The 144,179-nt window shown below is 39.9% G+C and overlaps 8 protein-coding genes and 1 long non-coding RNA gene across 13 annotated transcripts; 4 read left to right on the top strand and 5 right to left on the bottom strand.

The window, feature by feature from the left end:
- Positions 1 to 6,924: 6,924 nt before the first annotated feature.
- LOC131488506 (olfactory receptor 10D3-like) lies at positions 6,925 to 7,847 on the bottom strand. Its single transcript, XM_058690387.1, is given in 2 exon segments — positions 6,925 to 7,340; positions 7,343 to 7,847. Coding segments are annotated over 2 exon segments (921 nt in total).
- A 15,596-nt stretch (positions 7,848 to 23,443) lies between these two features.
- LOC131488505 (olfactory receptor 10D1B-like) lies at positions 23,444 to 24,564 on the bottom strand. The gene has a single exon (XM_058690386.1). The coding sequence runs from the start codon at positions 24,427 to 24,429 to the stop codon at positions 23,476 to 23,478; it is 954 nt and encodes a 317-aa protein (XP_058546369.1). The 5' UTR covers positions 24,430 to 24,564; the 3' UTR covers positions 23,444 to 23,475.
- Positions 24,565 to 32,417: 7,853 nt separating this feature from the next.
- LOC131486983 (uncharacterized) lies at positions 32,418 to 32,698 on the top strand. The gene is made up of 2 exons (XR_009249553.1): positions 32,418 to 32,508; positions 32,572 to 32,698. It is a non-coding gene; the product is annotated as an uncharacterized LOC131486983 (long non-coding RNA).
- A 1,730-nt stretch (positions 32,699 to 34,428) lies between these two features.
- VWA5A (von Willebrand factor A domain containing 5A) lies at positions 34,429 to 71,862 on the bottom strand. 5 transcript variants are annotated; one of them, XM_058687132.1, is made up of 20 exons: positions 71,764 to 71,858; positions 70,744 to 70,788; positions 68,518 to 68,575; positions 68,196 to 68,398; positions 67,670 to 67,892; positions 67,372 to 67,547; positions 66,978 to 67,092; positions 63,239 to 63,408; positions 62,898 to 62,986; positions 62,549 to 62,693; positions 62,007 to 62,086; positions 54,819 to 54,933; positions 53,965 to 54,129; positions 53,586 to 53,686; positions 53,063 to 53,316; positions 50,151 to 50,291; positions 41,764 to 41,919; positions 40,354 to 40,484; positions 36,495 to 36,621; positions 34,429 to 35,958 (listed from the first exon to the last, which is right to left on the bottom strand). In XM_058687132.1, the coding sequence occupies exons 3-20, from the start codon at positions 68,558 to 68,560 to the stop codon at positions 35,879 to 35,881; spliced, it is 2,514 nt and encodes an 837-aa protein (XP_058543115.1). In that variant the 5' UTR covers positions 68,561 to 68,575; positions 70,744 to 70,788; positions 71,764 to 71,858; the 3' UTR covers positions 34,429 to 35,878. The 5 variants fall into 5 exon arrangements, 4 of the variants coding, with proteins under 4 accessions (XP_058543115.1, XP_058543116.1, XP_058543117.1 ...); XM_058687133.1 differs by lacking the exon at positions 71,764 to 71,858 and adding an exon at positions 70,973 to 70,996; XM_058687134.1 differs by lacking the exon at positions 50,151 to 50,291 and having other exon boundaries at positions 71,764 to 71,854.
- Positions 71,863 to 76,295: 4,433 nt separating this feature from the next.
- On the top strand, positions 76,296 to 77,304 carry LOC131488561 (olfactory receptor 10N1-like). The gene has a single exon (XM_058690432.1). The coding sequence runs from the start codon at positions 76,327 to 76,329 to the stop codon at positions 77,302 to 77,304; it is 978 nt and encodes a 325-aa protein (XP_058546415.1). The 5' UTR covers positions 76,296 to 76,326.
- A 10,174-nt stretch (positions 77,305 to 87,478) lies between these two features.
- Positions 87,479 to 88,414, top strand: LOC131488504 (putative olfactory receptor 10D4). Its single transcript, XM_058690385.1, is given in 1 exon segment — positions 87,479 to 88,414. A coding segment is annotated over 1 exon segment (933 nt). The 5' UTR covers positions 87,479 to 87,481.
- Positions 88,415 to 111,718: 23,304 nt separating this feature from the next.
- On the bottom strand, positions 111,719 to 112,657 carry LOC131488560 (olfactory receptor 10D3-like). Its single transcript, XM_058690431.1, has one exon. The coding sequence runs from the start codon at positions 112,655 to 112,657 to the stop codon at positions 111,719 to 111,721; it is 939 nt and encodes a 312-aa protein (XP_058546414.1).
- A 13,226-nt stretch (positions 112,658 to 125,883) lies between these two features.
- On the top strand, positions 125,884 to 126,813 carry LOC131488503 (olfactory receptor 10G9-like). Its single transcript, XM_058690384.1, has one exon. It carries the CDS (start codon positions 125,884 to 125,886, stop codon positions 126,811 to 126,813), a length of 930 nt encoding a protein of 309 aa, XP_058546367.1.
- A 14,496-nt stretch (positions 126,814 to 141,309) lies between these two features.
- Positions 141,310 to 142,381, bottom strand: LOC131488502 (olfactory receptor 10G9). Its single transcript, XM_058690383.1, has one exon. It carries the CDS (start codon positions 142,351 to 142,353, stop codon positions 141,433 to 141,435), a length of 921 nt encoding a protein of 306 aa, XP_058546366.1. The 5' UTR covers positions 142,354 to 142,381; the 3' UTR covers positions 141,310 to 141,432.
- Between the last annotated feature and the right edge of the window lie 1,798 nt (positions 142,382 to 144,179).

The following is a 144,179-nucleotide window of genomic DNA, read 5'->3' as shown; positions in this document are numbered from 1 at the left end:
TTTCACCTCTATGCTCTGAAGTGATCTCAGGAACTGTGGATGAGGGACCAGATATAACAAACGATGCCCCCATTGCTCTTATCTCTCAGGAAATTCCAAGAGTTTGGGGACCTGTGAGCCAGGAACTGGGGACAAAGTTCCTGATCATTCAGGAATATATTTGGTCATTCACAGAAATTCACAGAAATCACAACATCAGAACTTGCTAAGTCATTTTGTAGGCAAGTCACAGGGCAAATGAGGGTATATTCAGATACATTTATTCAATGGAAATCTGTATAAACATTAAAAAGGCAAAGTATTATTCAATAAGAAATTCGAAAACTGTGTCAAGATACAGAAAATGCATATAGTGTTACGTTAAGGGAAAAATAGGATTTCGTAGCTCGTCGATTATGAAAAAATTCACATGAAAAGGATATGGGGGGAAATTGGAACCCTCGTGCTCTGTTGGTGGTAATGAATGTAAAATGGTACAGCCGTTGTGGAAAATGGTATGGAGAGTTCTTGAAAAATTAAAACCAGGACTAACCTATGACCCAGCAATTCCACTTCTGGGTACATATCCAAAAGAATTGAAAGCAGGGTCTCAAAGAGATAGTTGTACACCCATGTCTATAGCAGCATTATTCACAATAGTTACAATGTGGAAACAGTGTGTGTCCATCCATAGATCAACGACTGGCATATGCATACAATTGGATATTACGCAGCCTTAAAAAGAAAGCAAATTCTCAGTATGCTACAACACGGGCAGAAGGTCATGATGCTAAATGAATTAAGTTAGCCACAAAGAGACAAATACTACCTGATTCCACTTTACGTGAGGAAGTCAAAGTCATAAAGACAGAAAATGTAATAGTAGTTGCCAGGGTCTGAGGGGAAGAGTGAGTGGGGGTTATTTTTTAATAGGTGAGGAGTTTCATTTTACACGATAAAAAGAGTTGTGGGGTAGAGAGTGACAGCTGCACAATGTGAACGTATTTAATACTCCTGAACTGCACACTTAAAAAAAGAAAGGATACATGAAAGTTTTATTGGAGTGGGGGAGAGGAGGAAGAGGTTTTTCCTTCTCTTTTTCTTTCTTTCTTTCTTTCTTTCTTTCTTTCTTTCTTTCTTTCTTTCTTTTTTTTTTTTTTTTTTTTATGTTTATTTTTGAGAGAGGCAGACAGAGTGAGAGCCGGGGAGGGGCAGAGAGAGGGAGACACAGAATCCGAAACAGGCTCCAGGCTCTGAGCTGTCAGCACACAGTCCAATGCAGGGCTTGAATCCGCAAACTGTGAGATCACGACCTGAGCCAAAGTCAAGATGCTTAACCGACTGAGCCACCCAGGCAGCCCTTCTCTTCTTCTCTTTCTCCAGTAATAGAATTATAAGCATTTCCGTTTTCTCCAAAATTGATTTTGTGTTTAAATAGCAGCTTTTATTGTCTTCTTATGATTATGAAACTAATGCATGAAATAGGAAAATATAGAAAAATGCAAAGAAGAAAGCATTTTTTTCTGGTAATATCACATAAGCCATAATTAGTTTCAATAGTGTGTTTAGTGTTCTTTGTTTTGCAAATATGTGTGTATATATATATCCTTTTTTTTTTCTTTTTTTTCATAACATTCAGAACTCATTCCAGGATATGGGCCAGAAAAACTTGCTCGGGACCAGTGGGTGAGAAGGGGATAGATCATGGGGAGTAAGGTGCAGGATAAAACTTTTAACCATTTAAGTCCAGACTGGAGGTCCTGAATACTAGGTGAAGATAAGGAAGTGAGTAGGAGTATGCATGTAGAAAGAGAGAGAGAAAGAAAAGGAAAGAAGAAAAAGCGAATTTCTTTTAAAATGAACACATTTGGGGTGCCTGGGTGGCTCAGCTGGTTGAGCACCCAACTCTTGATTTTGGCTCAGGTCATGATCTCAGAGTCGTGGGATCGAGCCCTGCACTGGGCTCCATGCTGGGTGTGGAACCTACTTGGGATTCTCTCTCTCCCTCTCCCTCTGCTCTCCCCTGCTCATGCTCACTCTCTCTTTCTCAAAAACTAAATTAATTAATTAATTAATTAATTAATTAAAATTAAAATAAATAAGGTGCACTGTGACCACATTGAGAGGAAGGTAGAGCCCTGCCTTTCAAACTGATGTGGACAAGGATTAATCCAAGGTGAGCTTGGGTTCTTGATGCAACAGAATTAATAGGGTTTATCTTTATGAAGTCGGAATGACTGGGAATTTTGAGGATGAAAAATAGAAATGATGTTACTATGGAAGAGAATAAAATATTCATTAATCAAACTTTTAAGTGAAATTAACATAAAATGGAAGCTTAGAAAATCTCTAAGATTAATGCAGATAATTTCAAGTTAACCATCTTCCCTCCTCATCCCATTCTACAGAATTTTTTCTTCCCACTCATTAGAATTGCTTCTATGTCTAAATGTCTAAACAAACATTTAACAAATACCGACTGAATTACTTCTCCAGGGTGTCTTGAGGGAGAAAGAGATTTGAGGGTATTGGGCTGATCTTCAGTCAAATCAAAATCTAGAGAACTGTTTCTATGTATCTTCTCATCTGCCTTTTTGTTTCTCTTTCCCTCAACCATAAACAGACACCTCTCATCTCCTTTCTGTTACTTCAGGGGGAAATTTGCATTTAAAAAGCGAATATAGAATTTGGGAAGAAATTCATTTTTTAATGGCAGAATTCCTGGCATGAAAAAGATAAGATACTTTGGAACAGGTGTTCTGACCAGCATGATTGAGACTATACTTTTACGGAGACTTTAAAGGTGGCTCAGTGTACACATTTTGTGTTCACCTTCCTTGTTTTATTATACTAGGAAGCATGTTAACGGGAGGGGGGAGCATGGGTGGCTCAGTTGGTTGAGTGTCAGACTCTTGATTTAGCTCCAGTCATGATCTCATGGTTTGTGAGTTCAAGCCCCACGACAGGGATCTGTGCTGACAGCACAGAGCCTGCTTAGGCTTCTCTGTCTCCCTCTCTCTGGCCCTCCCCTCACCGCCACACACCGCTTTCTCTCTTTCAAAATAAATAAACATTAAAACAAATTTTTAATGAGTTCACAGGATCTGAATCCTCTTTAAGGAACATTAGTAGGCTATATTTTATTGCTTCCATCATAGACTGGCAGGCGGCAGGTGTCCTGCCTCCCACTATCTCCTAATTGGGCATTCAGAGCTCAATACGTGAGTAGGCTCAATAAATGTATCTTGTAAATATTTTGTTAACATGAATTTCAGTATCCCTAAAGTAAAAGTTGTTTTTACTTTAAAACCTTTCAGTTTGCTCCAGGGTATTGCGGGAGGGAATGGAAAAGATCTTTGGGAGTTGTGAGGTCTGGCTCTTCTTCCTGAAACTAATTATTGAATAAAGGGAACAGCTCAACTGAAAAGAGAGCCAAAGTGCTGGTTGACTCAGAAAAATTTGTTTCTAATTAACAAATAAAGAGGAAGGAGGAGTTAAAGCCTAGAGTGCCACTCACTCTCCCGTTGCTCCAGCAAAAGGGAACAACCAGGAACACAGAGGAGCTTTTCTGTTGTGATGGTGAACAGTCTCAGACAGATTTGTACAGGAAGCTTAGCTTTAGGGAATGTTGCAAGAAATACGTGAATTAAATGTTTAAACAATAGTACTACCAAGCTACGAATTCATAATTCGCTAATAAGAAACTTTTAAAATCTCAAAGGCTTCTCCCATTAAAAATGGGGTCAAAATTAATTTACATAAGCTGTGAGTAAAATCAGATTTGGTTAAGCAGTAACAGATAGCAAAAGAGAGGGGTGCCTGGGTGGCGCAGTTGGTCAAGCAGCAGACTCTTGATCTTGGCTCAGGGCATGATCTCACAGTCATGAGTTTGAGCCCCCAGTTGGATTCTGCATTGATGGCGCGGAGCCTCCTTGAGATTCTGTCCCTCCTTCTCTCTGCCCCTCCCCTGCACATGCTCTCTCTCTCTCTCTCAAAATAAATAAATTTTTAAAATTAAAAAAAAAAAAAAAAGAAGAAAGCAAAAGAGTTATTGTGATGGGGCACCTGGGTGGTTCAGTCGGATAAGCTGCCGACTTCAGCTCAGGTCATGATCTCACAGTTTGTGGGTTGGAGCCCCGCATCGCGCTCTGTGCTGACAGCTCAGTCAGTCATATGCGCTCTCTCTCTAAAGAAAATAAATGAAATGAAATAAAATAAAATAAAATAAAATAGATAAAATAAAAATAAATAAAATAAAAAATTTTTAAAAAGCAATATTGTGATGATGGCTTAGCATTCCTTTAAAAATGGATGCAGCATTTGTCTTCACTTTTAAATCATATACATATACTTATACTTATACATATACATATGTGTATACATATACATGTACATATACATATACATATACATATATACATGTATATGTATATGTATATGTACATGTATATGTATACACATATGTATATGTATATACATGAAGAAGAGGGGAAAACGCATTCCCACTGTTATCACTTCTCCAAGGCCTTGAGTAAATTTGAAACCACCATGGGGCTCTTGGATCTTTTAGGGGATGTCCCTTTCCCCAACAACAGCCTTTGGGATGTTTCTGAGATTCCTCCAGAAGGTTAATTCACCAGGCTCGATGCAAAACAATAGTGTAGCTTGAAAGGAAGTTTGTGAGCTGCTAGACCAAGGGGCCATGGCCCAGATCCAGTGAAAAATCAACACAAGGAAATTCATACCCATTTCTTTACTTGCTTCAGGAAACTTCCTAGAATAGGGGATGGAGGCAATAGGTGCTAGAAGGAGGCATCAGGTGGATGTTTGGGGACAGAGCTTTCTCTTCAGGTCTTGCTTCTTTCTTAACTTTGATCATCTGTCCTCTTTGCAAGTTTGTCCAGATAACACACTCAAAGATTCCAGTTCTTTCATTTATAGTCCTATACTCTTTTATTCTGGAAAAAGATATGGAGAAAGATGTGAGATTTCTTATTGCTGTGTGGCCCTTCTTTCTTGCTTTTCTGTTGCTGTGTCCCAGCTGGTTCCTAGATGGTATGTCCCATCATATCTCACTATGGGACCAGAGCCCTCTGCCGTGTATGTTGGTGTGCTAAACACAGCACTTAGGGCCCTGGTTACTATTTCTTTCATTAAGGGTGAGAAAAAAAAATGTCCTTTACCAGGATATTTTATTTTCATGGGTTGGCATTAATAAAAGTAAGTGCTCTTACTTAGTACCTATCTGTTCTTAACTGGAAGATTCCTAAGCATCTGAAAAGCAGTTTCTTAATATTTAACAACAAAAGCCTCAGCCTCATAACCTGGCCCCATCATGTTCCAGTTGTGAAATCTTGAATGAGAAACATGTTTTTTTCTTCTAAGCCTTAGGAATTCATCAATAAAATGGGAATGATAACACAAAAAGCACAAGATTGTTTTGAGTATTAAATGGGATCATTTTGTATAGCATTTAGCATAGTATCTGACAAGTAGTAAGGGCTATATAAATAATAATCTTCATACTATTGACCCAAAGACGGAAACTGGAGGAACAATCGGTAAAGAGGCTATTTAAAGCAATTATATACTTGGTATTTCCAAGGATTCAGAAAATTCTGGAAGGAAACATTGCTATTAGGAGTCATGTCTAGAGTTTCTTGGGAGGGGATTGTGGAGGTGAACTTGTGTAATATACCAATGAATCAAGACATTTTCGAGTATAGTGTTTAAGTCAGAGGTGCAAAGGGTCGAGGTGAAATTATGTGTACTTTAGGCAGTTAATATGACAGATCCAGCAAAATCCACCTTTGCCATCTATAGCACTTCAGATATAATCACCATGCTTCCGTGCAGCCATCTGTGAACCAAAGCAGGTATCTTTGATGTATATCAAATAAGGAAGATATCACATAAGACCAAGTATAATAATAAATATTTCATTTATAATTGTTTTTATTGAAAAAGCAGAATTGTTTGGCAGACTACGGAATGAACCTTGGAATTTTAACAAGTGTAGTAAGTCCAAGGGAATGTTGAAGAGAATCCACATCACGGTTTTTAGCTTCAGAAGGTACCATGCAGCTCACATACTCCAAAGGCTGTCAGACTTTTTCCAATGGAATTTTGCCCAGATATCTAATAGATAAAGTACGTAAAAGGGAAGTCCTCACTTTACTTAACTTGGAAGACTTAAAATAATTTCGCTGGAGACCTGGGGCTCTTTGAGTCTTCCTTGGAAAACCACTGGTTCAGTCTAATAACTTGCCTTATAAACCCACTGTTTTATCACACTTTTAATCACACTATGAGCTATGAGGTCGTGAAATGGAAACGTCTACTCTGGGACACTAGTCGCAAAGCTTTCACTTTCCTTGCGTAGGTGGGAGCTAATCACATTTGCCTAAGTACCTAGGAGTGGAGAAAATGGGAATGAGGACAATCATGGGATGGAGAGGAAAACACCTTTGTTGATAAATTCTAAGTGATTCCGCTTTTATACAGTTGAGAAAGAAAGAGAAAACATTTAGTCTGTTAACGTTGAAGGAGGCAAGATCCCATTATGCTCCCTCAATCAGTCACTTAAAATCCCGTTCTTCTATTTATTGTCTTTCCTCATAAGCTTCATCTGACACATAGTTTAGAGGGACATGACCTGGAAAAGGTAGACAAAATGCTGCAGTGGCAAAGACCAACTGTCTTCCTTGTAGTGGCAGAAGGTTCTCCACTGAAAAAAGGCAAAACCACAGCAACGCAGACCAGGGAGACGGGACTTAGGTAATACAAGAAAATCAAATAGACAAAGCAATGAAGTATTGTGATAGAGTGAGCCATGCCATTCAGCATGTGCTGAAATTTCAGCAATCCATGTGAGGATTCCAGAAAAGTATTTCGCATGTCGGGCCAGGAAGAATTCCATGTCGTCAACCCATCCATCCACTCTTACTATCTCTCAGAAACGTGGTTTGTCCTGTGCAACATTGCTTTCAGGGCTGTTTTAACCTCCTTATTCCTCAAGGCATAGATTAAAAGGTTCAGCATTGGTCCTACGAGATTCATCAGAATTTGAACCTCAGTTCCCAGCATGGGGTTGGGTGTGGGCTGCAGGTAGACAGTGATGATGGGCCCACAGGCACAAAGGATGGCAATGAGGTGGGCACTGCAAGTGGAGAAGGCCCGGCGGCGGCCCTCGGTTGAGCGAATATGCAAGGTGGAGATGGTGACATGGGATAGAAGGATTGGAAAAAAGCAGAGGAGAGATACCAAGCCAACATTAGTGAAACTCACCCTCTGGGCTAAGGATGTATCAGCACAGGCCAATGGCAGGAGTGCTGGAATATCACAGAAGAAGTGGTCCACTTATTGGGACCGCAGCATGGCAAGGTGAAGGCGAGCAAAGTCAAAATGCTGGAATGGATATACCCCAACACCCATGTGCCCACAGCCAGGGCCCCACAGGGTCTACGGTTCATGATGGCTGCGGACCACAGAGGGTAACAGACAGCAGCAAAGTGGCCATAGGCCATCACAGTATACAAGAAGCATTCAATGCTGCCAAGGAAATGGAAGAAGGAGACCCGGGAGACACAGTTCTTATACAAAATGAGGGGGCCAGTAAGGTACGGTGGCATTTTAGGACAGGTCACAGAAGAGAAACTCATGGCAAAAACAGACAAGTTCCCCAGGAAAAAATACATGGGCGCATGAAGGCGAGTGGAAGAAAGAACAGCCACGAGGATAGACACATTTCCCAGCAGGGTGCAGGCATAGGAGGGCAAGAACAAGACAAAAACTATAGTCTCCAACCCCTCTGTGTGTGGAATTCCCAACAGGATGAATTCGGTCACCACCGAGCAATTCTTCTCCATGAAAGCCGGTTCTAGGGGAGTCTTTGAAAAGGAAACAGAGGACATGATGTCAGCAAACATACTGGGGAAATGAAATAAGTAATTGAAATGATGGCATTTTGGTTCCAAATTAAGGGAAAATTGCTTATGGTCCATACTACAAGGCATTTTAACTAGAATATAGTTCCCATAGAAAACTTAATAGTTTCTGTACCAAAAATTTTTATTATGCTGATTCTAAATGTAAAGATCCCTTATTAAAACAATATTTAAAACACAAGCATCTTAGGAGTGCCTGGATGGCTCAGTTGGTTAAGCATCCAAACGTGGCTCAGGTCATGATTTCACAGTTTGTGGGTTCAAGCTCCATGTCGGGCTCTGTATAGGCAGTGTGGAACCTGGAACCTGCTCAGATTCTGTGTGTTCCTCTCTCTCTGCCCCTCTCCCACTTGCTCTCTCTCTCTCTCTCTCTCTCAAAAATGAATAAAGATTAATTAAAAAAGCATCTTAGAGCAAAGATTTTCAAAGGGAAGGACAGGGCCCACACAGACGTGTGCTCCCTCAGAGATGTAAGAACCCTCAGAATCAACCAGGGGCATTTCGTATCTCGCGATATGAACTACAACTTGAGACTCGCTGTATTTATTGTCACTACTATAGGCAACATTATATTTTCTCTCCCTCTCTCTCTCTCTTTTTTTTTTTTTTTTGAGAGCCGTAGGGTGGAACAATCACGGCTTTACAGCTGGAAATGCTGACACACCATGATCTCAGTTCATTGAACCCTCACTTTAAGTTTTTGACATGAATCTATAGAAAAGAAAACATCTGACCATAAACACCTCTTCTAAATTGAGGTTGTTAGAAATGACAGAACTCGGGATCTAAATGTGTTTTTTCTCCTGACACCATCAGTCTTTCCACCAGATGCATCTGTGGTGGACTGTGAGATCACTGGTCTTGTCAAATTTTGTCCCAGGGTTATTCACAGTTTTCCTGTGGATGTCACCAGGCTCTGAAAAAATGTTCCTGCTCCTCCTTAGAAAGCAATGGAAAGCCAGCCTGTCTCCCCGTCTTGCAACACCAACACCAACACCTAGGCACTAAGATACAAAGTCTGGGGAGTAAACACTTCTTGATGTGCACTGCTGTATCCTCAGTGCAGAAAACCATGCCTAGCACAGAGTAGGTTCTTAATAAACGCTTGATGAATGAAGCAGTGAACTGACTCACTCAATGATTGGTAAAATTGGATAACATTCAGTTATTTTGTCTTGTCTAAGGACTTACATGAAACCATCAGATATTAGTCCCCATACAACCTTGTAAAGAAGCACAATCTTAGGGGCATCTGGGTGGCTCAGTCGGTTGAGTGTCCGACTTCAGCTCAGGTCATGATCTCACGGTTCATGAGTTCAAGCCCCACATCAGGCTCCGTGCTGACAGCTCAGAGCCTGGATCCCACTTTGGATTCTGTGTCTCCCTCTCTCTGCCCCTTCCCCACTCACACTCCGTCTCTCTCTCAAAAATAAATAAACATTAAAAAAATTTTTTTTCATAAAAAAAAGAAGCATGATCATATACTTGTTCCTGCTTGGCCCTATTCTTCTGAATATTTAGAATTTCTCTGTTGACCTTCATGGCATCTGTACCCAGGAAGAAGTTCTGCACTGAACTCTAATAGGTGACCAGACCCGAGATAAGATCTGCACATAATCTATACTACCTCCCCCAAAGTCCTGGATGTTTTGTCAAGAGGAGTCATATATTACAGTGACTCCTCTTGACTGAAGGTGTCCAGGTCTAGGCTCATTTAGAATATCTAATCTTTTATAATCATTTTGAATCAAGTCCAAATCATTGGTTATAAAGGCAATAACAAGGGTGGAGTTTTTGAGTTGGTGGGCCAACATGATGAGTTGAAAGACAAACCAAGCAAATAATGTCTTATTTTTGTGCCTAATAGCTCCATGTTCCTATTCATCCTGAACTCTGAGACCATTTGTAAAGCAAGGACTCCAAGTTCTTCTCTCCCCTGGACATATGAGAAAGTAAAGAGGAGTAGAAAGAATAAGATGAAGATAGCACTTATTAACGTTACTGACAAGGAGGAGATTTGATCCTTTCACCATCTGTCTCTCCAGGATCTTCTGCCCAAATTTGCCTTTGATGTCACATGGTAAACCTGGGTCAGGGATCTCCTCCCATTATCTGAGAATCCCTTTCTTCTTAGTGAAATAAACTCAGGTTAAATGACATAAAGCTGAAATGTACCTCTGTCTTCTTCAAAGATTTATTCCAAGACACTAGTAGCTACATTGTTTTCTCTTACGTGGAAATATAAATGCCCTTGGAGGCCCTTGGGATCCCATTTCCTGAGTGAATTCTGATTCAAGGGGGTTGTTGAATAAAAGGAGTAATTAGAAGTAAATAAATGACCTAGTTGAAACAGAATATGCTCATGTTGCCCCTTGTGGGATTACTGCAAGGTGAACAAGATAGAATCTTATCTGTACTTTCTATTTCTGTGGTTGACCTAAGGAAGTGAGAGAAAAGCAGAGGGGTACAGCTCAATATTAGGACAAATGTAGAAAGCATTTTCCCAGTTTCAGGGTATAGTAGTTGAATTAGAAGTAACAACTATTATAGCTCAGGCTTTTAAATATCCAGTTTCAAGTACTTTCTCTTGAATTGTTCTCCATAGCTCTTCTCCTAACTTTCAGGTGTTGTTTTCTAGTATTTTGATTTAGAAATATAATGTCCATGATCAGACTCTCCAACAAGCAGCTCTGTCAATTGGCAAAGCTGGCTTCCCTCAACTAGGACTTGTTCTCCACATGGGTTTTCTGGAATGGTATTAACATATTAAACAACAAATATTTATTAAGAATTTTTACCACTATGCCCAAGACACGTTTGCAGAATCTGGAATTTCTCTTCTAGGAGGGGGAATCAAGAAACTTGCCACTTGAGACCAGATGCTTGAAATGTGAGAATTGTTCACCTTTCATGTACAAGAGCGTTATAGTTTTCAAAGAACCAAAAATAAAATAAAATAATAAAATCAAATAAGCATAAATTGTAGAAGGAGAGAAAGCAAAAGGAAAAGGGATCAGCAATGCTAAAATCTGGCTCTCTGAAAAGACTAAGAGAAGAGATATACATCTGTAAAGATGATTACTGGAAAAAACAGAGAAGGCACATATAAACTTTATTTTGGGGGCACCTGGGTGGCTCAGTGGGTTGAACGGTCAACTTTGGCTCAGGTCATGATCTCACGGTTCGGGGGTTGAGCCCCGTGGTGGGCTCTGTGCTGACAGCTCCGAGCCTTGGAGCTTGCTTTGGATTCTGTGTCTCCCTCTCTCCCTCTGCCCCTTCCCTGCTCGTGTTCTGTGTGTGTCTCTCTCTCAAAAACAAATAAACATTTAAAAATAAAAAATACATTAAATTAACCTTTAAAATTATCAGTAGATTATGTTTACTGGTTAATTAATGAAATTTTAAAGTAACTATAATGATTAAATTTTGAAGAAAAGTCATCAATTCAAAGCAGTCTCTGTATTGGATGTCAATGTGGAAGCTGCTGGGGAACAAGATCAGAAAGCCCCCCACTGTCCCTTGCAAGATGACCAGCCACTGGGGCTCTGTGCTGGTACACTGCATCCCTGCCCCTAGAGGCACTGGCATTGTCTCAGCCCCTGTGCCCAAGAAGCTACTGATGATGGCCGGTATTGACGACTGCCACAGCTTGGCCAGGGGCTGTACTGCCATCCTGGGCAGCTTCACCAAGGTCACTTCTGATTCCATTTTCAAGACATACAGCTGTCTCACCCCTCACCTCTGGAAAGAGACTGTATTCACCAAGTCTCCTTATCAGGAATTCACTGACCATCTTGTAAAGACCCACACCAGAGTCTCCGCATAGAGGACCCAGACTCCAGCTGTGGCCACAACATAGTTTTATACAAGAAAAATAAAGTAAAGCCTGTTTAAAAAAAAAAAAATCATAAGAAGAATGGATCAATCCTAGTAGTTGTGGAGACAGATATAGATGACAACCACAGGGCATTGTGCATATCAAAGGAGACCAAGAGAAGGGGTATCAAAGTGGAGGAGTGGACCTTCCTCCCCACCAATACTATAGTGTTAAGTAAGTCCCTTCCCGCGCCACCAAAAAAAAAAAAAAAAAGTCCCAAAGTTTAGAATCAATTCTGAGAAAATGAAGGATGAGGGCAGAAAGTTTAAAATAGACTGGGTTTGGGGCACCTGGGTGGCTCAGTCAGTTGAGCGTCTGACTCTTGGTCAGACTTCAGCTGGGGTCATGATCCTAGGGCGGTGGGATTGAGCCCCGCATTGGGATCTGGGCTGAGTGTGGAGCCTGTTTAAGATTCTCTCTCTCTCTCTCTCTCTCTCTCTCTCTCTCTCTCTCTCTCTCCCTCTGCCCATCTCTCCGCTCACACGCTCTCGCTCTCTCTCTCTCTCTAAAAAAATTAATTTAAATAGTAAATAGACTGAGTTTGTAACTTGAATATAACAACTTCGCAACTTGAATATAACAAATGCGACTTGAATGTCACTGGCTTGAATGTAACTAGAATATTTTTTCTAGCATTTGGTAGAAATGGAGGTTCAAGATAAAAATAAGCTTAGTTAAAGGAAAGTAAAGGAAGTGACATTTTGCACATTGTATACAGAATGGCAAAAAAGGAAGGAAGGAAGGGAGGGAGGGAGGAAGTTAGTTTGTAGCATAAACTACAGTTTATCCTCCACATATCCTCTTAGTATGTTTGAAATCACCTTAAACTGTGGCTCCCCAAGAGACAGTGACATCAGTTATATGTGTATACCTAGTGATTCAAAGACCTGAGAACACGATGGCTGGGAGTAGAATTACAAGGGAAGATAATAGATCTAATTAAGTTTAATAAACTTTGAAAATTGTCTGACCAGTGTGTTATTTTACTTGCAACATTTTCACTGACCTAAAAGCTTATACCTCATTTCACAGGCTTGGGCAAACCAGCTTGGGTCTGTTGCTGACTCACTGGGTCCTCTCTAGATGGTCTCCATGGAAACCAAGGGTAGAAAAGAGCACACAGAGAGATAGCCTAGCAATTAATTTTAAACCTGCTGTTTCTTTTTCCTTAGGTTCTTACAACAGACCTAATGCTTTTAGCATATGGCTTCTTCCAAGTGAATATAAATATGTTACATAACACTATGCCATAAACATTTTAAATACTATAAAAATACCACACTATATTTAGTATAAAATAAAAATAATGTATAATATTATTATATATGTATACATACATTGTATATACATACAATATGATATATAAGAATAATTCACATTATTTTGTAATAAGATACTTATTATAAATATATAATACAATGTTAAATATTATATATTACTGACTTTTTTAGCTAAAGAAAAAAAAGAATAGCATTTTTCTCATTTTCTTGACATTTCTATGCCTTACTTAGCCTCTCCTAAATTTTCCTCTAATGGTTACTCCATGCCCAAATTTTCAAATCCTATTAGCCAGTAAGACTCAGTTTATATGTTGTCCCCTCCTTCAGGCTCACCCTGATATTCCCACATCAAATTAACCTCTCTCATTTGAACCTACTTAATATTTAAACTTTATTTTTCTTGACAGGTAATATATAATTTGTTTTATAGTTAATATATAAAATACATAAAGACCTCTGTCACTTTCATTTTTTATTCTCCATCGCATCTGGTAAAGTACTTAACAGAGTCTCAAAGAATGTTTGCTAAATTAATACCTAATTGAATTAAAATAGGAGAAAATCTACTTAGGCTTCAGATCCCTGGAGGGAGAACAAAATTCCCAATTTAGTACTCATTTCCATGTACTCATTTAACGACCTAGATCTCTTTCCTCATTTTTGGGAGAAGTATTTATATAAGGATGCCTGAGTTCCCTTCCAGCTCAAAAGTTCGATTTAATAATTATGATATACAACTAAGATATAATTGTGATGCATTTAGACCACCTTTTCCTGTGTGGTCCAGTCTAAATTTTTCCCCATTAATTCTATTTGCCATTGGTTTCCAAGTAGATACACTTAACTCTGTAGACAATGAAATTGGCAGAGGACTGAGGCCCAGGCTACACAGGGATATCATTAACATGGGGATATCCAATTCAATATTACAAATAGTGATCGTCTTTCCACTGTGCTCAGGCCTGGGCCAAACCACTGCATGGGACCAGAGGTATAAGACATAGGAGGCATACAGAGCCTGTTCTCCGGGCATCAGCAATCTATGGGGTGGATGAGACAAATACAGAGATCATTGTAAAAATTCATTCTAAGGCAGACAAGATCAATGGAAGATTTAAATCCTAAATCCATTAAATCCTATATCCCAATCCATTCCTTTGAGTGAAGTAACTCTAAATAGCAGAGCCCCTCACTTTGTTCTCACTGGTTGGTCCCGCGTTGTTTTATGTATGTCGTTTGGCCTCTCTGGGTCCTACTGTTTCATCATACATAAAATAACATAATTACCCTATGTGATACTTAAGGTCTCATCCATCTCTAGCCTCTTAAAGGGACGTTAAGACCATCTCTTTATCTTGCTAGTGATAGTTTGTTTATTGGATTTTTATGATACTTAGTTAAAACTAACAGATTTCAGGGGTGCCTGGGTGGCTCAGTCGGTAAAGCATCTGACTTTTGAATTCAGCTCAGGTCATGATCTCAAGGTTTGTGAGTTTGAGCCCTGAGTGGGGGCTCTGTGCTGATAGCACACGGGGCCTGCTTGGGATTCTGTCTCTCACTCTCTGTCCCTCCCCCCGCCTCCTCTCTATCTCTCTCTTTCAAAATGAACAAAAATAAACTTAAAAAAAAAAAGACAGATTTTGGGGTGCCTGGGTGGCTCAGTCAATTGAGTGCCCAACTCTTGGTTTCAGCTCAGGTCATGGTCTCAAGGTTCGGGAGATTGAGCCCCACATCAGACTCTGTGCTGACCGCACGGAACCTGCTTGGGGTTCTCTCTCTCCCTTTCTCTCTGTTCCTCCCCAACTTGTGCACACGCTCTCTCTCAAAATAAGTGCATAAACATTTAAAAACCACAGATTTCATTCAATCAGTATTTTATCAAAATTATCATTGTTCCCATTAATTATATGTGTGCGTGCAGATGTGTGTTTCTTTGTGTGTGTTTAAGGTAATGACATATTCCTTAGTGCCCTAAAAATAACTAAGAATGTAAAGTGCTCCTAAATCCGATTTCAAAATCGGCAGGGCAGAGACATGCGAGATGATGAACCCTCACAGTGCACACTGATGGAAACAGTCAGCAAGGAGCCAGTTAATTCAAGCCGTGAGAACTGTCACAGTCGCTAAATTCAGCCTTCTGCATTCCCTCTTGAACTTCACTCAGAGTGTCAAATTGCTTACTCTGGCCCTGCTGTTCAGTCTAACTGCCTTGTTTTAATTCATGCTTTTCACCCTGCGCTGGGCAAAGCCAGCTCTGAGCACTGAAATGTGATTGACAGATTCCACAGATGCTTCTTTAAGTAAGAAGATTCTGCACTTAGGATAGGTAGGCATTTAAAGCCTTGACATTAAAGAGTCCATGTTTTCACTGTCCGTGAAGACTGTTTAACTCATCCTAACTGGCAAGTGGCATTTTATCACTAACTCTCACAAGGAAGATAATGTCATATAGTCTCTCTCTCTCTCTCAATCAATCATTTCAGTGATTTAGGAGGAATCAGCCTCATCTTGGAGATGCTAGAAAAACTGATGTGAATGAAGTTGTGCGTGAGTACATGTTTAGCAAGGAGGCTGTGAGTTCTGTGTGTGTGTGTATGAATGTTATGTGTGTGGTGCTCACACTTAGTTTTTCCTTGGAATAATAATTGCAGAGGGGACCCAAGGCCATAAACACTCTAATAAGGCTTCTGCAGGAAGCCAGTTTCCTGTCTCATTAATTCACATTTCCCTATTACATCACTCACAAGTGGGGAACAAAAATTAGAGGGCAAAAAAAAAAAAAAAAAAGCCGAAGTCATAATGAGCATGAGAAGCATCTCATAGGAATGACTTCCTTGGAGATTAATTAGCTAAAATGTTCTCGTCTCAATAATTCCCTTCGAGAAATCTTGTAGTTTGAGGTAAGCATAAGAAAAGTTTTGAAAATGTGTTTCTTTTCTGGAACTTTCCATTACCTACTTTGAGAAATAAGGACCATTTTCTGAGTTTCAAACAATGATGTTAATAAGCATGAACACAAAAAGGACGTGTTTTTGTCAGTCACAAGATGATACATTGTACAAAAGGGGTATTAGAGCTGAGCTGGGCTTGAACGTGTATTGGGTTGCCAGAGCTATGGGAACCAAGCACTACAGACTGGGTGGCTTAAACAGCAGAAAATTTATTTTCTCACAGTTCTGAAGGATAGAAATCTAAGATCAAAGGGCTGGAAAGTTTGATTTCCACTGAGGGGACACAGAGGGATCAGTTCCTGCCTCTCTCCTTGGCTTGTAGATGGCCATCCCTCCACTGTCCCTTCCTGTGGTCACTCCTCTGCAGGTATATCCCTGGGTGTCTCTGTGTCTCCAGCTTTTCTTGTGTCCTAAAGACACCAGTCACATTGGATTAGGGCTGACCCTAACAGCCTCATTAAACTGAGTCACCTCTGTAGAGGTCCTAACTCCAAACACAGTCACATTTTGAGGTACTCGGGGGTTAGCGCTGCAACATATTGAATTTCGGGAGAAGACAATTGAGCCCATAACGGAGAGGAGACACAGTTAGCTAGCTGGAGTATGCATACACGACACATATGATTTTGACCGGGCTGCTCAAGCTCTCCATCTCATTTTTCTGAACCATAGAATAGGGATAATAACGAGCTGTCACTTCATAGGTTACTGTACAAATGAAATGAGTTGGGCATGCAGAGGACCCAGCCCGGTGCTTAGCTCACCACAAAGGCTCTATAAATCTCAGCTAATCACAGCAAGCTTTTACGTTTTCTTGGTATCTCAAACATTTCCTGATGGAAGTTTCAGTTCATCCTTTCCATTGTATGGTTATAATGTAGTAAGTCTATCAGCTTTCTTCTTTCATCTAAGTCCCATTTAATCCATTGGGGCGCCTGGGTGGCTCAGCTGGTGGAGCGTCCGACTTCAGCTCAGGTCATGATCTCGTGGTTCGTGGGTTCGAGCCCCGTGTCGGGCTCTGTGTTGACAGCTCAGAGCCCAGATCCTGCTTTGGATTCTGTGTCTCCCTCTCTCTCTGCCCCTCCCCTGCTCACGCTTTGTCTCTCTCTGTCTCAAAAATAAATAAAAACATTAAAAAAAATTAAGCTAATATAACCTTTGACCCTATATTTTTGGTTCTTTTAAATTGCTTCCACAGATTCTCAATTTCTGGGTAGTATTTAGAAGCAGCAGCGGCATTGCTGATATTTCCTGAGTGCTTTGTGTCCTGTTTACTTTTTTGGCAAATTGGGAACAGGATGTTTTGTTTCGTTTTGTTTTGTCTCCCTTCCTAAGTCTTTTGTTTATATCTGCCTATAATTTGTTAGCTATAGCCAAAGCCCAAATAGCTATTAGATTGAGATAAACTGTGTAATTCTGATATTAATTCCATTATCTACAGCTTTTTTGAGATCATATACTCAAGGGTCAACAGTTCAGTGACTTCAAATGAACAAAAAATAATTGTGAGAACCAGAATTGGAAATAAAAACCTCATCAATTTTGCTTCAATCCAAAATATTACATAACTGAAAATTAATGTATGAAATGAGTGTATTACATTAAATTAAAATGCCATATTATACACAGTATTGGCTTTTACCATGAACTTATTATATGCTAAGCCCTACACTAAGCCCTTTGCATGGATGACACCATTGAATCTTTACAGTGACCTTCTGAGTTGGGTACTTATAGCTTTCTCACATTACATTTGAAGAGGGCTTGCCTGACACCGCACCAATGACAAGTGGCCAGCAGGGAAATTAAACCCTGATCTGCCTGGCTACAAAGCCCAGCACACTCTCAAACACTGTTCTTAAACACTGCTCTCTGCCATTAATAGCCTTGAGGAATTGTTTCCAAAGAAAAACCGTACACTGAACCCTGCTCTTTTATTTATTTTTATTTTTTTTCCTATTTTTGTTTAAAGAAAAATTTTTTTCAATATATGAAATTTATTGTCAAATTGGTTTCCATACAACACCCAGTGCTCATCCCAAAAGGTGTGAACCCTGCTCTTTTAAAGAAATGCATTTTTTAAGAGACAAAAAGGAGAAGGTAACATATTTATCATGTTCAAGATACAGTGTTAGGTGATTTAAAGACACATCCAAGTCAATCTTTACAATTCAGTGAAGTAGGCTTAAGTATCTCCACTTACCAATTAGAATCTAACAATTTAAGTTAGTTAAGTAACTTAAAAGACATGAAGTGCCTACATGGTAAGATAAAATTTAAACCATATCTGATTCCCTTACTTCTGTTGGCATAAACTGTTGCCATTTTTCTCAAAGTAGAACGTGAGTCTGTTCCTAGCAGATGCTTAATAACATCTAACAACATACATAGACTGAGGTCCTGGCCAATGACAAAATGTCATCTAGACGTCACACTTTGATTTATTAATGCAACAAATGAGGGGTTGGATAGTTCTGAACTGTAAGTAGCCATCTGTCTCCCTTTCTTCACCTCTCTTCATGTTGTTAGCTGTTAACCCTTTAGGGTCACTTTGCCAATCTTTTTTTTTCTACATGATGAAGTGATACTTTATGTCATAATCTAAAATTGAAACACAGAGAAATAAATAGGCACTTAATTGTGTCTAAGATAAAGAAATTTCACAAAGAAAGTGATTATTCAGCTTGGGCTATGAAGGATGAGTAGAAGTTTTTTTAGCAGAGGAATCAGGGAAGGGCATCCCAAGACGGGAGAATATATTTATGAAGGCACAAAATTATGAATGAGTATATTTGAAATGTTTTTTTTTTTTGGAAGCTTCTTCAACATCTGTACAAGATTAATCATTTCTGTTTTCATTTTAGTAGTCTAGTTTATATTTTTCATTAAATATCTATTATATATTTTTTCAAATTTTCATTTAAATTCGTTAGTTTACATACAGTGCAATATTGGTTTCAGGAGTAGAATTCAGTGGTTCACCACTTACATACAACACCCAGAGCTCATCATAACAAGTGCCCTCCTTAGTACCCATCACCCGTCTAACCCATACCCCACCTCCCCCCTTCCATCAACCCTCAGTTTGTTCTCTATAATTAAGAGTCTCTTTCGGTTCGTTTCCCTCTCCCTTTTTACTATATTTTATTTTAATCATGTGTATATCTACCTCCCATGTTTAGCTATGAGCTTCTTAAGAATATGACTTAGAGATATTCATAATTCCAGTGCTTAGCATAGTAATTACTCAATACCTATGTGTTTAAATGAACAAGACAATAAATAGATAATGTAAAGAAGTACCTTTAGGGGGTGACAAGGAAAGTTTAGCTAGAAAAGAGTGTGTATGAGAGAGAGAGATGTATATGTTACTGGATGAATGTATGGCTTTGAGGAGACTAAAGAGGTGGGTTGGATCTGATCGTTAATTCTACAGATACTTTACTAAGTTATTAAAACTTAACCTATAAGCAATAAACAATTGTTGGAGGTCCTAACAGAAGCATAGTAATATTGGGGCACCAGGGTGGTTCAGTCAGTTAAGTGTCTGACCTGTTCAGGTCATGATCTCACGGTCTGTGAGTTTGAGCCCTGCATCAGGCTGTGGGCACAGCTGACACTTTGGACCCTCCGTCCCTTCCTTCCTCTCTTCTTTCTCCCTCTCTCACTCAAAAATAAACATTAATTTTTTTTTTTAAAAAAGCAGGGTAGTATTGTGTGGTTTGCATTTTGGAAAGATGCTAGTTTAGAAGTGAAATAATTATGACCATAACATTTCTAGCACCTTGGTCCACATTCCCTCACCCCACTCCAGAGGCCTCCTTCAGATAGTGCCCTTAGGTTTGTGGACTCCCCATGCCTTCTCCCTGGGAATAGTCTCTGGCCAAGGAACTTCATTCAATCAACATACATGGGGCGGACCAGACACGTGTGATAATTAATCCACCAACAAAAGTGGGGCAGGAATTGGTATAAAAATACTCCAGATTCCTTTGCAACTCAGTAGGACAATTCAGAGGTTGCTAAACACCATTTTTCAGAGGATCCCTTGTGCTATTGAGCCACAGTTCCTCACAGGGGTAACCAACCCATTCATTGACACTTGCTTGATTGACTGTCTTTTCCCTGTGTTACTTTCCCTCTCTTTTATCATGTTTTCTGGAATCATCTTACAGATAAATTGTTTATCTTCAAACCTTTGTCTCAGGGTCTGTTATTGGGAAAATCCCAACTAAATAAAATTTTCATTTTCTCTTTTCCCTGATAGAAGGAAATCATAAAGGGAGGCTGGTGATGGTATCTTTGTGTCATATCTATATGTACTGAAAGGTATAAAGAACCCACCAAACATTGTGGCTGTTTAAAAGAAAAGCATTCTTGTATTCTGGAAATTCACGTTTAAGTTATAAGTAAAAAACAACAACAGAGAATAAATGTTGATATATTCATACAATGGAATTCTGCACCTTGACGGTAATGAATTAACTTCCCATGCAAAGACATTAATGTCAAAAGAGTGACATTTAAATGAAAAATAGCAAATTTCAGTAGAATTAAGTTAATATAAAGTTCAAATATTGCCATAGGCTGTTGAGAGACACAAATATAGGGGTGAAACCTAAAGAAAAACAAAGGAATAATAACCACAAAACTCAAGAGAGTGATGACTTCTAGAGGGAGTGAGGGTAAGGAATCAGGCTGGGGTCTACTGAGAACATTCAAAGCACTGACACTGCTCTCTGCCTTAAACTAGGTAGTAGGACCCAGGTGTTTATTGTATCAGAGTTCCTTATACTTTACATATTTTTAATTATTTTCTAAATGCTTACTATTTAATAAAAACATGTTAAAAATAGTTCCAATGAGATGATGATGTCTTTTTGATGTTGTCATTGATGATGATGTCATTTGATGTCAATAGGTTATTTCTCACCAATTTAGAAGTCCAACAACCACAGGCACTAATGTTCTTCTTACTCCAGATGAACTAGCAAAACATAAATACTCTTTTAGCTTGAATAATTATTTTTGTAAAGGTAAAGCCAGTGTTTTTGACATACAAAAAATTGCAAGTCAAGTATTGAAAGCATTAATTTCTGACTTTTTTTTTTGTTTCAATCAATTTGATTTACAACAAATCAGCAGGGTCCCAGGGAGAGCAAGGAACACACAGAACAGGACTACTCCTGTGAACATGCCCTTGAACACCTGTCTTCACATCCCCCCAGTGCTGGTAAGAGCCATCAGCTCAGCTCCACTGTTAATGTCCATATCATAGGTGTCCACTTGTGATGCCCACATCGTAGTTTCTCTCGCCAGGAACTGTAGGTAAAACAAAATACGTAAGTGAAATTCACGATGGGCATTGGTTATATGTAAAACAAATTTAGAAAGGAGCCAAAAGTGACTGGAGACTATAATGGTGTGTTGCAAAAAGGGTTGAGATGAACAGGGACACCTTTCAAGAATCTAGAATCCACCTGGAGTCAGGTCTTGGGTGCCACTCCTGGCCCATGCTTGGGTCCAGTGTTTCACATGATCTTGCTGCTGTAGCCCACTCTGCTCAAAACATTCTCTGGACCTCTGCTTTAAAATTCTTGTTCTTCTCTGGCCTCGCTGCTCTTGGATCTTGATTCTCTGTCTTTGCCCCTGTGGATTAAATATTTTGCTAAGTGGCCTACCTGATTTGGGGTTTCTCAAATTGATATTTTTTTCTCAAGTTCTCCTTACATTGTCCCTTTAATCATAGAATACAGAAAAGTCTCATTCCACCATCAAACCTACCCTGGGCCTGCACACCCCAGGCTGGGCCCTGCTTAGGCGGAAAGATGTTAGACATTACCTACAGAGACAAGAGCTGCCAGCATTATCAGGGGATGTTCTAATTAGTTGCAAATCTGTTTATTTTCTCTAGTGGACTCTAAATTCTTTCAGGTAGAATCGTGTCTTGTTCAGCTCTGCATTCCCCACCCCTGGCACAGAGTTAGTCCTCGAATGACATCTGAATGAGTGAAAAGGAAACAGCATTGTGTCTCATCTTTTATTCTTACAAATTATTCTACTTTGATGATCTGAGCAGCTACAACCAGGAATCTGAGGAAAGGGAAGAGATCTTCAAATGGACTCAGAGAGGCTTGAAAAGGCTTTGGGATACACTAGATTTGAAATTACTTCAGATGTATTTCCGCCTTCCCTTTTAAGCTTTTGTTTGCTGAGAAACAAGGGAGAACACTGAGAGGGATTTTAGGAGCCTACAAGAAGAGAGTAGGCAAGAGTTTACTCTGCCATGGGAGCATGTACTGGCTCAGCCACAGGTAGAGGGCACACACACCCAGTGGCACTGATCTGGTCTGGCAAGTTCCGTGGCTGCTCTCTGATTCTGAGAAGTACAGATGGGAGAAGAGAACTGGTCTCTGCCTCTGTCCCTCCTCTTCCATTGCCCTCCGTCCAGTGGTCTTCTCTCTCTACATCACCGTTAGAATAAACATCAAAGCAACTGTATTCCCCAAGTGGAATCCTGTTCTCACTGCATCCAGTCATACAAACAATAGTCTACTATATTGAAATAGCGCATTTTTCATTCTTAGCATATTTCAGCCACCAAATGAAGAACTGTAGGAATGGGGACCAAAGCCCAAACTTTTCGGTAAACAGAAAAGCCAAAGACACCACACAATGACAGTGTGGACCCAGCATGGCCCCCTGGTGGTGGTGAGCAATACAAAACCAAGTTCAAAGGGAATCACAGCACAGTCACCCCTCCATGGATTCCCCTTCTGTCTTTTCCAAATCCTCATCCCATCAAAATGCTGCTCCGGGTCTAAGCCTGACAGATAGGGTTTGTAGGGGACGGTACACCAGTAAGTACCTCTGCTTCGCACAGAGACCTGCCTCAGCCCCTAGACGGAAGATTTTCTCTTTGCACAACGTGTTTATGTTTTCTTACGGTGTTACTTGAAACCTTGGGCATGCACCCCTCCCATTTTGTTTCAACAACTCCTAGACCAATAAAGCGAGGGCTTAACCAATGTGGCATTTGAGGAGACAATCACCGCAGCCAGGAGGAAGAAGTGCCAGGGTGAGGGGGAAAGAAGAGGAGGAGGAAGTGTAGGAGGAGGCAGAAGATAAATATTGGGAAGCAGAAGGTCCAGGTTGTTCTGCCTCCTGGGGACAGTTGCCTCCTTCCTTCATCAGCAGTATGAACTCCTCAAGACAGTAAAAGTCCCAGGGTCAGGAAACCAGCCCTAGAGTCTCATTCTGCCATTCAGTCTTTATGGGTCCTTTGAGAAGTCACTTTAAGGCCTCAGAATCTTAGTCCCCACACTGTAAAATGGAGACAATCCATTTTATATAAGTGGTATAATGCCTGTCTTTTCAGATTCAAAAATATGTGTGTCGACTACGTAAAATTGTTATATACGCTACAAAGTTCAGCTGAAGCCTTAACTAGTGTTCTCTCTGTGCAACTGGTCAGCAAGGAAGCCCAAGTGACGCAGCACCTTCCCCAGAGAGGATTTTACTTCCTTGTTCCTGAGGCTGTAAATCAAGGGGTTCAGCATGGGGGTGACCAGGTTATTCAGGATCTGAACGCTTGCATCCAGCCAGGGGCTTGGGGTGGGCCTGAGGTAGATGAGGACCACCGGCACGTAGAAAAGCAAGATGGCGGTGAGGTGGGCACTGCAGGTGGAGAAGGCACGGCGTCTGCCTTCAGCAGAGCGGATCTGCAGGATGGAGCAGACAATGCGGCTGTAGGAGGTGAGGATGAGAAGGAAGCAGCTGAGGGGCATGAGGCCCACGCTGACGAACCCCACCCTCTCCAGGGCTGAGGTGTCAGCACAAGCCAGCTTCAGCATCACCGGGATATCACAGAAGTAATAGTCCACCTCATTGGGGCCACAGTAGGGCAACTGGAAGGTGAGAGTGGTGAGGAAGGTGGCCTGAATGCAGCCAAAAAAAGAGGTCCCCGCGGCCAGGATGGCACACACGCTGTGGCTCATGATTACCGTGTAGCGGAGAGGGTAACAGATGGCGACAAAGCGGTCGTAGGCCATCACCGTGTACAGGAAGCACTCGGTACAGCCCAGGAAGTGGTAGAAGAAGAGCTGGGACACGCAGCCCGCATAGGAGATGGCCCGGCTGTTCCCCGAGAGGTAGAAGAGCATCTCGGGGGAGCTCACAGAAGGGAAAAATATGTCACACACAGACAGTTGACACAGGAAGAAGTACATGGGGGTGTGAAGCCGAGTGGAGGAGACAATCGCCAGTAGGATGAGCAGGTTCCCCATAAGAGTGAAGACGTAGCAGCCCAAAAACAGGACAAAGAGCGTGGTCTCCAGGTCCTCCGTGTGTGGGATGCCCAGCAGGATGAACTGGGTCACTGCTGAGAGATTCTTCATAGCTGTGAGAAAGCCAGACCTCTGAACGGAACCCACAACACCAAAGTCTGAACACCAACATCAAATTATCAAGCTTTTCACTGATGAATGCTTTGATTGTGTTTTTAACAGGCAACACCAGCCTTCTTATGAATGGCAAGATGTATATCAAAATATCAGCTACTAAGAAATGCCAATTTCAGCACCACACTCCATCCCACTCCTGGAAGGAGTGTGTTAGAGAGGCTGATGGTTGTTCTCTATGATGAGATCAGAGGTTTAGAGTATATACAAAATATTCTCCTGCTGAGAAACCTTTTTCAGTTTGTTCAGTTCTCTCGTTAGTATTTCCTCTCCTCAGGCATCTTTGTATTTTTATACTCTCATGATATCTTTGAGTAACAAACTTCCACTATTCGTTATCCTTTAGAAAAATCAGCAGGTGGGGAGGGGGAGGGGGAAATGTGTTAGAAATCAGAGCATTTCGTTTAAATCCTAGCTGTCTTTTTTTTTTAATTTTTTTTTTTAACGTTTATTTATTTTTGAGACAGAGACAGAGCATGAACAGGGGAGGGGCAGAGAGAGAGGGAAACAGAATCTGAAACAGGCTCCAGGCTCTGAGCTGTCAGCACAGAGCCCGACGCGGGGCTCGAACTCATGGACCGTGAGATCGTGACCTGAGCCGAAGTCGGACGCTTAACCGACCAAGCCACCCAGGTGCCCCAATCCTGGCTGTCTTAGTAAAGTTTATGAGATGTCTGTGAGGGCATCTGGCAAAAACATAAACCCTAATAATAAGTGCTCATTTTATGTATCTTTTTTATTTTTAATAAAGTTTTTTAACATTTCTTTATTATTGAGAGACAGAGACACAGAATGTGAGCAGGGGAGGGGCAGAGAGAGGGGGAGACAGAGAATCCGAAGCAGGCTCCAGGGTCTGAGCTGCCGGCACAGAGCCCTACGTGGGACTCAAACCCACAAACCACGAGATCATGATCTGAACTGAAGCTGAGCTGACACCCAACCGACTGAGCCACCCAGGCGCCCCGTATGTATCTTAAACTTCCTTCTTTAAGTGCTTTCCTTTGGTGATGGCATTCTGTAACTATTTGTAAATAAATGTTTTATGAAACAAATTATTGAAAAGACTTAGACCATATCCTCTTCAGATTACATCCCTCCCGACTTGAAAGGTCTTATAGCCCCATATCTTTTGGGTGATACTGCTCTGGTTCTTCTGGTGCTTTAACTTTTCCTAAGGAGACTTGAGGCAACTCTGAAATACTAAGCAAAAGAGATAGTAACAGCAAGAAAGCATCAATTTCATGTTACCGTGATGAAGAAATACAGGGACCCTTACAGTGGAAAGTCAAAGAACAGCTCAAACAATTCAAGAGCAGGGTATGGTGCCTGGAAGACACAGAGACTTCTTCCTGCACTACTCATTTAATAACAACAACAATAATAATACACAGACACGTGCATATACATACATACCATTTAATGAATATTTACTGTGCTCCAAGGACTGTGCCCAACACTTTCCAAATGTGACTCATTTAAGTAAACCTATAAGAAGAAGCTATTACTACTATCCTCATCTACAAATCAAGGAACTGAAGCTTGGAAAAGTTCAGCAAGTTGCCGAAGGTTACTAAGCTAATATGTGACAGAGCTGAGACCCAGACGGGTTTCATTTCACTCAGGCTGCTTCGTATTCCTAATCACTAGGAAAACTGCCTTCTGCCTCTGCTTTTAAGAAGCCTGATCCACTGCAAGCAATGACACTCTTCTAGATGGGTTCACATCATTTTATGGTAAGATAGGACAAGCCTTCTTGTCTTACTTCTTCCTGGTTATTTCCAGTCTTGACTTTACAGCACACCTAGTTAAAATAGAATTCAGTTTTAGAGATCAGACAACAGACTTTTTCTATCCTTTTGACCCTAGAACTTAATATCAGCCCCACTACAAGAGCTTTCAACCTGAGAAACTTAACAGAAACCCATGGGGGAAGAGAAGGAAAAAAAAAAAAGAGGTTAGAGTGGGAGAGAGCCAAAGCATAAGAGACTCTTAAAAACTGAGAACAAACTGAGGGTTGATGGGGGGTGGGAGGGAGGGGAGGGTGGGTGATGGGTATTGAGGAGGACACCTGTTGGCATGAGCACTGGGTGTTGTATGGAAACCAATTTGACAATAAACTTCATATATTGAAAAAAAAAAGAGCTTTCAAGTGATAGAGTCACATGCAACATGGGGATTCCAATCATAAACTGTGGCATGTGACACTGAAAAACACGCCAAAGAGAATGACCAAGCCAAAATGAGTCATTCATATACCACCCTGCAACTGAGACAAAATTGAAGATAGCAGAGAGGGAAACAGTGACATCCTGGGGGAGAGAGGCTATTGACAACCTGCTTCTTATTACAAATTCTAGTCATACCTGAAGAATGTCTCCTAGCAATGCCGAATTTTTATGAGTTCTGGATCACTTCTTCTTGGTCAAAAAAAGGCTCTCAGAGGTCTTTGGTCCTTACTTACAGTTGGATATTCTATAATTCTATAATCCTGTTTGATTTATAAGTCTATTTTAGGAAAAAGATGTTCCCAGAGACCAGAAAAGCTCCTGTGTGTGGACCCGCTCATGTGTGAGGGGCAGAGGTGAGCAGTCAGATACATTCTGGAGCAGTCTGGACATTCACATAGTCCACCTGAGAACACAGTCAAGTTTGCCAAAGTGTCATAACAAGACCTCACCTTTACTGTCTCTGAGCAGAACACAGAGTGCTCTAACCAAAGGAGCTTCAATTCTCCTCCTTATAAAGAACCGAGTCTCATAGGGTTTGTACAATCAAGATCTACACTCACTCACTCTCCCTGGATTGCTTCCTTGGAAATTTTTTTAGATTCCCTTACGTCGTACTTGAGGTATAGAGATAGCTCTGAGGGAGCAATTAGTTTTTTAACCTTATTTATCATCCAGCTATGAAATAATAGCAATAAAATCATCAGAAAGAGATGCTGTAAAGTGGGAAATAACAATGTTCCTTCAAGATCACTTACATGGTAGAATGAGCTTCAATTCTATCATTTTTTTTGGTTGTCTTTTCAAGGCTTTATTATATTACCTGTCAGTTATCTGTACCTTCATGTGACTATACAGTTATCTCTAATAAACATTACTATTAAAGACAGAAACCTCATCAGTTAATGATTATTTATTATGCATCTCCTATCATGATGTGTCCTTCAGGTCAGTACTCCTAAAGAGAAATATTTACATACTAGATGCATCCATAGCACAGGACCCGTATAAATAAAGGGGTTGGCTATAGGGCATCTGGGTGGCTCAGTTGGTCAAGCGTCTGACTTTGGCTCAGGTCATGATCTCACCATTCATGAGTTCAAACCCCACATGGGGCTACGTGCTGACAGCTCAGAGCCTGTAGCCTGTGTTGAATTCTGTGTCTCCTTCTCTCTGTCTCTCTGCCCCTTGCTCAGTCATATTCTGTCTCTCTTTCTCTCAAAAATTAATAAACATTAAAAAAATTTTATATAAAGGAGCAGGCTATAAACCTTCTCAAAATGATTGAGAAAAATGATTGAATAGCTAATACTCAGTTAATCCATAGTAAACATTTACCTCAAGCTAAGTGCTATGCTAAATTTTACATTCATTATTACTTTTAATCTCCAATAGAAACCTTATAAAGTAGGTGGCATTTGACAAAGAAACTGAAAAGTAGATGAAATATCTTGAAGATTACACAGCTAGAAAGAAACTGAATTGAGATTCTAATTGCAAAGCCAATGCTTTCAAGCATTATGCTTTGATGAATGCCAGAGATCTGAGTTTTGTACTGACACAGAAACAGATATAATGTGGTCCTCAAGTGCTTGCATGGCTGATGGTCTTTATACGCTGTTCCATGTGATGACTCAGGAATCATAGGCAGATATGGTAGAAAGATTTATTTTCAGAATAGAAAGTGTTTAATTATTAGAAAATGTACATAGGTGAAATACACAAGCTTATGAGATGATTAGCTCCTTGTTGCTAGAAATATCCAAGGTGTGGAGAGAATCATCTTGTAGGTGTGCCATTAAGAACATTGTCAATTTGGGGGCGCCTGGGTGGCTCAGTCGGCTAAGTGTCCAACTTCGGCTCAGGTCGTGATCTCGCGGTCTGTGAGTTCGAGCCCTACGTCGGGCTCTGTGCTGACGGCTCAGAGCCTGGAGCCTGTTTCAGGTTCTGTGTCTCCCTCTTTCTCTGACCCTCCCCTGTTCATGCTCTCTCTCTGTGTCAAAAATAAATAAATGTTAAAAAAAAATTAAAAAAAAAAGAATATTGTCAATTTGGATGAATAACTTGAATCAATGTTCTTACTAATTATGAAATTATTTGGTTTTGTTTATACTGTAAAACTTTTCAATGATACTGACCTAACACAATAAAAGTGGAATGTTTATTTAATGATGGTAATTCTACTAACCCCTATACAAAAGAAATGACAAATATGCCCGTAGTGGTTACAAAAGTAACTATTGTAATACCAAGACTGCTGTGAAAACATTTTTTTGAAAGGAGAAACATAGGTCATGGAGCGAGTTCAGATGCTACTCAGGCAGGGTCTCACAAGATGAGAGTGGCCTGTTGAGATGTCATAGTGAACAGACCACAGATTTTTTTATTTTTAGACTGCAGTTTTAATAAAAGCTAACATTTATTGTGCGTATGTGCTAGAATTGTGTTGACTGGTCTACATGTATTATCTCTTTCAGTTCTCCCTAGAACTCTATTAGGCACGTAGTATTATTTCCCCCATTTCTAGTAGGAGATTTAGCCTCATAGGGTTTAAGCAATTTAATCAAGGTAATGAAGTTGGTCAGTGGTAGAGCTGCATCTCAAATCCAAGATAACATGACTCTTTCCTTTCGGTTATCAAGAAAAATGTTCAGAACTAATTCTGACTTTCAAATACTTATTCATAACTAGTATCACTTTCCTTGTGTGATTGTTTCAGTTTTCTGGTGCACTTTTATGTCATTTTAATTAATTCTCTCAAGAACTTTGTAAGGTGGCCCTTATGAGCCCTGTTTTACAAATGAGGAGGTTGGAACTCAGAGCATCTGTGACTTTCCAAAAGTTAGACCACAAAGGAATCCAGGCATTCCCAGGCTGAGCCCTCTTTCCACTACATCATTACTGCTTCCAAAAATGACTCCATACAGACAGCAGCTGTCCCTGTGTAAGAGGAGAGTTAATAGTAGATTCATTCTTGAGATTTAGAGGAGGCTTATGTATACCCTCACAGTCATTACTGTTTTTATGTAGTGTTTTCTGACAAGATTATGGCCGTACACTATGGGAGAAAGTGAGAGAGTGACAGAGAGCAGCTTGTTCAGCTCATGTCCTATTTCATAGGGTAGGAGTCCCAGAAAGTTCAGTAGATATTCCACAAGAGAGATGTCTTGCTATGGTATATTTGCAGGGAAATTTCCCTTATATTGAAAGCATCCTTGTTTAAATCAGAGAAAACCTTGTTTAACTCCTTTTTTTCCTCTACTCCAGGAATTTAAGTAAGTCACTGGCATATTCCAGAAACAACTGGTTTCTCAACTAATCATTCAGCAGAACTTTCTGATTATAAATAGCAAGGCTGAGTCTAGGCATTCTTGGTCCAGTGACAGGTGCTTTATTGTTTGTTGGCAGGACTGGGGTCTGGGGGAAATAGCCAAGTGAAAATTTCTTCCCTTACTGCAAAAACTCTGGGGAAGAATTGAACTATGAGCCAAAAATGGAAAAGAGTAGGATGATGGCTAAAGGGTGATAAATTTCTTAAGGCTGATATTTTTTTCCTTTCCTTTCTTTCTTTCATTCTTTCTTTTCTTTCCTTCTCTTTTTTCTTCTAGTAGGAAAGTGCTCAGTTTCTTTGTTTGACCTCTTGACAATTTAATGGTTTCTATGAAAGAGATGTGATCCACCTAATAGAGGAGTTAAAGTAATAAATGTAGGAATAAAACTCATAGTTTCTACATCTTTGGTGGTGGAGAGATGGGAATGTTAGAAATATCAGGGACTTGAATACATGGAACTTTCTTGAATGATTTGGTGTCCTCAGTCATTACCAATTCCTAAGTGATTTCACATGCTTGTATCTGGTCCCCACTCCCATTATCAAAGGCTATGAACTCCTGGGACATGGTTCAGGTAGCCACATCAGGTTAGAATACTGGAACAGCTTCTGGATCAGAGATAGCAGACAGATATTAGTGGAATTATCACTAATCTAGCAGGGTCTGAGATATAGCCCCATCTGCCAAGCAAACTACAGTATCCAATTTCCATGGGATAAGCATATAAGTAGGTCAAGGTTCAAGAAAAGTAAACTTTCTAGTAAACAACATATATCCTAGAAGAGACAGTATAGCATCCTTACAAAAGGGGGAATAAGGAAAATATATATATATATATATATATATATATATATATTAAAATAGATATATTTTAATATATAAATACAAATAAATATATATTATATATATAAAGAAAACCCAAAGATGAAGAAAAAACTTGAAAGAAGCCTGAGTGGGGGAGAAACACCTTACCCATTAAAAAAAGAAGAAGAAGAATTATAGTAGATTTCTTATCAAAAACTACACAAGCAAGACAAGAGTGGGGTGAAATATTTATTTATTTATTTTTTTAAACGTTTATTTATTTTTGAGACAGAGAGAGACAGAGCATGAACAGGGGAGGGTCAGAGAGAGGGAGACACAGAATCTGAAACAGGCTCCAGGCTCCGAGCTGTCAGCACAGAGCCCGATGCGGGGCTTGAACTCACGGACCGTGAGATCATGACCTGAGCCGAAGTCAGTCGCTCAACCGACTGAGCCACCCAGGCTCCCCAAGTGGGGTGAAATATTTAAAGTGTTAAAATGTTTGCAGAGCATAGGATATACTGAAACCAATATTGCACTGTAAACTAACTAAAATTTAAATTAAAAAAATAAGGTATAGGATATAAAATTCTTCCAGTAAAATTTCCCTTCAAAAGTGAAGAAATAAAAACTTTCCCAAACAAAAATTGAAGGAACCCATTTCCGGCACACCTGTTCTGCAAGGAATGTTACAAGGGATCCTTCAGGAAGAAGGAAAAGGATCTAGGTCAGAAATTCAGATCAATAAAAAAAAAAAAAAAAAAAGAGTGTTGGAGAATAAATAAATAAAAGTGGAATAAATGTTTTCTCTTAATCGATTTAGAAGATCAATTTTAAAGCAATAACAAAGCATTGGGTAATCATTAACATTTATTTATTTTTTTTTTTTTTTTGAGAGTCAGAGACAGACAGAGCACGAGCAGGGAAGGGGCAGAGAGAGAGACACACAGAATCAGAAGGCTGTAGGCTCTGAGCTGTCAGCACAGAGCCCGATGCGGGGCTTGAACCCATGAACCGTGAGATCATGACCCGAGCCGAAGTCAGTCACCCAACCAACTGAGCCACCCAGGCGTCCCGGGTAATCATTATATATATATGGGTAAGAGAAATGAATAGCAGCTATACCATAGTGGTGGGAGTGGAGGTTAAGAAAATTCTGTTATAAGGTGCCTACACTACACAGAAAGTGGTATAGTGCTATTCGAAGATGAACTTCAAGTTAGTTTCAAATGTATATTGCAAGTTCCAGGGCAACAATTTTAAAAAATAAGAAATATAATTGACGTTAAGAGTAGAGATAAAAGGAAGTCACATAAAATGCTTAATCCAAACCAGAGAAGGCAAAATATAAAGGGGGAGGGGAGAATGCAACATATAGAAAACAGTTAAACACGATAGATATAAATCCAATTATATTAATAATTACTTTAAATATGGTAAGTATGTCAATTAAAAGATAAAGATTGTCAGAGCAAATTAAAAAAAAACGAGCTCCAAGTATATATGCTGTCTACAGGAAACCTACTTTGAACATAAAGATGTACATAGATTAAAGGGGTGAAGAAACACACACCATGCTAATGCTAATCAAAAGAAAGCTGGCACAGGGTGCCTGGGTGGCTCAGTTAAGCGTCCAACTCTTGGTTTCAGCTCAGGTCATGATCTCACGGGTTCACGAGATCAGTCAGTTAAGCATCTGACTCTTGGTTTCAGCTGAGGTCATGATCTCACGGCTTCGTGAGATCAAGCCCCACGTTGGGCTCTGTGCTGACAGCACAGAGCCTGCTTGGCATTATCTCTTTCCCTCTCTCTCTGCCCCTACCCAGCTCACTCTCTCTCTCTCTCTCTCTCAAAAATAAACACTACAAAAAAATTTTAAAAGAAAGAAAGAAACCTGATGCGGCTATACTCATTTCAAACAAAGCAGATTTCAGAACGAGGAAACCCATCAGGGATATAGGTGTTACATAATGACGAAAGGGTGAATTCTCCAAGAAGATGCAATAATCTTAAACGTGTACACAATCTAACAAGAGATCATCGAAATACCTGAGGCAAAAACTGATGAAGCTGGTAGGAGAAACAGTACATGGGCTTAGCTCATTGCATGAGATTTTTCTTGGTTTTCTTCTAGTCAATCAGATACTAGAAGCACAAGGACTGTTTTTGAGGAAGCAACGGCTCAATTGGGAGAGGAACGGCACACGCTACATGATCCCAGCGTGACTATGCTGCAACTGGGGAAAAGAGGCACTGGGTTTCATTAAGTCTATGCGCAGTAGGGTACCCTGCTCTGGAAGGTACTGGGCTCAGTGTGAGTGGAGAATCTCGAGGTAGTCCTATCTGCCATCCTCCTGTGGCCAAGTCTCTGCAGCCCGGAAAGAGCTGCAGGGTGAGGACGCCCAATGGGAGTTGAGCTCAGTTTCTCTCCTGGGCTCCTTGCCCAGATCATCAGTTCCTGAAAGTACAGATGGTGCTTTATATTTTCGAAAAACATGAGGCACCAGCCTTGAAAGTGGGCTTCGATAAATGTGCCAAAACATACTTGTTGATTATGAAGACTGACACTTGTTTAAATTTGAGGAATTTACAGTTGGCACAACATGTTACTGCATGAGCTCGAATGGAAAAATAAAACCATACTACTTTAAAACTATAGTCAGTTCTGTATGTTAAAGAAGACACATGGAAGATTGCTTTTGTTGTTATTGTTTTGTTTTGTTTTTCGCTCTAGCCTAGTCCACAAGCTGAAGGGTAAGAAAAAGGGAAGGGAATAATACATGTAATTAAAAAAAAATGATCTGTACAATAAATGTAAAGGGCCATGTTTTTATGAGCACAGGGTAGTTCTACAAGTTGCATGGTCTTTAGGAAGCTGTCTCTTGTCACAACATCAATAGGACCTATCTAGATGGCAGTCATGGATATAAACAAGCTATTTTATAAAGACTAAGCCCTCACTTCTGAAACTCTAATGTCCACGTGAATTACCTGGTGACCTTGTTAAAAGGCAGACTTTAATATGGTAGTTCTTGGGGTTGCCTAAAACTCTGCATTTCTAGCAAGCTTCCAGGTGATGCCACAGCCCTATTCCACAGGTGACACTCAGCCATAAGCAGACTTGTGAGAAAATCCTGGGAGATCGGTCTCCACTATGCAAGTCAGGCTAATGTTCCTGAGGTTCACTCAACAGCTCAACAGAACTCAGGTCTAGGCCATTCTCTACATAAGTGAACAGATACTGAGGTCCTCCTCAGTATTCTTGAATATTCAAGATGAAAGTGACAATTGAATTCGAGTGTCATCCCAGTTTTGCATATAGGGATACTGAGCTCCTGGGGGTTAAATCATTTGTCTATTATCATAACTATTTAAGTGTATTGTCAGGATTCTACTAGTGGTTTTCTGATCAGTGTCCTTTCCTTGCCTCATGTGAGTCAGGAAATCAGCCTACAACGGAAGATGAGGGGACAGGACCCAGTGCAGGCATCAGCAACGTTGAGAGGGAAAATAAGGGATAATAAAACCAAGGCAGGTTCAAAAAATAAGTCCACAAAAGATCAGACCCAAGAAAGTGCAGTGTAGAGACAGCCATTTTAATATTGATACAATAGTATCGTAGGGGACACCACGTCAAATAGGGTCATTCCCACTAGGACAGAGTATGTGGGACATGAAGGTCAGAAACAAGCATGCGGAGCCCCTTTCTTCCTCATGGGCTGAGTGATCCAGTCTCAGGTCTCAGGCAAAGCTACCTTTAAACCCACTTTTTCCTTTATTATAGATTATAGAGCCTGACTTTGAGGCCTCGTGGGTTCAGGCCAAGATGAAAGATTCCATTATTACCTTCTTACTAAGATGTTTAACAATTAAGGGGTGCCTGGGTGGCTCAGTCAGTGAAGCATCCGACTCTTTATTTTGGCTCAGGATCTCATGGCTCATGAGATCAAGTGCTGTGTCAGGCCCCACAGTGACAGCACAGAGCCTGCATGGGATCTCTCTCTCCCTCTCTCTCTCGCCCTCCCTAGCTCACCCTCTCACCCTCTCTCTTTCAAAATAAAGAAACTAAAAAAAAAAAAAAGTTTAACAATTAAAGAGAAACATCTGTCCCCAAAAGGTATGATTCAGTCCCGTCTCTTAGGCAGTGGGAGGGAAGGCATGTGATACTGGTTAGCAAAATCCAAGTGGAATCAACCGGGAAGGCCACCAGCAGTGCCGCCTCTCACAGAGGACCCGTGGAGTCTCTCTCTTTGTGATCTTGAGGTTATACTGATCCCGATGCTGGCTTTCAACCTCCCTTCCAACTCTTTGTCCTATCTTAGAATAGAAAATTGTATAGCTCAGCAGTCTGGTCGTGATGAGTATGTAAGATCGAAGGGAATAGGGGTGCCTGGGTGGCTCAGTCATTAAGCATCTGACTTCGGCTCAGATCATGATCTCACAGTTCCCACACTGGGAGTCCCCAGTTCAGGTGAGCTCGAGCCCCAGTTCGGGTGAGCCCCACTTCTCTCTCTCTCTCCCCTGCCCTTTGCCCCTTGTGGGATTCTCTCTCTCTGCCCCTTGCTCAATTGCACCATCTCTCTCTCTCTCAAAAAAAAAAAAAAAAAAAAAAGACCAAAGGGAACAGGCGAATATAATGCACTGAATTCTCTTATTTAGGGATCTCCTACATCAGTGCTGTACCCGTTAGTCTGGAGTCTGTGTCACCTGTTGTTCATGTGGTCATGCTGGAAAACCCAGAAGGAATGTAAATATCTAAATATCTAAATGCTTTAAATTCCTCCAAAGAAAGGGAACAGGTTCTGGGACCATTGGCACTTGGCTGAGGGTACATGCTGGGGGGGCAGCGGATCGCCCTACCCAAAGGGAACAGGGAACAGAGAGGCAAGGTGGGATGGGCATCCTTCACTTGTATGTCAAGAAACTGACAGGCCAGGTGTAAAAGACAAAAACACACCACAGCAGGAGAGCGTAAAGGAAAGGGCAGCAGCAAGGGAGAGGCACTTGTTTCTCTGGACAGTTTCCTCAGATGCCAAAGACAGCAGGGTCCACGGAGGACTTGGTAAAAGCAATAGCAGCTTTCACAAGCTTTTTCTTGATGGAGCCTGTTAGGAGGAGAAAACAAGAATTAGGCTGAGGAATCACAATGAGAGTGAACGCTCTTCCCCGAGTCTCCCCTAAACTGGCCTGCTCATCTCCCCGGAGTCTGGCTCCTGTCTTTCTTTAACATCCCTGACTTTTCTCTTCCTACTGCCCAGATTCCCTTTCATCTTCTCAGACCCCGGAAATACTGAGCAGCAGTGAGCTAATAAACCCCCGAGGGTTGAGAGCTCCAGCCCAGCCTTACACTCGGTACAGTACCGAGATTGTGAGGAGAATAAACACCACGTCATCTCCTTCTCACAATCCCCATCCTTGTCCCTTTCCCTCTTTACTTACCTCCCCCTCCCCCATTTAAGACTGCACTCTCAGACCCCCCAAGGAAAGAACTATGGGGGAGTCCAGAAAAGGTCTGAACTGGGAGAGGACCACGGGGCCTCCCTCTCAGTCATCTTCTAGCAGGCTTGGAGGCTCAGCACCTGGCAAGATGGCCAGCTTCCGACGGAGGAAAGGAGATGGGGTCTTAGGACTGAACTCCTACCTGCATTACTGTTAATCCAGGTCCTGGCCTTCTTTTCCAGAAGTTCCCACTCACACTTCTGGTGCTTAGCCTTGGCATGTAGCCAAACCACCGCCAGGACTGTGGCCCAGCTTGAGGAATCTGCATCCTGTACAACACACAGAGACTTCCCTGAAACCTCCAAGTTGGAGCAGGAGGCCCCTTGAGGGGACGCAAACACCTCCTCACTCACTTTGCTCCAAACTGCTGTTAAATGTGACGACCTGTTCTCTCGGAACCTCATCTGCTACTTGGAAGGCGTAAAGCCAGGCCCTGAACCTCAGGGCAAATATTGTGAGTCTTAAGGGCGGTGCTGAAAACTCCTACAAAATCCCCAACAAGCATTCCCAAGCTATGATAAGAGATTACGTGCATAATTTCTTTATATTTTTATAAAGTATTGAATGTTTTATTTGAATATTTGCCAAACCAAAAAAAAAAAAAAAGAGGAATTACCCATAATGACATTTTTCAATTAAAAAAAACAATTTTAAGTTTATTTATTTATTTTGAGAGACAGAGATAGCGTGAGTGGGGGAGGGGCAGAGAGCTAGAGAGACAAAAAGAGAGAGAGGGAATCCCAAGCAGTCTCTGGGCTGCCAGTGCAGAGCCCCATGTGGGGCTTGAACTCACAAAACCGTGAGATTATGACCTGAGCCAACACCAAGAGTCAGCCACTTAACCATTGAGCCACCCAAGTGCCCCACCAATAATGACATTTTTGAGACAGAAAACTGATTCATAAGAAAGTGAAATGATTTGCCCAAAGTTGGCCTTCTAGCAAATGACACAGCTGGGACTGGAGTCACACTGTTCACTCAAGAGAGAGTCTCAGGCAGAGAACAGAAAATGAGTTTTAGGGATGCCTGGATTGGTCAGTCGGTTAAGGGTCCGACTTTGGCTCAGATCATGACCTCACCAACAGTGAGGTCAAGCCCCACGTCGGGCTCTGTGCTGACAGCTCAGATCCTGGAGCCTGCTTCAGATTCTTCCTCCCTCTCTCTCTCTTCCCCTCCTCTGCTCACACTCTGTGTCTCTCTCAAAAATAAATAAACATTAAAAAAATCTTTTTTTAAAAAAGAAAGAAAATGAGTTTTCACCCAGGGTCCCACCTTCAGTTTATAGACGCAACAGATCAAGAAAAATTGTTCTTTTAGATCATGAGCTTTAAAATTTGGAAACAGCTATCAGGTCCTCTGTGAGGAGTCCTGTCAATCAAAATTCTCAATTCCTTTCATTCTTCTTTAAAAGAACTGCTAATGCAAAGCAATAAGAATCCCCATGCTTGATCTAGTCTAGAAACAAACATCACAGTGATGTTTAAAATATACCTCCTTAGGGGCACTTGGGTGGCTCAGTTGGTTAAGCATCTGACTCTTGATTTTGACTCAGGTCATGAAGTCACGGTTCACAGGTTCGAGGCCTGCATCAGGCTTTGTGCACTGACAGTGTAAAGCCTACTTGGGATTCTCTCTGTCTCCCTCTCTCTCTGCCCCTTCGCTGCTCTCTCTCTCTCTCAAAATAAATCAACTTAAAAAATAAAAATAAAAACTAAAATACACTTCCTTAAGTGGTCACATCTGGAGGTCAGTGAACTTATGAAATTCTATGACCACAGCCCCAAATACATAACACACACAGCTCCTCTGAAAATCCTGTGCCTTCCACTGATCACATATCACATGCGTTGGTTCACATGAAGTTTGCAGTCACCCCAAGTCTCCATGTTGTAACAGGTATTAAGTCATTTTGCTTCTATTCTCTGCTTACAAAATTGAAGATTTAGAAGCAAAAAGAGTATTTTGATTCCTAGTAAGTTTTTTCTTCCCCCCCAGGAAAAGTTACAAGTCATTCATTTTTCAAGGTCTTTTGGGATCTCAATTTTGTTACTGTTCTATCTCCCAGTTTTGGCAAATTTACAAACAGGAAAGCACTGGATCTAAATTTTCATTGAAAATATAAACCTCCAGAGAATTCAGAGCCTGGTGGCTCCAAAAATCTGTTGTAAGTTTGAAAAAATTCATTATTCAGTGCAATGAATTTTCAGTGAGTTTGTTCTCAGTCCATATACTCATCGTTTAAAAAATTCAAATTCCTTAATGAAATTCAGATACTCCAGGGTTCCTGACTCCCTGGATTGGTTGGCCCAGTTACCATGTCAAAGAAGGAAATGTTAGTCTGACACGTCATTGGTTTCCCAATAAAACCGAGCTAGAACATCATGATTCTTATATCTTTTTCCAATGGTTTATAAATTATCCTTTTAATTATTTGTTCTAGAACAATTTTTTTTAATAGAAATATAATGTCACACACACATATAATCCTAAATGTCCTAGTAGCCATATGTAAAAATATAAAAATAAACAGGTACAATTATTTTACTAATATGTTTTATTTAACCTAACACATTAAAAATATCATTTTAACATCAATATAAAAATAATTATTAATGAATATTTGCATTTTTTACAGTAAGTCTTAAAATCAGCATGTGTTTCACAATTACATCCCATTTTAATTCAATTAAGAATTTGGTTCCTCATTTGCATTAGCCATATTTCAATTGCTCAATAGCCATTGGACAAGTGGATAGTGTATTAGTTGATGCAGGTATAGGATTTTTGAGGGTTTTTTTATAATCATTTAAAAAATTTCTTTTAGGGGCGCCTGGGTGGCGCAGTTGGTTAAGCGTCCGACTTCAGCCAGGTCACGATCTCGCGGTCCGTGAGTTCGAGCCCCGCGTCAGGCTCCGGGCTGATGGCTCAGAGCCTGGAGCCTGTTTCCGATTCTGTGTCTCCCTCTCTCTCTGACCCTCCCCCGTTCATGCTCTGTCTCTCTCTGTCCCAAAAAAAATAAATAAAAAAACGTTGAAAAAAAAAAAATTTTTTAAAAATAAAAAAAAAAAATTTCTTTTAAGCTTATTTATTTTGAGAGAGAGAGAGAGCACGAGTGGGGTATGGGCAGAAAGAGAGGGGAGAGAGAATCCCAAGCAGGCTCTACGCTGTTAGTGCAGAGACCCGTGTGGGGCTTGAACTCATGAACCATGAGATCATGACCTGAGCCAAAGTCAAGAGCCCAATGCTCAACCAACTGAGCCACCCAGGTGTCCCTGAGGTTTATTTAACCACCTTTCACATTTTGAAAATTCAGAACAACACCTGTCCTTCAGGCTTTTGGTCTTTGTCCATATTTAACAATTTCTCAGATCTGGTAAGTTGCCTTGAAATTCTGGAATGAAATTTGTCCTCATTGGCAGACTTAGACACATTTGAAATAACTAGGTGATTCCCTATTAATACCTGTCCTGACTTCAGTGAAATTTTGCTGATTTGTGGGCCACATGCACAAATTAGTAGCAATGTAGATTCTGAAGACAGTTCTAGAACTGAATCCAGCTCTGCCACTGACTGGCTGGGAAAACTCAGACACAGTATTATGGTTCTATATAAAATAGCAATAATGTGAATAGGATTTACTTTAATTATTATGATGAATAAGTCAGTGGATGTTAAGTGCTTAGCATGGTGCCTGGCAGAGAGTAATTGCTCAAAAAATGTTAGTTATTCTAACTAAGATGACTGACGGGGAATATGAAGTGAAAGAAGATGTTTGCTTTCCCTTTGTCATCCATCAACTCCCACCAACTAGGCTCTTAGTTCCTTGTTCGTTCTTCTCTAACATACCAAGAAAAATCTTCAACATCTATTTATTAGAAATCAATTTAGTCTATGGCCTCCTACAGTCTCCTTTCTCAGATGAGTCATGAATCACCCCAATCTCATGACCGACCCCAACCCCTCAAAAACATACAGACTCCTTTTTCTTCTCTGAATCTTACCTTGACAGGGAGTGCAGACCATAGGTCTTTCAAACTTATACCTAGGATCCTGGCCAGATCTTCATCTAGATCCCAGGAACCATCTGCATTTTGGAGGGATATCAGCTGCACCAGATAAGTCTCTCCAAAGACTTTGGGGAACAAAAAAAGAGCGTGACAAATTATAGAGCTACGATCCCTTAGTATACCTGAGAAAGACAGGTCTTAGCATACCTGAGAAAGACAGGCTATAGTGACAGCACAGAGCTAAGCAGATCCTACCAAGATACCTGTCATAGTCCTTCCCCTGGGAGGCAGGTATTTTCTCTGTGACAATGTAGGCCACCTGAATGATATACTACATCTAGGGGAGCTACACTTAAAAATTTAGCAACAAGGAAAAGATACGAGGAACTAAAGAACCCACATGATAATGCTGCTTAAACTTTTATCCAGTCCTATTTAAATGGGCCTTAAAACTTGATGTATATTAAAAAAAATTCTACACCAGTGTAGCCTGAATTTTAATTATAAAAATTTTCAAAAGGAAGCACCTAGCAACGTACCTCAAAGTGTAGTCTAGTGTCTTATCTGGGTGCTACAACAGTTGCTTAAAGACCACACAGAAAGTGTCTCACATCTGGCTATCTAGCATATGTGATGGTGTACTTAGAGCAACTTGGAAATTAGCAGGCGAGAAAACTATAACTAGAAAACAATTCTACTCTAATGGGGGAAAAAATCTATAGCTCTGAATTTCAACAGTCTTAGTTTAAACCTCAGCTTTGCTAACACTCAAAATGTACAAAAAGTATGGAAGGCCCTTCTTGGCTCCATACAAAAAGTAGTTGCTAAATAGCTCACAAAAACCAGAAGCTCACCACTGTTAGGTAACGTTTCTTTCATCTTTGCTAAGAGGATGGTCAGAGCTGGAATATTCTAAGTGAGGAAGGCCTAGGAAACCAACACAAAGTAAAGCTACTCTGTGGCTACCATGAAGAATTTTCTCAAAGTGGCCAAGATGGCAGAACAGCATGGAAGTTCTTTTGCATCTCTCATCCCTGAAATGGAGCCAGATCAACACTAAACCATCTTGCACACCTAGAAAACTGACTTGAGGACTAACACAATAATCTGCACAACCTGAACCACAGAACTTGGCAGGTACGCAGTGCAGAGAGGTGAACTGGTGGAGAGAGAAGCTGTGGAGGGCAGAGAGCTGTTTTTGCTTGCAGAGAGAAGACGGAGATTGGGGGGTGGGGAGAGTATGGGAAAGCACCCCCCGCCAAAAGCGGCTGGAGAGAAAAGGGAGAGTATGCAAGGGACTGAACAAAAAAGGGAGAAAGGAGGAAGGAGAAAGGAGAGTGTTTAAATTCCATTAAGACACTATAAACAGGGAAGCATAGAGTCTGAAACTCTACAGCTCGATACCTGGCGGTGCTCTGGTGGGAAGGTCGAATCCCCAGGAGCCAGATTCAAGGTCCTTCAAGTCCTCGGGCATTATGTCTTGGACAGGCAGTTCCCTTGCTTGGAAGATATTTGGTGGAGGCTGTGAACCATACCTACAGCCAAAGATCCTAGCAGACCCTGGAGAACAACCACATTCACTGGTGTTGGAACAAGGATGTTAAGAGGGAAGCCTGGTGCCAGATGTGTTTTGTGATTTGCCATAATCCCTGAAATGCTGCTGCTACACAACTGCATGAAATTTTTCATGGGTGGACTGGTGCCTAGTCACAGTCTCTGAGCATCAGCAGCGGCAGAGTCTCATGAACATTCCTTGAGGAGGGCTGGCACCAGGCCATTGCTCAGCCAGACCCTCCTCCAGAAGGCCAGAATGGGTCAAAGCCACAGTCTCTCAGAAGTGAGGGGCTGGGAAACACAGCCCCATCTGAAATAAAACTCAGGAGGGAGGTGCCACCTGGCAGCCTGACAGCTTCGTCACAGACAGTGTAAAAGCAAGAAGTGAACAGAAGCCGGAGACAAAGGAGGGGTGCTTGATTGCTAGTCGGGGAGAGCACAGAGCTCCAATACTAGAGACTAGGTAGCTGGGCAACGCCATTTTCATCCCTCCCGCACATGGGCATAAACGCCTCTATGTGCCACAACAATCCACCCCTGTGAGGTAAGCAGCGCCATCTACTGGAGAATGGAGCTGTTATACTAAGCCCCGCCCAACTGGGCCAACAGAGCTCTTGAGGAACACCAAGAGCTAACACAATGTGCTTAGTCTATAGACTATAAAGTGATTCACAGTTCGACTTCTAGGGGAGACTGATGTAATTTCAATCGTATTTCAGTCTGTTTGCTGGTCAATCTATTCAATTTTTTTTCTTTTTCTTTTCTTTTCTTGAATACAGAAAGAGAAAAATATTATTTTTATTTTCCATTTTTATTAAAAATATATCTTTAATTTTTTTCTAAATTTTTAACTTTTTTGTAAATTCTTAAAATTATTACTTCCATCGTCTCGTTTTATTCTATTTTATTGTATTCATTTTCTCAAATTTTCAAACATTTTCCTTTTCTTTTTTTTCTTATATTTCCCTTTTTTCTCTAATTTATCAAGCTCCTTTCAACAACCAGACCAAAACACACCTAATTTCTAGCATCCTTTATTTGATTTCTTTGTGTTGTTTTTAATTGTACTTTTTTTTTAGTTTATTAATTCCTTTTCTTCCTTCAAAATGACAAAACGAAGTAATTCACCTCAAAAGGAACAACAGGAAGAAATGACAGCCATGGGTTTAATCAACACAGATACAAGCAAGATGTCTAGACAAGAATTTAGAATCACAATAATAATATCAGCTGGGGTTGAAAATAGATTAGAATCCCTTTCTGTGGAGATAAAAGAAGTAAAAGCTAGTCAGGATGAAATAAAAAATGCTATAACTGAGCTGCAATCTCGAATGGTTGCCAAGGCAGCAAGAATGGAAGAGTAGATAAAGCAGAACAGTGAATCGGCGATATAGAGGACAAACTTATGGAGAACAATGAAGCGGAAAGACGGAGACTAAGGCAAAAGACCACGATTTAAGAATTAGAGAACTCAGTGACTCATTAAAAAGGAGTAACATCAGAATCATAGGAATCCCAGAAGATAAAGAGAGAGAAAAAGGGGTAGAAGGTTTATGTGAGCAAATCACAGCAGAAAACTTTCCTAACCTTGGGAAGGACACAGACATCAAAATCCAGGAAGCACAGAGGACTCCCGTTAGATTCAACAAAAACCAACCCTCAACAAGACATATCATTGTCAAATTCACAAAATACTTAGGCAAGGAAAGAATCATGAAAGCAGCAAGGGGAAAAAAAGTCTTTAACGTACAAGGGAAGACACAGCAGGTTCGCAACAGACCTATCCACAAGAAACTTGGCAGGTCAGAAAGGAGTGGCAGGATATATTCAATGTGCTGAATCAGAAAAATATGCAGCAAAGAATTATTTATCCAGAAAGGCTGCCATTCAAAAACAGAAGCAGAAATAAAGAGTTTCCAAGACAAACAAAAATTAGTTTGTGACCACTAAACCAGCCCTGCAAGAAATTTTAAGGGGGACTCTCTGAGGGGAGAAAAGATGAAAACAAATAAATAAACAACCAAAAAAAAAAAAAGACCAAAAGTGACAAAGACTAGAAAGGACCAGGGAACACCACCAGAAATTCCAACTCTACAGGCAACATAAGGCAATAAATTCATACCTTTCAGTACTCACTCTAAATATCAGTGGACTAAATGCTGCAATCAAAAGACATAGGGTAACAGAATGGATAAGAAAACTATATCCATCTATATGTTGTTTACAAGAGACCCATTTTAGACCTAAAGACACCTTCTGATAGAAAGTAAAGGTATGGAGAACCATCTATCATGCTAATGGTCACCAAAAGAAAGCCAGAGTAGCCATACTTATATCAGACAATCTAGATTTTAAAATAAAGACTGTAACAAGAGATGAAGAAGGGCATTATATCATAAGTAAGGGGTCCATCCACCAAGAATATCTACCAATTGTAAACATGTATACTCCAAACATGAGGCACCCAAATATATAAATCAATTAACACAAACATAAAGAAACTCTTTGATAATAATACCATAGTAGGGGACTTCAACACCCCACTTACAACAATGGACAGATCATCTAAACAGAAGATCAACAAGGAAACAATGGCTTTGAATGACACTGGACCAGATGGACTTAACAGATATATTAAGAACATTTTATCCTAAAGCAGCAGAATACACATTCTTCTCCAGTGCACATGGAACATTCTCCAGAATAGATCACATACGGGGACACAAATCAGCCCTCAACAATTTCAACAAAGATCAAGATCACACTGTGCATATTTTCAGACCACAATGCTATGAAACTCGAAATCAACCACAAGAAAAAAAATATGGAAAGATAACAGATACTTGGAGACTAAAGACCATCCAACTAAAACATGAATGGGCTAACCAAGAAGTTAAAGAATAAATTAAAAAGTACATGGAAGTCAATGAAAATGATAACACCACAGCCCCAAACCTCTGGGACACAGCAAAGGCAGTCATAGGAGGGAAGTATATAGCAATACTTCAGGCCTTCCTGAAGTAGGAAGATGGTCTCAGATACATAACCTAACCTTACACCTTAAAGAGCTGGAAAAAGAACACCAAATAAAACCCAAAACCAGCAGAAGACAGGAAATAATGAAGATTGTAGCAGAAACCAATGCTATCAAAACAAAAAAAAAAAACCAAAAAACAAACAAACAAAAAAAGAAAACAGTAGAACAGATCAATGAAACCATAAGCTGGTTTTTTGAAAGGATTAACAAAATTGATAAACCCCTAGCCAGTTTGATCAAAAATAAAAAGGAAAGGACCCAAATAAATAAAATCAAGAATGAAAGAGGAGAGATTACAACCAACACAGCAGAAATACAAAAATAATAAGAGAATATTATGAGCAATTATAAGCCAATAAGATGGGCAATATGAAGAAATGAACAAATTCCTGGAGACATATAAACTACCAAAACTGAAACAGGAAGAAATAGAAAATTTGAACAGACCCATAACCAGTAAAGAAATCAAATCAGTAATCAAAAATCTCCCAAAAACAAGAGTCCAGGGCCGGATGGCTTTCCAGGGGAATTCTACCAAACATATAAGGAAGAGTTAACACCTATTCTCTTGAAGCTGTTCCAAAAAATAGAAATGGAAGGAAAACTTCCACTCTTTCTATGAAGCCAGCATTACCTTGATTCTAAAACCAAAGACCTCCCTAAAAAGGAGAACTACAGACTAATTTCCCTGATGAACATGGATGCAAAAATCCTCAACAAGATACTAGCCAACTGGATCCAACAATACATTAAAAGAATTATTCACCACGACCAAGCTGGATTTATACCTGTGATGCATCATGGCTGGTTCAATATTCACAAAACAATCAATGTGATACATCACATCAATCAAAGAAAGGACAGAAACCACATGATCCTCTCAATAGATGCAGAGAAAACATTTGACAAAATACAGCATCCTTTCTTGATAAAAACCCTCAAAAAAGTAGGGATAGAAGATCAATCTATCTTCTATCAATGATCAATGATCAATAATCAAGATCATTAAAACCACATATGAAAGAACCACTGCTAATATCATTGTCAATGGGGAAAAACTTAGAGCTTTCCCCCTAAGGTCAGGAACAAGACAGGGATGTCCACTCTCACCACTGTTATTCAACATACTACTGGAAGTCTTAGCCCCAGCAATCACACAATACAAAGGATTAAAGGCATCCAAATCAGCCAAGAGGAGGTCAAACCTTCACTCTTCGCAGATGACATGATACTCTATACGGAAAACCCAAAAGATTCCACCAAAAAACTGCTAGAACCGATCCATGAATTCATGAAAGTCACTTGGTATAAAATCAATGCACAGAAATCGGTCACATTCCTATACACCAATGAAGCAACAGAAAATCAAGGAACCAATCCCATTTACAATTGCATCAAAAACCATAAAATACCTCGGAATAAATCTAACCAAAGAGGTGAAAAATCTATACACCAAAAACTACAGAAAGCTTATGAAAGAAAGTGAAGACACAAAATAATGGAAAAAATATTCCATGCTCCTGAATAGGAAGAACAAATATTGTTAAAATGTCAATACTATCCAAAGCAGTCTACATATTCAATGCATTACCTATCAAAATAACACCAGCATTCTTCACAGAGCGAGAACAAACAATCCTAAAATTTGAATGGAACCAGAAAAGACCCCAAATAGCCAAAGCAATCTTGAAAAAGAAAACCAAAGCTGGAGGCATCATAATCCGAGACTTCAAGCTATATTACAAAGCTGTAACCATAAAGACAGTATGGTACCAGCCCCAAAACAGAAACTCAGATCAATGGAACAGAATAGAGAATCCAGAAAGGGAACCACAAATGTATGGCCAACTAATCTTTGACAAGGCAGGAAAGGATATCCAATGGAATAAAGACAGTCCACATCCGGATGGCCAACAGGCACATGAAAAGATGCTCAATGTCGCTCCTCATCAGGGAAATACAAATCAAAACCACAATCAGATATCACCTCACGCTAGCAAGAGTGGCCAAAATGAACAAATCAGGAGACTACAGATGCTGGAGAGGATATGGAGAAACGGGAACCCTCTTGCACTGTTGGTGGGAATGCAAATTGGTGCAGCAGCTCTGGAAAACAGTGTGGAGGTTCCTCAAAAAATTAAAAATAGAACTACCCTATGACCCAGCAATAGCACTGCTAGGAATTTACCCAAGGGATACAGGAGTGCTGATGCATAGGGACACTTGTACCCCAATGTTTATAGCAGCACTTTCAACAATAGCCAAATTATGGAAAGAGCCTAAATGTCCATCAACTGATGAATGGATAAAGAAATTGTGGTTTATATACACAATGGAGTACTACGTGGCAATGAGAAAGGATGAAATATGGCCCTTTGTAGCAACGTGGATGGAAGTGGAGAGTGTGATGCTAAGTGAAATAAGCCATACAGAGAAAGACAGATACCATATGTTTTCTTTTTGTTTTTTAATTTTTTTTTAACGTTTATTTATTTTTGAGACAGAGAGAGACAGAGCATGAACGGGGGAGGGTCAGAGAGAGGGAAGACACAGAATCTGAAACAGGCTCCAGGCTCTGAGCTGTCAGCACAGAGCCCGACACGGGGCTCAAACTCACGGACCGCGAGATCATGACCTGAGCTGAAGTCAGCCGCTTAACCGACTGAGCCACCCAGGCGCCCCAGATACCGTATGTTTTCACTCTTATGTGGATCCTGAGAAACTTAACAGAAACCCATGGGGGGGGTGGGGGGTGGGGAAGAGGTTAGAGTGGGAGAGAGCCAAAGCATAAGAGACTCTTAAAAACTGAGAACAAACTGAGGGTTGATGGGGGGTGGGAGGGAGGGGAGGGTGGGTGATGGGTATTGAGGAGGGCACCTTTTGGGATGAGCACTGGGTGTTTTATGGAAACCAGTCTGACAATAAATTTCATATATTGAAAAAAAAAAAGACAGTCTCTTCAGCAAGTGGTGCTGGGAAAACTGGACAGCAACATGCAGAAAAATGAACCTGGACCACTTTCTTATACCGTACACAAAAATAAACTCAAAATGGATGAAAGACCTAAGTGTAAGACAGGAATCTATCAAAATCCTAGAGCAGAAAGCAAGCAAAAACCTCTTTGATCTCAGCTGCAGCAACTGCTTATTCAATATGTCTCTGGAGGCAAGGGAAACCAAAGCAGAAGTGAACTATTTGGACCTCATCAAAATAAAAAGTTTCTGCACAGTGAAGGAAACAATCTGCAAAACTAAAAGGCAACCGATGGAATGGGAGTAGATATTTGCAAACGACATATCAGATAAAGGGTTAGTATCCAAAATCTATAAAGAACTTATCAAAAGCCAGTGAAGAAATGGGCAAAAGACATGAATAGACACTTCTCCAAAGAAGACATCCAGATGGCCAACCGACACATGAAAAAATGCTCCACATCACTCATCCTCAGGGAAATACAAACCAAAACCACAATGAGATACCTACCACCTCACACCTGTCAGAATGGCTAATATTGACAACTCAGGCAACAATTGATGTTGGCGAGGATGCGGAGAAAGAGGATCTCTTTTGCGCTGCTGGTGGGAATGCAAACTGATGCAGCCACTCTGGAAAACAGTATGGAGGTTCCTCAAAAAATTAAAAATAGAACTACCCTACAACCCAGAAATTGAACTACTAGGTATTTATCCAAGGGACACAGGTGTGTTATTTCGAAGGGGCACATGCATCCCAACGTTTATAGCAGCGCTATCGACAATAGCCAAAGTACAGAAAGAGCCCAAATGCCCATTGATGGATGAATGGATAAAGAAGATGTGGTGTATATATACAATGGAGTATTACTTGGCAATCAAAAAGAATGAAATCATGCCATTTGCAACTACCTGGATGGAACTGGAGGGTATTATGTGAAGCGAAATTAGTCAGATAAAGACAGATATCATATGACTCCACTCATATGAGAGATTTAAGATACAAAACAGATGAACATACGTGAAGGGAAACAAAAATAATATAAAAACGGAGGGGGACAAAACATAAGAGACATACAGAGAACATATGGAGAACAAACTGAGGGTTGCTTAGAGGGGTTGTGGGAGGGGAATGGGCTAAATGGGTAAGGGGCATTAAGGAATCTACTCTTGAAATCATTGTTGCACTATCTGCTAACTAACTTGGATGTAAATAAATAAATAAACAAACAAACAAATAAATAAAAGAATTTTCTCATGACAACCCTGTGAGGTCAGTAGTTGTGCAGCTAAAGGAACTAAGGCTCTGGGAAGTGAATTGAATTTGCCTACAACCCCACAGTAGTTGGGAGGACAGGGATCTGACTCCACCTGAGACCATAAAGTCCTCTCTTTAACTAGCAGCCTAAAGGGAATGAATAAGTAGAGGGTAAATGGCAATGAAGATGTTTCAACAATTAAACAACTGTATACCACAAATTCTTGCTACAAGAATCAGAGACTAGAAAGAAGTTGCCTTTAAGCCTATTTTAGTAGAAAAGACACGTCTTAGTGGCAAAATGTACTTTGACTCAGTTTGTCCTGTACGTGAGAAGTCCGGCTGCTTGGAACACAGCTGGTGTTCCGAGGAACACCCTTTGGTGACAGAAAGAAAGTGAGTGGCCAGCATCAGGAAGATCTACTCTCAAATCCAACTTGCAAAAGACTGACCAGTACAGCGGGGACCCAAACAGGGTGGCAGCAGAGTTCTGCAGCGGGAGGGTGGGAGAGTTCTGCAGGCAAGCTGGATGAGCTGAGATGGCAAAGGGGGTGCGTTCAGCCAGGCCTTAACCCACACTCTGCTGGGTAGTTTCAGGGTCCTGTATTGTAGAGTAGTGAAGGTGGGCTGACGCTAGCAAGCATAGGGACTGGACAGATCTCATCCTCTGCCTGCCACTTTTCAAACAGATTACCTCCCGGCTAGAGAAAGCCAGGGAAGCAGAAGCGTTGAAGATTAGTTCTTTGGTCCCCATAGATCAGAGCAGAGCAATGAGTCCCATCTCACCTGTAGGGTGAGTCTCCAAGTTGGTCCTATTGGTGGGACAATGAGCTCTTTCCATCTCAGGAGAAGTCTCTTTGAGAAACATGCATTTCTTCTCTGATCTATGACCCAGAGCGCTGAGTGTGTCTAGTCTTATACATGTGATAGACAAACATGGGTGAGGAAAAGTCCCTGGAAACATGCTCACCTGGAGAGCACAGGCCCTCGTTAACCATGGGCTTATGGAGGCTTTTGTAAACATTCAGCTGACATGACATGCTCAAGTACTGATTGGTCCATGTGGGCCGAGATGCACGAGGCGGGTAGGAGGACGAGGCCTTTAAACGAGCTGAAAACCACCAGTATAGACATTGAGACTGAGGCACCGTCTGCTCTCTGCTATATAGGCAAAGGGCACTGAGAAACTGGGACACATGTCCTCCTATGCATGTCTGCCTCAGCCACCATCTTTTTTCCTTCTCCTGTGAGCCCACCTCCTGCACATACCCTTACCTCCTGAGCCCTTCCTGCTGTGTCCTCTGAACACTCGATACCCGACAATGATCTTTCCTGCATCTTTCATTTCATTACAGGAGGCTTCTTCCAACGACTTATCTTAACTTAAAACTAATCTTCTTCTTCCCAGAACTGTTCTCTCTCTGTCCCTCTTACATGGCGCTCTCCTGAGGTACCATAGTCTAAGTACCCAGGTTGGGGAGGTGGGACTGGCCACCTCGTTAGTCACAAAGGTGGCTTCCAGCTCATTACTCCTCCACCCTCACCTGGATTACCTTCCTCATACTCTTCCTGCTGTCAACCTCCAACCTTCTCTGTCACTTCCCATTATTCACAAAAGCATCTGAATGCTAGTTTCTAGACTCCCACTTCATTGCACAGCCTGCCATCATCTTGAGATTTCAGTACCCTTGTAGATAACCTATCCAGCAGCCTCATTCAAAGCGTCTTAACTTTCTCAAATCAAATGGCTTCAACCTCAGCCACTCCCTCCCAAGCCAGAATCTTGTTATCCAGCAGAATTGTTCCACCTGTACAAAAAAAAAAGCAAATTGAAAAAAAAAATCCCACTTTTTAAATACAGTATCCAATCTTTGGAGCCTTCTAACTCAGAGATCTCTATTTTGCCTGGTCTTTGACTTCATCTGGACCTCTAAATCTGTGTCTCCTCTGCTTTTTCCCTATAGTCCCCTTCCTTTTATCTTCAGTCTCTCTCCTATTTAGCTTCGGTTCCAGGTCCAACACCTAACCACTCTCTTCAACTCCATGTCCCTGATTTCCTTTTCATGACACCCATCTGGTAATACCCCAACCTTGAAAGTACATCAACACTCTGCTGCCTTTGTTCTTACACCAAAGCTGCTGAGTCCTGCCAAAATGAATCACATGGACTGTGCTCCTCTCTGCTAGTTTGGTGCCACTAAAAAAGGCAAAGAATCAAAACTAAACTGGACCCTCAACACTCCTGGGCAAAGGCTTTATTTTTCCCTGGGAATTGCACTAATTGTCCACAGAGCTACTTGAAACCCTTTCCTCAAACTCTCTCTTCTACCTCTTTTTGTCTCAGACTCAGTAGCTAGTCTTGCTGTCTCTTTCACTAAAACTATAGAAAACCTATCAGACGGAAACTCTAAGCACTTGCCTCTCAGTTTGTGAACTGGAATCAAATTCCACCACCTTTCCTCTCCTTCCTGGCAACAGTGGGCAAGTGTCCTAATACTTGTCCTTCCTGGATTTCACTGCTGCTCTAGAAGTCATCGTCTCCCACTTCCTCAGACACCCGTCTCAGTTAGCTACCCCATCCCCCCCCGCCTCAAAAGTGTCAGCCCTCCCTGCTGACACTCTGACTTGGGCATTACAGCATCCTCAAATCTCCCCCATTCTGAAACTTTAAAGAGATAATAACACCCAAAATTCCACCTCAACTCTACAACTTCTGTAGACACCACTCTCTATTCCATTCCCTTTCCAGCTTCATGTTTATCAAAAGTGTCTATACATTCATTTCCTACCTCTCTCTACTCTTTAACGTCCTGTAATATGGATTCTTTCCTGACCGAAGCCAATGAAATCGCCCTTGATTACAGCAGCAAGAACTTCTCTGACAGTAACCTAATAGTCCCCCTTCAGTTTCTACTTTGACTTGTCTGCAGTATCTTACACTTTGATAATTCCACTTTTTAAAATCATATTTCATTTGTTTTGGATGTGCACTCACTTCTTCTCATCCTACTTCATTCCTTTTCATTCTGGTGTGGGGAATCCTCTTACTACCCATCCCTAGATACTGGGTTTTCTTCGGTGTTTCCATTTCGTCCCCCTTTCGTCTCACTCTGTACATGCCTTCTGATAATCTCATCTCTTCTCATGACTTTAGTTATTACTTACATGTTAAATATCGCCAAATGTGTATCTTCATCCCTGAGCTTTCCTCTGAATGGCAGAACCATCTATCTATCTTTCTACTGGACATCTTCATACGAATATGCCATAGGGATCTCAAGTTCAAAGTACTCAAAAACAGTTCAACATACCACCCTCTACACCGGCTCCTGTTTTTTTAGTTACTCTATTTAAATAAATGGTACCACTAAAACAAAAATCTGGGCGCAGCTTGAGGCCTGCCTCCACAACCAACATCACACTTTCCCCTCTGGCCACAGAATCCTGCCCAGGGAATTTCTCTACCTGACCCTAACCCTCAAGCCCCTAATATCTGTACTCAAGCCCACCCGACTGACACTTGAGACACCCATTCCCTAACACTACCAAATCACTACCATCAGCCACCTGTATAATCATTACCCATCTAATTCTCCGTAGGCCACATCAGCCTCAGATTTAGACTGTGTGAATACTCAATGTGTATGTGTACTTTCTGTTTTCATTTCTCTTGTTTTTTTTCCCCCCTTGGATTATTTAAAATCTCCTTGCCGGTGGGATATTTTCTAGTCCCCTAGAAAGGGACCACAGCAGCCAGAAATCCTAGATGTGGAGAGGCAAGGAAAAAAAATTCAAGTTCACAAGCTTTTACTTCAAATGACGTGTTTACGTATCTAGGGCCCCTTGTGTCACATGAGTTCAAATGGGGTAAAACCCACTCACCAACTCTTTTGCATTGTGGCATCTGCGCAGCAGCACCCAGCAGAACCGGCCTTGGAATGTCCCTACAAGCCAGGGGCCCCTGAACTGGCTTGTTGACATCCTTGTTGATGGCAATGAAAGCTGTGTGGGAGCTTATGACTCCACAGTCAATGCTGACTTTCAGCACATCTTTTTTAGTTTTTGCTGGAGTCTCCCCGAAGCCTATGTCCATGCTCTGGAGAAAGGCCTTGGCAGCAAGGCGGTGAATAGTGAAGCTAGAAGAAAAGAACCCCTGTGACTTAGGGAAGAGCACACACATACCAGTTCCTCAGGGCCCTCAAAAGTTAGCCTTGGCAAAGGGACGAAAAAGCCAGATAAAGGGAGAGAGAAGACTTGAATGGGTTGGAAAGGAGAAGTGTTTGTAGGGACACAACTGAGGCCCAAATTAAGAGAGAGAAGTCAACCCTCAAGGATGGCAGAGACCCCCCCCCCCAAAAAACAAAACAAAACAAAATAAAACAGTGAAGGAAAACTGGATTCTCACTTGTCATCAAGCTTGGGTTGTAGGGAAAATGTCACCTTATTCTCACAACTCTTGCCCTGGAGTGTGTAGTTGAGGCAAACTTCTCCTGTTCCCTCTTCTGGCTGCAAAGTAGAGAAGAGTAGAAGTGATGGAAGGGAGAGGTCACCAAGAGAAAGGTCACAACTGGGGCCGCTCCCAACCCAACACATTAAAATTTCTGACTAGGACCCAGGTAGCTCAGGAAATCAGAAACTGAAATCATGGAGAAGGGGGTAGGTGGGCTCCACCCGACAAGTGTGATCATTTGATGAGACTCCACCAGTTTTAAGAAAATTGTCTAGAGCAGAGGTTGGGGCCGTAACTACCCTGACTAGAGGAACAAACAAGAATTGGAACTCACCGGCATGGTCCCAGTCAACTGGGCATAGACAATTAACCTCTGACCCTTATAGAGGACAGTCTGTTCTGGTGAAAGCGTTTTAGCAGACAGACCACGAGGCAAATCCCAGTTCACAGAAACGTCCTCTACTGCGGGCTGTAGAGCATGTTTCAGGGCCCTAAGTGCCTGGTGGATGACAGAGAACAGACTAAGCAAAAAAATAATAACGGCAATAATAACTACTATCAGCTGAATACTTATTATGCACCAGGTGCTATGCAACACTGTATCTGTTATGCCTATTCCGTAATATTGTCCTAGGAGGCGGTAGGGGTAAGGGAGGATAAAGTAAAGGATGGCAGCACCCCGGAAAGAGGAACTTACAAACATAAGCAGAGGAAGAAGATGCCTTCCCTTGTGTGCACTGATCAAATGGGAATATGAATTGACTGCCTCTGCCAATCTACCAGACACACTACATTTCGCCCTTGTTCTCTTCGTCTCATTTGCATGGAGGTTAGGATAGAGCACCAAAGTGTTCCTTGAGCACACATGTAGAATCCGGACCATGACGGTCACAATCCTTAGTTTCTTTCTGGTCTTAAACACAAAGCCCTGAACTCCTCTGGCATCTTGTCTCTGGGCTTCCAACTACTAGGACCAGATGCCATTTCTCCAGAAACTGCAGTAGGCCCCATTTACATCAGGTCAAAAGGAGCCCCACTATGTATTATAGCCCAAGGCGTTACGGATATAAGAAAATGAATTCTGGCGTCAAGATGTCGCCTCTGCCCTTGCGGCAGTGTCTCCCCCCGACCCCCGCTCCACACTCCCTCTGGATCACAAGGCTCTCTGAACACAAGGCCTGTCCTCACCTTGGCCTGCATCCTGTCCTTGCCTGTGATAAATTCTGAAGTGCCACCTCCTACCCGGGCAATGCCTTTTATGAGGCTGGTGGAGGCTCCTTCTCCAATCCCAAAGGAGAAACATCTGCAATTGTACAAGGATGAGAGGTTAGAGACAGACACTACAGAGGGAAATTATAAATTAACACATAATAGTCAAAAATACATAAAGAGATAAATAGCTAGTCTAGTTCCTTGACCCAAATCAGGAGACCAAATGCCTTAAATTAATGATGCAATTTAATCATCACAAGACGCCTAAGAGGCAGACTTATGCTTCATTTTGCAGATAAGAAACTGAGGGCCAACAAATTGAAGAAATATGCCCAAGATCACACGCATACCAAATGGGAGAGATGACATTTGATCACTGGTCTATGTGACCATAAGATCCCCCTGGCAAAACAATATATATTACGCTGATTCTAGAAGCAGAAAAAAAAAAAATCTTCGGACCATATCCTCATCAATTATTTTAATAATAAATCCAAAGAACGGTGGGAGAAAGTGGGAGAGGTAAGATCAAAGAGACACTATCATCAGCGCCTTGCTAACATTGTACTAGAGCCATATCTGCCCTGGAAAGACCAGTCCTAGGGTGGGAAAGGGTACCTCCTGCTCTTCTAGCTGGAGAGTTCTCTCCCTGCCATAATCCAAGTGCACTAAATAGCTTTTTACTTACAATTTGGATTCCCAACTAAACTGCCTATTAGTGGCAACACTAATATAACCATTTTTAGAAGGCATGACAAGGAGACGTCTCATTGTAAATTAATGCACTGAAATTTTGGCTTATGCATCAGTCTCTTTTGAATTGGGTTAGTGTGAGTCATCAACCCCAATTCTAGTGACATCATAACATTCTGAACTTGTAGGGCTAAGAACCAGACTTCTAATTAGAGTGACCGACCTGTGACAATGCCCCTAGAGACCACAGCCTGCCAGCATCTTGATATTATCATCTTTAAATTTCCAATGTGGCACTGCAACAGTAGCCTACATTCCCTATGGCTTATGAAGGGCTTTTATGTGCATGTTTAAGTGTTGTATGTGTAAAACTAAAGCTAAACAATAGTATGGATGGCTAACAACATGCCTAGGACTTAAGTGCTTCCTATGGGTGACAATAATAAGGATAGTAATTACAATAATGGCAACAATTTATCTAGCACATGTTGTATGTGAAGCACAGTTCCTAATGCTTTACTTAGGTATACCCTTTTAACCCTCACAGCAAACCCATAAGAAAAATACTGCTATTGTCTTTATTTTCAAATGAGGAAACTGAGATAGGGAGTTTAGCTGATTTATCCAAACAGCTAGCAAGCAGGTGAAATGGAACTTATATATATGATATGGGCCTAAAGGAGAACACCATAGGACAGTGCTGCTCGCAGCAAAGCCAAAGTTGTTTCAGCCAGTAGAGAACTGGAAAGCTGTATACAATATTCTTAACCATCTTTTTGAAAACATCAGATGGCTTCAAAGACAATAGGAATGTATGGGCCATGACCTGGGAGAGGAGAGAGGCCAAGAGAGGTGGGACTGGTATCTGGTCACCTGTTACCCTTGAAGATAGTGCCAAGTACAAAACAGACGGCTCAAAAGACTGAAGAACTAAGCGGTTTCAGACTTGGACTTTCCAAAGAGAAGTTGCCCTTACAGACACCTCAGGGCTTTTTTTTAAACACAACCCTGCAGAACTACTCCCCAGAGGTAGAGATGACTCTGAAAGGAACCATCCGTCAAATGTCTGAAGCTCATTTGGCTCTAATTGGACTAGGATGCTCTGCTTCTAGTCTCCCAACCTGTCAGAAGGAAAGAGTCAATCCTCGCAGAGGGAAGAGAACATCATCTAGAGGCTCAGAGGAGTTCTAGAACTTTTCATATAGAATATCTGACACCTAACAAAGGAATAGAAAATCCCCAAATATTGGGGAATTACACATGATACTTCTGAATAATCTAGGCTTCGAAAAATTGCAATGATACTACTCTTACATGGATGCCAATGGAAAATGACAGATCCCTTGGGGCGCCTGGGTGGCTCAGTCGGTTAAGCGGCCGACTTCGGCTCAGGTCGTGATCTCGCGGTCCGTGAGTTCGAGCCCCGCGTCGGGCTCTGTGCTGACAGCTCAGAGCCTGGAGCCTGTTTCAGATTCTGTGTCTCCCTCTCTCTGACCCTCCCCGTTCATGCTCTGTCTCTCTCTGTCTCAAAAATAAATAAACGTTAAAAAAAAAAAAAGAAAAAAAGAAAAAAAAAAGAAAATGACTGATCCCAATTTAGGATTCAGATAGATATGTTTAAATGTATACATCTAAACGCATGCATTAGAAAAGAAAAGTCTAAAACTCAACTGCCTGTGTTTAGACTCAAACACATCCATCCCCAGATGTTAGAAAAAGAACGGCCAATAAACCCAAAGAATTTAAAGGGAAATGAAAATAATAAAGATTGGAGTGACATTATTGATAGAAAAAACTACCATACAATAGAGAGGGTTAAAAAAAAAACACCTCAAAAGTGCTCTGAAAGGATTATTAAAATGACAAACATTTAGGGCAAGGAAAAAAAACAAAGAAGACACAATACCCAACATCAGGAATGAAAAGGTAATATATCACAGATTCTACAAAATTTAACAACAGCATAAGGCAATATAGCATAAGAGAATTTTATCCAAAGACATTTAAAATTCAGATAAAATATACAAATTCCCATAAAAAGCAAAAATGTATAAAAGTAGGAATAGTGCATTTCAAAAAAAAGATGTTTAAAAAATTTCCCACAAAAAAGGCCTCCTGACAACTTCTCGTAAACATTTAATGAAGAGCGGTGCCTGGGTGGTACAGTGGGTTAAGCATCTGACTCTTGATTTTAGGTCAGTCATGATCTCATGGTTCGTGGGTTTGAGCCCCGCATTGGGCTTTGCACTGACAGTATGGCACCTGCTTGGGATTCTCCTTCTCTCTCCCTCTCTCTCTGCCAAAGCAAATAAATAAACTTAAAAAATTGTTTTTTAAAAACATTTCAAAAAGAAAATCTTTCAGATAATAGAAAAATAGACAATAGCTCATTTTCTGATGCCAGAATAACAATGACATCAAAACCTGACAAGAATAGTATAAGAAAATATATGTTGACGTTTCTCATGAAAATATATGTAAAAATCTTAAAGTTGAAAAAAAATCCTGAAGTTACCAACCAACTGAATCCAAAAATACATAAAAAAAAAAAATGTTAATAGATCACAACTAATTTGGGTTTATTTCAGAAAGGCAAGGTTGGTCTAACACTAGTCATTATAATTCACACATGAAAAGAAAAAAGGATAAAATCATACACTCATCTCAACAGATACATAAAATGCATTTGATGTAATTCAACAATCATTCATGGTTTTTGTTAGAAAAAAAAGAAAGAAAAAATAACTCTCAAAACAAATAAAATTTCCTTAATCTGATAAAGGATATCTACAAAAAAGCCTATAGCCAACAATCATACTTATTGATGCAGTGTTGAACATGTTCCCTCTGAAGTCCAAAACAAGGAAAGAATGCCAGCTATGACCACATCTATTCAGGTTTATACTAAAGTTCTTTTCCATGGCAACAGGGAAGGGAAGAAAAATCTATAAGAATCTGCAAATATACTATTAGAATTCATATTTAAATAAGGCAAAGTCACTGAATAAAAGGTCCATGTAAATTTTAAAAGCTATTATAATCAATTTCTATTTAGAAATAAATGCCCAGTAAATAAAATGATTTTAAAAATACTATTTAAAATAGTACTAGGGCACCTGGGTGGTTCAGTCAGTTAAGTGTTCAACTCTGGATTTCGGCTTAGGTCATGATCTCACAGATTGTGGGATCAAGGCCCATGTCTGGATCTTTGCTGGCCGTGTGGGGCCTGCTTGGGATTCTCTCTCCCCTTCTCTCTCTCTGCCCCTCCCCTCCCCTCCAAATAAATAAATAAACATTTAAAAATCAAAAGAGTATCAAACACTTAGGGAAAAATCTAATAACAAACGCACGAAGACCTCTACACAGAGAATTATAAAACATTACAGAGAGATTTTTTTTGTATGTATTGTTGGATTAAGGAAATGAGTACATTTACTAATTTTATGGGAAACCAGGTTTGTTACCATAGAGGAAAAAAGGCACAAATATGGAATAGAAGAAAAAAGAGAAAGAATGTTATGTTATTACCTTGGAAGTAGGGGTATCAGTTAAAACAAATTCTTTTAATAGTTGCTAGTTCTGTCTGCCAAAAATGGCTACAATCAAGAACAGCCCCGTAACAGAGGTATGCCTGATACTCAAGTATTGACCTCTATTTATCATTTTCACTGAAAGAAACTAGGCTTCTTGTAGAAATAACTGGTGATAGGGATGGAAAAGTATAGATGAGTCTGTACTCTTTTATAAGAAAGAAAGGAAATATTCAAACTCCAAAGAGACACATGAAAAAGACATAGGAATAAGTGAAACGCAGCTCCCACTGGCCAAAACTGGAATTTTTGAAAATCTAAATGAAAACTGAAAATAATGAACCTTAAAAAATTGAAAAACAATCCAAAATTTTGGAAGAATCCCAAAGTATATATTCGCACAACAAAAGGAAGGGAGGGAGGGAGGGGGAAGGAAAATCTTTTTTTTTTTTAAATTTAATGTTTATTTATTTTTGAGAGAGCACAAGAAGGGGAGGGGCAGAGAGAGGGCAACAGAGGATCCGAAGCAGCCTCTGCACTGAGAGCAGTGAGTCTGATGTGGGGCTCAAACTCATGAACCACAAGATCATGACCTGAGCTGAAGTCAGATGCTCAACCGATTGAGCCACCCAGGCACCCCAAGAAACGCTTCTTTACAGTAAGATGCCAACTAATCTGGAAAAGTTGACAGGACTTAAAAATCACCATTTGTAACCATTGACAATAATAACGTTTGGGTAATAATCATCAATGAATGCTGGATCTACAGAGTAAACATCTGTTGAGAACAAGATGTTTAACAAAATTTCCAAGTTTTCTGTCAGATACCACCTTTGAACGAAGTGGTCAAACCTATCAGCAGACTCAATGTTACTTTTGGAATATTTCTTCCCAAAATATTTAATATTAACCTAAGCGTGAATTTAAGTAATCAAACACAAACATAAGTTGAGTCTCTACAAAAATAACTAGATAGTCCTCTTTAAAAATATCAGTGTCATGAAAAACAATGAAAGGCTGAGGATCTCTCCCGGAGTAAAGAAGATTAAGGAAACATAACAATGAAATAAGATGTTTGGTCTTAGATTTCCTCTGGGAACAAAAGCAAAGACAAACAAAGAAAAATCTGTAAAGGACAGTATTAGAAAGCTTGGCAAATATGGCCTGTATTTAGATAGTATCATCTCAACATTAGATATCCTGAGTTTAATAGTTTCATTGTGGTTATTCATCAGGATGTCCCTGTTCTTAGAAGATAAGGTGTGTTATTATTTGCATATGAAGAATTACAGTATCTGTGGTTTGCTCTCAAATATTTCAGACAAAAAATAGGTGAGGCAAATGTGCTAAAACACGGACCTCTGGTAGAAGGGTATATGAGTGTCTATTGTTCTATTCTTCCAACTTCTCTACAGGTTTCAATTTTTAAATAAAATATTGGAAACACACATTCAGAAGAATCAAGAAAGACCTAAATAAATGGATGGACACACCATCTAAATAGATTAGACTACTCAATATAACAAACACTAACTTGTCCCAAAACTGATCTATAAAATCAATGCCATTCTCTCTCCTTTTTTTAAGTAATCTCTATGCCCAAGATGGGGCTTGAACTCATAGCCCTGAGATCAAGAGTCACATGCTCTACTGACTGAGCCAGCCAGGCACCCCTAAAGTCAATGTAATTCTAATCAGTATCTCAACAGTCTCCTTTTTTTGGTAAAAACTGACAAACGAATTCTAAAATACAAATATAAAGAGTCATGAACAGCTGAGACAATCTTGAAAAAAAAAAAAACAAAGTTGAAGACTTACTCTATTGGAAATCAATATTTATCAGAGAGCTACGTAAATTTATCTGGTATAGTACTGGCACATGTCTAGATAAATAGACTAATGGGATGGAACAAAGGATCCAAGAACAATTACTACATGTGTAGATGCTTATCTGTGACAAAAATGACTCTGTACATCAGTGAGAACTTTTCAATAAATGGTACAGGGTCAATATGATATCAACATGAGAAGATAATGAAAATTGGCCCCTACTTCACACAACACACACACACAAAATCCATGTGAACTACAGATCTAACTCTCTCTCTCTCTCTCCATATATATATATATATATATATATATATATACATACACATATAACTATCTATTATTCTATGGAATACTACACACCAATGAAAATTAACCACGGCTCCATGCAAAATAGGTGCGAATATCAACATACTACTGAGGGCAAGAAGTAAAATACACAGAAACAAAAACATATTGTATAACCCACTTATTTTTACTTGAAAACAAGCAAAAATAATCCATGGTGTTACAGGTCAGGAAAGCTATATCCTTTGGAGAGGTAAAAGTTGGTAGTGATCAACTCTGTGATTTACCCAGCTGTATACTTAGGATTTGTGTAGTTTTGTGTATGTTTTACTTTGATAAAAATCGTTATAGTTTAAAAAAAAAAAAAAAACTGTCTTGGGGCACCTGGGTGGCTCAGTTGGTTAAGTGTCCAACTTCGGCTCAGGTCATGATCTCACTGCTCGTGAGTTCGAGCCCTACATCGGGCTCTGTGCTAACAGCTCAGAGCCTGGAGCCTGCTTCAGATTCTGTCTCCGTCTCTCTGCCCCTTCCCCACTCCCTCTCTGTCTCTTTCTCTCTCAAATATGAATAAAACATTAAAAATTTTTTTTAAACTGTCTTACTATTCAATTTTTGTTTCTATACGGTTTAGACATTATTTAGAAAATGACTTTTATCTTTTACTAGAGAGGGGAAAATGATATAGAAAAAGCTTGTTAGCTAGTAAAACTAAAATTCTTGAATTGCTCTCTCCTCTGAAAGGAATGTCAACCCTGGTAGCAATTGGCAGTAAACTACATGTGCCACTACCCGGGTCAGTCACCCAGAACTCACATTCTCTTCCTACCTGTGCCTCAGTCGGTGGTTCCGAACTTCTTTAATTATACTGAACGTGTCAGTAACTTCTCCATCTGTGAAGACAAAAAGCTGTAGATAGAAAGAAGACATTCGTCAAATCTCTGTGAAGATGATTTTTTAAGATGCCAGAATTTGCCCTTGGGAAAAATCAACTGTTTCATTCCAGAGACTACAGCCCCTTCAGACGGGTGTGAGGTCCCTAACGTTCCATGGTCACTTGCACCATATTCTCACACGGCTTGTTCGGGACCTGGGATTTTCATCACCTCCCCCTTCTCATCTCATCTAAAACTTTTGTGGGACTCCACAAAATAACTTCCACCACCCACCGCCCACAGCACGGAGCTAAGGAAAGGAATTCTATTAAACGCTTCTTGTCTCTTGTCTTATTCTCTTCACTGCATGATAGAAGACTCTGAATTTTATGTCCTATTTTAACAAACCTACAACCAAGCTCAGGGGGATGGATTCTTGAACAGAGATTTCATTCTCTCTGTTGCCTTCTGCTGGCTCTGTTCCAGTTGTTCCTACCTGTAGGGGGTGGCCCGGGATGGAAGGTTCTCTGTAAATGACCTGGAGTGGTGTCAAGATTTCCGTGCCCCCTAGGTCCGCCCGCATAAGTTTAACTCTCCTCAGTGCCTCTTCCATGGTATCCTGAGTGTATTTCACACTATTCCTGAGAAAAACAAACACGCCCAGTGATACGATAGCTGCTCAACACCACCCAGTATCAAGTCCCTGAACTGAGATACCCCCACTATAAACAACCTCACCTGAAACACCCGACGCCAAAGTCAACTGTGCAAGGAACCCCTCTAACAATCTACTTCTGTCTTTGAAGTTTCCTTTTGGACTCTCTGTAGGCTTTCTAGAAACTTACGGAAAGAATGCCTCGAAGGAAGATCCAAATGCATAGATATTGAAATAACAGTTTACAGGCAAACTCTTCAGCAGCAAAATCAGTGTTTCCTGAAGGAAGAGAATACAAGGAGACAGTGAGACAGGCTCCTCCCAGACACACAGACCCTCCCAGTGTAATTCTTACAGGGGTGGGCCTTCCCACATTTCATGACTCCAGGCCCTTATATCCCAAGGCTATTCTCAGAGTGGTCATGTTAGATGTAGCTCAGAAGGGGAAAGTTCCAGATGGACCCCAATTTAACTCTTGCGATTCATCCTCCTTTGTGCACGTGACCAGAAAAAGAAAGTAACTAGCTTTACCTTGGCTGCCTCTATGCGCAACTGTGATTTATCCTGTTTACTTATGGGGCACTGCATACTCCCTGAGCAGTCCATGAGGAAGACGAATTCTCCACAGATAGCTGATGGCTCAACTTCTGGGATATTTGGGTAGAAACACACCATCGCAGATGGATCTTTCATCAAACCATCTAATTTGAAAAGATAAGGACACCAGAACATGAAAAGGAACCCAAGAATACCGAAGACCCCAAGAATCGGTGTAGTCAGTTGCATAGGGAGCTGAGAAAATCCAAATCTAAAATGCTATTTGCTCTTCATACTGTATATCCTGGCAGAGGGTTTGGGGTGAGTTATAAACATATAAAAGATAGAGAAGCAGAAAAGATATGGAAGAAAAAAAGAAGGTAGAGGTCACAGGTACAACCAATAATGAAAATATATAATTGGATGCCAGTTTCCTAGCAGGGAGGTAATTGAGTGAAATGCCTGAAGTTAAAATGTTCTGGAATCTGCCAGAAGAATCGAGCTAATTTATTGGCAGGGACACCTTCTCTTCAGATCAAATCAATAGGAAATTTATTATGTGGGTCCTTGTTTAAGTCTTTAATTATACTTTTGAAATAATGAAGGCTCACGGGCAACTCCTATGTTGGCAGTTTGCAAGAGCTGAAAGTGTCATACACACCAAGGAAAGTCCTCTGCTTTGGGGACGAAACATTTAATGATACTCTCCGGAAGTGGGATGTGTGTTAGACTCTAACAGCATCATCCAAGCAACACTGTGAAGGAAACCATCGGAGTCTGACCCATGTTACCAGGCTGTCACAGCTTTGGTTTTATTTTGAGGAACAAGTGAACACTGATGCAAGAATTGAAATGTTAGTATTGAGACAGAGACGAAATGAGAATGGCTGGGTGATTAGATCCACTCCAGTTTTACAGTTCAGAGAATATAAGAGGACAAAGAATTAAATTCCCGTATCTTGCTGTTATAAAGTGATTCCAGGATTTATAGGTTTAAATACTCAGTAGCCTTGGGATTCGATACGACTACAGGATGTGGCTCGTTTTAATCTCTTACCCTTGGGATACCCCAATGACCAAACTGGCTTCCAAATGAAATGGGCGCAGCTCATCAAATATTTGCTTGAATGCTAGTTCAAGAATAACTTCTAAAAAATCCAAATCGCTGCATACAGAATGGAAGGGTAGCTTTTTTTTTTTTTTTTTAATGGGCAAGGTAAATTCCATTCTATTTAAAGAGGCAACTTATTGTAGTGGGATTGGCACTGGACTGGTAAATCAGACAATCTGCCATGACAATGAAACAGGTGCGTATGTTTAATGTGTTTAGAACAGTGCCAGATATACAGTATGCACTATCTAGGTATTTCTGCTATAATTCCTTTGGCTTGGCTCAAATTATTTTCACCTTTATGAGTCTCTGCTTCCTCATTTTTAAATAAGACATTGCAAGCCCTAGCTCTTCTGCTTGCTGGCCTCAGTTTCTTCATCTGAACAATCCAAGTAATAATACCTGACTCAAGATTATGTTAAGGGTTCAGTGATACACCTTTAAGGAACTGAATCGAGGCCTTAACTCAGGTTAAGCTCTTAATAACAATTTTGGAAAATTATTTACCAACTTTTTATGCTATTTTTATTAAATTATACATATAACTTTTTAAAAATCATGTTCTTAATGTGGTCAAGTATATTCTAAGTTTAAATATATATATATATATATATATATATATATATATATATATATATATATATTGGGGGGTGCCTGGGTGGCTCAGTCGGTTGAGCGTCCGACTCGTGATTTCAGTTCAGGTCATAAACTCACAGTTCCTGGGTTTGAGCCCCACACTGGACTTAGCACTGACAGTGCAGCTGGGGGTTCTCTCTCTCCCTCTCTCTCTGCCTGTCCCCAGATCATGCGTCTCTCTTTCTCAAAATAAATATACTTTAAAATATGTGTGTACATATGTACATATGTATGTAAAGTACTTTCATCATGTAGTAGTATGCTTCATTTTGTAGAACTGTCAGTGGGTTTAGTGAGCCAAGCTGCCAGTTGTCATTTTCTTCCTTGGATGAATGGGAACAGAAAGTCATCTTGACCAGATATATGATCTAGAAAGTGAGATTTGAGCGGCCCTGCTAGAAGGGGATTCACAAGATCATAAAGGCTTCCCCTGATATCCCGCTCTGGCCCACAGAGCCCATCATAGAGAACAGATGAGGAATTCCGCCTAGGGGCCAAGGGAACTTCTTGGAAGGAAAGGAATTGAGATCCTAATCCATACCTTTTAAGATTCAGCACTATAAAACTTTCTCTGGTGGACTAGAATAATCCTGACTGAAGACCAGGTCACTACTGTGGGCGTATTTCATGGGCACCCAAGGGGGAGCCACCAAAGGGAAAGGACGAAAACAGTACAAAAGGACAAAACTAAAGTACAAAGACAGGGCATGGAGCTTAGTGGAAGAAGAGCTGGAGCAAATCTGGTTGAGGCTGGGAGCCCCTCTACCGGCTTTAGCATGGACAACTGGCCCAGAGAAAAAATGGTTGAACAAGTGAGGGCAAACTAAGGAGCTCTAAATCGACCTTGGCCAAACATTGACAATGGGAGAGAAGGATGGCCTCTGGAGGACCAACTACAGGAAACTGTCTTCATAGCAATGTAGTTATAGAAGTAAGAACCTAACCCAAGCTATAGCATTGTGACTATGACTGTCCCCAAACATCCTTCCATTCCACCAATGTGAAAAAAGCTTCAGAGGTGGCAGTACCTCCAGTTAGACTTTGGTCCCTGCAACCCAGGGACATGGCTGCCCAGGAAGGCCCAAGACAGCAATAGACTCCTATGGGTTATACCAGTTATAGTTATAAGGAACAGTACACACATGGTAAGGAAAATTTAGAAAATAAGGGAAATTAAAGAAATTAAAAAACTATTAAGAGACTATATCCAGTTTTTAACATACTTAGAAATTAAGATACTAGGGTGAAATGAAAAATCTCTGGAGATGAATGATCAGGTATTATCGGATTTGGAAGTCTTTGATAATTTGAAAAGTGAAAATGCCACATCATTATTTTCATTTTATTTTTTCCCCACAAATGAATATTTACTTTTTCATCGAAGTATAATCAACATGCCGTGTTATATTAGTTTCAGGTACCCGACATAATGATTCAACGATTCTATACATTACTCAGTGCTCGCTACAATAAGTCTATTTGCCATCTGCCACCAAACGTTATTACAATCTTATTGACTATATTTCCTGTGCTCTACTTTTCATCACTGTGACGTACTTATTTTGAAACTGAAAGTTTGTACCTCTTAGTACCGTAGATAATAGATAAGGGGATATATAAAAGAAATAAAATAGACTAGAAATAGATAAAAGGGATTCGGAGGCACACGTTTCCAGTTATTTTTATTTTATTTTATTTTTATTTGCACTTGTAGAGACTGATCATTGTCATCTATGTTTGTAAACTAGTTGTGTTTCCTCTCGTGAATTATTTGTCCATGTCCTTGATCCCGTTATCTACTGATTCACTTAAATTTGCCTCTAAGACACAACCACATGATACTCATTGTATCTAACCGTAATGCAAGCTCTTTGAATGTTTTACCTACTACTGGACAGAAGAAAAGTAAAGTGAGGGTAATTTGAGGGAAATTCCGAGACAAGAGTTACCCTTTAGGAGGTAACTACAAAGGGAGAAAGAAAATACCTGGGTTGTTTTTAGGATTCCCCAACTCCACAGCTACACTGGGGGTATGCACCTCCCTGTAGTAAATCAGGAGTTCCACATCTCGATCAAATTTGTGTCCATCAGCCAAGGAAATCTGAGTTGGGAACAAGCAAAAGAGCCATGTTAGAACTATCACTGCTTGCTGCCTGGGGCTGAGGTCAGAGCTGTGGGCTACAGGCTTCTTCCTTGAGTGAGCATGATCAGCGGCAGGGGCAAGAATGGAGAGAAGGCTCTGGATAAAGAAGGAACAAAGTAGGATTCCCTCTACTTAGTAGGGAAAAGTGAGGAACATTTTGGAAGGACTGAGCGAGGAACAAGGTCAGAACCCAAAGAACAGGGGTGCTGGCAACAACATTACTTTCTTATGAATTACCTGGGCAGAAGTCTTCTTATCTCCAAGGTACTCAATAGGACTCAAGGGGCAGTTGGACTGGATCGTCTCAATGCCATGCTGGGAACTGACAGTGGCAGTCATGCTGAACGAATAGGGCAAGTCATCCAAAGGGACTATGGGAGTCTTCAAATCAAGGCAACTGTCCTCAGGCGATCCTACAAGAAGTTACCTTAGTTCCGTTTTCCCTTCTCATATTTCTTAGCACCCCTACGACACTTGAGTGGGTTTCCCAAATTATATAACCCACCACCAGTATTCAAAAGGAAAGGATACTCACCAGAGCAACGGTATCGAGGATTCAAGACAGCTGGGAGCACATAGCGCAGGGCCCCATCCGCTTCCAGGGGCAGCTCCTGCACGTACTTCAGGGTGAGTGCCACCTTTGACCCAGGTTGCAAGTTCCCCACATTGCAACAGAAGACGTCCCTGGAGCACTTGTCCTCTTCCAGGAGGAAAGCTTGGTGGCGGTGGCTGATGGCACTCTCATAGATGATGTGGGCCTACGGATAACAAGGAAAGGAAGGCGATACCAAAGGTAGCACGGCTAAATGAAGAGACGAGCGGTACGGAAAACAGAGACTGATGGAGAAGCCCTGTGATTGGTCTTGCCAAGGTCACAGCTCTACTGTGAATGCCTGATGGACTATTCCCCCCAGATGATTTTAGGAGAATAGCAGCTAGAGGGGAATAGCAGAAAGAGCATTCAACATCAGCATTTTTTGTGAAGTTGCATATGCTAGAGATCCTAAGAGTATGCATTAAGGAAATAAGAAGGGAGGAGATAATCTACTCATCCCTACTACCTTCTTCTTATCCTTTAATTCTGCTTTAATTGTCTTCCCATCCACCATGGCCTCAAAGCTGTAGACAGCTGAATCTTCATCCATGGGGAACACAAAGAAGGTCTCCAAAGGAAATTTCTCTTCATTTTCATAGTTTAAGGTAGCAGCCACACCAGCCACAAACTCACGAACGGACAAGGTCACACAGATGCTCTTCAATGGCACTAGAGATAGACCAGAGTTCAAGTGGTGAACAAACTTTACCAGAAGGCCTCTTGCATGCCAGGCATTGGGCTAGATGCCAAAGATACAATGGCAGGTTAGGGTCATGAATCATGCCTACCTGGTTCCTCTTGGCGGGTTAGTAGGCCAGAAGGGCGCACCATGGTGATGCAGGGTTACTGTGGAAAAGACACATCAGAAATACAGTGATATGTTGGGGATTATCTATTCAAAGACCAGACCTCATGTGCTCCTGTCTGGCACGAGAATACATTCAGAGGATTAATGGGAAGGAGAAAGAAGCTGTGAAGAAGGGGACACAGATGCCAATAGTAATACTCCTTCTAAATGCCAGACCCAAGTGGTAAACTGTAAGATTCACTAAGTACCCAATAAACAGGAAGTCTCTGAAACACCCTGAAGCTGGTTCAAATACCACTTCCACTTTTTCAAATATACCATTCCTTAGATACTGTATGTGGAATAACTAAAATTATCTTAACCCCTTTGAACCTCAGTATTCTCTTTCCACAATGAAAACCATATACTATTTGTCATATATGTATATATGGACTTATATATATGAAGTCCTTAGAATAGTGCCTGGCCTACAGGAAGCGTTTAATCGATGATAATAGACTTGTATTGCTCCTGCTGTAATTGTTACAGTTGTTACATAGACCTTGCCTGTTACTTTGGATCATGCTAAACAGAGACCTGCACTTAAGAAGCGTCTTGATCCATAATGGTCCCCTGCAACTAAGATCACTTACCTTGTGACTTTTCTTTTGGGACTCACAATTGAAACCACTGTCTCCTCCATCCAAAGTATTCTAAGATATACATATAAATATCACATATGCAACATGACCTCCATTTTATTTTATTTTTTATTTTTTTTAATGTTTATTTATTTTTGAAAGAGACCGAGACAGAATGCAAGTGAGTTTGGGGCAGAGACAGAGGGAGACACAGATTCCGAAGCAGGCTCCAGGCTCCCGGCTGTCAGCACAGAGCCTGACGCAGGGCTCGAACTCACCAGCTGTGAGATCATGACCTGAGCCAAAGTCGGATGCTCAACCGACTGAACCACCCAGGTGCCCCAACATGACCTCTATTTGAAATCATGCCATCCTAACCACATATTCCAAATTTTATTATAATCTTAGACACCTATTTCATGTGATATGGTAACAAGAAGATAAATTTACATATCTAGATTATGATTTACACGATGATTCTTTTATCCAGAGAATCAGTGGGTGGGTCTGGTCCTAGTCATTGGCCCTAGTACCCCTGGAAGCTGCCCTCTGACCATTCTGAACAGAATCACTGGTCACCTTGCCTCTCCCTGCTCTGTCAAAGGGTGACATGAGCTACCATCTCCAGCACCAGTTAGGGGGCCTTTCACTGAAAACACAACTTAAGGAGCTAAAATGGAAGTGTCTGGTGTACAGAGAATGCCGAAAAAAACAGAAACTTGCATACTTATCCAGAGTCCCAGAAGCAGACGAGGCTCTGGGAAGCCCAACCTTCATTGAGGAACCCACAGGCCAGAAAAACACACAGGCTCATGAGAAAGGCAACTTTCCTTCCTAGAACAACATCCCCCTCAAGGATTCTGAAGCTTCTGGAGGACTACTTCTAGGCCCTCTATGCCCATCCCAATCACCATTTAAAACCTCACCCTACTCCCATCCAGAGCAATGTCCACGTCGCTCATCCATCTGATGGCAATGGTGCATCTTGTACACCATGCCCCATGTCCACAGATCAGCACCAATAAATCAGGCTCTTCATTCTGTGTTTGGTATTTTGAAGAACTGGATAAAAACTGAGTGTGGCGGGGTGCCTGGGGGGCTCAGTCGGTTAAGTATCCAACTTCAGCTCAGGTCATGATCTCACCATTCGTGGGTTCAAGCCCCACGTCAGGCTCTGTGCTGACAGCTCAGAGCCTGGAGCCTGCTTAGGAGTCTGTCTCCCTTTCCTTCTGCCCCTCCCCCACTCATGATCTCCCTCTCTCTCTCTCTCTCTCTCTCTGTCTCTCTCTCTCAAAAATAAATAAACATTTAAAAATTTAAAAAAACTGAGTGTGGCAAAATGGCTCCCATTTGATAGAAACACAGAGGGCAGTAGCAGCTGTTGGGAGAGGAAAGAATGGTTAGGAAAAGGACTTCCATGCAGATGCTTGACTGAGGTAAGATCTGGTAGGACAGGCTGGGGTTAGGGGAGGGAAAAATTTCTAAAAATATCAGTAGGAAGCTTACAACAGGAGAAAGACCCAGGACCCTCGACAACTGAAGAAATGTGTCAAGTAACCCAATCTCTGAGGCTTGGCAATACTCACCAAGGATGGCTTCCAGGTGAAGGGACAGAAGCAGAGGGGTATCTCCTACAAAGAAACAGTCTTATTTCCCAATTCTAACCCCAGAACAAATCCTTCATTGAGGGGAATTTGCTTTTCTGCACCTTCTCCCCCACCTTCTCCGTACAAACTATGGTGGTTCAGAACTAGTTCTCTGCCCCCCAGGATGCCATTTCAGAAATGCACCTGGCAACGGTAGGCAAAGACTGACCACAGCAGCTGACCAAGGTCAAAGCGTTGAATCTGAGGCGGCTGGGAGAATAGAGGGGGGGCCCATTGAGCCGGAGGGCTGCGTGTTATGGTGGACCCTCAGGAATCCAAGAGTCCAGGCACCTAGCGGTTCAGCCACCCACCTAGGAGAGGGAGGAGCCAGCGCGCTCGAGGCGCAGCGGGCCACACCCCTGCAGCCTGTTGCAGGGGACAAGAGGGGAGTGGAGCTCAGATAGAAACAGAAAGTGATTTAATCTTTAAAATTTCAGTCCTAGACTTGCAGCCTCCAAGTATTAACAGAAGGGACCAGAGTCGCTTCCTTAAATTTCTATAGGGAAGGGTTTAGAGGCTGCAGTCCTACTAGGGGTCGGGGGTGGGGGGAGGTTTGAAACTCCATTTCCACAGCAGAAAATTCGATAAAATTGAGAAAACATCAATCTTCTACAAGAAAGAGAGAGAGAGAGAGAGAGAGAGAGAGAGAGAGAGAGAAATAAGTTAAAGAGAAGGAAAGTAAAAAGAAGAGGGACCTTGAGAAAATCAGCAGATGCCTAAATCCCCTTTCCAGCCCTCACCCCCACCCCCACCCCCCACAAGATTCCCCTAAACTGCCAAACCTGCAGAAAACCCCCGGGGAGCGAACACCAGGATTAAATTCCCCCACCCCTTGGGTTTGCAGTTAAAACAAGCCCCAGCGGGTTTGGAAATGGGGAAAGGGAGCTGGAAAGGGCGCGTCTTGGCCGTCAGGGTTAAGGGGTGTGATCCAGCCCCAGCGGGGGCTGCGGAATCCCCTACCTTCTCCCGCAGTCTGGGCGCTCTGAGTCACAGCCGGGGGAAAACAGCTGCAGTCAAAATTTCCAGGAAGACCCGCCCCTTCTAGGGACCGGTTACAAAGTGGCGACTACTTGATTAAGGGATCAATGGAAAATTCTTCAACCCTCGAACGTTTGCTGTTTTTCCAACGCCTAGTCTCTGCTAAGGACCAATCAGAAGACAGGCAAAGGGAAGAGACTGTTTTACCAGTGAAGTGCTTTCACAGTAACATCAACAATCACATCAAATCACATCATATTCCTGTAACAGATTGAATTACCCAGGACTTACTGTGCACTAGGCCCTACTAATAATGCTGTATGGTAGGCCCTGAACTTTATGGGCATTATCATTGACTTCTAATCTCTAGTTTGAGTTATTTGTCCCAAGATTGCATCCTTCCTAACAGCACAGGGGGGAGGGCCCAGAGACAGGACAATGCTCACAGGGACCAAGTCTTCCAGTCATGGATCACTTATGGATTTTTCATCAGGATCATAAAATTAAGGTGTTTGGTTTTTGTTTTTTGGGTTATTGTGGGTTTTGTTTTGTTTTTTTGTTTGGTTTGGGTTTTTGTTTGGTTTTTTTTTTTGTTTTTTTTTGGTGCTGGGGCTAACAACATAAGTAAGTTAGAATATCTATGCTCATTTTGCTGGCTAAGGGACACTAGAAGCGATGAAGTTTCCTATGTCTTCTTTATTTCAAAATGATCTGTTAAATCTGAGGCTTAAAAAAAGAATTGTATTGCTATTGAGAATATGTAGAGGGTAAAGAAACATAATACATATGAAAACTCAGGTTCATTTTGGTCTCTGCAATGTATTCATATTTACTTTCTCTGAGTTTGTTGTCTTATCTGTAAAATGGAAATAATGGCACACTTCCCTCCCTGGGTTGTTTTTAAAGATTCGGTGGATCTTGACGTGATGTGATGTGTGTATATACACATGTAGGGTAAAGCACAATATAAGCACAAATTCTATTTTATCAGTTTTAGGCTCTAAGACTATGTTCTTTACATGTATCAAACTAATTGTGAGAGGGAATGATCCTTTTCTCTTGGTAGAAATCACATCTGGTATTGTTTCTCCTGACTATAACTTCTGTTGGCCGAAGTGTCTGGTCAACAAAAGGAAGAGGCTGGAAGAATGGGCAGAGTTCATCTTCTGACCCGGTTGGACTAGAGAGGTTAAAAAAAAAAACAGTTTGCTACAGACGGTATATGGCAGCTGGGTTGGAAGGAACTGAATCAGGAAACATATAGATGATGCTGGTTATTGGAAGGACACTTATATGAAAAGCCTCTGAATCTGGCACAACGTACATAATTAAGTAGACCTTAATAGCTGTTAAAAATATGAATGTATTTTATTGATCTGTTTATTCATACTTCGTGTAAGCCCGATGAATAATTCACTCTTTGCATATAGGCAATTTAATAAATCCAATGATCAAATTTTGAAAGAGAATATGCAATTCATTTTTTTTTTTTTTAAATTTTTTTAATGTTTATTTATTTTTGAGAGAGAGAGAGAGACAGAGCGTGAGTGAGGGAGGTACAGAGAGAGGGAGGGACATAGAATCCAAAGCAGTCTCCAGGCTCTGAGCTGTCAGCACAGAACCGTGAGATCATGACCCGAGCCGAAGTCGGATGCTTAACTGACTGAGCCACCCAGGCGCCCCTTGTAATTCACTCTTTTAGTCAACATATAATTACTGGGCTTCTACTGTATGCAAGGCATTGTTCTAGACATTGGCATTGTGGCAATAACAAGACACAAAGACCCTTCCCTATCTGGAGCTTACATTGCAGGGGGAAGAAATAGTCAATAAACAAATAAGCAAGTAAATAAAGAAGAAAATATCTGGTAGTGTGAGTGCTTAAGGAAAACACGTTTGTAGTGTAATAGAGAATGAATACAAGCCACCCTAGATTAGGTGTCTCCACCCAAAATTCTGTCCTTGGACTTTAGGTTGCTTAGGAATCTCTAATATCAATTCTCAAGTTTAGCCCAAGTTTAACCAAGCCTATGGTCTTTCAGAATAAAGACATTTCCTAGCCTTCCTTAAAGCTAGGTATGACATTATGACCGAGTTCTGGCCGATGGGAAACAAAAAATGATGTGTGCAACATCACACCGTTCCCTTTCAAAGCAAAGAGTATGGGGCGCCTGGGTGGCTCAGCTGGTCAAGTGTCTGACTTTGGCTCAGGTTGGTGGGTTTCAGCCCCATCTCAGGCTCTGTGCTGACAGCTCAGAGCCTGGAGCCTGATTTGGATTCTGTGTCCCCCCCCTCTCTCTGCCCCTACCCCACTCATCCTCTGTCTCTTCCTCTCAAAAATAAACAATAAACATTTAAAAAATTCAAAGAAAAGAGTATGGCCACCTCCTCACTTTCCCCTCTTCCTATTCACGGATAGAAATGCACCACCAATCATGACTTATTCCTTTTCCTTCTCTTCAGGAAGGTCCATTCTTCCTTAGCTCTCCCTTCCACCTGTCATGTACATGCTTTCCCCCCCAACAAGAGACAATAATGAGTCACCAGCAATTATGAAGATATTCAAGGCTCATCTTATCTCTTCTAGTTCAGGAATTAGATAGCCTACATTTTGATGTGCACCTAAATTCCTTTCATTAGGCATGGACTCTCAAGCTAACAGGAGGCTCACTTATAGCTATTGTTTTCCAGGATTAATAAAAAAAGGCCTAAAGTAGTCTAAAAACAAAAGGAATCATTTCAGAGCATTCTAAAATCCTATTCAAATAAACACACTTCCTGGATGCTACTATTTTCTAAGTTCTAGAGATATAGTGCTGAACAAGAATAGACACAATCTCTTCATGGAACTTATACTCGAAGTATGTCTGTAAAATAATTTCCAACTTTTCATTCAGTTACTTATCTAACAAATATTTAAATGCCAACTCTTTACTAGCACTGTGATAAGTATTGTGGATTTAATGACAAATTATGATGTTTACTCTCAGGAGATTTACAGCCTAATAGAACCTAAATTCAGTTCCTTTGGAATTTCTTTTGTATATATGAATAGTATTAACCTATCTTACCACTTCTAATTTTTTTAGAAGATAAAATTATCAATTAGTAACTATTAATTATAGAAGAGGATTGAAGAAATCAATCAGGAATTATAATTGGAAGTCAGGAAATTATAATTAAACAATTTTCATATACTTCGGATCTCCATTGAATCATGAAAGTCAAAACTGAAAGTGAGAATATCATGCATGCCTTTATGGACAATTCACAGGCACCTTTGAATCCTAGCCTTATAACAGACAGCTGACAACAGCACACCCTGGTGGCAATTCCTATTCTCAACATATTCTGTTTTGTGACTTTTTCCTTTAAAATAAAACAAATAGTTAAACACATAGAAGCAGAGTGCAGAATGGTGGTTGCCAGGGGTAAGGATGAGAGAGAAAATGCGTTCATAACCAAGGGTAGAGTTTCAGTAAGGCAAAATGAATAAACTTTAGATATCTGCTGTACAACATCGTGCTTACAGTTAATAATACTGTATTGTACACTTAAAAATCTGTTAAGAAAGTAGATCCCATTGTAAGTTTTCTTACCAGAAAAAAATAAAAATTAAAAATTTTAAAAAGCAGAAAACACAAAACAGTTGCAGAATTGAAATCCTTTTGTTGCACTAAGGAGTCAAAAATTCCAGTTGTTAGCAAAGATTAAATATCCGTATCTACATCTTTATGGGCGACATAACTTTACTAAAACCTACCTTCTACATAATACAACTTAGCTACTAATCTTTAGACAATTTAAAACCCCAGGATCACATCCAGATTTATCACTGATAGTTTCTTTTCAGTCAAATGAACATTGCTAAATAAGAAAATTCTCAAACTACGGAATGTATTCAATTAGAATAATACTAATACAATCCAAATTCTAATGCACATTGTACTGAATTGCAATCGATTATTGTCGTCAAAGGTGTGGGTGCCCACATTAACCTTTGATGAATATTTAGGGTATTTGACCGTGTCTTTGATTAACTGTAGACGTGTTCTGAAAAGAAATCAGGAAGAAGTGGCTTCCAGGTTAGTCTATTTTAGGGCATGCATTATTGTATAATTGACTGTGGATGTTAGTTAAATTATGTTCATCTGTTCAATATTGAGCTCTTTGTTCTCTTAGCCCATCCAGTATTTCACCATAGTAATGTTTCGTATCGCATTGTATCCATGTTCATTAAGGAAGATGACATCCCGTGACATAAAAGCATACATTCTATTTGCTTCACTGTCCTCTAAATGTCTTTGGCAGAAGCTTAATTCTTAATTTCAGCATCATATTTATGTTTAAACAAAGCTTGGGGCACCTGGCTGGCTCAGTCAGTAAAGCATGTGAGTCTTGATCTCAGGGTTGTAAGTTTGAGCCCCATATTAGGTGTGGAGGTTACTTAAAAATGAAATCCTTTAAAAAATTTTTTAAATAAACAAAGATTGATGGTGATGAATGTCCTGGTATCGTGTCTGCCTCGAGTCATTCTCCACATTCATGCTTTCACCGTCTTATCTCTATCCAGACCTCTGCTCCGGGAACATGAGGAATCACACAGAGTTCCATGAGTTTATTCTACTGGGAATACCTCAGACAGAGGGACTGGAGACTGTGCTATTTGTCATCTTCTCATTTGCTTACCTCTTCACCCTGCTTGGCAATTTACTCATCCTTACAGCAATTGTTTCTTCCTCTACCCTTCACACCCCCATGTATTTCTTTCTGGGACGCCGATCTATTTTCGACACGTTGTTCCCATCTGTAACCTGTCCCAAGATGCTATATTATCTCTCTGGCCAGAGCCAAGCCCTTTCTTATAAGGGCTGTGCTGCACAGCTCTTCTTCTACCATTTCCTGGGGTCTAGCGAAGGTTGTCTCTATTCTGTGATGGCCTATGACCGCTTAGTGGCCATCTGTCACCCACTGAGGTATATGCTCACTATGAGACCTGGGGTCTGTGTCAGCTTAGTCATGGCAGCCTGGCTGGCGGATTGTCTCCACGCCACCATCCTGACCTCCTTCACCTTTCGGTTCACCTACTGTGGCTCCAACCGGGTGGAGTACTTCTTCTGTGACATTCCTGCTGTCTTACCCCTGGCTTGTACGGACAGCTCCCTGGCCCAGAAAGTGGGCTCCACTAATGTTGGGTTTCTGGCTTTAATGCTTTGGTTCAGTGTCTGTATCTCCTACACACGCATTGGGATTGCCATTCTGAGAATCCGATCAGCAGAGGGGGGGCAGAAAGCTTTCTCTACCTGCAGTGCCCACCTCACTGCAATCCTCTGTGCCTATGGACCTGTAATCATCATCTATCTGCAGCCCTCACCCAACCCCTTGCTTGGCGCTGTGGTGCAAATATTAAATAATATTGTCTCACCCATGCTGAACTCGTTAATCGATTCCTTAAGAAACGGGGAAGTGAAAAGATCCCTGAGAAGAGTGTTCTACAATGCAGTATTTATTTCTCTGGCATAAACTATGGGTTTCTTAAATGGATTTTGGAAATTTTTGTCTCAACATCATCTACTTGTTTCCTCCTCTTAAATAAATAAGAAGATAATAGAAAATGCTTCCTCGAAAGTGTTATATTTTGTTTCCCTAATAAGATTTTCTGTGCATGTCTCTGTAACACTTGGGGCCCCCAAAATTATCCCCCTAATATTATCCTCAGTGCCTTATTCCTGGGTAAGGAATCCATGGGGCATAGCAAGCAGCTGGAGACAGACTTCTTATCTTCGTAATGCAACCAAGTTTGTCTTGTTGAGGATGGCGAGGATCAGTGGTGGTCCAAGAAGCACCCTCAATAGTCCATCTCCAGGCTAAATCACCCTTCACTTAATTTCTCTTGCTGCATTTGGAACGTTCCTCTTTCCTGCCTATAAACATTTCAGTTCCTCCATGTTGCTAAGAATAGTATTGACACATATAGAGCATGATCTGCTCTGCAGGCACCGTGATGAGCATTTCACAGTATTATCTAATCTTTGCATCACCCCATACAGTAAATTTCCCATTGTATAGAAAGAAAAACAAAAAGGTTTTGAGGATTAGAGACCTCAAGTAGTGGACTCAAGTTTGCACAATAAGCAGTAAAGCAGACCTCGAACTCAGATCCAGGTAACTCAAAGCCCCTACTCTTAATCCCTCTTTTACATGACTCCCTAAAAGTCCTGCTTGGCAATTTGCTCATCCTTATTACCTCTCTCCAGTGTTCATGATGCACAGAAAATGTTCGATAAATAACTGGGAAAATATTCCCTGGCATAGGTCATGTTCGCATGTTGACTTTACTATTATCTCTCTTTGTTCTGTCACTATCCATTCTCCCGTATGCAGATAGTGGCGCTGAGAAATAGCAATCGTTGTCTTGCCCTTTGTAACACATCTAGTTACGTGGTAAAGCCAGGCCTAGACCCTAGCCGGGCTTGGGTCTATTAACTGCTATTAACTATTAACTCCTAGTAACTCCTATTGTTCTGGTTTTCCTTCTACCCCATCCTGCCAATGTTACTCCTTAGTATGAAAAGGTGGGGAAAGCCTTCTTCCTGTCCTGTGTTGTTTGAGGAGAAGAAGGCCTAATTATGAGGTTCAATCACCAAGATCATCTGGTTCTCCCACCAAGTTCCATTTTCCAGCTTGGTCTCCAATAATACCGGAGTTGATCATTATTTTTCAATTTTTTTTCCAGAATCTAAGGAGAAAGAAGGGTGTTATTTGCTGGAGATCTCACAGACACAACAGCCCTTAGTTTTCATGACATTTTGGTGCTTTGAAGTTTTTATATTCCATTCTTATTCACGAAGCTTCCCATCCTACTTGAAAGCATTAAAACAAAGCAAAAAAAAAAAAGTGAAAATCCTAAATAAAAAAATATATTACTGCCCTTACAAAAGGCATAAAACAAAAAGGACAAAATGAAGCCCATTTAAGTGTAGATAAATGACTTAAGGTGCGGTATAAGGATTCCGATGGTGAGTGGATAAACACAGCGTGATATATACATACATTGAATATTGTTCAGACTGAACAAGCAAGGAAATTCTGACATGTGCTACAGCCTGGATAAACTTTGAGAACATTATTTTAAGTGAAATATGCCGGTCACAGAAAGGCAAATACCATGTGATTCCAGTTATACGAGGTATTTAGAGTAGTCAAATCAATAGAAAAAGAAAAGAGAATGGTGGTTTCCAAAGGCTGGGAGAGGGGAAAATGGGTAGTTGTTTAATGGATATAGGGTCTCAGGTTGACAACAAGTTTTGCAAAAAGTTCTGGAGATTGATGGCGCACCAGTACAAAAATACTTAACACTACTGAACTGCACTTAAAAACGGTAAAGATGGGGCGCCTGGGAATCTCAGTCAGTAAAGCGTCCGACTTCAGCTCAGGTCATGATCTCACAGTTCACGAGTTCAAGCCCCATGTTGGGCTCTGTGCCGACAGCTCACAGCCTGGAGCCTCCTTTGGATTCTGTATCTCCCTCTCTCTCTGCCCCTGCCCTACTCGTGCTCTCTCTCTCTCTCTCTCTCTCTCAAAAATAAATAAAACATTTTTAAAAATTTTAAAAAGGGTAAAGATAGCAAATTTTATGCAGTGTGTAGTTTACCACAATTGGAAAATACATCTGCTTATCCTTTTTTCACATTTCCTGTGGTTTTTGAGTTTGCTAGTTCTCTCCCTTGTCTTGTAACTACATATACTTCTGAACCCTCTCAAATCACAGTTTGTTTAACATCTCAGTTTGGTGTGGGCAGAGAAGACATGTAGCCTAAGTTGTCCTTCAGGGGATGTGCCTGTAGTCACTATTCCCTGAGTCCTTAACCCTTACCTAGCACTATGCAATTGCTTTATATACATTCTCTACCTTATCTATGTGAAGAATGTGGAGACCATTTTACAGAAGATGAAACAAGGTTTAGGGATGTCAAGTAAGTTTCCCTAAGTCACACGGTTTGCTTGTGGATAAAACTAGGATTCTAGCTCACATCCTCACACAGCTGTACACAATCTAGCTATTTTGCAGAAACTTGGAAAATAAATGTTTGACCTTGTACACACACACACATCCCCCCAAAAATCTTATTCTTGCTTTTTTCCTTTTAATATTTCTGATGAATGAGAGCTACCCCACATCATTTCTTTTTTTTTTTTTTAATTTTTTTTTCAACGTTTTTTATTTATTTTTGGGACAGAGAGAGACAGAGCATGAACGGGGGAGGGGCAGAGAGAGAGGGAGACACAGAATCGGAAACAGGCTCCAGGCTCCGAGCCGTCAGCCCAGAGCCTGACGCGGGGCTCGAACTCACGGACGGCGAGATCGTGACCTGGCTGAAGTCGGACGCTTAACCGACTGCGCCACCCAGGCGCCCCCCCACATCATTTCTTATTCCTGTCTTCAAGCCCCCCGAAAATCCCTTCTCTTAGCCACCTGTGACTCTTCCTTTTATTTTCCATAAGTCACGTTGTGCCTTTTCTTTCATGAATCTTTCCTTCCTAGCTTCTCTAGCCCTCCCCTTACCCAATACACTGGTTTTATAAAACAAAGGCTCAAAAAATATGACAAAGGCTTCCATATAGCAGATGGAAGCAACAAACAGATTGTGAATACTTACACCTTATTTTTTTATCTTCATATAAATTATCTGTGTGTAAATGGATGACTGAGTGTTCACCCAAGTATTAAAAATGGGTAATCCAATTTTGAATTATTTCCACTTTCTTCTTTATGCTTCTGCATCACTCTCATGATTTTGCAATGAGATTGTGACATTTATTTTTTAAAAGAGCTATTTTCAAGAGAAAACAGATTAAAAAAAAAAAAAGACCTCATTATGGGATCAAGGGAGGTTAATTATCCAAGCCAGAAATTTTAAGGGGAAAAAAAAGAACAATTACTTTTGAGGAAAAACTAGACATTCATTTCTAAAACCAATGGTGTAATGTGTATTATGTTGTTTATAAATTGTGCCCCAACTAATTTGTAATAAAATGTTCTAATCCCATAGAGTGTGGTTCTATTTTTCTCATCCTCATTAGTTACTATCCTCTGTTGATTGTAATCTTCTGAGTGTTCCCAGAAGATACCTATGGCGGGGGGCGGGGGGAGGGGGGCTTTACCTGATGATGATCAGAATCAAAGTCTGGTTCTCAGGGTACATTCAGGTACAGGCAAAAAATGAAGTTCTGTTCTAACGTCATCAGATTAGGCTAAAGCAGGGCATTAATCCACATACGTTCTCAGTAGCATCTCTCTGACTTTGTGACTGGCTTTTCTCCTTTTTTCCTGACCAAGTATCTGAAATTCTGTAGTGCAAGGATCTTCCTTATTTATCTTCCTCAATGTATTCTAGCTCCCTGTGACAGCTAGAACTATCTCTTCTTATTCCCTCTCTCCCATAATATACTCAATTGTAATGCTGCTGAAGACCCTCTTTGGGTTTTTGTTTTTAATGTTTTATTTATTTTTTGAGATAGAGAGAATGTGAGGTGGGGGAGGCAGAGAAAGAGGAGGGCAGAGGATCTGAAGCAGGCTCCATGCTGACAGGCTGACAGCAGCAAGCCCCACTCGGGGCTCGAACCCATGAACCGTGAGATCACTACCTCAGCTGAAGTCTGACTCTCAACTGACTGAACCACCCAGGTGCCCCCGTCTTAGCATTTCTTAAAGCTCCTCATAGAGAGACCATTACCTTTACAGTGACCAGCTGGGCCCTGAGTAATTGCTGTTTGGCTTCTCAAGCTTTACCTCACAATTATTTTCCTCTTTCCTTGAGTTCTTCAAATGGGCTGTGTCCCCCTTCCAAAGCTTTTGCACATGCTCTATCCCGGCCTCCACCATGCTGTGCCTTCCCCTTCCTGCACTCTTAGTTTCTCTTCAGGCGGAAGATCAGATAACATTTTCCCAGGGACATCCATCTGGACCTTCAGGGAACAGCACCTAGCTACAAATCATGATGTGCACACCCATTTACTGACAGGAAGGAGGGACATGGGTGAACACAAACACTCTCCTTTAGAACTTTTCAACCCATTGAACTTTTCTTCCTAGAATTTGCCACCTTAAATATTTATAACTTATATGTATGATTGTTTGATTAATGCCTTTCTTCTTTTACTAGACTGTAAGCTCTTTGAGGGCAGAGACCAAGGCCAATTCCTGTTCACCAGAACATAGCGATTTTAGCACATCATGGCAGCTGCTTCTCAATTTTTCAGGAGTGAATAAATGACTTCATTGAAACTTCTAATTTTTTTACATGGCTTTCTTTCCTCTGTCAACCCTTTCTTGTCTCAGCTTCTTGTTTAGTTTAGATTTTTTTTACTATTATTTTTGCTTGCTTGTTTTTTTCATTGTAGAGAAAGAGCACACAAGCGGTGGAGAGGGGCAAAGGGAGAGAGAGAGAGAGTCTTTCTTATTTTAATGTTTGTTTGTTTGTTTGTTTGTTTTGAGAGAGAGAGAGCATACAAGTGGAGGAGAGGCAGAGAGAGAGAGAGAGAGAAAGAGAATCCCAAGTAGACTCCACACTGCCGGGGCAGAGGCGGACACCGGGCTTGAGAAACATGAGATCAAGACCTGAGCCAAAATCAAGAGTTGGATGCTTACCGGACTGAGCCACCAAGGTGCCCCAATGAGATGAAGAAGTTCTAGAAATGTATTGTACAGCATAATGACTATAATTAACAATCCTGTATTGAATACTTGAAATTTGCTAAGAAGTAGGTTTTAAATGTTCTTGCCAAAGAAAGAAAGAAAGAAAGAAAGAAAGAAAGAAAGAAAGAAAGAAAAGAGAGAGAGAAAAGAGGAAAGGAAGAAAGAGAGAGGTGATGGATATGTTGATTAGCTTTGTGGTGATCATTTTACAATGTATATGTACATCAAAACATCCAATCATACAACTTAAATATATACAATTTTTATTTGTCGATTGCAGCTCAGTGAAGATTTTTTTTAAAAAAAAGAATGACTGACCCTTGTGTTCATAGCAGCTTTATTTACAATAACCAAGATATGGAAGCAATCCAAGTGTCCATTAATAAATAATTGGTAAAGAAGATGTGAGATACACATACACACACACACACACACACACACACACACACACAAATGGAATATTACTCAGCCATAAAAAAGAGTGAAATCTTGCTATTTGCAATGACATGGATGGAGCTAGAGAATATAATGCTAAGTGAAATAAGCCAGTCAGAAAAATACAAGTACCATATGATCTCACTCATATGTGGAATTTAAGAAAAAAATAAATAAGAAAAGGGAAAAAATAAGAGAGAGAGACAAATCAAGGAACAGACTCTTAACTATAGAGAACACACTGATGTTTACCAGAGGGGAGGTGGGTGGAGAGATGGGTTAAATTGGTAATGGGGATTAAAGAGGACACTTGCGATGAACACAGGGTGATGTACAGAAGTGCTGAATTACTATACTGTACATCTGAAACTAACTGGAATTCAAATAAAAATTTAAAAAACAAAAAACAAAACAAACAAAGACTGAATGAAAGCTGCCTTTACAGGTTCAGTCTCAGTGCCAAAAATTAATGTTTCCGTTATTTATTGTTACCCAAAATACAACCACTAAACTTAGTGGCTTAAATGACAATTTATTATTATAAAAACCAAACCATTTGCTTAACAATGCAGATAAAAATAACTTGCAATTGTACTTTTGTTGCTTATGATAATTCTGGAATATCTTTGCAGTTTCTGGAGGAAAGTGTAAACAAAAATAAGAAAACTTTCAGAGTTATTTTATTAAAGTCTACCCTACTGAGATCTCATCACTGTCCTGTAATAAGTATCATAGCTGAAAACGGCTGACTTTTTGGGAATGTAGACCATTAGTATTTTCACTGTGACCATGCTATTAATGTAGCACATGTCACCTTAATTCTCAATCAGGTTGGATATCAAAGATGGTCCGTGACACGTATCTTCCCTGAATAAATTGTTACCAGACCAAGGTAAATGTAACGGTATTTCACTTTCTACTCAAAAGTGTATTTACCATCTTTTTTATTTGTACAGACTATTTTGTCTTCAAAACATTAAAGACAAGAACAAATAAAATGGTAGAATTATGAACTTTTACATCCTTTTATCATGTGCAACAAAAACGTTAAGTTTACTTTTTATATCAAAATTCCAGAGGTATAGTAGATCTACCTAAACACTCCTAAAACACTGAAATCTCTATGGCCAAAAGTCCTAGAGAATAGGCCAAATCCCAGTTCCTTTCAAAATTTGTGTATTTATTTTGAGAGACAGAGAGAGAGAGCAGAGGAGAGGCAGAGAGAGAGAGAGAGAGAGAGAGAGAGAATTCCAAGCAGGCTCTGCACTGTCAGCGCAGACAGAGCCTGACGTGGGGCTTAAATTCATGAACCATGAAGGGCTAGTATCCAAAATCTATAAAGAGCTCACCAAACTCTGCACCCAAAAAACAAATAATCCAGTGAAGAAATGGGCAGAAAACATGAACAGACACTTCTCTAAAGAAGATATCTGGATGGCCAACAGGCACATGAAAAGATGCTCAATGTCGCTCCTCATCAGGGAAATACAAATCAAAACCACAATCAGATATCACCTCACGCCAGTCAGAGTGGCCAAAATGAACAAATCAGGAGACTACAGATGCTGGAGAGGATGTGGAGAAACGGGAACCCTCTTGCACTGTTGGTGGGAATGCAAATTGGTGCAGCCAATCTGGAAAATAGTGTGGAGGTTCCTCAGAAAATTAAAAATAGACCTACCCTATGACCCAGCAATAGCACTGCTAGGAATTTACCCAGGGGATACAGGAGTACTGATGCATAGGGGCACTTGTACCCCAATGTTTATAGCAGCACTCTCAACAATAGCCAAATTATGGAAAGAGCCTAAATGTCCATCAACTGATGAATGGATAAAGAAATTGTGGTTTATATACACAATGGAGTACTACGTGGCCATGAGAAAGAATGAAATATGGCACTTTGTAGCAATGTGGGTGGAAGTGGAGAGTGTGATGCTAAGTGAAGTAAGCCATACAGAGAAAGACAGATACCATATGTTTTCACTCTTATGTGGATCCTGAGAAACTTAACAGAAACCCATGGGGGAGGGGAAGGGAAAAAAAAAAAAAGATGTTAAAGTGGGAGAGAGCCAAAGCATAAGAGACTCTTAAAAACTGAGAACAAACTGAGGGTTGATGGGGGGTGGGAGGGAGGGAAGGGTGGGTGATGGGTATTGCGGAGGGCACCTTTTGGGATGAGCACTGGGTGTTGTATGGAAACCAATTTGACAATAAATTTCAATTAATTAATTAATTAATTAATTTAAAAGAAAATCTCATGAACCATGAGATTGTGACTTGAGCTGAAACCAAGAGTCGGACACTTAACTGACTGAGCCACCCAGGTGCCCCCCAGTTCCTTTCAGAGTAAGCTCCATGAGTTGTTCTTGGATCTTCATTTTCTTCATCTACAGAAGACTTCATCAGAGTTTTATGAGGTTAAAATAAGACTCTTTGCCTCTCAGACTCTTAAGTATTTTGAGCAGAGGGGCTATGTCTAGCCACCCCTTCCCTGACCTTTCTGGATCTTCTGGCAAATAATTGATGCCCTTCCTGTCATAATTGGCATTTGTTGGAACAAATGAATCCATGTATGCACAAATAAGCAAATGAATGAGTGCATTTAACAAAGAATTTGATAAGCCATCCCCCGTCCCCCCCCCCCAAAAAAATACTCTTAAGTACACAAGGAATTTAACTTGGAAGCTTAAACAGATGCCAAGTGATATAAGACAGATGCTTCCAGTAATAGCTGAACTTTTCTTGGCCTCTTACCTTCTTCTTCCCCCTTTTTCCTGGCAATAAGCTTTTCCACTACCCTTTGGAGAACTGCCCAATTCCACTGTACCCTGTACCGTGACCACAGAGCTAGGCGTGTGACCCAACCAAGAAAATCAGACTTGAATCTGGAGCTGAGGCACGTGGAAGCAAAAGGCAGCTGAGGCTGAGTCATCGGGTGGCGGTGCCCCGTGACTGCTCCAAAATTCTTACTGCTGTGGGCCCCGGAGCTGCCCTAGTTCCCAACCTTCCGTGAGCTACATTTTTCACTCATTTGTTTAATTCTCTGGGCTACCCCAGTTCGTGTTGCATTCAATAAGTCAATCCTATCAGGCAGTGCAGTAAAATAACAGAATTTGTGTATTAAAATAACACATACATATAAAAGAATGGTAAATACATAAATATGCATACAAAATATGTGATATTGGCACCAAATGAATTTAATTATTATTCCACTGAAGTATATTTTACAACAGAAATCATAAGAGATTTCCTCTTTAATCACTTTTCTTCCCTCCCCACCCCCTCTCTGTCATTTCTAAAGTCCAATTAGACCAAGTAATTAACTGCTCTCTTACTCAATAGGATCCCTGACCTGGGGGGCTAATACCCAAAGGAAGACAAAGGTATTTAAAATCTCCTGCATTTGGGAATGATCGCAGTTTCTGGAGTCAGAGAGGAAATTTCTGTGAGGGAGTTAAAGTGCATTTAGATTTGTGACATTCTTTTAAAAAGTGACTGAAAAGAGAAGAATTCAGGATAGCCACCTGCAGACTACAGAAAGATGGGAATTTAGCAGGGGAGGGCTCTTTCCTTCTGCTGGAGAAGGAAAGGGAAACAGCATTCAATAGAACCAGCCAGTTTTGTTCCCTGTTTGCCATGTAAGTGCCCAAAGTTTGCCCTTCACTTCTCTTATCTTAGACCTCACTGTCTCCTTCCCTTCACAATCATCAAAAAAAAAATTTTTTTTAAGTGATTGATAGATAGATAAAGATCTTAGGGAATAGCATTCATGAGTCGATCTATAATTGAAGGATATCACTGTATTGGAAAAGTTAAAACAAGTTGAAAAGATATAAGTTGTTTTTTTTTAAACATGGAAGTTGGAGAGGAACCTCTACTACCCCTGTGTCTTCTACTGCCATGAAACCAGGCTATTGCTTAGCTTGGGTCTGGTTAGATGAGATAGACTTTGGAGACTGAAATGGAGGCTACCAGTTACTCGATTGCTCTAAAATCCAGAGGATGTGAACCCTGTTAAATATAATCTTTTGTTCATTAAGAGCTATCTCAGACCCTTCTTTTGGAGAGTTTCCCATTGTTGACCTTATACCTAGGGAGACCATGTAAGAAAGACTCTGTATCTTTTGTATGTATGGCTTATAAATGATTTTGGGGAGAGTTAATGTAACCAGATTGTCTTAGATCAATGTAAGAACCTTGAATTGGACCTTGTTTGTCATAAAGACATTGAGCCTTCATATTTGTCCTTTTAGAATTGCAAAGTAGCACCGGTATCAATGCAATTTAGTAGTGTGCATAAAGAATGGAAGATAGGAGACCGGTCATGTAAGCCTTCTTGGTGATATTGTAATAAGGGGCACCTTTAAATAGAAACTGCACTGCAGAGAGATGCCCAGTTTGGAGAGAAGCGAGCAGATGAAGACAATTCCAGCACTACTCTTCTGGACCACTGGGCTCCTTTTCCAGTTCACTGACTTAAACACAGCTCATTTATATACATATTAAATTTAACCACAGGTTTCTTTCCACAGACACCCAAGAGTTGATTCTTCCATAAAAATGAGAAATCACACAACGGTAACTGAATTCATCCTGCTTGGAATCCCGGAGACAGAGGGCCTAGAGACTGTCCTTTTTTCCCTGTTCTTGTCATTATATTTGTGTACTCTCTTGGGAAATGTGCTCATCCTCACAGCTACCATCTCCTCCTCTCGGCTGCACACTCCTATGTATTTTTTCTTGGGAAATCTCTCCATGTTTGACCTGGGCTTCTCTTCAACCACGGTTCCCAAGATGCTGTTATACCTTTCAGGGCAGAGTCAGGGTATCTCTTTTCAGGGCTGTGTGTCCTAGGTCTTCTACCACTTCCTGGGCTGCACCGAGTGTTTCCTGTACACAGTGATGGCCTGTGACCGCTTTGTTGCCATATGTTATCCTTTGAGATACATGGTCATCATCAACCGCAGGGTCTGTTCCATCTTGGCCACAGGGACCTGGACGGGTGGCTGTGTTCATGCCATTATTCTAACCTCCCTCACCTTCCAGTTGCCCTACTGTGACTCTAACCAGGTGGGCTACTACTTCTGTGATATACCTGCCGTCTTACCTCTGGCCTGTGGTGATATAGCTCTAGCCCAGAGGGTTGGTTTTACAAATGTTGGTCTTCTGTCTCTCGTTTGCTTTTTCCTCATCCTTGTTTCCTACACTCGCACTGGGATCTCCGTATCAAAAATTCGCTCAGCAGACGGCAGGCAAAGAGCCTTCTCCACCTGCAGTGCCCACCTCGCTGCAATTCTTTGTGCTTATGGACCGGTAATCATCATCTACCTACAGCCCGATCCCAGCGCCTTGCTTGGCGCAATAATTCAGATAGTGAACAATCTTGTTACCCCCACGCTGAACCCACTAATCTACAGCCTGAGGAATAAGGATGTAAAATCAGCCCTTTGGAATATATTTCACAAGAGAGGCTTCTCTGTGAAGAATAAATGAGAAAATCTAAAGCTTTGCTGGGCAAAGTTCGATTCGCCATTTCTTAGAACAGATTCTCATTGGCAGCTTCCAAGATATTGAAATTAAATGTACTCTGAATTGACCTACCACTTAACCTCACTAGATTTTTAAATACATTGTATGTCTGTTTTCATGTTTCCTCTGTCTTATAATGAAAGAGAATAAATAGAGCCACTTAGCAGACATTGAACTGATTCTTATGCTGCATGAATTCTCTCCCAACCACCATCCTTCCTAAAGCATTTCTTAGTTGTTTAAAACTCCGAAAGCTTCTTTCTCATAATATCAGTTAAAATCATGTTCATAAAAATCTAGGGGCACCTGGGTGGCTCAGTCAGTTGAGCTTCGGACTTCGGCTCAGGTCATGATCTCACGGTGTGTGGGTTCGAGCCCCGCGTCAGGTTCTGTGCTGACAGCTCCGAGCCTGGGAGCCTGCTTCTGATTCTGTGTCCCCCTCCCTCCCTGCCCCTCCCCCACTCACGCTCTCTCTTTCTCTCTCTCTCTCTCTCAAAAATAAACATTAAAAAAAATTTTAATTATGTTCATAAAAATCTAGAGAGAAGGGAGAATGGAAAACATTCAAGAAAGTCCAGATTAATGTAGAATATCAGAACTCAATACCCTTTCTTTTTGTAGAGTATAGCCTCCAATTTTCTGCCAATCAACGCCAAAACTCACACTAAATTGGGTAATGTTTAAAGTAATATCTTTCTCATGTGTAGTCAAGTGTAGTTATAAGGTTTTTCTAGTGTACACATTCCTTCAGGATCTGGCCATTCTTCTTGCATTATTAGCTGTCTGGAAGACTATGAACTTGAATCATTTATTAGCTCCTGAAAGAATCAACTTTAGTTTTGTAAAAGATAGTATAAAACAAGCAACCCAATCAAGTTTAAATATGTTACTTCGTATTTTCTCCAAAACAAGGAATACTGATTTATCTTTGTCTCTTATAGAAAGACCATGTTAGAATTTTCACTCAGATTCAGGTGGCAGTAATAAGTTTTCCTCTCTGTTGAAAAGAACATATTTCTTCTTTTCTCATAATAAGATCAATGTAACTTGTTTTGACACCTTTAATCTCTATGTTTTATCATGTTAAGGAAAAAACATAAATTTTACTTATAGAAACAGTGTTCAATTTTGTAACTAACGTATTCTTTTCTTGATTTTGTTTTTTCTTTGTGTATTTTACACACCAGTTGTTTATGGCTTTTCTTGTAAGTCACCTTAAATCCTTTTTGGAAGGAAGCAGAGAATAAATAATGCACTGAAACAGAAAGAGAGAAAGAGAGAAAGAAGAAAGAAAGAAAGAAAGAAAGAAAGAAAGAAAGAAAGAAAGAAGCAGGGAGAGAAGGAGGGAGAGAGGAAGGGAGGTAAGGGAGGGAGGGAGAGAGGGAGGGAGGAGGGAAGGGACAGAGGGAGGAAAGGGATGGAAGAAGAAAAAGAAAGCAAGCAGTATTTTAGGAGTAAAACAATATTTTTCATAATGCAATGATTCTTTTCTTCCTTTTCTTACCTACAGTTCCTGTCTATCAGCAGGTAATTGAAAATAACTTCCCCAGATAGAAACTATAACCATCACACTGGGTGTGGAATGAGCTATTAGAAAATATTAAACGGGCTCCAGTGACAGATGCCAATCACCAATGCTTTGTGGTTTGCTGTATAGAAATCTCTAATGTGAGGTTGTAAGTATACCTTACAAGCAATGAAGTAGTCACTCTGGCTAAAAATCCAAAGGACACTAATCCAGTTTCAAGCAAGCTTTGTTACACTGAAGGCATTTCCAGATGAGCAACAACTGATCTGAAATAATAAGCATGTCAAATGTTAAAGGATAAAATGTAAACAACGGCTCGATTTTCCCTTATCTTTTTAATATAAACGTCTCCAAACTTAATAACTTCTATTATAGCAAGGTTGCTATCATCTTAAATATTCTGCTAACTGGGAAACACGAGAGCTACCCCCAACTCTTCAAGCCCTGCCCATGATGTCGTCAGCCTTCTTCATACCCATTCGCCTCTTTCTTTCTCCAGGCTCCAAGGATTCATACTCATTGCTTCCCATCTTCCCAAATGTAAACACCCTCACTTTCTTGGGTGAAATCCCCTTTTGGCAGGCAAGGGCTCAAATAGGCATATGTTTTACAATTTCCACCCTTATGCTCTTATTTTATTTTTTAAATGTTTATTTATTTTTGAGAGAGAGAGAGACAGAGAGAGAGCGGGAAAGGGTCAGAGAGAGAGGGAGACACAAAATCCAAAGCAGGCTCCAGGATCTGAGCTGTCTGCACAGAGCCCCATGCAGGGCTCAAACTCATGGACCATGAGATCATGACTTGAGCCCAACTTGAACACTTAACCGACTGAGCCACTCAGGAGCCCCAATCCACTCTTATGCTCTTTAAACTCACACACACACACACACACACACACACACACACATTGTTTTAAGCACTTTATCACTTTTACTGGGAAGAAACACGTGACAATACTAAAAGATAATAAACAGTTGTTTCTTTATAATGGCTGAGTTTTCCCATAATGTGTATTAACATTTAATTCCAGCCAGTCCTGAATCTCTTCTCTCTTCCAATTTGTTCACCTTGAAGGGCCAGGTTTACAGGCTAAGGGCCTGGTTTCAGAAGTTTCTTTGGCAGGACCAAAAGTAGAATCCAGCCCTTCTGATTTGCAGATCAGCTTCTTTCTGTGTCACAAATTTATAAATGCTAACCGAGAAATCTATAGGTGACCTTGATGCTTCAGAACCTTGGTTCATTTCCAGACAAGAAGTCGTCACCACAATAAAAATACTAAATAAAAATAATCTATCATTTTGTTGCAAGAGGACATCTCTATTGAATCTGAAATTTTATTTCTCCTAACACAAAGCGTAGAAAAGCTTTGGAACATGAAACAAATTATACTACAGGGGTACCTGGGTGGCTCAGTTGGTTAAGCGTCTGAGTTGGGCTCTGGTCGCAATCTCACAGTTCATGGGTTTGAGCCCCACATCGGGCTCTGGGCTGACAGCTCAGAGCCTGGAGCCTGCTTCAGATTCTGTGTCCCCCTCTCTCTGCCCCTCCCCACTTGTACTCTCTCTCTCTCTCTCAAAAATAAGTATTTTTTTCTATTAAAAAAATAGAAGGATCTATCGGTGAATCCTTCCCCAGGATATGGCAACCTAATATTATAATAAACCTTCCAGTAAGATATTTCTCACAGTGTGTGAATATTAAGTCCACATTCACAGTGTGTGGGTTCCAGGCAACCCCCACAGGCTGACTGGCATTCTGACAGAGCTAACATGAAGATTTACTCCCTTTGCTTGTATTTCTCTGTCTACCCTCCTACTCCCTAGAACCACGAGCTTTTGTTTCGAGTAGCAACTGGGTTGAAGTTATATCATGTACTAGGTCCTGGGAATATTATTTCGCTTGGCATGTTACTATATGGCTAGGAATGTGCTTTTGTTTTTAATATTTCAAATACTGGGCTGGTCTTGTGAAAATGACAGATTTCCATGTGGGCAAATAGAAATTAATTGAGAGCCTCAGGGTAGGCCGATTCAAATTGGGAAGTATTAAAGGAGCCTCACCCCATTCCATCAGAACAGAGCCCGGAAATAAGCCACAGGAGGAGGAACCACGACCCCAAACCTTCGAATAAGGTGGATATGAGACTGTGGAGGGAAGAATTTTGTACGCTTAATTCTTTGCATTTTAACACACAACAAAAGGGCGTTTCATATTTATATTTTCATTTCTTTCTGAAACTTTAATAAGAAGATTCATATTCAGAACCGATACTCGTATGCAGGTTAATTTTGTTGGCATTATATTATTTGGCACAGCGTGAGCACTGTTATCAGTGCTCACTTTACAGCTTCTTCTGCTGAGCTATATTGAAAAACGTGGCTAGACATAATTTATGACGAGAGATAAATTAGAGAATGCATTGTTGGCCGACGGTGTAGCGTGTCCTTGATGTTAAATAAATTTATGTTCTGTTCTGAAGAGGCCAGCAGGAGAGTCCGCAGGAGGATCCAGGCAGGTCCCTATAGGTTGCCAGGCAACGTAGGTGTCCTGCCTGCCCCCAGCAGAAGAGGGAGGGCAAACCAAGATGCCGTTTTTGCTAAGGTTTTAGAGGGAGAAAGACAGACTATTCTCTTGCGTTCACAATCTAGCTTTATTATTAATAAGACCAACATTTTGTTTTGACCCTCAAACGTATCCTTAGATTTACTCATCAACTGTAGCACTCAGACATGAGGAAGTAGACAGAGGCTTGATTAGGCTCCCTCAATATATATATTATTAGATCATTCTCTCCTCAGGTTGTTGCAATACTTCATACAGCCCAAGCTGCTTATAGATGAATTCATGAATTTATGAAATATGGTTCAATAACTGTCTAAAATTCGAACCTCAGCCTCATATGTATAAAGAAGCATCATGCTTTCCAAGTGCCTGCCAAGCTAAGCTTTATACTGAGCGCAAGACAAAGAAAGTAATTCTTTATCAGTCATAGAGTCTTTTTTTAATATAATTTTTCTTAAGCTTGTTTCTTTTGAGAAAGAGAGAGAGACAGAGTGTGAGCAGGGGAGGGGCAGAGAGATAGGGGGACAGAGAATCTGAAACGGGCTCAGCAGAGATCCTGATGTGGGGCTTGAACTCACAAACCGTGAGATCATGGCCTGCACTTAAGTTGGATGCTTAACCGACTGAAACCCAGGTGCCCTGATCATCAGAACCTCTTTAAGTGATTAGATAGTACACAAGAGAAATTAGCAGCTCCCCTGCCTCCCTTCCATCTTTTGAGCGATGGCCTTACAACATATACCCAAATCCCCAAGTCACAGAGAGCACACCTTTACTTTTCATATTCTCACTAGGAATCGCCCACAAAGTTCCACTACTCAATTTCTTAACTATTTTCCCCCTAGTTATCATCCTCTCTCCTTCCTAATTACCACCACCTCTTTTCACACTCCCATCGCAGCCTGATGACCTCCCACATGGAATCCTGAACACCACGCTAACCTGAGTCCAGCCTCCCGTCCATGCTGATCCATATTCCCCTTTTAGAACTCTATCAGATCACATCATTCACAGACAGCGCTCCAGAGCCTGCCGTATGAAGTATAGACTTTATAGCACATCGTGTGAGGCCCGTCCCAGCCTGACTCTCCCACAGAACTTTCTATTTGCATGACCATGTGTGGAACGGAGCTGTGGTTTTCTCGAACACACCATACTGTGGGTCCAGGAATGTTTGATGAACCACCACTAACCTCTTCAACCTAGACTTCTCTCAGACGGTTATCTCTTCCATGATGCCAACTTGGAGAAGCAGATTCCTCCTCTGTTCGTGTAGATTGTATGCACTTTCACTGACAGGCTTCCTTCAGCAGCGTGCTTTAGCGATAGTGAGAAATACAGGCTTGGGTTGAATTCCCACACTTCCTGTGGGACACTAGGCTTATTACATTTTCTGGGCTTTAGTTTCTTCCCGTTTGGCTGTGAATAATGACACCCCCCTCATGTGGACATTGGCAAGATTAGATAACATTCTAAGCACCTATCATGACCCTGGCTCGTAGAACTAACACAGTAATTTTTAATTAGTTTTTCGCCTTCCTTCTCCTTCTCACCTAAGTTGTAAGGTTCCTTGATGCAACTGTAAATCTGAGGCACCTAGCACAATGCTTTCACATATGGATACTCAGTAAATGTTCAGTAATGAAATATGTCATTAATAAATACACTTATAAACCAGAGTCAATTAACATTTATTGATTAACTATGATATTCAAGGAATTAATTTGTGTGCTTCCAAAGATCCAAAGCAACTTAAAATTAGCCTCAGACAAACAAGAAAGAATACGAAAAATGATCCATCTGTGTCATATTATGCCACACACAAACTAAATGGCTCTAACAGCCGCAGTCATCTTTAATTAAAACTGGTTTTACAAGCAATTTGTTATCTGTTTTCACCCCAGAATTAAGTGTTTTATTATTACCAAAGTCTATAATAAAGAACTACTTAATCAATCTTTTCACAGTAAGACTAAGAAAAACATCTCAAAGGAAGATCAAAACCAAGTATATTTAAATTTTCATAGATTAGGAGAGATTGGTTTCTTTCCCATCAAAATAAGTAGAAACCGGGATATCTATCAAAATCTGGATCAGATGTTCTGTGAGAGACCTTCTGCTTTGTGGGTCTTAAAAGTGACACTTCCCACCACCCCATGTTTTATTGGAGACAGTGTTCTTGTCTCTTCCATCAGCTTTGATACTCCCATGTAATAAATGAGATGACTTTAGAGGTAGGATTTAAGAAAAGCATCTTGTCCTTATGTGAAGATTTTTTAATTATTCTTAGAGAAGGGTCCATAGTTTTAATGAAACCAGATAAGCACAGAGATGAGATCAGTGCTGGAGTGGAGGCAGGAGCTAATAGACTGGGCTGACCTGGGCGGCAAAAGGAGGGAGAACGGGGAAGAATGCTATTTGTCGGTTCTATGAAGATTTATAAGATGAAAATGGATGGAAAAATGAATCCAAGACTATTCAGAGCTTCCCTTTTAGAAAAGTGCTAGTAAAGATTTCCTGAAATTATATTATATTATATTATTATTATATGATATGATATGATATGATATGATATTATATATTAAGCAAAACTTTTTTCATTGATATTCTTCTGTTGACTCTTCTCTAAAATGCAAACTCACTGGGTGCCTGGGTGGCTTAGTCAGTTCAGTGTCCCATTCTTGGTTTCAGCTCAGTTCTTGATTTCATGGGTTCGTGGGTTTGAGCCCCATATGGAGCTCCAAGCTAACAGCAGAGAGCCTGTTTGGGATTCCCTCTCTCTCTGTCTCTCTCTGCCCCTCCTCTGCTCACTCTTTCTCTCTCAAAAGAAAATGAACTTAGGGGTGCCTGGGTGGCGCAGTCGGTTAAGCGTCCGACTTCAGCCAGGTCACGATCTCGCGGTCCGTGAGTTTGAGCCCCGCGTCAGGCTCTGGGCTGATGGCTCGGAGCCTGGAGCCTGTTTCCGATTCTGTGTCTCCCTCTCTCTCTGCCCCTCCCCTGTTCATGCTCTGTCTCTCTCTGTCCCAAAAATAAATAAAAAACGTTGAAAAAACAATTTAAAAAAAAAAAAAAGAAAATGAACTTAGAATATATATATATTAAAATATATAAATAAATGAATAAACGAATAAATAAATAAATAAATAAATAAAATGCAAACTCTCACAGTGAAGTTTGAGTTTATCCTAGTGGGCATCATTAAGGGCTGGCAAGTGTATTTTGTTATCCTGCTCCTATCATTTTCATTATGTATCCCCTCGGAAAATGTTATATTCTGAGTTATTGTTTGCTCCTTTCGACTTCACACCGCCTTCTTTCCTTGGCCTTGAAAAATGTCTCTAGTGTTTGACATGTTTCTTTTCTTTCTTTTTTTTTTTTTAACGTTTATTCATTTTTGAGACACAGAACATGAGCGGGGAAGGGATAGAGAGAGGGAGACATAGAATCCGAAGCAGGCTTCAGGCTCCGAGCTGTCGGCACAGAGCCTGGCCCGGGGCTTGAACTCATGAACTGCGAGATCCTGACCTGAACCGAAGTCGGACACTCAACCGACTGAACCACCCAGGCACCCCGACATGAGTTTGTTTTCAAACGATTGGGTTGCCTTTTGAGCGGAGACAGGTCATCCGTTTCAGAGGTTCTGTGGCCTAATCTTTCTCTTCTTGGGTACGGAGACTTTCCTGTCCCCAGTGATGCAGTGCCATCAACTACAATGTATAATCACCATGCGGCACGAGCTGTATATACTACCTGTCACAGGGACCTGGGTGGAAGGCTGGTTACATGTAAATCTCCTCACTCTTCACCCTACAGTTAACCTAATCCAGTGCCAGACAGGTGGGCTACCATTGCCAGAACATTCCGAAAGTTAAACTGGGACCCGTGCAAACAAGCCTAGAGGGTAGGCTTTCCTAATGTTGGTCTTTTCCCGCCCCCCCTCTCCTGTTTCCATTATTCTTATATTTGCAGTGGAATTGTAATACCAAAAATTATCTCAGCAGAGAAGCCTTCTCAGCCCGCATCGCCCACCAAACCACAATTCTTTGTGGCCGTGGACAAAAGCCCAGAACCAGAGCCCTCCTTTATTCTGTGATTTGGCCTGAATTTGTGTGACCATCCTGTTGAGCTCCCTGATCTCTAGCCTGAGAAACAAAAGTATGAAACAAGTTCCAAATAAAACAGTTAAAAGACAAACTTTATTCATAAAAAAAAAAAAAAGAACAATGATTTCAGGAGTAGATTCCTTAATGCCCCTTACCCATTTAGCCCATGCCCCACCCCCAACACAACCACTACAGCAACCCTCTGTTTGTTCCCTATATTTACGAAAGAGTCTTTATGTTTTGTTCCCCTCCCTGTTTTTATATTATTTTTGCTTCCCTTACCTTAGGTTCATCTGTTTTGTATCTTAAATTTCTCATATGAGTGAAGTCATATGATATTTGTCTTTCTGATTAATTTCGCTCAGCATAATACCCTCTAGTTCTATCCACATAGTTGCAAATGGAAAAAAAGAACTTCTAGAGGAATCTTTATTCTTTTCTTAGCCACTTTCAAGGAACTGTGGTTTAACCAGTGCTATGTCTTTCTAAATCCTATTCTTCTAAATCCTTCCTAAATCCTATTTTGCAGTGTGGATAGTTACTGGAACTCGTGCTTTAAACGTAATGCAGCTCATTATGAGAATCTCAGATATTCAATTGCTATCCATTATTTGATGTCCCCAAACTAAACAATTTTCTATTCTTTTCTCATTTCTGTGGAGAAAGCAGGAAAGGAGACAATGTCACTGCAAACCATTCACTAAATTGCGTATCTCCCTTATTTCAGAACATTGGTTTTTAAACTTTTTTTAGAAGACACCACTAAAAATTAAATATTTTCCAATTCCTATATACGAAACAAAAACAGATGATTCTTTTTTCTATATAAAGCCACACTTATCTAGAAAATAGCTTACCTCAATTGGCACAAAAGGGTAGTATCTCAATATGTTCAGGCGGGTGAGAATTATACTATCTCCTATCTAGTTCTTTATCTATTAAAAAGAGCAAAATTCAAGGACTCTTGATTGTAGAAAGTAAATTATATTTTCTCACACACTAACTCTATTACTGAAATAATTTAGCCACTGATGCCTGAGAATTTAATCATGTACTTTCCAAGCAGGCAGTATGAGGCAATTGAAAATTGTATGACTCACTCTTAAGCCTGTTGCTGATTTTTATGAAAACAGGGAGGCAGAACTGAAATGGGAAATGTAGGGAAAAAACTGCTGGTGTTCCGCCTAATAAAGCAAAATGTTAAGATCATTCTGAAAGAGACAATCTTGCAAGTTGTCACAGTTTGAAAATATATATTCCTTCTCTCTCATCACAATAGAATACGTTGAGCCCGAAAATTAATGTTTTCACATGGGAGGTTTGTCAGGCTTGAATTCAACAGTTCGTTTATAGACATCAAGATAAGCAAAGAGAAATATTTGAAACAAGTGCAAGATAGTAATGCTGGAGGTGGGGTGATGGAGGTTAGGTAAGAATTAGGCTTGTAGACATTTGGTTACTAGTGAGATGACAGAGTTAGCAGAAAAATTTTCAGAAGGATGGGGATCTGAAGGGTCTGAAGCAAGATTGCAAAGTGGGAGCATCCAAAAGGAGGTGACCCCTCTGCAAAGGGTTTACCTTCTCCGGTGAATGTCCCTTGTCCTATGAAAACACTAATCTTGAAGTGTAGGTTTCTATGCTGTAAATCTTTTAAATGTCTGCCATAGCTTCACAACTCGGTGGGGGCGGGGCGGGGGGGGGGGAATACCATAAAGAATAAGGAGAAGAAACAAGAAGTGTGGCCTGCCTCACTGGAAGGAGGGTGCTTCCCGGCTGGACTCTCCAACTCGCCTCCAGACCCAGAGGTGAAAATGGGTCACACTCACGAAAAGAACAACATTGACTGATCATACATGAGGCACGTTTCTAAAGCTGCCTGCTTCTTTGCAGTGCGTCTCACAGCGACCAGAAGCTGGCTATTGAGATTCTCCATTGCAGAATATAATTCATGTGATCCAGCTGCAGGAAAACTGAGAGCAGGGGTCCACGTGACTAACAAGAGATGCTAAGTAAGGAATGCTCATACATGTTGCCTCACCTCTTGTATACACGCACAGCCCACGCAGTGGTGGGGCCCGGAAGCCGTGCCTGGGGTATTTTGTGAATTCTCACTAGGAATGCTGTGCATCCTCTCCCGCATCAGTGTCGAAAGCCAGATGAGCTCGGTCCTGTTAGTTTATCAGATTATAAAGTCCTTGAAGCTCTACGGGTGGCAGCTCATTCGCATTCTCTCCTCCGCGGATACCCAAGTTGGAAGAGAAACAGTCTCTCTAGGGACTCTGTCCAAGAGTGGCAAGTGTTGAAATGATCAGACGCCATCACAGAGCTCAGAAGCTGCAGAAAGGACACATAGTCCTGGGGGAACAACTTCCAGGGGGACGACTGAGACGAGATACTAGGAAGAGTCTTCCCTTGCTAGTACGTCCTGATGATCCAACAAGAGAGAGGGGAAGTTGATGCACAGGCTGAGCTGTGGGCTAAAGAACTCAGAGCTACAACACAGTGAAAGAACTTCAAGATTACACTTTCTGTGCCCTTACCCCTCCCTTACTTCTCTTCTTAGCCTCCCAGTCAAAAGACTCAGTGGAGTTCCTCAGTGGAAACAAGGTCGCTTCCACTGAAGGAAGAGTAAAAGACCAGATGTCATCAAGGACAGCTATTGTGTCACTAGCAATTCACCAAAGAACTCTTTACTATTATAGCAAAGTCTATATAGGAACAAGATAACCAGAGAGATGGTCAGAAGTGAATATTTACCTAATCATAAGTGACAAAAGTCCTCAGAGATAAATGATAATCTGATGGGAAGTGAGATAATCATGTCGAATGGTGCAGGCTGATTTGACATGCAGGTCCATTTCCTCTTATCTCTTGGGGACACACACCAGATTATCTCACAGTGGTGTGATGGAGCACAGTTGTGACGTTTTCCAGCACACGCCCTCGGAGGCCCACACTGGCCTCCAGCTCATTAGTACTGTCTTGTACCCACTTCTTTATACTGATATTACTCACTATACATCTCCTTTAAATCAGTTAAAAGCCCTATAGAATCAGCCTGCTGTCCACTTTTATTCCCAACTTTCACTCTTCACTTTTTCCCATCTGGGTTTTATTCCCGTTAGGCAGAGAATGTGAAAAGACACAAATTTCCCCAGTGTAGTTATGTTCAGTGAGTCATGGGCACTACTTCCTTTTAATTCCAGGGTCATTGCAGGGTGTTGAAAAAGCAGACGTATCAAAAGCTTATGAAGTTATAATGTAAAAAAAAAAAGAAGAAGAAAATTAAATCTTGGGCATCTGACTCCAGAAGAAAGAGTTAGCATATACTGAAACTTTGATCTCTTTCTCTAAACACAAAGAAATTATAGAAAAATACAATAAAGAATTGCAGATGAAGGGGCACCTGGGAGGCTCAGTCAGTTAAGCATCTGACTTCAGCTCAGGTCATGACCTCATTGTTCATGAGCTGGAATCCCACATCAAGCTCTTTGCTCTCAACACAGAGCATGCTTTGGATCCTCTTTCTCCCTCTCTCTCTTTCTCTCTCTCTCTCTGCCTCTGCCCACTCATGCTACACTCCCCCCAAAATTTAAAAAAAAAAACAAACCTGCAGGTGAAAACAAGTAAAAAGAATTCTCTAGGAATGAGAAATTGAAAATGTTCAGCCAAGACACCCATAGCACCCATCTGAGGCTGGGGGCCAGAGCTCCTCTGCCCAAATTAGGCTCAGACCAGAGCTGTACAACCCAAGCCAGCTCCAGGCCAGAGCCACACCCACAAAATAATCACCACCCAGTGGGGACTCACAGCTATGAACTGTTTTATAAGAGTTTACATCAACTACTCAAGGAAACCAGTACGCTGAAAAAACATACAAAAAAACTTAAAACTCAGAATAAGTTATAGGTTAGGACATTTTAGAATGAGACATTTAAAATAATTTAAAATATAAGTTTAAAAGAGACAATTAAAGTGATACTATTTATTATAGGGGCGCCTGGGTGGCTTAGTCGGTTGAGCGTCTGACTTCGGCTCAGTCATGATCTCCCAGTTCGTGGGTTCGAGCCCCACGTCCGGCTCTGTGCTGACAGCTCAGAGCCTAGATGCTGCTTCGGATTCTGTGTCTCCCTCTCTCTCTGCCCCTCCCTGGCTCACGCTCCATCTCTCTCTGTCTCTCAAAAATAAATAAATGTTAAAATAAATAAATAAATAAATAGATAAGTAAATAAATAAAGTGATAGTATTATAATGACATAAGAACAAGAAATTGAGATAAGGCCAAGAAAAGTTATGAAAAGAAACCAGTAGAAATCTTATGTAAATAATATTATTGAATTAAAAAATTCAATATGGTCTATGTCTGAATAGCAGACAAAAGAGAATAAATTGCTGAACCAGAAGATTTAACTCTGAAAATTACCCAGAACGCAGCGCACACACAAAAATTCTTTTAACAGAAGACACAAAATTGATCATTTTTAGGATTTTTCTCTCAGAGGTTATTTTCTGGCTTTTTCTGAAAGTATAGAATTTGTTATATTATTGTTCCCCATCCTTTGATTCCTACTTTACATCCTTCCCTGGAAGTCTTTTTTTTGGTTTTAATCATTTTTTCACTTTTGAGTATATACTTAGAGTTCATTGAACTTCCTTCCCTTTAACCTAGCTTTATCTAGTGGGCTTAGTAGATTCCAGTCACATTAGGTGAGAACAATTACTAGAAGATTCATTCAAGAGGACTTGCTTTTTAAAAAAAAAAAAAAAAAAAAACTACATAATTTTTAATAGTAATATGCTAATGATGCGTTAGTAAAGAAACCCCCCTCCATATTTTTTATCCATTAAAAATCTCATTATCCATTAAGAACCACTGATAATAATTTGGTGGACAAATTTCCACCAAACACACATATATAAGCCCACATAGATACAAATTTACACAAGTGACATAATATTGTAGTTATTACTTTGTACTCTAATTTTCCTATTCCCTGAATATTTTCCACATCAATAAATATAGATAACCATCTCAATTAAAGTAGCGACCAAAAAAATCCATGTTACAGCCTCAGAATGCACTTCACCTACAGGTGGAAATATTGTTTCTTAAGTGTTCACTATCATAACTATCATGTTTTATTTATTTATTTATTTATTTATTTATTTATTTATTTTGAGAGAGAGAGGGAGGGGAAGGACAGAGAAAGAGGAGGAGAGAGAGAGAGAGAGAGAGAGAGAGAGAGAGAGAGAGAATCCCAAGCAGGCTCCACACTGTCAGTGCAGAGCCTGATGCAAGGCTCAAAGCCACAAACCACGTGGTCGTGACCCAAGACGAAATCAAGGGTTGGACACTTAACCGACTGAGCCACCCAGATGCCCCTAAACTGTCATGTTTAATCCTTTCGCTTACCTCATAAGGCCATTTCATCCATACCTATATAACTACATGGGTGGTACCAGTCACCGAACCTAGTTAAGGCCTCTGTACAAACATTTCAGATGTAGGGAGCAGGCATGGAGATGTACTGGCCTTGCTATCACCTAGGACAAGCCTTGTATGTTAAGTTCCCTTGCAATCTGGAATGGGCAGGCTCTTCCTTCTCTCTCCCAGTTTCAGATTATACCAGGAAGTTTCTGAAGTTTTGAACTAAGAAGAGGAAAACAATTCTGCCCAAAAATAAAATTTTCAAATAGTGATACTTTCAAAAAAATACAAATTTATGTTTAAGTACTATAACTCATGCCACCAATTCTCAACCAAAGTAACCAAGTAGGAAACCATTTTAGGCAGCAAAGGTTACATTTCAGAGGACATAGAACAATTTCCCCAGTACAAGTGGGTGTCCTAAAAGTTCCCATTATTAAAGGAATATTTACCGGGGTAAATTTATTTTTAAAAAAATCAAAGACAGAGAAATATGACACTACACATTCTCTCAAGACTCAGAATTTTGTGAATGTTTTCATTTATCGTTTTATCAGAAAGGACTTTGCAATACCCAACAGTATCTATTGCTATACGTTGATCAAAGAATGGTGATAATATCCTGTAGCTAAGAAATTCCCTGGATTGTTTCCTTTTGCTGAAACTAAAACTTGGTAACATGTTACCACCACACAATTTCTAGGCTAAAATTAGTCCCTGGGGCTTCTTGATAAAGGAGATGTAGCCTCTTTCTATGATAAAGGAAATGTCCAATTCCCTTCCTTCTTTGGTGGCTAATGGGGGGAATAACGAAGTTATGGGCTAAGGCAGGTGTGTGCATTAGCATCACAGTATTTCTTTAGCATTCTGTAAATGCAGTGTGGGGTCTTGTAACCTTTGCCAGCCATATTCCCGTTAAGGGTTTCTCTCTTCTTACCTAAATTACTTCTGTGGCACACAGAACAATGCACATAGTGGCACCAACATGTAAAAATAATAGTGATTTGAAGCTGCTTCTCTAGAAAGAGAATACATGGTGGTATTATCAGAAAACCATTTTGCTTCCCAGGCCTCTCTCACATGGTACTAATCATCATTTCAACCGTTCTTCATCCTCTCAGTTCAGTTCCAGGATCTTTATTGCTGCCTGTCAGTGCAAAATGAACCTAGCTTATCGATGTCCCAATGGTGCCATCTGCCGACCAATCAGGGCATTTCACCTGGATTCAGAGGTCAATCTCCAAGGCAGGATTCAAAAAATCAAGTGCCTTCATTTAATTTTTCTGCATGATGCATCATCTACTCTGAATAGAACTTAAATAAGTTTATTAAGTGGAAATGCAGAACATGAGGAATGAGTATTATGTAGGAATCTGCAATCGGTAGAAAGAAATGGTACTAGAATTATTTTATACCCTGAAATATTTGATAACATTTTTACAAGCTTTTTGTTAGTATAATAATCAGTTCCTCCTTTCTTCTTATGCAAAATCATGAAGATATATCATCTTGGCACACTGTGGAACTATTCCATCCTTTTTACCTCTTCTCTAGACTTATCACATGTAACTATCTCTGATAGGTGATTCTTTTTTTTTTTTTTTTTTTTAATGTTTATCTTTATTTTTGAGACAGATAGAGACAGAGCATGAGCGGGGAAGAGGCAGAGAGAGAGGGAGACACAGAATCCGCAGCAGGCTCCAGGCTCTGAGCTGTCAGCACAGAGCCCAATGTGGGGCTCGAACTTGTCAACTGCGAGATCATGACGTGAGCTGAAGTCAGATGCTCAACTGACTGATCCACCCAAGCGCCCCTGATAGGTGATTCTTCTTTGTGTTGATTGTCAAGACAGCTCTGTGATTTTAAATAATATCCAGATAGCAGTCTCTGAATTAGCCTTTACTAATTTCTTATAAAGTATTTATGAAAAATCAGAAATCAAAAAAATTCCTAAGAAGACCGAAAAGGTTTTGCAGAACAGGAGTAATGAACTAAAGAAGTTCAAACCTGACTTTGTGGGTAGGTTTTTGATAATAAATTTATTGGGCTTTTTTTTCTATCACTTTAGCTGCAACATTTAAAAATTGGTAAGCTTCACATACATACCTGCATTTCTGGGTTACTTAAACAATCAGAGGCAATTAACAATTGACGTAATTACCAACATGTCAACTAACACAGCTGGTTTTTGGTTTCCTGTGGAATTTTAAGACGAAACAAATACAAATTCCCCTGAAAGAAAGAATCTCCTTTCAGTTAGTACAGGAAATGTAAGTAACATTCTAAAGAAGGTTTTTGCAGAAGACAATAGGAAGAGTTAAGGAAGAGGTCAGTAGTGCACGGAGAATCGCTGTGGAGGAAGCATAGCGCAGTTTGACTACATGAACAAGGTACGGAACTTATGGGTGGAGTTAGGGGAGAGCTTACCTGTATGATGATTCGGAATAACTAGGATGAGAGTCACGGTAGGATTGAAGGGACCCAAGGCTTTATGCAGATGCAAACTAGTGGTACTGGAGGCTTGGTACAACTAGGAGAAAATAGCCCATCTGTGAAGGACTGAAGTTAAGAGAAGCTAATACTATGTATTATACTATATACTAAGTAGTAAGTAGTATACTATTTAGTATACTAAATACTATGAGTTTTCAAATACCATTGCCTTAAGAAAACACATTTGCTTTTACATACAGTATCTGGTTTTGTTTATGATTATTTTTTAAAGGAAACAAATAAGACATTTTTATGGAGTTGCTAAAGAGCGAGAAATGGTTGAGATTCCAATTTATCTCATAAGTGAAATTTACAAATTGAGAGAGGGTAGCTAACTCAACTTACAACATGTGACTCCTCCAATGTCATTTCAATCAAAATGGATCAACCATTTATAGCGAGTTTAATTTGTTTATTGTGTTTAATTCATTGGTAAGTAGATGCAATCGAAACACAAATAATGCAAAAAAAATTATTTTATTAAAGAAACAGATTAAGGAGGGTTTCTTTCATTTTATTCGAGTGAACATACATATATGTATATATACATATATAAAATCTAATAATGTGCTCAGGAAGGCTACTTCTAAGAAGCTTTCTATACTCTGCCATAGAAATTCACAAGTTCCCCCACGAAAACCAATATGGAATAAGTCCAAAATTGTTAAGACAGGCAGTATAAGTAACAACTATAAGTCCAAAACCAGTGTGGAAGGGGTGCCTGGGTGGCTCAGTCGGTTGAGTGTCAGACTTCAGCTCAGGTCATGATCTCACAGTTCACAAGTTCAAGCCCCAGGCTCTGTACTTACAGCTTTAGATTCTGCGTCTCCCTCTCTACCTGCCCCTCCCCGACTCATGCTCTGTCTCTCTCTGTCTCAAAAATAAATAAATGTTAAATATATATATGTATATATATGGAATAAGTCCAGGAAGATGAAGTACATTTTATAATAACATGTTTCCACTTGGGGGGGTTATAAGATGAAGTACATTTTATAATAACATGTTTCCATTTGGGGAGGTTATGAGTTGACATGGTGCCATTACCCACATCTTATACAATATCTCCTAAATAAAATCCGCAGAAGGATATTCAAAACTTGAAATCATGCCAGAAATCAATAACATAAAATAATTTTGGGAAAAAAAAATCTCAGAATCTGGGGAAATTGCCCAATAGTAGGAATACAGATAGGCATTATCTGGAACAGCAAAAAAAGAAAATTAGAGAGAGATTGGAAATCGTGACCTATCCATGAACTGACCTCTAATAAAAACAAAAAAAAATCAGGTTAAGGAATAAGAAAGAATGAGGAAGAGTAAGTCTGGAGTCTGGTCCCAAATCCATCACTTTCTGACTCTGACTATGCCATCTTCCCATATATGCTCTCCTCCATCAATTCTCCTTTCTACAGCCCTTGGCAAATAGCAATTTTTCCATGCAACACAGCCGGAGAACTGCAGTTAGAGGGAGAAAGGAGCCAGTTCCTTGGGCATGTGGACAAATAAGGAGAAAACTCTGTAATGCGCTGTAGGTGACAAAAGTGAGAGACACGTGGTCTCTAGTAAGAGGAGTCAAGGGAGTGCCAAGTTTAGATGAAGAGAAACTTGATTAAGATTTTTTGTAAAAGTAAGAAAAATTCCCACTCACAAACCCAATGGTAAAATTTAAAGGCTTTTCCCCTGTTCAATTACAATCTGAGTATTAATAATTTCTATGCCCCAAGTTACATATTATCATAACTTTGTGTGCTATAGCCCTTAAAGAGTACAGTATCAGAAAATATTAAAACAAAAACAAATTGTGTAGTTTAGGAAAATCTAATGCTTAAATTGCTTTTAAAATTTCGGTACAGTGCAAGCCTGTTTTTGGTGCTGGTGTATATGGACAATGACACAACTTGATCATGTTAGAATATAAAAATATCTTTAATCAAGTCCAAAATGTAAAAAATGTATCACTCATTTTTTTTCTAACAACTAAGGTATAAAACAATAATTTAAAAAGCAAAGTTTTAAAAATTCTACAGCTCTTGGAGCATCTGGGTGGCTCAGCTGGTTAAGCGTCTGACTTTTGGTTTTGGCTCAGGTCATGATCTCACAGTTCATGAGTTCACGAGCCCTGCATCGGACTCAATGCTGAGAACATGGGGCCTGCTTAGGATTCTCTCTCTCCCTCTCTTTGCCTCTCCCTGGCTCACGTGTGTGCTCTCTCTCTCTCTCTCTCTCTCTCTCTCTTCTCTCTCAAAACAAATAAACTTAAAAAAAATCTACGGCTCTTTATAGTTAACCATGTGGGTAAAAACATCATACATATACTTACAATTTTATACAAAACAAGAGAAAAGACCCAAATTTTTAAAAAAGACAGATATTAACGATATTGGAATCAATGAGTGACCAAGATACAGCATAGCATCTTCCACCTCAAAACCAAATGTCAAGATAGCTAATAAATGGATTTAAAAGTTTTTCTTTCAGGAAGTAACTGAATAAAAGACAAACTTTTGGCAAATCTAATTATGTAGACAGTGAGAAAGTGCAAAATAAATAACAGTAGATTGAGCATGAGAATATAATAACAGATACAAAGAAAAAAGTCGAGGTAGTTATTCTGATGAATTAATCCCACATTAATCCCTGGAGTGTGCTTGTTAAAAATAGGGATTTCTGGTCCTCTCTTCAGACTTTATGAATCACAATCTCTAGAGGATGAAACAGAGGAACTGTATTTTAAAATTGCAATCTCCAATCCCAGACTCAAGGTGATTTAAACTAGCTAAAGTGTGAAAGTCACTGACTTAAATAAAATAAAAATTTTCAGTAGGAAAGTATTCATCAAAAGAACAACTCAAGGGAAAAATCGAAAATCAGAATAAATTGATGGTTATGAAAAAAAGAAGCATTTTTTAAGAATTGCTTATAAAAATCACATTACAGCTAGAAGACATTATAGACTATTTGAAGAAACAGATAATCCTCCTGTGTTCTTTTCCAGAGCACAAAAATTTAATCAGTATGTTTATCTGATTTATTTTATAAAGGTAACAGATGGAACTAAAAATTGATTTTAAAAACATGCCACCAAATCCATAATTCAAATAGATGTGAATCTCTGAATAAAGTTCAAATGAGTGAATTTTAAGCAAATACTAAAACACACAATATCAATGACTAGTTTATTCTAAAAGTCCACAGACAGATTAATATTGGGAATGCATTAAATATTAAATAACAAGACAGCAGGTTAGGTATCATAAAGTTAAACAGAAATTAAATTCCCAATTTTTAATCAAGTAAGTTCCAGGTAGAATAATGAGTTTATTGTTTAAAGTGGATGAAAGACCTAAATGGAAGACAAAAAAACATCAAAATCTGAAAGGAGAAACAGGCTGCAACCTCTTTTGCCACAGCAACTTCTTTTTTTTTTTAAGTTTTTTTAATTTTTTTTTTTAATTTATTTTTGACAGAGAGAGAGAGAGAGAGAGAGAGACAGAGCATGAGCAGGGAAGGGGCAGAGAGAGACAGAAACACAGAATTCGAAGCAGGCTCCAGTCTCTGAGCTGTCGGCACAGAGCCTGCTTGGGATGCTCTCTCTCTCTCCCTCCCCCCCCCCACCCCACTCATGCTTTCTCTCTCAAAATAAATAAATAAACATTTTAAAATAATGTGTTTATTACAGTGAAGGTCCTTGTCAATGGAGAGCCTTCTTTTTCCTAAAAAATAGGAATACCAAGTTACTGGTCACCATGGTGTGTAAAGCATTTTTAAAGTATTTTGAACAATATTCATCAAAATCCATTTTTTAAAGTGCTGTTGCATTCATTTCAAGGGTGCCATTTCAATTTATTTCACAGTTCCAGCTAGGAGGAGTGGTAGTGTTCAAGTTAGCCAAGTTCAGGAACAGAAATTGAATAATATATAATAATATATTTGATGCATCTTGTCTCCGGGTAAGTGTTATGGGTTTCCATTTTTGCTGATTTTTCTGTTTTTCTTTCTTCCTTTGTCTTGATACTTTCATCTAGAACTAGTTTTCACAGTCTGTTCTATTTTCATTCAAAGTCTTTGTCCCAATCATGTATTGGGTATTTGTTCCATGTCTGTCTTCTCCAATATGTTTTGTACTCCATAAAGACAGAGACAGTATCTATCTTTCTCACTACTCCATCCCCTTTGGATAGCACTATATAAATACATAAATAGTAAACTGAAAATACATATTTGATGTTACCCTAAAAGCTGTCCTTCTGACTTAATTGTATTCTAGGTTAGTCACTGATTAAAATGTTAAATAGTAACCTACAAATCATGTAACTATCTGAAATGATGACGTAAGAACACTTATAATTTGTATTTCTTAATGACAAGTGAATAATTTAAGCAATAAGAGCTATCTGCTGGTAGAAGAAAGGGATCACTGTGGAATGGGGTGTTTGGAGAAAGTATTATGGAAATGGTTGAGGATGAACAAAAACCCAAAAGACACACGGTTCTCATAAAGGTAGAAAGGGTTATAGCGGATGCTCTAAATCAAGAAGACCATGCAAAGAAGTATGTAGTGCGGGATATGTCTTTAGCATATGAAGTAATTCTAAATGAAGAATTACAACAGAAAAAAAAAATTAAATAAGGTGGACATATACCTGCGATGGAGTAGTTAGAAATACAATGATAAATTTTTTGACATTCTCTTCAAAAGGTGGAGCCTAATTACTGTCCCACTGAGTGTGGGCTAAATGTAGTGATTCACTTTTAACAGAAAGAAAATAAAAGTAGGAACGATGCTACATGACTTTGGAGACTTGGTCATAAAAGGCATTTGCCTCTTCCTGTTTAGACTCTCTCTTGGATCACTCACTTTGGTAGAAGCCAGTTGCCATTTTGTGAAGACATGTAGGGACTATATGTAGCAGAAGCCCAAGTAGTGATTGAGGACTGAGGCCTCCTGCCAACAGCAATGTAATGAGCCATCTTGGAAGCATATCCCCCAGCCCCAATCGTGCCTTCAAGTGACTGCTGCCCTGGCCAACACTGTGACTACAAACTCATGATAGATCCCAAGACAAGACTGTACACCTAAGCTACCCCAGGATTCTTGCCCCTCAGAAACTGTGTGAGACAATAAATGTTTTAAACTGCTAAATTTCAGAGTGATCTGTGGTGTCATAATACAAACAAATGCAATAGCACAGGTTGTGCCAGAGATTCAAGAACATTCAAATGAGGTAAATAAGGTGACCCTTGAATGATAAAGTAGTGATATTAGCAACCATTATACTAAATCAACTAGTTGTGCGTAAATGCTTGACTTATATCATAGGCAGGTAGATGTTCCCACAAACAGTTTTTCCTTCTACTCTTTTTATAGGTAATTTAGTGGATACTCTGTTCTGATCCCATCTGACACCAGTCAGGTATACAGTTTTAAGTTAATCAGTCAGTGACTGACTGACTGAATGGATATTACTGTAGAGTGAAAAGAGTTGAGGTATTTATCTTCCCATCATTTCTCATTTCTACTTATGTCACTCAGAGTGCTTCCCTTATTATGGCCAATGTCTCACTATTTTACTATTCTGCAGTTACTTAATACCTTCGTGCCTCAGTTTTCTCATATATAATTTAGGAGAGTAATTATATCTGCCAAATAGAGATGCTGTTCATATTATATTAGTTAATATGTGCAAAATATTATACGTTAATGTGCAAAATATTAGAACAGTAAGTGGTATATAAAAAACAAGATATAAGGATAACTGTGACTGTACAGAAATTGATGGTTTTTCACTTCTTCTTATAAGGCAGTAAAAGTCTAGTTCTAGATCCAAATTCCCTTGTGTGAATACTTCTCTGACCATAGTTTCTTTGTCTATAAAAGAAGGATATCACAGTATCCACCCATTAGGATTTTGTGAATTAACTTAGCCAACACATGGAAAGTACTTATAACACCATCATACAAATAGTAAGATTTTAAATGTTAGCTATTGTTTTAGGTGTTGGAGTGGATGACTCTGAACAGAATTGATAATTTCCCTGAAATTCATTTGATTAAATGTTAAAATTTAAATGTTGAAAGATAAATAATAAATTTTGTTACTGGTTCAATTTTAATTAATTGCAGATATATTCTATTTTTTTAGATACATTATATTTTTAAGAAACAGAAAATATATACAGTGTATAGAGAATTCTGGCTCAAAACTGCTCTCCTCTACAAATTTAAAGGACTCCATTCTCTTATCTTGTAAGAATAGATTCATGACCAGCTTCTCGCTTGAGATATAATGAGTCAAGTCCAATGCCAGCCTTCTCTGAGGGCCAAAGGAATAAAGCTCCAGATGGAATTATTTTCCAATGGGAAGATATGCTAAAAGCCCATGTTATAAACTAAGTTTACACTTAAATTTAGCCAATTGTGCAATCTTATGTTTTAATTTATAATGTGTCGACCATAAAACCTAGTTTTGTTGAATGGCCAGGGAGAGACTGTAATAGAATAGAGTGAGGCATACATTTTGGAAGGAAGGGAGGGAGCAGAGAAGGAAAGGAGGAAGCAAGAAAGGGAGGAAGGGGTGAGGATGCAGGGATGGAAGACAGTCCATAGCCTCTAAAACCTTGAAGCTTTATGGTAACTGGTCAAACCAGAGTTCCAACAAGGACAGATTGTGCCCGGTGGAAAAGATACATTGTTTTGGCAAATTAAAAAAAGAAAAGGCAGGGGCACCTGGGTGGCTCAGTTGGTTAAGCTGCAACCCTTAACTTTGGATCAGGTCATGATCCTTTGGTTTGTGAGTTCAAGCCCCACGTCGGGCTTGCACTGACAGTGCAGAGCCTGCTTGGGATTCTCTCTCTCTGCCCCTTCCCCATTCTCTTTATTTCTCTGTCTCAAAATAAATACATAAACTTTTTTTTAAGTTTTGTTTTGTTTTGTTTTGTTTTGTTTTAAAGAGAAAAGCCTGGGTTAATCTGGAAAGTTTCCATGTGGGACTGAAGTAGAGGCTCAGCTGACCCCTACCATGTTGGCTGTCAGGACTCCTGAGAAACGACTGGTAGTAACTTTGCCCAGCTCGCTATTTGGCAACAGTCTGGTTCTCGGAGTAGTGGATCCGAAGCAACTCCCCAAAGAATTTCAGAGAGGAGTTTCCCCTCTACCTTTCTTCTATCCCAGAAATGTGGACCACTTGAGTGAATACTTGCCTCAAGGCCAATTTCACATCCTTGTTTCTCAAAGTGTAAATCAAAGGGTTAAGAGAAGGAGTGACAATGTTATTTAACGCCTGAATAACAGAATCTAGCCAGGGGCTAGAAGCGGGCCTGAGATAGATGAGCATCACTGGACCGTAAAACAAGAAGATTGATATCAGGTGGGCACTGCAGGTTGAAAAAGCTCGGCGCCTGCCTGCAGAGGTGCCGATTTTCAGTATGGAAATGACGATGTGGCCATAGGAAGTAAGGATAAGGAAAAAGCATGTCAGAGTCACAACATCCACGTTAGTAAAACTCACGGTCTGGGCTACAGAGGTGTCTGCACAGGCCAGCGGCAGCAGCCCTGGGATATCACAGAAGAAATTATCCACCTCATTGGGGCCGCAGAAGGGTAACTTAAAGACCAGAAACGTGAGGATACTTCCATGTAGACAGCCGCCCAGCCAAGTGCCCAACATCAAGCCGGTACACACCCTGTGGCTCATGATGACTGTGTATCGCAAAGGGTGACAAATAGCCACGAAGCGGTCATAGGCCATCACCGTGTACAGGAAGCACTCAGTGCCACCCAGGAAGTGGTAGAAGAGCTGACAGGCACAGCCCTGGTAAGAGATGGTCCGGCTTGGGCCCATTAGGTAGAGCATCATTTTGGGGGAACTCACTGAAGGGAAAAATATGTCAAACACAGACAGGTTTCCCAGGAAGAAATACATGGGGGTGTGCAGGTTAGAGGAAACCAGAACGGTGAGGAAGATGAGCAGGTTCCCCAGCAAGGTGAAGAGGTAGAAGGCCAGAAAGAGGACAAACAGCATATTCTCCAGCCCTTCAGTATTTGGAATTCCCAACAGGGTAAACTCCGTCACAGAAGTGTAGTTCTGCATGTTTGTGCCTCGGGGGGTCCTGGAAAAGTACAGTGATAATCGTGATGTGAGACCACAAATAACTGTGAAAATCTCTTCCTATAGAATTCTTTCTGAAGTGGTGGCTACAAGCAAAGGGAGGTCAAAAAGGGAAAGGAGACCCACACTAAATCTGGCCTTGGAGCTAAGTCATATGTCACATTTGGCCTCAGTTTTTTCATATATTAGATTAAGTAGCAGAATAATTTATCTTTATAGTTGGCAACCTCTCGCAGGAATCAACTCTTTCTAAATTTATTTATTTACACTGAGAGAGAGAGAGAGAGAGAGAGAGAGAGAGAGAGAGAGAATGAGAATCCCAAGCAGGCTCTTCACTGTAAGCCTGGAGTCTGACATGGGGCTCAAACCCATGAACCATGAGATCATGACCTGAGCCAAAATCAAGAGTCAGACACTCAATGGACTGAGCCACCCAGGAATCAGCTCTTACTACCATTTTTATATAGTTTCTCCCAATCTGATTTGTTGTCATACAAACTGGCATGTTTCAGAATCCTCTTCTCCATGGAAAATTTGTCATCAGATGACAATCTTATTTTAATATCAGGATGTCATAATTAGTTGGTGGTAAATAGGCCAAACTGTGCATAATTGTGGTAAATAGGCCAAACATATGCACATAAAAATATGAATCTACATAGAAATGATACACACTTGCCTATTATTACTTTCCACAACACTCTTTCCATTCTCCACTGTTTATATTCAAGGAAAAAGTATACAATTCATATTTATTACTTACCCACACACATACAAAAATTGGACTGAATCTAGAAGAAGGCATTAGGTAACAGAAGATAATAGAAATAACTACTTCATCTCACTAGAAATGTATCTCTCTACAGCTAGACTTTATTTCTATACTACAGATCTCACAAATCTAAATTTCAATGACATTAATATCATTTAGCTTTATTAATTAATGTCAGTAGATAAACCTTTAAAAAAAACCCTCAGTTATATTTTCAAAAGGACAGTATCTCCTGTTCACTTGTGTCCCATTTTATGTTAGGCTTCCATATCTGTCATTGGATATAACTGATTTCCCTCTGTGATCAATACTCGTTCATAGAAGATAATCTGATAAATCCATTCATACCAGTTTATAAATTGCTGATCTGTTACTGTTTCCTACATTATTTCCATTTCACAAGGATCAAGTCTTATGTTATGGATAAAAATCTCAGTAAATAGAATTTCTGGAAAGATTAGAGAAATAGAGGGAAGAGGACCTCTTCAGACCATTCTTGAAATCCATCTTTGTAGCCAGGACCCTGTAGAAAGCTTGTCCTGCTCCAAATGCTTGAATGGGTTTTTATTCCAGCAAAAATAGAGAGACAAAAAGACTCTTTTGCAGCCCAGAGTGCAATTTAAACATTGAGCTTGGGCCATGGCAATCAATCTAATCTCACAAACATTCATTTTTTATCAACATGCTGGAAATATACAGATAAATAAAATAAAGTATTCTCCCTGTGAAAGCTCATCTAGAGTTATATAAAACTGGTTTATAACCCTCATTCTATCTCTACCACTTGCTAATGCTGGGGTCATAAGCAATTTACTTAACATCTCTGGGCCTCATCTCCTGCAAAAGAGTAATGAATCATAATATTGTCTGCCTTATAAGGTCTTTGTGAGGATTGAATGAGATAATGAGCATGAAATGTTTAGCTCAGTGCTTGGCACTTAGTGGTAAATGTTCAATATTAGTTTAACAACTAATTTCATCCATATAAGATGGTGATAGTGTAGGTGATACTATGGTTATAACAAAAGCAGATGTGATGAATATATAAAGTGGGCTTAAAAAAGGATCTGTGAGAGGGGCGCCTGGGTGGCTCAGTCGTTGAGTGTCTGACTTCAGCTCAGGTCATGATCTCGCGGTTTGTGAGTTCGAGCCCCGCGTCGGGCTCTGTGCTGACAGCTCAGAGTCTGGAGCCTGCTTCGGATTCTGTGTCTTGCTCTCTCTCTGCCCCTCCCCTGCTCATGCTCTGTCTCTCTCTGTCTCAAAAGTAAATAAAACATTAAAAAAAATTTTAAAAAAAAGGATCTGTGAGATTTCAAAAAGCAGAGAAAACATAAATATAGTCAACTGATCTTTGAAAAAGGAGCAAAGGCAATACAATGGAGAAAAGGTGGTCTTTTAAACGAATGTATCTGGAACAAGAGGGCATCCATATGCAAACAAATAAATCTAGACACAGACTTTATATCCTTGACAAAAATTAACTCAAAATGAACCATGGACATGAATGTGAAATGCAAAACTATTAAATTCTTAGAAGATAACATAGAAGAAAATCTGGATGACCTTGGGTGTGTACCTTTTAGATACAAAACCAAAGGTACCACCCATGAAAGAAAACGAGGATAAGCTGAACTTTCATTATCATTTTTTAAAAGTCTGTTTTGCAAAAGGGCACTGTCAAGATAATGAGAAGAGTAGCCACAGACTGGGAGAAAATATTTTACAAAAGACACATCTGATAAAGGGTCAACATCCGAATTGTATGAAGGACTGTTAAAAATCAAAAATAAGGGGCACCTGGGTGGCTCAGTCGGTTAAGCGGCCGACTTCGGCTCAGGTCATGATCTCACGGTCAGTGACTTCGAGCCCCGCATCAGGCTCTGTGCTGACAGCTCAGAGCCTGGAGCCTGTTTCCGATTCTGTGTCTCCCTCTCTCTCTCTCTCTGACCCTCCCCCGTTCATGCTCTGTCTCTCTCTGTCTCAAAAATAAATAAACGTTAAAAAAAAAATCAAAAAAAAAAATCAAAAATAAGAAAACCAACAACCCAATTATTAATTGGGCCAAAGACCTTAATAGATGCCTCATCAAAGAAGAGGTACAGATGTCAAATAAGCATATGAAAAGGTGTTTTGCATCATATGCCATCAGGAGAATGCAGATTAAAACAACAATGAGATATTACTACAAACCTATTAGAATTGGCCAGAATCCAAAATACTGGCAACACCCAATACTGGTAAGAATGTGAAGCAACAGGAACTTTCCCTCATTTCTGATAGACATGTAAATTGGTGCAGCCACTTTAGAAGACGGTTTGGCAGTTTTTTACAAAACGAAATGTACTCAGGGCTCCTGGGTAGCTCAGTCAGTTGAGCGTCCAACTTCGGCTCAGGTCATGATCTCATGGCTCGTGGGTTCGAGTCCCATGTTGGGCTCTGTGCTGACCGCTCAGAGCCTGGAGGCTGCTTTGGATTCTGTGTCTCCTTCTCTCTCTCTGTTCCTCCCCCACTTGCATTCTGTCTCTCTTTCTCTCTCAAATATTAATAAAAGATCTTTAAAAATTTAAAAAAAAACCCTAAATGTACTCTTAACATATGATCCAGCAGTCATTCTCATTGGTATTTATTCAAAGGAGTTGAAAATGTATGTCTACACAAAACCCGGCACATGGTTGTTTATAGAAGCTTTAGTCATAATTGCCAAAACTTGGAAACAGCTAAGATGTCCTTCAGTAGGTGAATGAGTAAATAAATAATGCTATATCCAGAATTGGAATATTATTCACTACTAAAAAGAAATGAGCTATCAAGCCATGTAAAGATATGGAGGAATCTGGGGCGCCTGGTTGGCTCCCCAGTGAGTTAAGCACCCCACTCTTGATTTAGGCTCAGGGCATGGTCTCACAGTTCATGAGATGGATCCCCGCATCGGGCTCCATGCTGACAGTGCAGAGCCTGCTGGAGGTCCTCTCTCCTTCTCTCTCTTCCCTTCCCCTGCTCATTTGCATGCAAGCTCTCTCTCTCTCTCTCTCCCTCTCTCAAAATAAATAAGATAAGCTTCAAAAGAAGATATGGAGGAATCTTAAATGCATACTACTAAGTGGAAGAATCCAAGCTGAAAAGGCTACATACTGTATAATTCCAATTACGTGACATTCTGGAGACAGTAAAAAAAAAGTCAGTGGTCACTAGGGTTTGAGGACAGGGAAGGGATGAACAGGTAGAGCACAGATTTTTAGGGCAGTGAAAATACTCCGTGTGATACTATAATGGTGGATAGATGTCATTATATATTTTCAAAACCCATGGGATGTACAGAACTGAGTGTGGACCCCAGTGTAAACTAGGGGCTTTGAGTAATCAAGATGTGTCACTATAAAGGTTTATCACTTCACAAATGTACCACCTGGTGGGGAATGTTTGATAATCGAGCAGGCTGTACATGTGCAGGGGACTGTGGTAGATGGAAAATCTCTGTATTTTCTATGCAGCTGTGCTGTGAACCTAAATTTGCTCTAAAAAAATAAAGTCTTTCTAAGGGCGCCTAGGTGGCTCAGTCGGTTGAGCATCCGACTTGAGCTCAGGTCATGACCTCACAGCTCGTGAGTTCGAGCCCCATGTCGGGCTCCACGCTGACAGCTCGGAGCCTGGAGCCTGCTTCAGATTCTGTGTCTCCCTCTCTGTCTGCCCCTAACCCACTCGCATTCTGTCTCTGCCTCTCTCGGAAAAAAAAAAAAAAAAAAAAAAAAATTTAAATAGTGTCTTTCTTTAAAAAAGAAAAGAGAGAGACACCCAGATCAGGAAAATGCTATTTTCATTAGATCCACAACAGAGTATTATGTAAATATACTGGCAAAATTAAAAGATCTCTCTATAGGCTGGAAGTGCATAAATTCTCCCTTTAATTTGAACCCTTCTGTTTCTAGATCAGCAACCAAATTCACAAAGATATCTGGTCCAAGCTTTGCCTTAGGCAAAAGTGTAAATTTCACAAATTACCTTATATCCACTTTCAAAATGCTTCTCAGTCCTCCCCTGCAATCCGCACTCAATGCCTCCTCTCCATCCAAACCTATTCTCAAGAAAGAATGTGACATCAGTCCAAAAAAAAATTTCTAAGGATAGATGTTGCATAATCATAAAGTCATTTGGAAAAGTACTGAATTCCCATCACAGAAGATTTTTAAGCAGAATCTATAGGCTCATCTCTTGGGGAAATGAACAGAGGAATTATTCTCCTGCTGCAAAGGAAAGCAGACAACATGTTTTCTTCCAACTTGAATTTCTACAATTTTATATTATTAACTTTTTATAAATTTTGTGTTGCACTATCACCATATTTGCATTTTAAGCCTTCGTCTTAAATGAAGGAATGAAAATATGCCTGTTGAAGGAAGTTCTCTTATCGATAAAAGAGTGGGCTGATATTGATAAGCTGTTGCAAGTGGAGATAATTTCTAATTTTTATACTCTCTGTAAAGCAGAATTCACAAAGATTCTATCCCCTTCAATATCCCACCGTCCCTGCACACACCATTCTCTGCCTTCTCCCCTTGATTTCTTTCAGTGCAGACTTACTAATGGGTCATTGAACTCAGCCACATATAAGAATTTTCTTAAGTTCCGTGATTCTCCTTCTTCAGTTGAGCAGGGGAAATGACCGGGACAAGTACAAAGTAGAAATAAGACACAGAGAATGGAAAGAGTCATAAAAGAAGAACATATGTTAAATAGAAGCAGGTAAAGTTTTAGACACATGCCAGCTGATGGAAAACCCATCTAACATGATAGAGACGTTTTTCTGGCCTCTAGGCAAGAAGAATGTGTTCCTAAAGCTAACATTCTATTTTAGCGTAAGATGCCTTGAACCCGAGACACATAGATTCCACGCTCAGCCCTGCTATGCAGTCTGGTCCTGAAATTCTGGGTTTATATTGGCAAACGGGAGAGTTCCTTTTGAGACAGTATCTCCAGTGGCCCACTACTCAGACGTACTGAGCATGAATGAGCAAAGGGAATAATTAAGGCCTTCCTCTCTTTCCTCATGCCTCTTCCCCATCACAAATCTCATTATTTCATAATAACATATATTCATTGTAAAAGTAGCATTGCAACCTTATACGCCACTTGGTCAATATTCAAAAAAGCAAGACAATACACCGTACCTCCTCTACCTTAACATTAGCAATGTTAACAGTTTAGTGTTTTCTTTCCAATCACTGAACCACGCGGTTATGGTATAGTTTTCTTAAGTTTATTCATTGATTATTTCTGAGAGAGAGTGCGTGTGTACACAAGCGGGGGAAGGTCAGAGAGCGAGAAAGAGACACAGAATCCGAAGCAGGCTCCAGGCTCTGAGCTGCCAGCACAGAGCCCGACACGGGGCTCAAGCCTGTGAACCCCGAGATCATGACCTGAGCTGAAGTTGGACGCTTAACTGCCTGAGCCACCCAGGCACCCTGGTTATGGTATATTTTTAACTGCTTCCAATCATACCACATATGCAGTGTTGCAAGTCTACCTTTTAATTTCTATTTTTAAATTAACAGTCTTCCTTGTACTTCCCAAAACAAGTAAAGCAGGTAGGCAGGTAGATAGGTATACATACAAGGTACACTGTGATGAAACTCTGAGTTCATACGGTTATCTATACTTGAGACCTTATTAAAACTAAGCTCACCTAGGGCACCTGGGTGGCTCAGTCAGTTCAATGTCTGACTCTTGACTTCAGCTCAGGTCATAATCTCAGGGTTCATGAGCTCATGTCGGGCTCTGGGCTGACAACAGGAAGCCTGCTTGGGATTCTCTCTCTCTCCCTTTCTCTCTCTCTGCCCCTCCCCCGCTCATGCTCTGTCTGTCAAAATACATAAGCTTTTTACAAAAATAAGTTTACCTAAATAGAAATGCTATAAAAATTATGAATATTACGGTTTTTTAAGATTATTGTCAAATTATGTACCTTGTTGGCAGTAGTGTTTAGGAGAGCCAATTTACCAGCATTACATAATAACATATTCAAAAGTTGTAAAGATTATTTCATAAGCAACTGACAACTAACTATTTTTTAATATTCATTTCCAGTAACTCTTAAGGCTTAACATGTTTACAAGCTGTCTATTTATGATTTTTCCTTAAAGCAACTGAAACAGTGTGTTGATGTAAGGTTAGACAAATAGACAAATGGAATAAAAGAGAGAACACGAAAACATACTTCCTGGATATATGGATAACTGACGTTAAGTCAAAGGTGATACAGAAGATCATGCAGAAATTTTTTTTTCAATAAATTATGCAACTCGATCAATAAGGAAAAGATAAATTTAATCTCTTACCACATACCGTATACCAAATCAATTCCAGGGTTTCGTAAATTCAAATTTGTAAGGCACACAGTGCAACTTGTCAAGTTAAATTGGGGAAAGTATTTCTGACCCAGATATAGAAACCAGTAACAACAAAGTAAACATTGACAATTTTTGTTGCTTTCAAATTGAAAATAACATTAAAAGACTAACAAAGAAAACCAAAAAGAAAAAGTGAAAGTCAGTGATGTTATTTATAGCACATATTACTAATAAGGACTCAGATTCAAAAATATGTAAAGAACTCCTAGAATACATATTTTATTATTTTATTTTATTTTACTTTATTTCACTTTATTTTTAGTAAGTATATTGTAAAAGTAAGCAATCCAATATTAAAGCAGGCAAATGACTTGACCGGTTTTCACCAAAGAAATGCAAATAGCCAATAAACAACAGCAAAAAATCTGCTCCATCCCTTGAAGAAATAGGGAAATGAAATTTTAAATTGCAATGAAATTTGCTTAAAGTAAATGTCAAAATCATCAATTACTGGAACTTTCACATTGCACGAAGGGAGTATAAATTTATAGAACCAAAAAAAATTTATAGAACCACTTTAGAAAATAGTTTATCATTTTCATGTAAGGTGAGAGATATTTTCCTCATAAGACAGAGAGTTCTCTATAGAAATCCATACACATGTGGATCAAAATAATGTATGAGTATTCAAGGCAGAATTTTTTCAATAGCTAAAATGCGAACACACAAATGTCTACCAAAAGTATGCTTTACAATGGAATAATACACATCAATATAAGGAATGAATTTACAGTGATGTATATCTATATGTACATGTCACTGGAACACAATTTTAAATAATAGAAAATGGACATTAAATAGTAGTACATGGTTCCACAAATATAAATTTTAAAAAGGCAAAGTTATTGTCTAGTTAACTTCAAAATTAATAAGAAATCAGAATTACTATAGATGTCATAATAGTTGAGTGGGAGAGGGCTGGCTTCAAGGAAACGCCTGTGAAGGCTTCAAGGTTGCTGGCAACATTTAACTTCTTAACTTGGACGGTGGTAACATACGTGTTTGCTTGACAATAAACTTTAACTGTACATTTATGCTTATGCACTTTTATCTATATAAGTTATATTTCACAGCACAAGCAAATGACTAAAGTAGAAATTAAATACAATTTAAAAATTTTATGCGATTTTAAGTAAATTAAAAATAAAAACAGTTTAATTAGAGGTTTTTCATTCTGGCCTGTGATATGACAACAGGAACTGGGTTTATTCTCCCACCATAAATATAGAACTTGACCAAAAAATATATAAATGGGTATTTTCATCTATTGGACAACAGGCAGCACGAGACTGTAATCTCTGACAGAGGAAAAATAAACGTGAGCACTTATGCTGGGAGGCACGTTCTGGACCATGATATATGAAAAGAGATACTCTTGCTGAATACCAATTTGTCTTTCAGAAAATTGAAGAACTAAGAAGATCTCCTATACATTCTATGATTCCAGCATTAACTTTGATACAAAAACTAGTTAAAGACATTGCAAGAACAGAGCTACTGATTAATATCCTTTAGAAACAGATGCAAAACTTCTTAACAAAATTTTATCAAATCAGGTCCTTTATATACGAAAAATAACTATACCTCATGATCAGGTGGGGTTGATCCCAGGAATGTAGGTTTGGTTTAACATTAAAATTCAAGCAATATATTTCACCATATTAACAAACTGAAAAAGGAAAACTATAGTATCATCACAATAGATGCAGAAAATGCATTTGACAAATCCCCAAATGCGTCCCAGATAAAAACTGCAGCAAATTAGGAATGGAAGGGTCAACTTATTAAAGAGAAAAACAAAAACAAAAAATTACAAAAAACCTCACACCTACCATCATACTTAAATTTTAAAAAGCAACATCTTCTGCCTAAGATCATGACCAAGACAAGGAAGTCCACACTTACCATTTCTCTTCAACATTATATTAGTTTCTAGAGGACAATTAGGTAAGAAAAAGAAATAAAAGTCATCCAGATTATAAAGAAGAAGTAAACTATATGTGTAGACAACATGATCATCTATCTATATAAAAAATCTGATGGAATATCTAAAAAAGCTATCAGAGCAGATGAATGAGTTTAGCCAAGTTGTAGGATATAACTATTATAAAAAATCAATTGTATTTCTATTTATTCACAATGAATAATTACCATTTAAATTAACATCAAGAAGGAGCACCTGGGTGACTTTCGACTTTGACTCAGGTCAAGATCTCACGGTCCATGAACTCGAGCCCCTCATCAGGCTCTGTGCTGACAGCTCAGAGCCTGGAGCCTGCTTTGGATCCTGTGTCTCCCTCTCTCTCTGCCTCTCTGCCACTCGTGCTCTGTCTCTCTCTGTCTCTCAAAAATGAATAAACTTTTTTTTTAAATGTTAAATAGTGTCAAAATAAAAAATAGTGATAAATCTGACAAAAGATGTGCTAGAACCTGAACATGGAAATTATACAACATTATTGAGAAAAAAGAGATACCCAGTATTCGTGGTCAGATATTGTTAAGATGCCAATTTCCCCAAATTGATGTATAGATTCAATGCAATTCTAATGAAACTGTCAGTGGGCCTTTTTGGTATGATTCTAAAATTTACACAGGCATATAAAAGACCTTGAATAGCAAAAACAATTTTTTAGGAACAATGACGTTGGAGAAGTGGTCCATTGGTAGCACAAGTTCAGGCCCAATGATGAACTTGTGTTTGTCACAAGTGCATGGGGCTTCGCCCTTCTCTAGTCTTTGTTAAAATATTACCAGAAGTCCCAAGAATGTGGGACCAAGAATGGGTGGCCTTAGCTTGCCTCTACCCGTGTGCAAACAACAATCAGCACAGAATTCTTGATGGTTTCAAGTTCTGGCTCATTCATCACCTAGAACGCCACTGGGTTTTAGTGAAATAAAAGGCTAAAAAGCTGAATCACTCCTTTCTTGTTCCTGAAGAGGATGAAAGTTAGCAAATGTCATTATCTCCTAAAGGAAAAAGGGAGAGAGCAAGTTGTGCAGTATTCTTAACACACTTTGCTAAGTAATCCCTGAACACTAGCTGGGCAACAATAGGGGTTTGGGCCAAAGTGCTAATATAGGAGAGAAAATTAATGGGTGTCTACTTTTGGAAAGGAAAAGAAAATTCCTATGTTATGAAGATGACATGAGTCTATATAATCAAAGAGAACAAAATGGAAGTTAATAGCTTTCGTAAGAGTATATAAAAGAAATTGGGTAAGAGTTTAAATTACCAAAATTGTTATCATGTATTTTATAGCAGCATTTTGAAATATATGAACTGGAGTTAAATTGCAAATAATTCTTGAAGTAGCCATTCAAGACAGCATTATGATTTTACCTTGATTATACATATACGCCTCATTCTAAATGGATAGCCCACGTGAGAAAATTGTGTACTATGATAGGCTAATTGATAGAAATATTAATGTGGAAAGCTTCAATTCCTCAAAATCCATCCTATAGAGTCATACAGGTGAACACTTCTCTCAGCAAAAGGCTAGTAAGGCTAGCATTTTCTTTCCCCCAAACCAACAGTGCTGTGGGCTTCTGCTGGTGTTAGATCAGGTTTTCTTGGTTTCACAAAGCCCTTTTCCTGATAACTAAGACATACATGAATTCTAGAAGAAAAGTGTATTTTCCCTCTCTTGAGTTATATTAATTCAAGATTTTAAAAAACCCACTTTCACAGAAAATGTGAATATATTCTAAGAAGGTACAAAGGCAGGAGACCCTGAAAAGAGAGAAAATCTCTGAATCAGACAAGGTGAGGTAGCATCATCCATTCTGGACTAGAAACCTGCACAGCCTGCCAAGCCATGGAGGGAGAAAGTTTAATTAGTAAGATGTTTATCTAGTGTGAGTAGTACTCAGATCATCCCTGGAGCAAACTCCAGAGCTCCTGTTCATACTGGTCATAATGACTAGAAAGTAAAAAATTCATCAAGGAGACTACGAGCCTCACCAGAGAATTGTCCCTTTGGGGACTAAAGCCCATATTTTCTACCTTTGAATTTAAGGAAGAAATCAGAGAAAAGAACAAAACAAAACATTCCCAGGGCAAAGAATTCTCACACCCAGAGTGTCATTGTTATTTATTTTGGAAATTAATTTTGAGCAAAATAAAATGCTTTCTGGAATGGTGGCCCGTCATATATAAAACCAACTTCAAGGAATTTGGAAAAGAATTCTGAGTGTTTATCATAATGGGGAAGCATTATCTTCATCCATGAGGACTCAAGGGTGAAGGCAGTATCTCCTGAGATATCAAATCAATTTTAAGCTCTGTTGTTTAAAATGTTTGTTTCTCTGGCTTGTTTTTTGTGGTTTCACATATGCAAGAAGAAGAAACATCCTACTCATTAAAGACTGAGAGTTTCTTTTAATGTTGAATTTTGCCTCATGATCCAAACCTTAGCTGTAAATTGGTAAGCAGCAAAAATTGGCAAACCTTAGCGCTTTCCATCATTGGGAATTGTGGGGTGATTATGACGTATTTATGTTTATCATTTTGTTTTTATTGTTCTTCAGCTTTGGCTTATATTGATTAGTCATGGCTGCCAGGCCAACTTTGTACAGTTTTATAAAATACTCAAAATTTTATAAAATCACAGTCAATAAAGGGCTTTATCTGTAAACCTTAGCATTACAACTCTGAGTTGAAACAATAGAAAATTCTGTTTTTATCATATACACCAAAATAGAAACACATTGCTGACATGACTGTATATACTAGAAGCACCTTAGAAATCAGTAAAGATTTCTATCTTTTCTACCAGAGAGGCCCAGGTGTCCAACCAGATTTCTCTTCCTTTCTTCATGACTATTTGTTTTCTCTTTGAATATATAATTTGGAAGACCTTCAGATCATGAAAGAAAGAAAGAAAGAAAGAAAGAAAGAAAGAAAGAAAGAAAAAAAGAGGAAGGAAGGGAAGGAAGAATAAAGGGGAAGAAAGGAAGGAAGAAAGGAAGGAAAGAAGGAAGGAAAGAAGGAAGGAAGGAAAGAAGGAAGGAAGGAAGGAAGGAAGGAAGGAAGGAAGGAAGGAAGGAAGGAACTTACAGTCTGAGCCCTGGAATAATAGAAATCCTAGAAATAATAAAAATGATTTCAGACTACATATTTTCCTTTATTTTTCAAAGAGCATTGGTGTCTGTTTTATAGTGAGTATCAACATTCAGTTCTGGAACTCAAACCTCAAACATGCCATTTGGTCCTTCTAAGTAAGCAGATCTAATTCTTCATGGAAGCTCAAAATATATTCTGAGATGATTTGATTACAATTCAGAAGGAGGATGATTGATTGCCTAGAGGGAGATATAATAAAAATTTATAAATAGAAATAAATATAGGATAAGAGGAGGTGAGGAAAGTGATAGTACTCTGACCATTACTGACTGCATTAGTTCGGTGTCAGATTTCACATATGATGAGGAGAGTATGATCATGGTTTACTGTAGGACAGATGAACTGGTTCACTGAGATGCTAAATCCTAGGAGTTCTTCCCTAACACATCAGCTGGCTGCTGACCAGGGAATTTTAGGAAGGCAGCTTTCTCAGCCATTATGGATGAAGCTTTCTTTATAAATGTATATTTATAGTGGAAATTCTCTGATGATCAAAGAGACTGAATCTGTATATATGGCAGTGTGTGGTTGTGTGTGTGTGTATTTTGTGGGGGGTGTGGGGTAGGGGGATGGTTAGAGAGAAAAAAAGAAAGAGAGATGCTTGGATCAAAGCTCATCCATGGGAGAGCGTGCCAAAGTTGCTGGTTTGGGTATAACTTTTCTAATTCTACAGAAAACAATACCCAATTTACCCCTCTTTTCTATTTGGTTGATTTGGGTAAAGCAATAAGGAAGTGGATAACCCCCCTCAAAGCCCCACGTAAAGCAAAAATGTCATGTAACATTTACATGACAATTTACATCTTGCGTTTCCATTCAGTGAAAACAAAGTTGTCACAATATGATCTCAGTAAATGTTGAACTTTCTTTGCTTTTGGTAGGGACAGAGCTCCATATATGAGAAGAAATGAGAAACATGAGCGTAGTGACAACGTTCATCCTCACGGGTCTTCCCCATGCACCAGCACTGGACATCCCCCTCTTCGGAATCTTCTTGGTGACTTACGTACTCACGGTGGTGGGGAACCTCCTCATCCTGCTGGTGATCACGGTGGATTCCCACCTCCACACTCCCATGTACTATTTCCTGGCCAACTTGTCCTTCATCGACATGTGGTTCTCCACCGTCACGGTGCCCAAAATGCTGATGCCCTTGGTCTCCCCGGGAGGCGGGGCCATCTCCTTTCACAGCTGTGTGGCCCAGCTCTACTCCTTTCACTTCCTGGGGAGCACCGAGTGTTTCCTCTACACAGTCATGTCCTACGACCGCTACCTGGCCATCAGTCAGCCGCTCAGGTATGCCAGCCTGATGGGTGGGAGAGCGTGTGCCCTCCTGGCCACCGCCACGTGGCTCAGCGGCTCTCTGCACTCTGCCGTCCAGACCACACTGACCTTCCGCTTGCCCTACTGTGGGCCCAGCCAGATCCAGCATTATTTCTGTGACGCACCTCCTATCCTCAGACTGGCCTGTGCAGACACGTCCACGAACGAGAGGGTGATCTTTGTCAACATCGGAGTAGTGGCCTTGAGCTGCTTTCTCTTGATAGTGCTGTCCTATGTGTCCATCGTCTGTTCCATCCTGAAGATCCGCACCTCCGAGGGGAGATGCAGAGCCTTTCAGACCTGTACCTCCCACTGCATTGTGATCCTTTGTTTCTTTGTTCCCTGTGCTTTTGTTTACCTGAGGCCAGGCTCCAAGGATGCTGTGGACAGGATTGTGGCAGTTTTCTACACTGTGCTGACTCCCCTTCTAAACCCTGTGGTGTACACCCTGAGGAACAAGGAAGTGAAGAAAGCTCTGTTCAAGGTGAGAAGTAAGTCAGTATTCACCGAATAATGAAGAAAGGCCACATATGACTGGCTCCTTTTTTATTTATTTTTTAATATTTATGTATTTATTTTGAAAGAGAGAGAGAGAGAGAGCATGCACGCAGGAGAGGAGCAGAGAGGGAGAGAGAGAATCCCAAGCAAGCTTCATACTGTCAGTGCAGAGCCCGAAAAGTGAGATCGTGACCTGAGCCCAATGAAGAGTCCGTCGCTTAACTGGTGCCCCAGGTGCCCCCTTTTTTATTTATTTAGAATTAAATTAAACCACCAACATGAACATTACACTTGTAAGGACTATTTCAATTATTCGATCTTAATTTTTTAATTAAAATTTAATGCAGTTTAATATTTCTTTCTACATTATTTGCCAGAATCCCAGTATAAACAGCCATTTAATGATGATAATCTGGCAGGAAGGATGATTGCCTATTCTTCTCTTTTATGTTCTACAAAGTAGATTATCAGAAAAGTAGTTTACTTCCATCCCCTGTACAAATATTTTCCAGAATTGCTCTCCAGGATAATTCACTTACATTTTATTTTGTGCAATTTAAATCAAAGCTTACTAAAGATCCCTTTTTTCCATTTTTAAACCTTTATATTGAAAAATAATCACATATAATATTTCCAATTCATTAATATAGTACATATATGATGAAATTTTTACATTACACCAAAAATACTTAATTCTTAATAATGGCTTTATTTATATTTATGAGTTAACTAAAACTGTATAACTCTAATTTCTTCACTTGGAGTGATTTTTTAAAGTAAATATTTGTCTACTTATGCAATCCATGCACTATTTGTACTGAATCGGTCATGGATACAACTACCTAGATTTTTGTTCTGTATTTACAGAGTTACTGTCTTTTCTCTTAAATGCAAAGCTTCTATTTTTAGCAATCTTAAAATTATTTCTGTGAGTAAACAAGGGACAGATAACAAATATGTGAAAAATAAGAAAATAATCTTAGAGACACAAGGATACTACCAAAGAATATTGAGAGTACCTCACAATTTTAAAAGAAGACCCTAGGTGGTACTTCCCATGTAATTATATTGTCTTTAGTTCACACTTGTTTGACTTAAAGTGTAAAATGGACTTTGGACGCCATCTGGGAGCTAAGACGTGAGCCATGAAGCTTGAAAGCAGTCATTCAAATACACACCTCAATTGATAGCATAAATCAATTTTTCAGAAAATAAATCCTTCATTCAAATGTCACATGAATCCTGTTAATGCCAACACTGCCTGGCATACCAAGAAGGGAAGAAGAGAAAACTGATCGGCAGCTGTTAGAACTAGGGATCACTTCTGAGACTCCTCAGACTTGGGGCACCTGTCTTCCAGAGACGCTTTAGCAAGACAACCCATCTGTGCTCGTTTGTATATCTGGTTCTAAATAAGCTCCACATCTATGATGAGAAGAAAACCATACTATCTATAAAAGCATGACCTATATAAACCAATGCAAGAGGTTAATTACTAGTGTTCATTCCAATAAACCAGACCGATATGGCCTATTCTACAGCCCTACTAAATTTGCAAAGGAGAAAACTGACGACGAGTTAGATCAAAATTCCTTAGCCACTGGGTTCACTTGGATGCTTTCCAGTTTCTTATAATGTCCTACTATTTTACTTAACTCACAATAGCACAAATGTTATAGGACATTTACCGAGCGTTATGTGTGTCTGTATTGATGAAGGCCATCATCCGGTGAGAGAGAAAAACAAATGTAGCATCATCCAGGGAACAGTGTACTAAATATAATGGGTGTTTAAGGAAAGACCCATTAATAGTTTTCACTTGGAAATATGATGAAAGATTTAAAATTCTTTTTTTTAATTTTTTTTAATTTTTTTTTTTAACGTTTATTTATTTTTGAGACAGAGAGAGACAGAGCATGAACAGGGGAGGGGCAGAGAGAGAGGGAGACACAGAATCTGAAACAGGCTCCAGGCTCTGAGCTATCAGCACAGAGCCCGACGCGGGGCTTGAACTCACGGACCGTGAGATCATGACCTGAGCCGAAGTCGGCCGCTTAACCGACTGAGCCACCCAGGCGCCCCGAAAGATTTAAAATTCTATAATGTGTAGTAAACACAAGCATGTTGAAAGTGATTTAAATTTTTAATGATTTATAAGATAAATATCAGCATCCTTTTTTAGCTGAAATTGTTATTGAAATAATTGTAGAATCACGTAAGTTGTATGAAATAATATGAAGAGATCTGTTGTATAACTTTGCTCAGTTTCCCCCAATGGCAACAATTTGTAAAACTACAGCATAGTATCACAACCAGGATACTGACATTGATTTAATCCACAGATCTCATTCGCATTTTCCCAGTTTCATTTGTACGTGTGTCTGTGTGTGTGAGTAGATGTGTGCTAATAGCATACAATTATAACACCTGAGTAGTTTTGCGTGTCTACGACCACAGTAAAGATACTGAACAGTTCCAAGACTGTAAGGATGTCTCATGTGAGGAATTTTAGCTAATATAAAAATTGACCACTGAATAAAGTTACCAAATGTTAGTAGTTTAATGGTTAGAGGGTTGGATAAAACAAATTAAAAAAAAAACTTTTTTATGTTCTTTTTTCTCTTTCCTGCTTGAATCTACCTACTTATCCATTCAATATATAAATATGTGTTAAGTGGCAATTGTGTGCTATGTTCCATGAGCACCAAGATTAGACAGACACAGACCTCCTTTTCAAGGAGCTTATAGTCCCAATATAAAAGAATCATGGGTGGGGGGGCGGGTCAGTTGGTTAAGCGTCCAACTCTTGGTTTCGACTGAGGTAATGATCTCACAGTTTGTGAGTTCAAGCCTCCCATTGGGCCCTGTGCTGATGGTGTGGAGCCTGCTTAGGATTCTCTCTCTCCCTCTCTCTCTATGCCCCTCCCTTGCTCTCTCTCAAAATAAATAAATAAATCAACTTTAAAAAATAATAAACTAAAAGAAGCATAGGGGCACAAGAAGAGGAGTCAGAAAATTTAGACAAAGTCATTTAGAGGAACTCATACACAACCTAGGAAAAAGGAATTTTCATTTTGCAAATTTTGGAAAGGTATTGAAATACAACAGATGTAACAGTAATGTGATAGCATTTACACTTAGAGATTATAATTAGTAGCAACATGGAAGATAGTTTGCAGGAAGGCAGGCTTTAGGGGAGAAGGATCAACTAAAGAGGCTTTTCAACTGTATCTCAGAAAAGAAAGAAAAACACATTCATGACAACCCAGGTCAGGCAGAAGCAGCAGGAGTCGAGAGTGGTGCGGTGGATGGCAAATGGTAACTAATTGCGTGAGGAGGTCAAGTCGATGGAGAAGTTAGGATGCTTTGGAAGTTGTGACATAACACAGTAGAGGAAGTAATAAAAGTGCGTTCTGAGGGTAGAATGAAAAAGTCTAATTTTGGAAGTATTTGGGTTAAGTACCTGACGAAGTTTCAGGTAAAAGTATCTGGTTGGCAGTGTAGTTGAAGGTAAAGCCTACAAGGTTAAGTAAGTAGAAGGGTTGTTCACTACATTCTGTGGTTTGTGCTGGCCTTAAACATCCATTCCCTATACGTGGAGAAGGAACCGCCTCCCATTCAATGGGCAACATAAGGAGGGGCCAGATCAGGAAAGGGTAACCGCCACCTTTCTTACTTTTCCAAAGCAAACCCAAGAAAGATAGCCTGGGAGATCTGTACAAATCTGTTGTTGAAGCTTACAGAGTTATCTCACACAATAATACCCAAAGACCTTTATAGAGATTGTAAATTTAAAGAGAACTGGAGATAGTGCTTATAAGAGCAGCTGCTTCTTGATGGCATGGTCCTGGGAGATACCAGAGGATAAAGGGCCAAACTGTGTTCTTCCAGTTCCCAAATGCTATTGAACTATTCCGCTATGGAAATTACATTTACATCGCATCAAGAGCATATTTGAAGGAGATTAGAAAGAAATGAAGTCCAAAGCTGTAATTTGAATCATGAAGGGGGAGCTGGAAGGTTTGCGGGATGAAGGTGCACGTGGTAGGCACATAGTGCACATAGTAGCCACAGAAACATACAACCTGTGTGTTTCAAGGTATAGTGATAAGCATTGTAAATCATAGTAATCTAGAGTGTGCACAATTGGCATAAGTATTGACATGCAAATCAACGGAGAAGAAAAGGACTCCAGACCCATACATATCACTCAGTTGATTTTTTTAAACACTTTTTAATTTAAATTCTAGGTAGTTAATATACAATGCAATATTGATTTCAGGAGTAGAATTCAGTGATTCATCACTTAACGTACAACACCCAGCGCTCATCACATCAAGTGCCCTCCTTAATACCCATCATTCATCTAGCCCATCTCCCACCCACCTCCCTCCACCAACCCCCAGTTTGTTCTCTATCATTAAGAGTCTCTTATGGTTTATTTCCTTCTTTTCTTTTCCCCCCACCTTCCCCACATGTTCATCTGTTTTGTTTCTTAAATTTCATATATGAGCAAAATCATATAGTATCTATCTTTCTCTGATTGATTTATTTTGCTTATTATGATACATTCCAGATCCATCCACATTGTTGCAAATGGCAAGATTCCATTCATTCTTTTTTGATGGCTGAGTAATAGTCCAGTAATATTCCATTGTGTGTGTGTGTGTGTGTGTGTGTGTGTGTGTATATATATATATACACATATATATGTATATATACCACATCTCCTTTTCCATTCATCAGTTGATGGACATTTGGGCTCTTTCCATAGTTTGGCTATTGTTGATAATGCTGCTATAAACATTGGGGTGCATGTGCCCCTTCAAATCTGTATTTTTGTATCCTTCAGATAAATTCCTAGTAGTGCAATTGCTGGGTCATAGGGTGGTTCTAATTTTAGTTTTTTTGAGGAACCTCCATACTGTTCTTCAGAGTGGCTGCACCAGTTTGCATTCCCACCAACAGTGCAAGACATTCTCCTTTCTCCGCATCCTCACCAACACCTGTAGTTTCTTGTGATACTCAACATCACTCACTATAAGGGAAATCAAAATCAAAATCATGATGAGATACAACCTTACATCTGTCAGAATGGCTAAATTAACATCACTCAGATGATCTCAAATCAAATCTGCCAAAACACTTAAAAGGGGATAAAGTAGTGCTTTCAACAAATGATGCTATCTACCCATCAATAAATACTGATCTTTGACTACTACTTTCCTGTATATACAACAGTTACCTTAAATTGGATTATTAGCTTTAATGTAAATGCTACAACTATTACATTTGTAGGGTAAAAATCATGAGAAAACCTTTGTAAATATGAAGCACTTATAAATTACTTAGAAAAGACATAAAAGCATGCACCATAAAAGTAAATAAAAATTAGATTTATTAAAATTAAATAAAAACTGTGTTCTCCAGATGATATTAAAAGGGCATGAGTAGGCAAGATACACACTGATATGCATATTAGTAATGCATGTGTCAAAGAAAAAATTTATATCCAAAATGTGTAAAGATATCTCACAAATCAATTAGCAAAAACAAATAACCCAATGAGAAACAGGCATAAGATTCAGCCACACACTTTGCAAATGAAATACGTGAGTGGCCAATAGAAAGATGAAAAAGTACTCAACATTATTAATCAGCAGTGATATCTAAATTAAACCATAATAAGATACTACCACACTTAATCAAATGGATAAATTTTTTAAAAACCTGACAATGTCAAATATCAGAAACGCTAGTGGATATATAAAATGATATAATCAGTTTGCAGAACAATCAGTTTCTTAAGGTATTAAACATCCACTTGTAATTTGACTTGCCTTTTTACTTAGCAATTCCACAATCTGATGTTTACTCAAGAGAATTGAAAACTTATGTCCACACAAATACTTGAAAATGAATCTATATAGCATTTTTATAAATAATATGCCCAAACTGGAAGCAATACAAATGTTAAACAATAGGTGATAAATTGTGACATATTTACACAATAGACTACCATTCAGCAAGGAATGAATTATTAATAGGCACAAACACACCAATGAGTGAGGAAAAGAAGGATGAGCGGAAGAAGCCAGTCACAAAAGTGTATGTACTATATGATTAGATTGTAGGAAACTCAAAAAAACAGATCTAACCTGTAGTGAGAGAAAGCAAATCAATTGGTCTCAGGTTGGAATAACAGAAAGGACACAGGTATTCCACTGTGGTGATGGGAAGGTTTTTTATCTTGATTGTGGAAGTAACCAACATTTGTTAAAACATCAAACCGGGTGCCTAAAATGGATACATTTGACATATGCAAATTATACCTTTATATCATTTTTTTTTCCAAAGCAGGCAAGGAGAAAAGTTAAATTACAAATTAAAAACAAAAAAGAGGAACCATTATTTCTACACAGCCATAACAAAGTAGCTGTCAGACTTAAGCTCCCTCTGTAAGGAGTATGAACTGCATAAAATATAACTGTGCACTATAAAAATTACTAAAGAAAGTTCCAAAGTTGAACAAAATGATCCCAGATCGGGGCGCCTGGGTGGCTCAGTCGGTTGAGCGTCCGACTTTGGCCCAGGTCATGATCTCACATCCGTGGGTTCAAGCCCCGCGTCGGGCTCTGTGCTGACAGCGCAGAGCCTGGAGCCTGTTTCAGATTCTGTGTCTCCCTCTCTCTCTCTCTGACCCTCCCGCATTCATGCTCTGTCTCTCTCTGTCTCAAAAATAAATAAACGTTAAAAAAAAATTAAAAAAAAAAAATGATCCCAGATCAAAGTATAAGAAGGAATAAAAAACACTGGAAAGGGAAAATATAAGTAAATATAAAACACTGTTGACTATTTAAAGCACCATAATAATACAAATCAATTAATTAATAAAGCACCAATAATAATGTCATGTAAGGCCTATAATATATTTAGAAATAAAATATAGGACAAAATATAAAAGTATGTAAGATGCTACATGGAATCAAATGACTGTAAGGGACTTGGGTTATATAGGATGTGGTAAAAGTGCTAATTTAAGTAAATTATAAAATTAAATATTATATTAAATATCATAAAAAGATAATAGAAAAAGAAAATGCTTAAATAACAAAAAAGCAAATAAAATAATGAAAAAACTTGATTAATACATTAAATACTTTGATTTATACAAAGGAAGACAGAAAAAGTACAGGAATAAAGAAAAAAGAATTTAAGGTATGAACTGAAAACAAGTAGCAAAATGTTCGACTTAAACCTAACTATATCAGTAATTACAGAAACAGTAACCACGGCAAATAAAATAAAAATATCACAGACAGCCTTAAAATTCTTAATCATATCTAGTTCATAAGAAACTGCATTAAATACAAACAATGGAAATTAAAAAATGGAAAGCAACAGAGTAGGAAAAGAAGGATATTTTTTAAAATTTTTATTAAATGTAGTTGACATACAATATTAGTTATAAGTGATTTGACAATGATCTGCAATAGGAAATGCTCACCAGGGTAAGTTGAGTCACCATCTGTCACTATACAAAATTATGCATATGCTCTACTTCTAATCCCCATGACTTACTATTTTATAACTGGAAGTTTTTACTTCTTTATCCCCTTCACCTACTTTGCTCATCCCCGCACTCCCCAGCTGCCCGCCCCCCACTCTGACACCACCAGCTTGTTCTCTATTTGAGCCTGTTTGCTATTGGTAGAGCCTGTTTCTGTTTTACTGTTTGCTTGTTGGTTTGTGCTGTTTGTTTTGTTTTTTAGATTTCACACAGAAGTGAAATCGCATGTTATTTGTCTTTCTCTGTCTGACCTGTATCACTTAGCATAATACCCTCTAGGTCCATCCATGTTGTCACGAATACAAGATTTCATTCATTTTGTGGCTGAGTATGAAAGGCATTTTATAAAGATAAAAGAGTCAATTTAACAGGAAAATATTAAAAATCCCAAATTCTTATGAACTTGGCAAAAGAGCTTCAAAATATATTTCTTGTGAAAATTGCTATTAGTAAGTTATTCTTCAATGAAATAATATTTTAACAGCTGACTGAGCCTCAGCAATGATACAAATCAACAAATATTGAAATAAAGTGCCAAGATTGCAAGGAAGTGGCTGTGAAGAGCGTGAGGAGGTAACAATCAAGAATTATATGCTAATAAATACAGAGAACAAACTGATAGTTGCCAGAGGGGCTGGGGGGTGGGTAAAGTTGATGAAGGGGAATAGGAGGTGAGGGCTTCCAGGGATGGAATGAGGAAGTCAGGGGATGAAAGGTGTAACATAGGAAATATAGTGAGTGTGATATTGTAATAGCCTGTGTGATGGTAGATGGTAGCTACACTTATGGTGAGCAGACAATAATGTGTAAACGTACAGAATCACTAGGTTGTATACCTGAAACCAATACAACATTGTGTATCAACTGTATTTCAATAAAAAATAAACATAATTGAATGCTAAGCAATTATCAAGAATGAGTGTGAAATACTAGACTCCACACCCGAAAAACAAATAACCCAGTGAAGAAATGGGCAGAAAACATGAATAGACACTTCTCTAAAGAAGACATCCGGATGGCCAACAGGCACATGAAAAGATGCTCAACGTCGCTCCTCATCAGGGAAATACAAATCAAAACCACACTCAGATATCACCTCACGCCAGTCAGAGTGGCCAAAATGAACAAATCAGGAGACTACGGATGCTGGAGAGGATGTGGAGAAACGGGAACCCTTTTGCACTGTTGGTGGGAATGCAAATTGGTGCAGCCGCTCTGGAAAATAGTGTGGAGGTTCCTCAAAAAGTTAAAAATAGACCTACCCTATGACCCAGCAATAGCACTGCTAGGAATTTACCCAAGGGATACAGGAGTGCTGACGCATAGGGGCACTTGTACCCCAATGTTTATAGCAGCACTCTCAACAATAGCCAAATTATGGAAAGAGCCTAAATGTCCATCAACTGCTGAATGGATAAAGAAATTGTGGTTTATATACACAATGGAGTACTACGTGGCAATGAGAAAGAATGAAATATGGCCCTTTGTAGCAACGTGGATAGAACTGGAGAGTGTGATGCTAAGTGAAATAAGTCATACAGACAGAGACAGATACCATATGTTTTCACTCTTATGTGGATCCTGAGAAACTTAAGAGAAACTCATGGGGGAGGGGAAGGGAAAAAAAGAGGTTAGAGTGGGAGAGAGCCAAAGCATAAAACTGAGAACAAACTGAGGGTTGATGGGGGGTGGGAGGGAGGGAAGGGTGGGTGATGGGTATTGAGGAGGGCACCTTTTGGGATGAGCACTGGGTGTTGTATGGAAACCAATTTGACAATAAATTTCATATATTGAAAAAAAAGAATGAGTGTGAAATAATGATATTTGGAGACATTAAGAAATGGAAAGTTTTTACCACTACTAGAACCATAAGTAACTTAAAAATATACAACACAATAATAACTTATCCTGAAAGGACTATTTGAGAGATAGGAAGGAATAGAAAGCTTGTATTATTCATACATTGTATGTAGTAATTATTATGAGTTGTGTGGTTGAAGCAAGCTTTTGTTACCTGTACACGTAATTTTCTTTATTTTCACCTGGTAATTCAATCTACTACCTAATCTGTGTTAGATGCATGTAGTTTACTGTAGCACCTCATATATACTTGAGGACACTGTAAGATTCATTTGTTTACTTATGTGTTTCCCATTGGACTCTGGAGTTCTGGAGCACAGATTCTGTCTTAACACTGTATTCCCTGTGCCTTAAATATAGAAGTCACTTAAATTGTCGAAGGACTTATGGCATTGATTAATTATTTGAAAAAGCATGACTGAATGAACAAGTATCAGCATTGGAATAATTTTAAAAAGTCACCTGGGGCACCCGGCTGGCTAAGTAGGTTAAGCATCTGACTTCCGCTCAGGTCAAAATCTTGTGTTTCATGAGTTCGAGCCCCACATCGGGTTCCACACTGACAGTGTGGAGCCTCTCTCTCTCTGCCCCTCCCCCACTCGTGCTTTTCTCCCTCTCTCTCTCTCAAAATTAATTAATTGATTGATTGATTAAAAAGTCACCCTGTTTATTCCAGATTTGAGCAAGATTCTTTCTGTATTAGTTATTTACTTCTTCCAACTGAGCTATTACTTCTATAATAGAGACCATGTTCAACTACCAGTAAACTCAGAAAATATAGCTTCAAGGAATCAACCAGACACATCATGCTATTACCAAACAACATTTTAAAAATTCAGGTTAGCAGTGCAATGGCATCACTAAGAACGAGCCTCAATACACAAGTTCAATACTGCAGAGCTGCTATTTTGAAGAAAAACCTAAGAGGATACATCAGAATGTGGCTCAATGTGATGAGAAATTTGCTCAGATTTCATCATTCGTTATGTGGAACACGAACACCAATTTTCCAGTATTTTATTCTTTTTTTCATTTCCCCCCTTTTAAAAACAGTCCTAATAGCTCTTGGGGCATAATCACAAAACAATGAAATATTTACAAAATAAGGTTGTCCCAATTATTATTTGATAATGTAAAGGATTCATTATTGAATATTAAAATTATCCAACATTTTTTATTTTTTAGAGCTTTCTCATGCCCTCTTTCCTCCATCATCTTTCTCCATTTCTTCTCTTACCCCTTTTTCAATTTCATGAATAAATATATGAGTAGAGACTATGGGAAAACCTTCGAGTTTCGGGGTAGCTTTTATGTTGCCAATCATACCACAGAGAGACAAATGTTGAAGAAGAGGCAAAAAAAAAAAGTTTTGGTTTGGACATGCAAAGTTTGATGTAGTAGCTTTAACTCCAAATGGAAAGATCAAATGAACTAAAGTTATCAGGGACTTGAACAAAGAAGGTAGAACTGCATGGAGGGAAAGAACGCATCTGTTTAGGGATGATGTCTAATATTATGAGTGTAGATCAGAAGCTGGGTCCCTCAAAAAGTAAATATTTGGAAATAGAACAGGTCTGTAGCAGGGAGAACATGCTAAAGAAAACAGACCAAGATTTATATCAACAGATTACTACAGAGCTATGACAGTATTTTTCCTAGAGGAATCCACAGCTTAATGTGGAATATGTAAATAAACAGATGGAATGATACCAAGCGATGAAGGACTTACAACCTCAGTTAGGTGGAGGTAGGGTAGATAATACACTTTTCATAGTCTATGAGGGAAAATGTAGCTTCTTAAAAAATCCTACATTGGATATAGAAAAGGTACATAACTATTCAAAAATCTGTTTTGTTATTCCAGTAATTATTGATGTTCATTGACATTGCTCTGCTCCTCACAAAATGGAAAGTTCCTGAAATTAGCAATCATAATGTATAGTAGAATTTAACACCAATGGGCTTTAGTGCCAGATAGTCTGAAATTAAACCATATGCCTTCACCATATTCCTTACTAGTGTGTGAATTTTACCAAGTAATTTAACCTTCTTCATTTTCTCAATGTATGTAATAACGGAACCTATCTCACAGATGCTGAGAATATTTTGGGGTGACAGTGGGGTTCGTGGGGTCCGGAGCCAATTGCCAAGAAGGAATTCTTGAAGATGTCTTTGGTGCAAAAAGGTGATTTTATTAAAGCACAGGGACAGGACCCGTGGTCAGAAAGAGCTGCCCAGGGACCATCAGGAGACACTGGTTATATACTATGGAGTTGGGGGAAGTAAAGTCCAGGGGAAGTTTCCAGTGAGATTTGCATATACTAAAGAAGGCTCACAGGATCCTGGAGGCCCAGATATTGTCAAGCTAAGGCTGTTTGTCCCTCTAGCAAAGAATTAGCATCAAGACAGTAGGGAGTTCTGGAGAAATGTTTTACTCTGTCTGCCTCAAGTATTTGTCAATGGGCTGCAGGTTATACAGAAATTTAATTTTATCTGGAATTTCTGCCTTTTTTCCCACATCAATAGAGTTCATTTAATAAATTAAATTATTAATTTATGAAGTATCTAGTATATCCCAAGCTCAATATTGTTTACTATTTCTGCCTCTGAATTATTCTAGAATAATTCCATTTATTATATATGTTTTTTCATTTATTATAATTTTAACCCTTTAAGTATTTTCCTACAGTTAAATTCCTTGAAAATAGTAAACATAGGAGTACCACATTTATCAAAATAGTTAATTAATCAGAATGATTAAATTGTCCACAATTAGCTACAGTCATTTATTATGTATAATTTAAGGTGATTTAAAAAAAGCAACATTCATGCGTCTTCAAAAATACTATTTCAGCGGCTGGGAATCATGAAAACAATTTGTGTAGAGAATAATTCTGAGAATCAGGCTATCTGACTGGTAGCCCCAGGATTGAATTTGAGGACTTTAGTTAAGATTTTGTAATGAATCAGGAGTACCTGGGTGGCTCAGTTGGCTAAGTGTCCCACTCTTGATTTTGGCTCAGGTCATGATCTCACGGTTCATGAGATTGAGCCCACATCAGCCTCTGTGCTGACAGCATGGAGCCTGCTTGGGATTCCCACTCTCTCTCTCTCTCTTTCTCTCTCTCAATTCCCTTCCCCCACCCTTTTTCAAAATAAATAAATAAACACTTAAAAAAAGAATTTATTATGAATCAGTGTCACTCAAGCCACTTCTGTTTAATCTCATTTAGGTTTCACTCTTATGTGGATCCTGAGAAACGTAACAGAAACCCATGGGGGAGGGGAAGGGAGAAAAAAAAAAAAAAAAAAAGAGGTTAGAGTGGGAGAGAGCCAAAGCATAAGAGACTGTTAAAAACTGAGAACAAACTGAGGGTTGATGGGGGGTGGGAGGGAGGGCAGGGTGGGTGATGGGTATTGAGGAGGGCACCTTTTGGGATGAGCACTGGGTGTTGTATGGAAACCAATTTGACAGTAAATTTCATATATTAAAAAATAAATAAATAAATAAATAAATAAATAAATAAATAAATAAAAAAGAAAGCAATGCATATGAGAGCACTGGGTGTTGTATGGAAACCAATTTGACAATAAATTTCATATATTAAAAAAAAAATAATAATAATAATAATAATCCTCATAACAGTATTTTGAAGTCTTTATTATTATTATGTTAATTTTATTTTAGAGAGAGAGAGAGAGAGAGCACCCATGGGAAGGCTCAGAGAGAGAGAGGGAGAGAGAATCCCAAACAGGCTCCACGTTATCAGCACAGAGCTCAACTCTGTGCTCATGCTCAACTCATGAACCATGAGATTATGACCTGAGCTGAAATCAAGAGTCAGACGCTTAACCAACTGAGCCACCCAGGTTCCCCGAGAGAGAGTCTTTTTTTTTTTTGAGATAGAAAATTGAGGTACACAGCATAAAATTATTTCCAAACTCATGTGAGCCAATATTTGTTTTTGTTTGGATGCAAATACAGCATTTCATCCATTATATGTGGAAGCCCACAGGTATGAACTATGTAGCTCGACATTAAGTATTTTTACAGTGTTTTGTCCTCACTAGACTTTTTTCCTGATTTGGAAAAGAAATATGTTGAAACCCCATGATGACACGTTCCTTAAATATATTTTCACTTTTCTACCTTTTACACGGGAGACATCACTGGCCCCAGCCTGCGGTGTGGGGTGCTCCTGTCCTAAAGCAGTTTGTAGTTGGGTGCAGCTAACTTTCCAAGACCCTGGGATGGTAGGAGAGGCAGCTACCTGGGCAGATGACCAGCAGCCATCAGCTGTAGTAAAAGAATCCAGCATCAAATGGTTCGATCTATCTGCTATCCAATACTATCTGGTCAGCTAGCATGGGAATTCAAGGTCAGAGTATGTGACGGAGACGACTGGTTTCTGCCCTCAACTTCATCCTCATCTGCCTCACCCAACCAGGGAAACTGCAGGGCTCTCACAAGGTGAAGTCTGTTCGCAGTCACTGAGAAGAGCACGTCAGCACCACAGCCTGTCCTGGCAGACCCGCCTAGGGAGACAATGAGCTGCTCTGAGCTTAGAACTCTTGTAGTATGGGCATGGTTAGCACGGTTGTGATGTACCAGGAAGAGGGGTGGTCACACTGGGACACCCTCACACCACACACACACACACACACACAGCCACTAACAAGACTGAGAAAGCAGTCCGTTGTGCCCTTGCAACCATGAGTAAGTGATGCTGATATTTGTTGCTGCCCTTGAATGGTATGCCCAGGATTGTAAATTGTTGTGTACATAAGACTTCAGCAAAAAAAAAAAAAAAAAAAAAAAAAAAAAGCATATTATAGACTTAGGCATGTGACCTAACGCAACCCTGTCTGTCCAACATCCAACCAGAATACTTAACTTTTTTTAAGAAGGCAAAAACAATGGTATATGGATTGTATCTCAATGAAATGGAAAAAAAAAGATAAACCTTTTACAGAGACATGCATTGATAGATCAAAATTTAAGCAAGTTCATCACAAACAAAAATTTAATTGTGATTTTTGAAAATTCCTCAGACAAATCCATGAAACAAATATTGCTGAGTAGATGGTTTTGGACAACATTTAACACTGAGCTACACATGTAATAAATTTCATGGTGATGACTAAATTATGCCACTACTTTTTTCAACAGGCATATCTACTTTCCAGTGTTTATTTTCTCTGAGACTACGTTACTTTGTCTTTAAGCTTCAATAGAGCTTTCTTCACTTCCTTGTTCCTCAGGGTGTACACCACAGGGTTTAGAAGGGGAGTCAGCACAGTGTAGAAAACTGCCACAGTCCTGTCCACAGCATCCTTGGAGCCTGGCCTCAGGTAAACAAAAACACAGGGAACAAAGAAACAAAGGACCACAATGCAGTGGGAGGTACAGGTCTGAAAGGCTCTGCATCTCCCCTCAGAGGTGCGGATCTTCAGGATGGAACAGACGATGGACACATAGGACAGCACTATCAGGAGAAAGCAGCCTGAAGCCACTACTCCGATGTTGACAAAGATCACCCTCTCGTTCGTGGACGTGTCTGCACAGGCCAGTCTGAGGATGGGTGGTCCGTCACAGAAATAATGCTGGATCTGGCTGGGCCCACAGTAGGGCAAGCGGAAGGTCAGTGTGGTCTGGACGGCAGAGTGCAGAGAGCCGCTGAGCCACGTGGCGGTGGCCAGGAGGGCACACGCTCTCCCACCCATCAGGCTGGCATACCTGAGCGGCTGACTGATGGCCAGGTAGCGGTCGTAGGACATGACTGTGTAGAGGAAACACTCGGTGCTCCCCAGGAAGTGAAAGGAGTAGAGCTGGGCCACACAGCTGTGAAAGGAGATGGCCCCGCCTCCCGGGGAGACCAAGGGCATCAGCATTTTGGGCACCGTGACGGTGGAGAACCACATGTCGATGAAGGACAAGTTGGCCAGGAAATAGTACATGGGAGTGTGGAGGTGGGAATCCACCGTGATCACCAGCAGGATGAGGAGGTTCCCCACCACCGTGAGTACGTAAGTCACCAAGAAGATTCCGAAGAGGGGGATGTCCAGTGCTGGTGCATGGGGAAGACCCGTGAGGATGAACGTTGTCACTACGCTCATGTTTCTCATTTTCCACGCCTTTGGCACCTCTCCCTAAAGAAGAGAGAGAGAGCACCCAGCATTTCACTGAAAACTGAAAACCCATTTTCATGTGGCAACTGCATCATCCATAGTAGATCATCCTAAAGTTAACCTCAACTTTGCCTGTTACAAAACTTATTTGGTAAAAATGATAGAATGATCCATCATCATCCTCTCTCCCCCCACACACGCACACAAAGGAAGGTGCACACAGATGTATGCAGTAGAAAGTCAGAGAAACCCATTGTATCAATCTCTATTTATGTATCATAAATGACCACACATTTAGTAGCACAAAACAATGCAAATGTCCATTCCTACAGTGTTTTAGTCAGGTGAGTGGGGTGTTCTGCTCAAGGTTGAAATCGAGATGTCAGCTGAGTCTGGAATCTCATGAGAGGCTTGGGATCCGCTTCCAAGCTTATGGAAGTTGTTGGCAGAATTCTGTTCCTTGCACATTTAGGACTGAGGTCTCTGTCTTTCCTGCTGCCCCTTAGCAGAGATCATTACTCTCAGCCTTACAGTCCAACCTCCAGTCCTAACCACCTGGCCATCTGATAACCCCCTGGCAGCTTACTTCTTCAAAGCCAGTAGAAGTTCTCTTGAGTTTGCTGTGACAAAAGTGTGAGGTAACAGAATGCATCAAGAGTGATATGCCATCACAGCCTTGGGTCTCACCCACTCAAAGGGAGGCAATTTAGCAGGGAATGTACACAGGGGACAGCAATCTGGGCAGCCTTTCGGAATTCTGTTTTCTCTCCAGAGTCCATGGGGAAACTTAAAGAACCAAGAATTTAACATTGATAGCAGCGCACGCTTCAAAATCTACGTTCGGGGGGCGCCTGGGTGGCGCAGTCAGTTAAGCGTCCGACTTCAGCCAGGTCACGATCTCGCGGTCCGTGAGTTCGAGCCCCGCGTCAGGCTCTGGGCTGATGGCTCGGAGCCTGGAGCCTGTTTCCGATTCTGTGTCTCCCTCTCTCTCTCTGCCCCTCCCCTGTTCATGCTCTGTCTCTCTCTGTCCCAAAAATAAATAAAAAACGTTGAAAAAAAAAAATTAAAAAAAAAAAAAAAAAAAAAAACAAAATCTACGTTCGGTACGGCCGAACAAATCTCTGGGATCCTTATAGGTAATCTGGCAATAGTAATCCCAGCTGAGAAATTACAACTATTAAATAAGACAATAGATGCGAAGTCATTAATAAAGTGTCTGACACTTGATACCTGCTCAAAAAATGATAATGAATCATACAAAATTGTTGCCTTGTAAGGCAGAATTACCTATCTCTATCTATCTATCATCTATCTATCTGTGGAGAGGGAGGAATAGGAGGGAGAATAAATTCTCTTTCTACTGTAGAGATTTCTCAATTTCAAAACTAGGTCTTTGAGGAATATTTCATGGCTAGTATTGGGACTGGTGTCTCACTACCACCATCACCTGCTTGTAAAGGGACTTTCCTCAGAGGAGACTGAGAAACTCAACTCCATGACATGGACATCCCTACAATCTTCCATACGATCCAGAAGGTACCAAGCCTTGTACACTGCTGGCTCAACACTTCTCTTACACTAGACGATCCTTTATGAGGCTCTAAGAAGATAAAATTCATTTGTGTTCTCCCAAACAGAATCCGCTGGCAGTTTTCTTTTTCTTTTTCTTTTTCTTTTTCTTTTTTTTTTTAATTTAAATCCAAGTTAGTTAACATGTAGTGCAATAATGGTTTCAGGAGTAGAATTTAGTGATTCATCACTTACATATGACTCCCAGTGCTCATCCCAACAAGTGTCCTCCTTAATGCTCATCACCCATTTAG

The sequence above is a fragment of the Neofelis nebulosa genome, chromosome 10 (genome assembly GCF_028018385.1).
Source record: "Neofelis nebulosa isolate mNeoNeb1 chromosome 10, mNeoNeb1.pri, whole genome shotgun sequence".
Lineage (NCBI taxonomy): Eukaryota > Metazoa > Chordata > Mammalia > Carnivora > Felidae > Neofelis > Neofelis nebulosa.
The sequence above is the reverse complement of the archived record's forward strand: the minus strand, read 5'-3'. Positions and strand labels throughout refer to the sequence as shown.

Excerpts from the sequence above, each read along its gene's own strand:
- LOC131488503 (XM_058690384.1), top strand. The coding sequence starts at position 125,884 with ATGAGAAACATGAGCGTAGTGACAACGTTCATCCTCACGGGTCTTCCC.
- LOC131488561 (XM_058690432.1), top strand. The coding sequence starts at position 76,327 with ATGCTTTCACCGTCTTATCTCTATCCAGACCTCTGCTCCGGGAACATG.
- VWA5A (XM_058687132.1), bottom strand. The coding sequence starts at position 68,560 with ATGGTGCGCCCTTCTGGCCTACTAACCCGCCAAGAGGAACCAG. Across the intron at positions 62,694-62,897 it reads TCCTTCGAGGCATTCTTTCC|GAATAGTGTGAAATACACTC; the intron begins GTAAGTTTCTAG and ends TGTTTTTCTCAG. Across the intron at positions 54,130-54,818 it reads AGGACAGGATGCAGGCCAAG|GCACTTAGGGCCCTGAAACA; the intron begins GTGAGGACAGGC and ends GTCATCCACCAG.
- LOC131488502 (XM_058690383.1), bottom strand. The coding sequence starts at position 142,353 with ATGAGAAACATGAGCGTAGTGACAACGTTCATCCTCACGGGTCTTCCC.
- LOC131488560 (XM_058690431.1), bottom strand. The coding sequence starts at position 112,657 with ATGCAGAACTACACTTCTGTGACGGAGTTTACCCTGTTGGGAATTCCA.
- LOC131488505 (XM_058690386.1), bottom strand. The coding sequence starts at position 24,429 with ATGAAGAATCTCTCAGCAGTGACCCAGTTCATCCTGCTGGGCATCCCA.